At 53.5% G+C, this 112,195-nt stretch overlaps 6 protein-coding genes across 9 annotated transcripts; 4 read left to right on the top strand and 2 right to left on the bottom strand.

Annotated features, from left to right (window-relative positions):
- Positions 1-23,104: 23,104 nt before the first annotated feature.
- Positions 23,105-23,911, bottom strand: TMEM187 (transmembrane protein 187; the record flags this gene model as incomplete). The annotated part of the gene is made up of 1 exon (XM_081080899.1): positions 23,105-23,911. Exon 1 carries the CDS (start codon positions 23,903-23,905, stop codon positions 23,105-23,107), a length of 801 nt encoding a protein of 266 aa, XP_080937025.1. The 5' UTR covers positions 23,906-23,911.
- Positions 23,912-31,223: 7,312 nt separating this feature from the next.
- Positions 31,224-56,758, top strand: HCFC1 (host cell factor C1; the record flags this gene model as incomplete). Of its 3 annotated transcripts, none has more annotated exons than XM_081115000.1 (26): positions 31,224-31,416; positions 38,200-38,348; positions 38,535-38,695; positions 39,509-39,717; positions 40,865-40,949; positions 41,446-41,552; positions 42,664-42,843; positions 42,974-43,333; positions 43,619-43,779; positions 44,264-44,461; positions 44,793-45,017; positions 45,153-45,257; positions 45,489-45,708; positions 46,252-46,394; positions 46,536-46,674; positions 46,880-47,100; positions 47,745-49,263; positions 49,524-49,687; positions 50,307-50,751; positions 51,163-51,483; positions 51,672-51,790; positions 51,878-52,015; positions 52,295-52,480; positions 52,771-53,071; positions 53,601-53,664; positions 53,860-56,758. In XM_081115000.1, the coding sequence occupies 26 exons, from the start codon at positions 31,224-31,226 to the stop codon at positions 53,897-53,899; spliced, it is 6,153 nt and encodes a 2,050-aa protein (XP_080971126.1). In that variant the 3' UTR covers positions 53,900-56,758. The 3 variants fall into 3 exon arrangements, with proteins under 3 accessions (XP_080971126.1, XP_080971125.1, XP_080971124.1); XM_081114999.1 differs by having other exon boundaries at positions 50,175-50,751; XM_081114998.1 differs by having other exon boundaries at positions 50,175-50,751; positions 51,160-51,483.
- Positions 56,759-61,793: 5,035 nt separating this feature from the next.
- On the top strand, positions 61,794-69,208 carry RENBP (renin binding protein). Its single transcript, XM_081081978.1, has 11 exons — positions 61,794-61,875; positions 62,096-62,294; positions 62,435-62,510; positions 62,717-62,792; positions 62,987-63,159; positions 63,732-63,956; positions 64,720-64,801; positions 65,146-65,321; positions 66,435-66,566; positions 68,859-68,946; positions 69,036-69,208. The coding sequence occupies exons 2-11, from the start codon at positions 62,188-62,190 to the stop codon at positions 69,101-69,103; spliced, it is 1,203 nt and encodes a 400-aa protein (XP_080938104.1). The 5' UTR covers positions 61,794-61,875; positions 62,096-62,187; the 3' UTR covers positions 69,104-69,208.
- A 257-nt stretch (positions 69,209-69,465) lies between these two features.
- Positions 69,466-75,687, top strand: NAA10 (N-alpha-acetyltransferase 10, NatA catalytic subunit). 2 transcript variants are annotated; one of them, XM_081081440.1, is made up of 8 exons: positions 69,466-69,617; positions 70,091-70,189; positions 70,521-70,579; positions 71,791-71,836; positions 71,923-72,038; positions 72,240-72,284; positions 74,586-74,670; positions 75,374-75,687. In XM_081081440.1, the coding sequence occupies exons 1-8, from the start codon at positions 69,597-69,599 to the stop codon at positions 75,608-75,610; spliced, it is 708 nt and encodes a 235-aa protein (XP_080937566.1). In that variant the 5' UTR covers positions 69,466-69,596; the 3' UTR covers positions 75,611-75,687. The 2 variants fall into 2 exon arrangements, with proteins under 2 accessions (XP_080937566.1, XP_080937567.1); XM_081081441.1 differs by lacking the exon at positions 69,466-69,617 and adding an exon at positions 69,683-69,956.
- A 3,663-nt stretch (positions 75,688-79,350) lies between these two features.
- On the top strand, positions 79,351-102,023 carry ARHGAP4 (Rho GTPase activating protein 4; the record flags this gene model as incomplete). Its single annotated transcript, XM_081081420.1, has 22 exons — positions 79,351-79,417; positions 84,315-84,522; positions 84,598-84,760; positions 85,456-85,518; positions 85,810-85,995; positions 86,601-86,729; positions 86,812-87,033; positions 94,036-94,137; positions 95,008-95,199; positions 95,291-95,375; positions 95,641-95,668; positions 95,922-96,024; positions 97,431-97,491; positions 97,567-97,644; positions 97,732-97,866; positions 97,973-98,078; positions 98,173-98,406; positions 98,501-98,574; positions 98,658-98,841; positions 99,508-99,597; positions 99,929-100,022; positions 101,387-102,023. The coding sequence occupies 22 exons, from the start codon at positions 79,351-79,353 to the stop codon at positions 101,624-101,626; spliced, it is 2,844 nt and encodes a 947-aa protein (XP_080937546.1). The 3' UTR covers positions 101,627-102,023.
- Positions 102,024-102,346: 323 nt separating this feature from the next.
- Positions 102,347-105,077, bottom strand: AVPR2 (arginine vasopressin receptor 2). Its single transcript, XM_081081434.1, has 4 exons — positions 104,740-105,077; positions 104,165-104,208; positions 102,981-103,844; positions 102,347-102,811 (listed from the first exon to the last, which is right to left on the bottom strand). The coding sequence occupies exons 2-4, from the start codon at positions 104,187-104,189 to the stop codon at positions 102,606-102,608; spliced, it is 1,095 nt and encodes a 364-aa protein (XP_080937560.1). The 5' UTR covers positions 104,190-104,208; positions 104,740-105,077; the 3' UTR covers positions 102,347-102,605.
- Positions 105,078-112,195: the final 7,118 nt, after the last annotated feature.

Raw genomic sequence — 112,195 nt, 5'->3', positions numbered from 1 at the left:
GTCGCAGCATGAGGAAGGTTGAGAACCACTGCTCTAGAGTCACCCTAACATTTTGGTCTGCATCCTGGCATTGACCTCTCCCCCTTGCCTTTGACACTGTTCTTTTCAGATATTTTAAATCTCAAAGAATATATATATTTTTAAATATATATTTTTCATTTTTTTAATATATTGTATTGATTTTTTACAGAGAGGAAGGGAGAGGGATAGAGAGCTAGAAACATCGACGAGAGAGAAACATGGATCAGCTGCCTCCTGCACACTCCCCACTGGGGATGTGCCCGCATCTAAGGCACATGCCCTTGACCAGAATTGAGCCTGGGACCCTTCAGTCTGCAGGCCGACGCTCTTTCCACTGAGCCAAACCGGTCAGGGCTAAAATATATATTTTTATTGATTTCAGAGAGGAAGGCAGGGGGGGGGGGAGAGAGAGAGAGAGACATCAATGATGAGAGAGAATCATTGATTGACTTCCTCCTCCTGCAACCCTACACTGGGGATCAAGCCCACAACCCAGGGATGTGCTCTGACCAGGAATGGAACCGTGACCTCCTGGTTCATAGGTCAACACTCAACCACTGAGCCATACCAGCCAGGCCATTTTGTCCATCTTGAATAGTCATTTTCAGTGAGAGTCTGATATACCCTCATGGCCAGAATCAGAAGTCTCCAGAAGTTATTCTTGACTCCTCCCATCCCCTCACCTCCGCAACACCAAATAACCAACACATTTTATCATCTTCCAGGTTGTATATATCTCCCATTTGCCTCGTACCATCTCCACGGACCCCACCCTAGCCACCATCATCTCTGTGAAGGCTGTGGGTACCCCACCCTGCCTCGCCCTCCAGCCTCCTCTCCTGCCTGAGTTCTGTCAACACAGCAGGGTCACTCCGCAGAACCCAGATGGGGAGCTCTGCTGTGGTTCACCCTCATTCAGACAGATCTGTGCCCAGGCAAGCCAGAAGGAAGCCAAACCGAACCTGTGTCCCTTAGTTCTTGTCTCAGTCCATTTTTTGAACCACAGCCGTGGTGTGTGTGTGTGTGTGTGTGTGTGTGTGTGTGTGTGTGTGTGTGTGTTTTCCTAAAAATCTCCAAGAACCATGCCTGTGGTCTCCAGGCCACCAGTTGCTGTAGCAACCTGAGTAAGCACTGGTGAAAGGAAGCTTGCTTCACAGGGGCAGGCAGGCAGCAGAAGGGTCGAGAAGGGAGCACCGTAAGTGGGGGCTGCATGTTAGGTAAAGCAGAGTTAAGGAGTCTCTCAGGGACAGGAGATGCAGAGAAATGATGCCGAGCCAGTGAGAAACTGGAAGCGGGGGGCCCACTTGTCCTACGCCTTCGTTTTTTTATCATCTCAGCAGATTGCAGATGTGACATCAGAAACCCTCCCGCCCCGTTGTTTTTTCTGGATGAGAATGAAAGCAGGTGAAGCGGGACTGGAGACCGCCCTCTGGGGTTGGCTTTTCTGCTGAGTCACTGCCTTAATGGCCACCCCAGATACCCGACTCCCCCTCTCTTAGCCTGTTTCTAAGGCAACCAGTGAGCGGGCTGGAGTGAGGCCAACCTGGGATCACAGGGACTCCCATTCCTGGCCACCATGTGGCCATATTTGTTTTTCTAGCCAGAACGTTGCTTTACAGTCCGATTTTGAAAAAAAAACACAAAAAAAACCAACCTTTTTCTTTTCCAACTACCTGATCGTTACAGAGAAATCCAAACAGTGCTGCAGGGTAGTGTACAGAGGAAGAAAAACCTTGGTCCACCCTCCCAGCCTGAACTCGCCTCCCCACAGCGGCTTCCAGTTCCCTTCCCGTGACTCAGACCCCTGTTCGCCTGCCTGCACCTTGCGCCCGGCCTAGCACCCAACCCGGAGGCTGCTCCTAGCACAGATGAGCCTCACTTTCCATCTGCAAAGCTGCAGAGCAGACACTGTATGACACTATATCCTCAAGTTCCTTAACTGGTCCTCTGTGCAGGGTCAGTTAGACTATTTCCAGTTTACCTGTGCTTTTGCCATCACAAACAATCCTGCAGCCCGGCCTGTGTGGCTCAGTGGTTGAGCATCAATCTATGAACCAGGAGGTCACGGTTCGATTCCCAGTCAGGACATATGCCTGGGTTGTGGGCTCGATCCCCCAGTGTGGGGCGTGCAGGAGGCAGCCGATCCATGATTCTCTCTCATCATGAATGTTTCTGTCTCTCCCTCTCCCTTCCTCTCTGACATCAATAAAAATATATTTAAAAATAAATAAAAATAAGCAATCCCGCATCCTTGCACGTGCATTTTTGCACATGGAAGCAAGGGTATCTTTAAGCGAAACCCCCGTTGGAACTGGATGGCTAGGACATTTTGATAAATGAAAACTAAAGTAGCCTCCAGGACACTGAGCAGCGGCAAAAGTTTCGCTTTTGCAAATGTAATCAGCGAAAAAGCACATCTTGCATTTTATTGCCATTTTTTTCCATCTGAGTGAGATTAGATATTCCTTTATTGTCTTCACGGGCCTTTTGAGTTTCTTTTCGTGTGAGCTCTCAAGTCATATTTGTGGTCAGATTTCCACTGGGTTGTGGATTTCTTTCTTATTGGTGAGGAGAGTTCTTTCCAAATTCAGGAGGGAGGGTAACCCTTGGTCTCTCTGTATGTGTTATAGATATTCTCTGCTGGTTTTTGACGTATCTTTGACATCGTTCATGCAAAAATGTACTCATCTTTTACTCTATGGCGTCTGGCTTGCAATATCAGGCTTAAAAAGGGTTTCCCCATTTCGAGATGATTTTTAAGAGCTAGTCCTATTTTCTTCGGTTATGAGTTTTATCTTTTAAAAAAAATATACATATTTCTATTGATTTCAGAGAGGAAGGGAGAGGGAGAGAGAGGTAGAAACATCAATGATGAGAGAGAATCACTGATCGGCTGCCTCCTGCAAGCCCCCCATCGGGGATCAAGCCCACAATCCAGGCATGTGCCCCTGACCGGAATCGGACCTGGGACCCTTCAGTTCACAGGCCAACACTCTATCCACTGAGCCAAACTGGCCAGGGCATAGTTTATTTTTTAATGTTTAAATATTTTACACAAAAGACCAACATTGATCTGATAGGTATATACAGAGAACTGTGCCCGACGAACAGAGGTTACTCATGCTTTCCAAACACACATGAGACTTTCAGGAAAATGTTGTGCTGTGGGCCACAGAGGAAATGTCAAGCACTCCCAATAAGTGGAAATCAGACAGACCACCAACTGCCATGCAAGGAAAAGATAGCACCTCCTCCCTGCCTGCAAAATGTCCAAGCGGACATTTAAAACCACCCTTTTAAATAAAGTGTGGGTTAAGGAGGAAATTAAAAAGAAAAAGAAAGAAAGAAAAAGACTAGCCTAGCCTGTATAGCTCAGCGTGGTTGAGCATCGAGCCAGGAACCAAGAGGCCACCGGTTCGATTCCCAGTCAGGGCACAAGCTGGGGTTGCAGGCTCAATCCCCGGTAGGGGGCGTGCAGGAGGCAGCCGATTGATGGGGTTTCTCTCTCATCGATACTTCTATCTCTCTCTCCCTCTCTCTTCCTCTCTCTCTCTAAAAAAATCAATAAAAAATATATTTAAATAAATAAAATAGAATGAAAAAGACTAAATGCTACATATAACGTTATGCCAATACTTTTAACATGGAAGTGCCAGCCATAGCACTGAGCCTCTATAGGGCCAGACGCCCTGCAATGGCACAGGCGCAACCCATGGCTTGGGTTGAACACATCGTTCTGTTAGGGGCAAAAATAGAATATCGGGGACCAGCTACCGTATGGTTATGGGAAATGTTAATCCTGCTCTGTTAACCATAATTGCCTTGTGTTGGTTAAAATAAGGACATTCTGACCTGGCTGGGAATTGTATGCCCCCAGGACCTGGGAGTCAACCTTGGACCTGGGCTTCAACCTTGGAACCATTCTCATTCCGGAACTGCCTATTATCATGGAAAGATTAATAGCCTTGTGGTCTAGACAGTGGAGTCCCACCCCAGCCTCCTACTTCCCCATGCCTGTAGTCCCTGCTTCCCCATGTAATCCTTGTCCTACCCTATATAAGCACCTGGCTTATGGTGGGAGGCAGAGCAGATTTTTGTGGGTGACCTGCTGCTCGCCAATACTGCTGCTGGCAGTATTGGAATAAACGCTCATTTGTGAGTCAACCCTGTCTCTGCCGAATTGGCTCAAGTAGTGACAGGCAGCCTGGACCCATTGATTGTCCGGTTATAATTCTAGCCTTTCATAGAGGCATTCATGAAAGGTGGGAACTCAGATGAGCTCTTCCCAGACTCGGGGACCTTGCCTGACTGGGGCATGTTGGGGGGTGGGGACTGTATCTTCCCCTGCCCTGTGTGGTCATCTGGCTTTGGACGCTCTTCTGCATCTTTGGCAAATTACCTTGGAAACCGAACACAGCCTGCATTGAGGATGTGTGTGGGCAGCCACCAGAGCCACTAGAGGTAATAAAGGGGGACTTTCCCCCTGTTTTCCCAATTGCAGCTGTTGGCTGGAGACTCCCCAAAATGACCACCAGAAAAACCTGTTGATCAGACAAAGCTGAGTTTACTGGAATGCAGCACCACCACAAAGGAAGAGAGAAGTAACGCACAGATCTTTAGAGCTGGTGGCAATTTCAAGGTGGGACCTCAAAGTCAGGCGGAAGTGATGGCATCACTTGGGTTTGGTGGACGCAGCCTGGGCCAGGCTCGGACAGAACCACATGATGATCTACAAAGTGTTGGAGCACAGTCTTACCTTCCAGGTGCAGTCTGTCCTGGCATCAGAAGTTACTTTGTTTTGCTCTGTTCCCAGTTTGACAATAGGATGAGAAAGGATTCTCAGTCCCAGGCCGTTTATCATGGGGACAGGAAGGCATGTTGGCTTGCCGTGAGTTTAATATAGGAAAGGATGTTGGTTTAGATTTCACAACTAAGACACCTAGGCCACTGTTGGCTCTCACTCCCCTGTAAGACCCAGTAATTTCCTCCTTAACCCACACTTTTAGAAGGACGGTTTTCATTTAAACATTAAAACCGCCAAGATGACTTGTTGCCCAGCCGGCATGGCTCAGTGATTGAGCATCCACCTATGAACCAGGAGGTCACGGTTCGATTCCCAGTCAGGGCACATGCCCGGGTTGCGGGCTCGATCCCCAGTGTGGGACTTGCAGGAGGCAGCTGATCAATGACTCTCATTGATGTTTTTTCTCTCTCTCTCCTCCTTTCCCTTCCTCTCTCTGAAATCAATAATGATAAATTTCTTTTAAAAAAAGACAACTTAAAAAAAAAAAAAAAAAGACGACTTGTTGGTTAAGCAAAGCCAAGGTCATTGTTGAAAGGGAGGCCACAACCAGAGCCTTAGAAGCTTCTGGGAAGGGTGGGGTATTTCTAATAAGGGTGGGTACTTCAAGGGAGGGCTTTGAAAGTGACCTGGAGCAATAAAGAGCCCTCTTAAAAGCCCAGCTGAGTGAGCTATTGATCTCAGCAGGGGGCTGTTACCAGGAGGAGGGCTAGTTGAATAATCTAATGTTTGGATAAATGGATTTTCAGGAGTTCCTAAAATTAACAATTAAGTTACTTGCAACTTCCTCTTCCTAAACAAGAATTTCCTGACAACACAAAACTTGTTACTACTACTACAGGGAGACGAGAGAGGCGGGTGAGAAGCTATGGTTTCAGTTCTTGCCCAAGTAGCTCACAGCCTGAGCTGCTGTCGGGAGGAAGCGGCCTCGCTGGGGGGCTCGCTGAGAGGCACAGAACTGGCCCTTCTAACCCACCAGCTGCCACAGTACTGCCCAGACATGACATGTAACATTCGAGGGGAGTTCTTGGGAGGAGGGACTTGCCCTCTGCAAAGCCAAGGGAGGGAGGGGTGCCCCCAGAGGATCACTCCTGGAGGCCAGGGGTTCTTGACTCTTTAGTTCCTGTCTAACTTGGAAGTGGCAGAGCTGGGGGTTGGAGGCGGCTGTTTGGCCAGCTTTTGGCTGAGCAAGGAAATGATGGTTTGTGTGTTTTTAATATATATTTTTGATTGATTTCAGAGAGGAAGCAAGAGGGAGAGAGATACAAACATCAATGATGAGAGAGAATCATTGATCGGCTGCCTCCTGCACGCCCCACACTGGGGATGGTTGGTGGTATTACTACAGGAGATGGACACAGAACAGGTCCCCCAACCGCTACATTTTCTAACTTGTTTTCACATTGAAAACCAGTATTGTTTGGTGCCCTGTTAATTTGTAACCAGCCAAGGGACTGCATTTGTTTCTTTTTTAGAAGACCTTCAGTTGTTTTTCTTGGACTTTTCAGTGGTACAATCAACTCATTGACAAATAATGAGAGCTTTATTTTGTCTTTTCCAACACATATTCCTTGGATTTCTCTTTAATTTTTTTTATTGATTTCAGAGAGGAAGGGAGAGGGAGAGAGCGATAGAAACGTCCAATGATGAGAGAGGATCATTGATCAGCTGCCTCCTGCACACCCCACACTGGGGATTGAGCCCGCAACCCGGGCATGTGCCATGACCAGGAATCGAACTGTTGGGTTCATGGGTCAACACTCAACCACTGAACCACGCTGGCCAGGCAGGCAACATTTCTCTTTTTCAATGTTAAACAATAATGATGACGATTGTAGGACTATGGCCTTGTTCTCAGCTAATGAAAATGCTCCTGTGGCTTCACCCTTAAGCATAACACTGCCTTTTGGCTTGAGATATATAAATATATATATATTCAGTATCAGCTCATGAAGCTATCATCTGTTGTAGATTTCACTTTCTAAAAATGGCTGGGATAATATTTCCCATCCCCCTTGCTCTTCCAAGACATTTCTACTCCCTCATCAAGAGGTGGGGTCCCACCTGGCCAGCATGGCTCAGTGGTTAAGCATCAACCTATGAACCAGGAGGTCACGGTTCCATTCCCCGTCAGGGCACATGCCTGAGTTGTGGGCTTAATCCCCAGTGGGGGGCGTGCAGGAGGCAGTCAAGCAATGATTCTCTCTCATCACTGATGTTTCTATCTCTCTCTCTCCCTCTCCCTTCCCCTCTGAAATCAATAAAACAAAAAAGATGCCCTAACTGGTTTGACTCAGTGGATAGCGCATCAGCCTAGGACTGAAGGGTCCCAGGTTTGATTCCGATCAAGGGCACACGCCCAGTTTGCGGACTCGATCCCTAGTGGGGGCGTGCAGGAGGCAGCAGATCAATGATTCTCTCCCTCTCCCTCTCTGAAATCAATCTAAAAAAAAAAGGTGGGGTCCTCTTGACCTTGGGTGGGCCTCTGTGACTACTTTGACTCAATGGTGTGTGGCAGAAGGGAACTAGTCTAAACTTCCAAGGTGAGGTCCCTTTCTTGAGATATCCACCCTTGGAACTAGACACCGCCCGTGAGGAAGGTGACATGAAGAGGCCCAAGTGCACTGGGGCCAATGCCCTCTGTCCTCAGCCCCAGCTGAGCTCCCAGCTGATACTCAGCACCAAGTTCAAAGACCTTTTTGACGTCTGCTGATGTCATCTTTTCCTCCTTTGACGCGTTCATATTACTAATTTTAATGACATACTTCCTAATTGAGTCATCTCGGCACTTTTGGAATAAACTCCACTCAGCTATGGTATGTTAATTTCTTTCTTTTTTTAAAAAAATATTTTTATTGATTTTTTACAGAGAGGAAGGGAGAGAGATAGAGAGCCAGAAACATCGATGAGAAACATCGATCAGCCGCCTCCTGCACATCCCCCACCGGGGACGTGCCCGCAACCCAGGTACATGCCCTTGACCGGAATGGAACCTGGGACCCTTCAGTCCGCAGGCCGACGCTCTATCCATTGAGCCAAACCGGTTTTGGCGGTATGTTAATTTCTTAATCTGCTTTTGGATTACACAAATTTTTTAAAAAATATGTTTTTATTGATTTTAGAGGGAGAGGGAGAGAGAAACATTGATGTGAGAGAGGAAACATCAATTGGTTGTCTTCACATGCACCCCCACTGGGGATGAAACCTGAAACCTGGGTATGTGCCCTGACCAGGAATCAAACCGGCGGCCTGTTGGTGCACAGGGCTAACTAATTTTTGTTTGTTTGTTTTTCTTTTCTTGTTAATCCCCACCTGAGGATATTTTTCCATTGACTTTTAGGGAGAGTGGAAGAGAGAGGGAAAGAGAGAAAAACATCGACGTGAGAGAAACACATTGATTGGTTGCCTCCTGCATGAGCCCCAACCAGGGCTTGGGCCAGGAGGAGCCTGCAACCCATGTACGTGCCCTTGACCAGAACCCGGGACCCTTTGGTCCACAGGCCAACGCTCTATCCGCTGAGCCAAACTGGCTAGGGCTATACCAGCTAATTTTTAATGTTCGAAATGTTCATTGATATTTATCAGTGATAATGACCTGCAGTTTTCTTTGCAGGGTGTGTGTGGTCTTTGTCAAGTCTGGAAACCAAATGCATTCAGTCAGTCAGCCCAGGAGTACCTGCTAAGCAGCAGATGTGCCTCTGGACTCGGAATGGAGCAGTGACTGGGACGCAGCTGTCTCTGTGGTACTAATGTTCTCCTAGGAGAAGAAGGTTCTTCCGGTTTCATGAAACACATTTAGAAGCTTTTCTTTACTTCTTTGATTTCTGAAAGGCCAGAAAGAATTCATTTGAGACCTGAGGCTGCGGCAGGGGTGTCTGTCTGACAACCCATTTCCTTCTCTGCTCAGCTGTTCTCTTTCTTCAGGGATCAATTTTGGCGGGCAGTCCCCACTGTGGGACCCAGTGTGTGCCTTAGAACCCTTCAGATCATGGCAGTGGCAGGGTCCCTCCCAGCCTGTCACTTAAGGCCACCGCTCAGACCCAGAACCCACCTCACCTTGGGGTTACAGTGGTTCAAGAGTGAGGTGGCCAGCCCTAACCAGTTTGGCTCAGTGGATAGAGCGTTGGCCTGTGGACCAAAGGATCCCGGGTTCAATTCCAGTTAAGGGCACATACTTCAGTTGCAGGCTCCATCCAAGCCCTGGTCAGGGTGCATGCGGGAGGCAATGAATCAATGTGTCTCTCTCACATCAATGTTCCGCAGCTCGCTCGAACTCTCCTCCCTTCCACTCTCTTTAAAAATCAAGGGGGAGCCGAAACCGGTTTGGCTCAGTGGATAGAGCATCGGCCTGCGGACTGAAAGGTCCCGGGTTCGATTCCGGTCAAGGGCATGTACCTGGGTTGTGGGCACTTCCTCAGTGGGGGATGTGCAGGAGGCAGCTGATCGATGTTTCTCTCTCATCGATGTTTCTAACTCTCTCTCTCTCTCTCTCTTCCTCTCTGTAAAAAAATCAATAAAATATATTAAAAAAAAAATCAAGGGGGAAATACCCTTGGTGAGGGAAAATACCCTCACCAAGGGTGAGGATTAACAACAACAACAACAACAAAAAAACCGAGTGAGGAAGCCAGCCTTAAGGGGCCCCAGTGCTTCTCCCTGCAGGACCCTGCCACTCCTACCCTCCCTCCCCCCTCTCCTCCCCCCACTCCCTCCCCTCCCACTCTTCCGCCCGCCTCCTGCCCTCCCCACTAGGACAGATGCAGACGAAGAGATGTGCAACCTCATTAGTCATGGGGAAATGCACGATAAAACCACAATGAGATAGCTGTACACACACAGCAGAATGACTAACCCTAAAGAGACTGGTCATACCCAGTGCTGACGAGGACGGGGAGCCAGGGGAAATGTAAACTGGGACAAGCCACTTTGAATAACTGTTGGGCGGTGTCTGATGAACTTGAACTTTGCCTGCCCTAAGCAAGCAATTCCACTCCAAGGCGTATACCAAGGAGAAATGAATGCGTGTGTTCACATAAAAAGGCTTGTACCTGAGTGTCTGTAGCACCTTTATTTATATTAGAAACAAAGCAAATACCCACACGTAAGCAAAGCTGTTATATATCCGTACCATGGAATGCTACTTGGTAATAAAACAGAATGAATGTGCTGCTGTGTGTATGAATGTCACACACATGTGCTGTATGCTGCAATTTCTATGAAGTTCTAGAACATACAAAACCCATCTGTCATGATAGAGGTCAGAACACTATTTACCTTTGGGGGTTGGCTTGATGGGACCTCCACTAAATATAGGGGAAGTTCAAGGTGTACATCTAATACGTTTTGGCTCTATCTACTGAGTCAAAGTGGCCCTGGGAGGACAGGAGCCCCTCACAGAGCACTTAGTCACAGGCTCGTTCACATTTTCACGGAACTGTATTTGCTTGATCTAATACCTCCACGGGGAGCCCATAATAAGGTCCCTCTCTGATGCTAGATTTGTCTGTTTCTCCCTGGAGTTCTGTCCACTTTTGTTTTGTACATTTTGAACCTATTTTAATATTATCCCTAAAATGTTTTTGTTTTGTCCCAAAGTCTATTTAGTCTGATATTAATAGAGCTATGCCTCTCGATGAGTAGGTGCCTAGTATACCTTTTTCCTCATTCTTTCACATGTAATCTTTCTGCAGACATGTTTTAGGTGTGTCTCTAGTACACAGCATATACCCGGGGGTTGTTGTTTTGATACAATATGACAATCTCTGTCACTTCTTTTTTTTAAATATATTTTTATTGATCTCAGAGAGGAAGGGAAAGGGAGAGAGAGAGAGAAACATCAATGATAAGAGAGAATCATTGATTGGCTGCCTCCTGCATGGCCCCTTACTGGGGATCAAGACGGCAACCCGGGCATGTGCCCTTGACTGAAATTGAACTTGGGACCCTTCAGTCCACAGGCTGATGCTCTATCCACTGAGCAAAACCAGCCAGGGCATCTCTGTCACTTCTCACAGTCCCCGGACCTGATGTCCTCTCAGAGGTGGTATCTGTTTGCTATGTCTGCACACACCCCCTCCTCCCGCCCCCGCAGAAGCTTCTAGTGGGGCTGGCTCAGCTTGTTGTTTTCAGTGTCACAGGCTCAGCTCCTTCATCTGTTTGCTTTGTACAATATAAAGAACAATCAGCACGGTCTGACCAGTCTTCTCCATCTGAATAGCAAAAATGAAGCATTTCAGATGGTAAACATTTCTGAATGGCTTGCCTGGCAAGGGCAGGGCGCTCTCTGTAGAAGCTGAGAAGCTAACGGTGGGGCACAGTGGCCTCCCATGTGTACACTTGACCCGTGACACATCCAAGTGCAAGTGCTATTGCATTCCTGATGAGAGACTTTTGAAAATGAAGAATGTACTTTCAAAGCATAATAAGATACCGCCTTCATACCCACTAGAATGGTTATAATAAAAAATCAAGCCAGGCCAGTGTGGCCCGTGGTTGGGCATCAGCCTACAAACCAGGAGGTTAGGATTCGATTCCTGGTCAGGGCCCATGCCTAGGTTGTGGGCTCCGTCCCCAGTAGGGGGTGTGCAGGAGGCAGCCGATCAATGATTCTCTCTTATCATTGATGTCTGTATCTCTCTCCCTCTCCCTTCCTCTCTGAAATCAATAAAAAGTCTATTTTTTTTAAGTCTATTTTTTTGAAAAGTGAATCAGTGGGTGCCAGGGGCTACAGGGAGGGGGATGGGGACTGAATGCTTATGGGCCCAGGGTTTCTTTTCTTTTAAATATATTTTATTGATTTTTTACAGAGAGGAAGGGAGAGGGAAAGAGAGCTAGAAACATCGACGAGAGAGAAACATGGATCAGCTGCTTCCTGCACACCTCCTACTGGGGATGTGCCCGCAACCAAGGCACATGCCCTTGACCGGAATCGAACCTGGGACCCTTCAGTCCGCAGGCCGACGCTCTATCCACTGAACCAAACCGGTCAGGGCGGGCCCAGGGTTTCTTTTTGGGTTAAGGTGTTCTGGAATTAGGTAGCGATGATGGAGGCCCCGCCCTGTGAATGTACTACCATCCACTGAAATGTACACTTTAACAGGGTAAAACTGTGCTATGTAATTTATATCTCAATTTTTAAAATGTATTTTCAAAATGAAATCTGGATCCCAAGTCGGGGTGGCAAGGGCTCCAGTCACAAACAACAAAGTAGCAGCCAAGAGCAAGGGAGGGAAGTGGCCAGGGCCACCTTGGCCACTTCCTACCTTCAGTGAACTTGAAGCACGTTCAACTTCTCTAAACTTGCTTTCCTCGACAGTGAGTCCTCAGTCATGGTTAGCTCGTCCCCCAAACGGTGTGTCTCCTCCTCCATAATGCAGCGCGGGGCTGGGAAGAGTTGACACCTTATTATATGAAGAGCATGACCTGCCTTTATGGGTTACCCCGCCTAATCCTCACATCCACCCACACCACAGGGGAGAGGTACTGGGAAAGAGAGAGGAAACTGAGGCACGAAGAGCTTATGAAACTCACTCGAGGCCTCTGGCCTGCTGAATTGCGGAGATCAATGCTATTGTTTTGTGGGTTGTTTTTTGTTTTCTTTTTAAAATATATTGTTATTGATTTCAGAGCAGAAGGGAGAGGGAGAGAGATAGAACACCCATGATGAGAGAGTAACATCGATAGGCTGCCTCCTACATGCCCCACACTGGGGATTGAGCCCACAACCAAGGCATGTGCCCTGACCGGGAATTGAACCATGACTTCCTGATTCATAGATTGACGCTCAACCACTGAGCCACAACTGTCGGGCCAGAGATCAATGTTGACTTTTAAAAAATGTGGCTGCCCAGCCAAGGTACTTGCCCTTGACCAGAACCCAACCCAGGATCCTTCAGTCCACGGGTGGGTGCTCTATCCACTAAGCCAAACTGACTAGGGCAGAATTTCCTTCCTTTTAAGCCTGTTTTGTCCATCCATTTTCTGTCGATGGGCGTTTTGGCTAATGCGAATAATACTGCTATGTACATGAGTGTACAGATCTCTTAGAACCCCTGCTTCCATTTTTTTGGGTACGTACCCAGGAGTGGAATTCCTTGATCATATGGTAAATCTGTTTATTTCTTTTTTTAGGCAACCTCACTATATATATATATATATATATATATATATATATATATATCCTATCTAAGAATAGACAAACATGGTAATTGACCATACCTTCACTACGCCTCCCATTGGCTAATCAGTGCAATATGCAAATTAACCACCAACAAATATGGTGGCTAATTTGCATACTGTAGGCAGGGTGGGACAGCGCGAACCACCAGAGCACCACCATGCAGGGCAGGCCAGCTGCCTGGGACCCCATCGGCGGGTCCAGGCAGCAAGGCAGGCCTGCCCCAGAAGCCCCAGCAGCCGCCTGATATGGCAGTAACTCTATCAGTAAGCACTCTGAAAGTCAGTGGCATAAATGCACCAATGAAAAGACAGATTATGAGGGTGAATCAAAAACAAAACCCACTTTAAATATAAAGACACATACAGATTAAAAGTAAATGAATTAAGCTGCAGCCTGTTTTGCTCAGTGGATAGAGCATTAGCCCGTGGACTGAAGGGTCCCAGTTCGATTCCAGTCAAGGGCATGTACCTCAGTTGCTGGCTTGATCCCCAGTCCCTATCAGAGCACGTGCAGGAGGCAACCAATCAATGTGTCTCTCCCTTTCCCTTCATTCTCTCTAAAATTCAATGGAAAAATATCCTTGGGTGAAGATTAACAAAAACAAAGTAAATAGATTAAGTAACATTAAAGACATTATAAGAAAATATATTCCAAATTTTGTTGCTTGTATAATGGTTATGTTTAAATTATTAACACCTAAGAAATTGGGTGAAGGGTACATATAATATGCTGTAGTATTTTATAGTTTTTTTTACATGTATGAGATTATTTCAAATTAAAATATTAAAAAATTAGCCGAAACTGGTTTGGCTCAGTGGATAGAGCGTCGGCCTGCGGACTGAAGGGTCCCAGGTTCGATTCTGGTCGGGGGCATGTACCTGGGTTGTAGGTACATCCCCAGTAGGAGATGTGCAGGAGGCAGCTGATCGATGTTTCTCTCTCATCGATGTTTCTAGCTCTCTATCTCTCTCCCTTCCTCTCTGTAAAAAATCAATAAAATATATTTTTTAAAAAAATTAAAAATTAATAAATATTAATTGAAATGTGTATGCATTACATGAAAAATCTAATTGCTTCTAGCATAATTTATTAAATTGTGCTAAAATTTACAAGGGTTCAATTAAAAATATCTTAATTCTAAATGATATAATAGAAAATATATAATAGTGCAGTTATAAGCACTTTTCTGAAAATAAAAATTTAAAGAAGTGAATTTAAAGAAAGGATTAGCCAAAGAAAATATATGCACAACCCATGGACACAGACAACAGTATGGTGATGGCCAGAGAGAAGTGGGGGGCAAGAGCTGGGTAGAGTGGGCAAAGGGGGGAAATAGGGACATCCTATATAATAATAATAAAAGGCTAATATGCAAATTAACTGAACAGCAGAATGGCCGGTTGCTATGATGCACACTGGCCACCAGGGGGCAGATGCTCAATGCAGGAGCTTCCCCGTGGTGGTCAGTGCACTTCCATATGGGGAGTGCCACTCAGCCAGAAGCTGGCTCATAGCTGGCCAGCGCAGAGGTGGTGGCAGGAGCCTCTCCCACCTCCGTGGCAGCACTAAGAATGTCCAACTAACGGTTTAGACCCGATCCCTTGGGGACCTAAGCCTTTAGTCGGACATCCCCTGAGGGCTCCCTGGTTGCCAGAAGGATGTCTGACTGCAAGCTTAGGCCTGATCCCCCGGGGAGTGGGCCTAAGTCGACAGGTGGACATCCCCCAAGGGGTCCTGGACTGTGAATGGGCGCAGGCTGGGCTGAGGGACCCCTCCGAGTGCACAAATTTTTGTGCACCGGTCCTCTCTCTAGTGTATGTATGTGTGTGTGTGTGTGTGTGTGTGTGTGTGTGTGTATATATATATATATATTGATTTCAGAGAGGAAGGGAGAGGGAGAGAGAGATAGAAACATCAATGATGAGAGAATCATGGATCGGCTGCCTCCTGCACGCCCCACACCGGGGATCGAGCCCACAACCTGAGTATGTGCCCTTGACTGGAATCGAACCCAGGACCCTTCAGTCCACAGGCCAACACTCTATCCACTGAGAAAAAACAGCTAGGGCATAGGCACCCTCACTTTTAAACCAGGAAAGGCAAACAAAAAGGAAATGAAATTCTACTTCATTCCCCATCAGATAGACAGATAGTAGATCCTCACAGTACCAAGTACTGGCAAGGCCGTGGCACCATGGAAGCTCAGGTGGGCAATAATTTCAGCAACCACTTTGGCAGCTTCCAGTCAAGTTGAAGTGTAGCTGTGCCGCACGCAAGCACATTCCCTTGCCAAGTGCTCACGCATAGGGGAGGCATGGACAACAAGCACCAAAGGAGGCGCTCTCCAGAGGGGCACCCCGGGAGACCTGGGGAAAATGCTCACTAATCTAGATCCCGCAGCCAGTGGGAGAAGGATCTGGACCGTGTGCATTTATAGAAAGTTACAACACATACAAAACAGTAGTATATATGGCTGATGCATATGCCGACTCGTTAGAAAGGCATGAGAGCCCGGCCAGTGTGGCTCAGTGGTTGAGCTGTGACCCAGGAGCAGGAGGTTACTGGTTCAATTCCCGGTCAGGGCACATGCCTGAGGTTTCAGGCTCGATACCCAGTAGGGGCATGCAGGAGGCAGCCGATTGATGATGTTTCTATCTCTCTATCCTCTCCCTTCCCCTCTCTCTAAAAATCAATAAAATACGTATTTTTTAAAAAAGGCATGATGCTGAAACCGGTTTGGCTCAGTGGATAGAGCGTCGGCCTGTGGACTGAAGGGTCCCAGGTTCAATTCCGGTCAAGGGCATGTACCGTGGTTGCGGGCACATCCCCAGTAGGAGGTGTGCAGGAGGCAGCTGATCAATGTTTCTCTCTCATCGATGTTTCTAACTCTCTATCTCTCTCCCTTCCTCTCTGTAAAAAAATCAATAAAATATATTAAAAAAAAAAAGGGGCATGAGAGCATGCAGGGGAGTCAGATACACCCAACTCTGGATGCTGTTACTCTGGGGCAGGAGGGCAGGGAAGGGACTCCAGCTCAATCTGTTAGGTTTTGTGTCTTTCAGAGGAAGAGGCCTGTGCTGACTGAGAGGTGGCGGGACAGACACCCCGGTGGGGGCCCCAGTGGAAGTCGGGGCGGGGCGGCGAAAGAAGAGGCAGAAGTAAAACCAGAAGTCAGCAGTTCTAAAGAGAAGCAGAAGGCAAAGATCAAAGCGAAAGGCGGGAAACGGGAAAAAAAGGCTAGAAAAGCATGAAAATGGTTAGAAGGGCCTGCTGTGCTGCCGTGGCCCAGGCTGCAACGGAGCTCTCGGGCCTCACAGCGGGCCCTGGCAACCAGCCAACCCCCTGCCTGGCCATGTGGCCCAACAGCCACCAGTCACTTACCAGAGAGGCAGCAGGGACTCAAGGGGCACCTAGGATGAAGCCTGCTTGTCTTAGCCACGGGCATGGGGATTGCACAAACATATTAGAGCTGAGAAAAAATGGGCCCCAAGCCTCCACTCAGCAGGGGAAGAGGTTACCCTGATCACATGACTATTTGGGGGCTCGCTTGAGAACACAGGTCACTTAGTTGATATTTATCCAAAGATTTCTTATTCATGGAGACCTTACAGGTGAGAGGGAAGTGCTTTGCCTGTTGGATGTGCCCAACTTGAACTGCAGACAAACAAAATATCCATTGTTCTCTGCGGTGCAAGGAAACATCTCACACAGAGTTTGCCAATTTCCTCCTCAATTAAAACATGATCACAAGTGTGCCAGTGAACTAGCTTGGGCAAACCACTATGCTGACAACGAGGACAGCTGCTCTGTTTTGTTTATAAACTAGAGGCCCGATGCACAAAATTCATGCAAGAGTAGGCCTTCCTTCCCCCAGCTGCCAGCACCAGCTTCCCTCTGGCACCCGGGACCCGGACTTGCCCCCCCGCCGCCAACAGACACCCAGGACCCAGGCTTCTCTCCCAGCCTCAGCTTTGTCCAGAAGGTCATCCAGTCTAATTACCATATTACGCTTTTATTATTATAGATGTAAATTTTAACTAGTTTTTTATAATTATTGTCTTTAATATTTTTAATTTTTTAAAAATTGGTTTTGAGAGAGAGAGAGAGTGGAAGAGAGAGAGAGAGAGACATCCACGGGATCAGCTGCCTCCTGCACGCACCCCAACCGGGGATCAAACCTGAAACCTGGGCATGTGCTCTGACTGGGAATTGAACCAGCAACCTTTTGGTGCACGGGACGACATCCAAGCAACTGAGCCACACCGGCCGGGGCAATATTTTTATAATTAAAATGTTATCATGAAAAAGATCTGAAGCAGCTATAGATGTTAAGATTTGACAAAGCTGGCTAATGTGTAGACAAGTAAAATCTAGACAACCAGAAAACTGTTTTAAGCAAGACTAGAAACCCAGACGCTATGAAGGAAAAGGCAGACATAGCCCTGGTGGTGGTTAGTGTCAGCCGCCCTGGCATGGAAGGGTCTTGGGTTTGATTCTTGATCAAGGGTATGTACCTGGGTTGCAGGTTCAATCCCTAGCCTCAGTTTGGGCCTGTGCGGCAGGCAACCTATTGGCTGTGTCTCTCTCACATCGATGTCTCTCTCTCTCTCTCTCTCCCTCCCTCTCTTCTGCTCTAGAAAATCAATGGAGAAAATATCTGCAGGTGAGGATTAACACAAACAAGAAGAAAAGACATATAGACTTATGTGACTACATCAATCTTCAAGCCAAAAGACAAACCATAGATTAAGAAAACATATTTATCATCTGTATGACAGATGACTGGTTAATATTTACAATACAAAAACGGCTTCTGCATAAAGGATATAAACAAGCACCCTTCCAGAACAAACACAAACTTCTAATAGACAAATACACAAGCACCAGTTGTGCACGTGTGTGAATGTGTATGTGCACGTGTGTGGAGAAGGCACGAGTTAGAGTCACAATGAGATCTCGTTTCACTCCCATCAGATTGGCACAAAATGAAAAAGTGTGCTAACACCTGCTGGTGGGTGGGGGCCCGGGGAGTCTTCTCTCATCCCTGGTAGAAATGTGAGTCATGAGGGTCAGTGGGAAAAGCAACCCATGTGCCCTCTTTTTAAATTGATTTTTAGAGAGAGAGAGAAAGGGAGAGGGAGGGAGAGAAATCCATGTGAGCGTGAAACATCAGTTGACTGCCTCCTGCACACCTCCCACCAGGGATGGAGCCCGAAACGTGGGCATGTGTTCTGCCTGGGAATCCAGCCGGCAACCTTTCATTGCACAGGGCCACGCCCAACCAATTGAGCCACACCAGCCAGGGCCCCTGTGCCCTTCAATCGCACTCCTGAGACTGACCCAGAGAAAGACGAGCTCCTGGGTGCAGAGGGGCACCTGTGCACTTTCTTTTTCTTTTCTTTTTATTTTTTGTTCATCCTCACCGAGGATATTTTTTCATTGATTTTTTTTTATAGACAGTGGAAGGGAGGGGGAGAGACACACAAAGAGAAACAGAATGTGAGAGAGACACATCGATTGCTTGCCTCCTGTATGTGCCCCAACTTGGGGCAGGAGACCCAGTCTGCAACCGAGATATGTGTCCTTGACGGGAATCGAACCCAAGACCCTTTAGTCCACGGGCTGACGCTCTAACCACTGAGCTAAACTGGCTAGGGAGCACCTGGGCATTATCTAGCAGGGAGTCAGTGTGCTGGATGAGGACAGGGTGAAGTAGTCGGGGCATCACAGAAGCCCACTGGGGCCTGGGGCAGCGTCTGTGCCCAACACCGTGGAGTGGGGAGAGCAAGGGCATGGGAGTACATGCCCCATCGTGGAGACACCAGATTCCTGACAGTCCTCCCGGGGCTTGTTGTCCCCCGACCCCCACCATGAGCCTGTGTTACCTACACAATCAGAGCAAAACCAACACAACTAGGTTCACTGGGGGGCAAATCTCCGGGCCCTGGTATGCCAAGGGAGAGGCAGAGCAACAGAGGTGGACAGGACAGGGCTTTGGGCCGGGAGGGGATGCCTGGGTTTCTGATACTCAGTGTTGCAACTTGCAGCCAAGACGAACTTCTAGAGTTTCAGTTTCTGTGAAATGTGGGGGTTGGCGCAGATGGTTTCTAAGATTCCTCCCAGCTTTGGAACCTCTAAACCGTTAGGCCAAACGTGGGGAGAGGGCCCGTTTGGTAACTATTGGCTTCTCAGCTGTGCTGTGGGGGGTGGTGGGGAGTGTAAGATGGAGATGATGATAGTGACAACAACGACAAAGGAACAGGAAGGGGCAAGAAGAAGGACTTCTTAGAGCACAGCCGGGTGGGGGCACAGCCACCAGCCTTCTTCCTTCAGCCTCTCAAACGTTGCTGGCACCCTGGAACCCCGGGGGCAGGGCTGAGGCGGTCTGTGGTCCCAGCCCCAGAATCCAGGGCTGGAGGGGACCAGGATGCTGCATGGTTAATGCTGACCACACTTTTTGAAAAGCACTGATAAAAAAAAAAAAAAAAAAAAAAAAAAAAACAGGGCTGAAAGAGAAAGTTCCAGGCCTCTGGCTTTAATTGGGTCAGTTCAATGGAGGGTTATCTGACTTAGCAAATAGAAACACATTCCCAGTTCGATCTGAATTTCAGATAACAATGAAGGATTTTTCAAGGTAAGCACATCTCCTGTGATAGACATTTTGTTTATTTATATTTTTGTTTTGTTAATCCTCACCCGAGGATATTTTCCCATTGATTTTTAGAGAGAGTGGAAAGGAGGAGAAGAGACAGAGAGAAACATTGATGTGAGAGAGACAAATCGATTGGTTGCCTCCCCAACACACCCTGACCAGGGCCTGGGATCTAACCTGCAACTGAGTTACGTGCCCTTGACCAGAATCGAACCCAGGACCCTTCAGTCCAAGGTCTGACACTATCCACTGAGCCAAATCGGCCAGGGCATCTCATGTGACATTTGTGTGTTTTTTTATACATATTTTTTTTTATTGATTTCAGGGAGGAAGGGAGAGGGAAATAGAAACATCAGTGATGAGAAAGAATCATGGATCGGCTGCCTCCTGCACGCCCCACACTGGGGATCAAGCCCACAACCCAGGCATGTGGCTTTGACCAGAATTGAACCCAGGACCCTTCAGTCCGCAGGCCGACACTCTATCCACTGAGCCAAACCGGCTAGGGCTTATGTGATATTTTAGACATACTGGTACTAGAACATTATTCATTGTCCTGCATCTCATCTGACAACCTTGGATGGGAGCCTTCTGCAGGAGAATGGGGAGGGGGGGTGGGCTCTGGAGGTCTCTGCCTGCTCCAGGTGTCTCTTCCGCAAGACCTTTGGGTGGAGGTCACCTTCCCCGGGTTCTCTCCAGGCCGAGTGGTGAAGTCCCGCCGCGGCTCCCCCACCCCCACCCCCGCCCTGGCACACTGGTGCTCTAGTTCTCCCTGAAACCGTCCTCCATCACCCTAATCTGAGCCTACCACCTGTTTCCTGTGGGGACCCAGCCTGACACAGGCGTAGAATGAAAACCAGGAGGTCCTCAGGGTCATTTATTAAGTATTGGTAGAAATAAAAGAAGTCATTGCTGCTTGTGCGTCAAACATGTGGAATGAGCAACACTCTGCTGCAAAGTCCCAACAATTCTCAGTGGATCCACTCTGCCAGTCACGGAAACAGCGACGGAGAGAGAAATAGCAAAGGGAGGGAAATCCCCCAGATGCTAGGTGAACAGCCCGCCCCCATCATTCCTCCACCCTCATCTCTAACTGAGCCACCCAAGAAAGCACATCCTCTCTCCCTCCCTCTGGCCTCTTTGAGATAAGGGCAACCTCTCTGGAGACGCCCACGATCTTTTTCCTCTTCTAGGGCACAGATAGCTTTCGAGACAACTGTAATGGAATAAAGCTGTTTCCCCAAACAAACGCTGCCCCTGCTCTTCACCTGCTGGCATGCCTTGCCTCGGGCTCCCAAGTCCTGCGCCGGTCGGACCATTTGCCCAGGCCTTTGGGGTGGGGTGGAGGCTGGTTGGCTGGTTGGCTGGCACCCAAGCAGAGGCAGCCCTCATAGGCTCGCACCTGCTGGGTTCTTTCAGGTGACAGCTTGGTTGAGACCCACCACCCGTTTTAGATGTGCCCAGTGAGGAGAGATCATCCCGCCCAAGTACTCAGTTTCAAAAGCATCTCGGTAGTCATAGCAACAGTCCGCATGCCAACCTGAGGGGCTCAAGGGAGAGAAGCCTCAGGGAGCACTGAGCTAATAGCACATGGATGACCAATCCTGAGATGCCATTTGGCAGGAACAGGGCATCCTTTCTCTGCCCTCACCTTTTTAAAAAATATATTTTGATTGACTTCAGAGAGGAAGGGAAAGGGAGAGATAGAAACATCAATGATGAGAGGGAATCATGGATCGGCTGCCTCCTGCTCACCCCACACTGGGGATCGAGCCTGCAACCCGGGCATGTGCCCTGACCTGGAATTGAACTGTGACCTCCTGGTTCATAGGGTGATGTTCAACCACTGAGCCATGCCGGCTGGGCCCGTAATAATTTTTAAAACTATTTTGTCAGAGGCACTGATCGCTTTTCCCGTACATTGTCAAGTTAAAAAATGACAACAGCCACCACAATAGCTGCCTGGTGTGAATGAATCAAAAATTCTACCTATTTTGTCAAATTGGCAAAAAAATATATTTTGGGGTGTGCTGATTTTTAGTAATTACTTTATGTATGGCATGAGATGAAAAAGGTTGAAAATCGCTGCTCTCAGGACATCTAAGACACACCCTGGCTGAGGGTGGACCCACCAAGCAACATTCTGTTGAGAATTCCACTTTTAACATTTGTGTGTTTCCTCATCTAAACACACCGCACCCTGCCTTGTTCCACAAAAGCTACGGAGTAACGTGGCTTCCATGTGATCTGCTGTCAGCTTGGCAGTTAAGATGACACAGTGAGTTAGTGCTCTGGCCTTCTGATTTCCCTATCAATCTGCTGGGCATGTATTTCATGTGACTCACTCTCCCTGACCCTCACCTCTTGGGGACACTCTCGGGTAACTCCGCTGCCTGGCCTACCCTACCCCACTGTCACCAGCCCACACTGTAACCCACATCCTGAAGTCATTGCAAACAACCACTCTCTCCAACTGCAAGCATCAGGAATTTCTTTGGGGTCATTATCCACAACATTTTATTTATCTATTTTATTTTATTTATTTATTTTTTAAATATATTTTATTGATTTTTTTACAGAGAGGAAGGGAGAGAGATAGTCAGAAACATCGATGAGAGAGAAACATCGACCAGCCCCCTCCTGCACATCCCCCACTGGGGATGTGCACGCAACCCAGGTACGTGCCCTTGACCGGAATCGAACCTGGGACCTTTCAGTCCGCAGGCCGACGCTCTATCCACTGAGCCAAACCGATTTCGGCTATTTTATTTTTTAATTTAAAAAAATTGGTATCAGAGAGCAAGGGAGAGGGAGAGATAGAAACATCAATGATGAGAGAGAATCATTGATCGGCTGCCTCCTGCATGCCCCCTACTGGGGATTGAGCCCACAACCGGGGCATGTGCCCTTGACCAGAATCGAACCTGGGACCCTTCAGTCCACAGGCAGACGCTCTATCCACTGAGCCAAACCAGCTAGGGCTATTTTATTTTTTAAATATATTTTTATTCATATCAGAGAGGAAGGGAGAGGGAGAAAGAGATAGAAAAAGAGATAGAAACATCAATGATGAGAGAATCATTGATCAGCTGCCCTCTGCACACCCCACACTGGGGATCGAGCCCGCAACACGGGCATGTGCCCTGACCGGGAATCAAACCGTGACCTCCTGGTTCATAGGTCAACACTCAACCACTGAGCCACAGTGGCTGGGTGCCCAACATTTTATTTTGAACAACTTCAAATTACAGAGCAGTTACAAGGGTAGTGCAATAGGGAATAACATTTCACGCCTAAATATTGAAGCCCATAGCTTCAAAGGAAAGGACATTCTCCCATGTAATAATCATATCTTATCACGCCCAGGAAATTTAATACTGAGGACAAAATGTCATCTGATCATCCATTCTGACACTGGGGCCAGCGGCTGTCAGTAGCCTCTTTCCACACTTTACTGCATCTTCCCCTCAGGAGGGAGTCGCCGGCGAGTGCTTAAATTGGTCAGAAATAAGAATGCAAAGTGGAACTGGAGCACATCACAGACTTTGGACCAGAAATGGCCTGTGAGCCGCTGGAAGAGATGCCACTGGGCCAGCTGATGGTCACACAGCTTGAGGACCACAAAGCCCAGGCAGGAGAGCACTGCCAGAACCAAGTACACCCCTGAGCACCTGCTGCCGTGGCGCCTGTGGACACGCAGGGCCTGGCTCATGGCGGCAGCAATGTGCACACCCAGGGCGGCCTCAAACCCACGGGGATGCAGCAGGGCAAGGCCATAACTGGACAGCGAGAGGCACTCGATGGCGAGGAGCAGGCCGGGCTCCCAGCCCCTGTCTAGGTAGAGGCACCACGCCACAGGCCACGCAAAGATGGGCAAGGTGAACCACTGGTCCAGCACAGCAGCCGGGTGCGTCTGCAGCCCAATCCGCAGCCACTGCACAGGGCCATAGACCATAGCCATGCCCGCGAAGACATCCTTCAGGTAACGAGCCCGCTGCACCTCACTGGGGTGCCCCAGGGCACTGACATTTCTCCGTAGCCAGTACACTCCCAGGAGCACGTAGGCCACGTTAATGAGCGAGTTGAAGGGCATGGCTAGGAAGGTGGGGAGGCCGGCTACTGGGGCTTCTGCATAGTGCTCATAGCCCACTTCCACAAAGACGCTTTCAAAAACGCCCATGTAGACGGTGGCCACGCAGAGGCAGCTGGCCACGGCCACGTGGCAGAGGGCCTGCTCTGACTTGGGATTCATCTGGAAGCCTAGTTGTGACTTGGGGCAGAGAGCTTCAGAGAGTGGCAGCCTTCACTGTCCTTTCAGAATTCAGATAAACGGCTTTTGCAAAATACTCCTGGGCCTCCCAGCTGAACCAGACGTCCCGTGATTTCTGATGCAGATGCTACAACCTGGCCCTGGAGTGACGGTAGCAGGCCAGGGGGAGGCGGGGGTCCCGCTGATTGGCTGGCACACGTGGAGGACCGTTCTGCCTTTTTCCTTTGTGGTTAGAAAAAGAGTGTGGTTAGAAAGAAAACCATCCAAAGAAGAGCCTCCATCTTGCCGACTCTCAGCCTCAGGATCCAACAGTTTTCATTAGAAAAAAACAAACAAACATAAAAAACACATATACACACACCATAAAACAAGTAAAAGTGAAAATGATACTTACAGTACTAGTATGTCACCTTCTTACACATGGCTTCTAGAATCTTCTTTTGCCAAGGCATTTTGTGCCTCTTGACAACTATGCTGTTCTTCTCTCATCTGTGGACTATAAAAATCCTGCTCCTGCCCTAGCTGGCTTGGCTCAGTGGATAGAGTGTCGGCCTATGGACTGAAGGGTCCCAGGTTCGATTCTGGTCAAGGGCACATGCCCAGGTTGTGGGCTTGATCCCCAGTAGGGGGTGTGCAGGAGGCAGCTAATCAATGATTCTCTCTCAGCATTGATGTTTCTCTCTCTTTCTCTCTCTCCCCCTTCCTCTCTGAAACCAATAAAAATATATTTTTTAAAAAATCCTGCTCTTACACATTTGTAATACCTTAACTAATAAAAAAAAAAAAATCCTGCTCTTTGCCCTAGTTCCCTTAGAGCAGCCGTGGGCAAACTACGGCCCCTCGGGCCGGATCCGGCCTGTTTGAAATGAATAAAACTAAAAAAAAAAAAAAAAAAAGACCTTACCCTTTTATGTAATGATATTTACTTTGAATTTATATTAGTTCACACAAACACTCCATCCATGCTTTTGTTCCGGCCCTCCGGTCCAGTTTAAGAACCCATTGTGGCCCTCGAGTCAAAAAGTTTGCCCACCCCTGCCTTAGAGCCACTGTATTTAGAGACACCAACGTCCCTAGATCTGTTCTTACAACTCAGAATGGGTTTTCCCACTTCCGAGACGTTATATGTGTGGAAGTTTCCAGGCTAGCCCCCAAACCCTTTTAGCCAAATACCCAGCTGAACAAGGGACCATTAGCTGTGGTCTAAGCTCTGGAATCCCAGGCAAGATAGTGTGGTGCTGGAGGAGGCAGGGGGCGAGTATGAGCATGCCTCCTCTGTTTCTTGGGTGTGAGGCCAGGCAGCACAGGGATCTCTCCTCCAGGCCTGCTACCCTGGCTCACCTTTCTGCCCTCCCCAGAGTTGCTATACCCCCGGCCCCCCAAATCACCCTCTTTCCTTGTCCCACAATACAACTTTCCATTTCCTGCAATCACAGAAGCAAATAATTTATTTACTGATTTTTTATTGATTTTAGAGAGAGGAAGGGAGAGAGAAACATTGATTTGTTGTTCCACTTATTTATGCATTCATTGGTTGATCCTTTTTAAAAATATATATATTTCTTGCCGAAACCGGTTTGGCTCAGTGGATAGAGTGTCGGCCTGCGGACTGAAAGGTCCCAGGTTCGATTCCGGTCAAGGGCATGTACCTGGTTTGCGGGCACATCCCCAGTAGGAGATGTGCAGGAGGCAGCTGATCGATGTTTCTCTCTCATCGATGTTTCTAACTTTCTATCTCTCTCCCTTCCTCTCTGTGAAAAATCAATAAAATATATTTAAAATATATATATATATATATATATATATATATATATATATATATATTTTTATTGATTTCAGAGAGGAAGGAAGAGGGAGATAGAAACATCAGTGACGACACAGAATCATTGATAGGCTCCCTCCTGCATGTCCACCACTGGGGATCAAGCCCACAACTCGGGCATGTGCCCTGACTGGGAATCGAACTGTGACCTCCTGATTCATAGGTTGACATTCAACCATGGAGCCACGCCTGTCAGGCCATTGTTTGATTCTTTTTTTTCCCTTTTAAAAAACCTTTATTGTTGAAAGTATTAAATATGTCCCCGTCTCCCCTCCCCCCCCCATTGGTCCCCTTCAGCCTGCCCCTGCTTCCCCATTGGTTGGTTTTTGTGTATCCTAAGATCCAACCCTCAACCTTAGCATACTGGGAAGATGCTCTAACCAACTGAGCTACTTGGTGAGGGCTAGCAGGCAAACAATTTAAAAACAATGTGGACTTTTCATTGACTGTCAACTGCTCTGGGGCTAGCTGCGGGTGAATTGGCCTAGTAGCCTAAAAATGTATTAACAAAGAAAGAAGAGGTTCAATGCTCTAAAAATGACTCAAAGCCAAGATAGCAGATAGGCAGGCATGGAAAAGAGAAGGTCTGTGTCCCCCACCTGCTCACTGTGTGTGTGACCTTGGGCCTTAACCATTCTGGTCCTCAGTTTGCATACCTGTAGAATGGGGATGCTACCAGTACCTCCGCAGAGTCCTTGTGTAAATTAGGTGAGTTGTTATATATGCAGACCGCTTAGCACCATTTATTTTATTTTTAAAAAAATATATTGTATTGATTTTTTACAGAGAGGAAGGGAGAGGGATAGAGAGCCAGAAACATCGATGAGAGAGAAACATCGATCAGCTGCCTTCTGCACGTCCCCCACTGGGGATGTGCCCGCAACCCAGGTACATGCCCTTGACTGGAATCAAACCCGGGACCCTTGAGTCTGCAGGCCGACGCTCTATCCACTGAGCCAAACTGGTTCTGGCAGCACCATTCATTTTACAAATACAATGTATATCCCCCTCCCCGCAGTTTAGGCCCTGAAGGTGTAGGACGGGGGCTGATTCTTTGCTTTCCCTTCGGTGCTCAGTGAAGACCTACTCAATTTCAGTTCAATTCAAGCACCAAGCCAGCACCTTTCCTTTCCCCCCTTACTCTTTCATTGGTCCTATTTGCCACTTCACTTCTCAGCTGGGCCAGGGGGGTCCACCTGCATGCTCTGGGGAGGGACCTGGGGGGGGGGCCTCATGCTGAGCTTTCTTTCTCCTATCTGTCCTGCCTTGGGGATCTTCTCTGAAGGAGGACCATGCGGCCTAGCATTTCCACAAGTGAATGGAAGCCCTCACCCTCACTCTGCATCTCCTGGCTGACCACAAGCTTCCATCTCAGCATGCGGTGCTGTCGGCTAAGGAGCCTCCCGGCCACGCCTGCCCTGGGATTCCCACTTCTAGAATGGTGGCTGCTAACATGGTCTGCATACAGCAGTCCCCAGCATCTTCCTCAAATACCCCTGAATCGGATCATGTCAGCCCCTGCTCAACACGCTTCAGTGCCTGGCTCATCACTCCACATACAATCCCAACCCAATGTTTTGGCCAGACATCAAAATGCCATCCCCATGTAGCCCTGAGAGCTTTCTAGGCCCAGTCTGTTCTCTAGCTGGAACGAGACTGGTGCTCCTTCCCTCCTGCACCTCACCTGGCCTGCTCACGCCCCTATCTCCTCTCAGGCACTTCTTTTTTTTAAAGTATATATCTACTGATTTCAGAGAGGGAGGGAGAAGGAGAGAGAGAGGGAAACATCAGTGATGAGAGAGAATCATCAATCAGCTGCCTCTTGCACACATCCCACTGGGGATCGAGCCTGCAACCTGGGCATATATCCTCACCAGGAATCGAACCCTGATAGGTCAACGCTCAACCACTGAGCCACACCGGCCGGGCTCAGGCACTTCTTCATTCAGCACTCCCGATTCTGGCTGGGACAGGAGCTAAGTCCCTCCCTGCACCCATCTGAGGCCTGGCTCCCTGGTGTGAAGTGTCAGGCCTTAAAGGCCCCAGGTAGCGTGAACTAGTCTGACCCTCCTGTCTGCCAGCCAGGGAGAGCTAGGGACAGGAGTCAAACACTGTCAATTTGATAGAGAAGGAGGTCCAGGAAGGAGGTGGAAAGTGACTTCTCTCGGGCCAACCTGGCAGAGTCCACCTGAGTCCTTGTGCAAGCTGAAAGTGACATGTCATCAAGCCAAATTCCCAAGTCCATCAGGAAGACCATTGCTGGGTGCTTTACGGCCCAGCTTCTCTGTACCCTCCAACTGCCATGACCCCTGTGACAGGACACTCAGTTCTTCACAGATTCCCCCAGGGCCTGGCACACAAAGGCTGAAGGATCCCCAGCATCGGCTCCCTGTTCTGGGGGTCTTCTGGAGGGTCCTGCAAAGCATGACAATCTCCTGGCTAAGGGGCTAACACGTGTTCCTTAGATTCATTCTGCTTCCTGGGGTCATAGGCATTTAAGTAGAAGCCACTATCACCTGTCTCAGTGATGGCTTCTTTGGCCTGTAGCATTTGACAACTGCTGCCTGTGCTCCTGACTACCCTAATCACCCTTGCTGCCTTTCTGCAGATAAGGTGACGCCAGCCTGAGGGCTGCAATGTGGGACACCCCCAAAAAAGGTGAGATCCCTCTGAACCACCAGAAGGCCCTAGGAACCTGGAGCAACCACAGGGCTTCCTGAACTCTGGGGAGAGAATCGCTGAGTGTGGGCAGGGCCCCTGGGAACCAGCAGCTCGGCTTCCTTATTTCACAGGGGAGGGACTCAGGGCCCTAGAGGGGAGGTGAATGGCCAAGGTCATTTAGGGCAGTTGGTAGCACCGCCACACAGGTGAGGCCTCTTTGGCCTTTCTCAAACAAATGCTTCCAAATGTGTAAAGAAAAACAGGATTACGACAAAAAATGAATGTCAAAAGACAACCACTAAAATATTTTTGAAAATGTGAGAAAGGGTTATACATGTCCTTCTTTACCAATAGGTTAAATTCCAGGATCTCCAGGCAGGTTGAATAACTACAGTAATTTCAAAGTAGTTATTCTGCCTGCCAGTATGTCTTGTCATTTAGATAATTTCAGGATATCTACAACAAAAGCTATGAGATATGAAATGACTGCTCTGTCATTTTTATTGGTGACAGTCACCTGCCTAATGCTCTTATGCTCTGCGGCCTATATTCATAATTGCGGGAAAGGCCAAATTTCGGCTAGAGGCTGGTGAAAATAAAGAGGAAATAAAGATGAAAGTGGAAAAAATCATCTATTGTCACTGCAAACTCCCAGACACCTGTGCAGGACCCCTGCACTACAGCCTGAGTCTAGCCGTGAGCATGACAGTGCAACACCCAGGCGGCCTCTTGCAAGATTTGTAACGGATTTGGAACCCGGGGGGCGACGTCAGTACCCACCTCTCAAGGTTGTGGTGAGAACTCACAGTACTGGCGCGAAAAGGCCAGCGATCACCATCCGGGTACTTTGTCTCCCTCACTTTGCTGGGGGAAATTCAAATCTCAAAAAAAGGGCGGACCCGAAAAGCGGGCTTGCGCCTGCGCGCGGGGCGGGGCGCGGGGCTCTGGGAAGCAGGCGGGGCGGGGTGACGCGAGGTGACGCGAGGCTGCACTGAGCTCTCCCGCGCCCGCCCTCCCGCCCTCCCGCCCTCCCGCTCGGCTCGAACGCCGCCAGCCAGGCTGCCCGCCCTGCGGCCGGCTGGGCCGGGAGCTGCTCAGTGCGCAGCGGCGCCCTGGCGCGTGGCCCGGCTCATTTAGTCGGGGAGCGAGCGGCAGCGGCAGCGGCGGCGGCTCCTGTGGGCGGAGCTGGCGGGCCTGGGAGCCTGGGAGCCGGCTGCGTCACCGCCCACTCTCGCCCCGCCTCCAGCTCCCCCGGCATGGGGCTCGAGCTGCCTTTTTGCGGACGCTGGGTGTACGGAGCGGCGAAACGTTCGCTGCCTGACTCGAGGCGAGACTCTAATGTCTCCCGTCAGCTACCCTCAGCAACCAATGTCCTGTCCCCACTGTTAAATAAAGGCAATTCCTCGGGCGTGTGTCCCTACAAGGGCTCGGGGAACAGTTCCCAAGGGGGGCGGGGCCAAGCTCGTCAGAAGCATTCTCATCCGGGTATTCCCTAGATGCCGCAGCCGCCATCTTTGTTTTGTGCTGAAAGTCGCTATTGACGCCCGCGGACAGCCGGGCGAGGGGAAGTGGCAAGATGGCGGCTCCCACGGCGGAGGCGTGGAGGAGCACGGAGGTGTACCGCGGAGATGGGCGCGCCTGCGCCTGACCCGGGCGCAGCCTAAGCCCGAGATAAGCGCGCAGCGACCCCAGACCCTCGCCTCAGGGCAGCGCGGGGGCTCCTTTAAGAGGCGAAGCCAGAGGCGAAACAGAGCGAAGGCGGGAGGGGGAGCAGTGACGTCATCCGGCCCCGCCCTCTCGCCCGACCGTCGCAGCCGCCATGTTTAGTTGTTACTTCTTCACACAAGATGGCGGCTCCCAGGGAGGAGGCATGAGTACCCTGCCGTTACCGCTCCTCATGCCGTACAGTTGTCACTTCAGGGCCTAACTCTGGCTTTTGAAGCGGCTCCTGTGGGAAGGAGTCATAAGGTGGGAATCGAGGATCGGACGCTGCCTTGCGTTTTGTTTGCAGTGGAAGAACTGACCCAGGAAGAAGAGAATAGGGGAGAAGGGGGAGCTAATCTCAAGATGGCGGCTCCCAGGGCGGCAGGCGCAGCCTGAGCAGCTGAGGCGAACTGAGGAGAGAGGTTCAAGACCTCACAAGCCGTACGGCGCAAGCCTCTGAGCAGTCCCAGAGAATTCGAGCTCGCTCCACTGGCCTCCGGCGCGCCTCTATTCTTTACGAGTGTCGAGACTGTTTCGGGAACGGCGGCTGCACTAAGCGCTGGGCGGGGAAACGGGACGGTCTCAAGATGGCGGCTCCCACAATTGTGGTCTGAGTACCGGCGGGACTGGGACAACCGCGGCGCTTGTGGCTCCTATCCACCCGCCCCGGAAGCCGGCCAGTGCGGGGGACTTGGGGGGTGTGGGAACCGGGCCGGGGCTCCGCCATTTCCGGCGGGTGTGGGCTACGACTGAGGAAGGGAGGAGAGAGAGGCGGCTCAAGATGGCGGCTCCCAGGTCCTCCCGCCCGAGCTTATAAGCAGGAGCTCCCGGGCAAATAGTCAGAGCGGCTGGACTCGTATGCCTCAAGCTTCTCGGGCCTAGCCGCTCTACTGTTTCGGGACGCTCTTTAAGAGTCGGGGTGAAAGAGAAGAAGGAAAAGAGCCGAAGGGAAGGAGGATAGTTAAGATGGCGGCCTCCATGGAGCCGTCCACCGCTGTGTGAGGAACTGCTTTTCCGTGAGAGCTGCCTTAGACGAAAGGGGGTGTGTGGGAAGCACTGGGGGGCTCCTTTCCCGCTCTGTGACTTTTTCCTATCTCGCCCTTTCCCGGAATTATGGCTTCGGCCGTGTCGCCCGCCAACTCTGCAGCGGTGCTCCTGCAGCCCCGCTGGAAGCGAGTGGTAGGCTGGTCGGGTCCAGTGCCCCGACCCCGTCACGGCCACCGCGCCGTGGCCATCAAGGAGCTCATCGTGGTGTTCGGCGGTGGCAACGAGGGGATAGTGGATGAACTGCACGTGTACAACACGGGTGAGTGCAAAAAGCCCGCCGGGTCCTGGGATCTTTCCCTCCTTCCATCTATTCCCTTTCCCTCCTTTTTCCGTCCCTTCATCTCCTCTCCTTCCCTCCATCCATCACTTCCTCAGCACTGTCTCCTTCCTTTTCCCACTCCTCTCTTCTCTCTCTTCCCCTCCTTTTTCTCCCCCTTCTCCCATTGCTCTCCTTCCACGCTGATCCTGCTTTCTTCCCTCCACAACCCTTTGCTCTGCCTCGTTTCTCTGCTCTTTCCCCCGTCCTTACACCCCCTGATTCCTGTGTTTGAGGGGTGCTTTCATTATTGAAGAGGAACCGTCTAGTCCGGCTGGTGCGGGGGCGTCGCCAGCGGTGGTGACTTCAGACATACACCGTTACCCGGGCGAGCGGGCTGGCGGATGCGTCCCTTTGGTGCAGGCTGATTCCCACCCCCTCCTTCCCTCCCTCCTTCCTCCTGCGCCTGCTCAGCTATTCATCCCTAGTGCTCATTCGGGAGAGATGACAACTTCTAGATTACAGATGAGTTCTGTCTCGAGAAAAGGGGCATAATCCAGCAGCCTAATCCCGATTTGGGCGGGGGTGGGGGGCTTGTGTGTTTGGTGGGTAACCTCCCTGAGATGGTGCAGGAGCCTTGGGGAACCACAGATCAGGCAGCATTGCCGCCTCCAGCTTGGCATTCACTTCTGCAATGTTTGTCTTCAAATTGCCGGTTTTCTCGATCCTCCGATGTAAGATGAATTCCAGTGATCCCGCAGCGGGCTCAGGTGGTCCCTTACCTGACTCTCCTCTTCCTAAGGTTGAAAGAGGTTACCTGCCCATGTTCATGCTTCCCCCAAACCCAAGGCCTAGTTTTATGGCGGGCGGGGGCGGGGGCGGGAGTGCGGCGGCGGGGAGTGCGGGATTGGGTGGCCGAAAGAACACTGGACTGGGCTTCTCTCTTTGGGTATGCTGGCCTGAGGCTGGCTTTCAGCCTTTTGCCTGGTGTCCTTGCTGGGTCTCTAAGGCCTGGCTGCATCCTCCTGCAGCCCCCTCCCCACGGTGGCCACTTGGCCTGATTTGCACGCCTATTGCCTCATTCTGAGTGGGCTATTGAATGGCTGCTGGCCCGTAGCACCTCCCCTTGCTCGTAAGGAGGGGCTTGAGGCGTTGTCACTGGGAACATTGGGCCTGTGTCTGTTGTGTTCTGGGTGAGAGCCTGAGGGACCAAGGCTTGGATGGGCAGGGGAAAGCCCCCCTCCCCTACGTCAGACAATATCTTTTAGCGAGCTCCCCTCTGCAGCCGAAGGTAGATGGGTTCCGGTGGGACATGGCCAGGGCCATCTACCAGCTCTTTTCGTCTTGCTATCATATCTAGCAAAACTCCTTGTGCTCTAGATCCATCCTCCCCCCAGGCTCTAGAAGTATAGGGTCCTTGAGTTGAGGCACCCCCTCCAGCTTTGAGGTTGCCCTGGGGTGGAGAGCTGGCAGCCGGAGGGAGAAGTTGGAGTGGCAACGGTTAGAGCTGGGTTCTTGGTTGGGTGCTTCCCCCTCCCCCCTGCTCCCCCCCCCCCCCAGCCCAGGCAGAGTGCAGTTTTCTCTGAACCTTGTAGGTTTTTGCCCCCAACTGACCAAGTTGACTTTCAGAGGCTGGTGGGTTGCAGTGACCCTTTGCATTCCGGGTCTCAGCACCTGTTGCCTCCAGCGAGGCCAGGCTGGTTGGTGGTGCTCCGTGCCAGCTCAGACAGCTGCTGGTGGCAGCAATTAGCCCAGTAAGGTAAGGCTGAGGGGTAGGGCTGTTTTTAGAGAGGCCGTTGCCCTGAGCAGAACCTCAGCTCCTTGGATCAACTTGATTCTCCCAAGGCCTGGAGCAGGCTCCTTGGCAGGGAAATACCATTTTAGAAAGTAGGGCAGGGGCCTAATTAGCATCAACTCAACTCCAAAGTCCACTTCTTCCTGGGGCCTCTGCATATTCGTTAGTTTATTATAATGAACTGGTGGCTTCAGCCTTGATTCATCCCCAGCCTGTAAGGATATGTTGGGTAGTCGGGCATAGCCAGCCCTCCAGAAGGGCTGCACCCCGATTCCTCCAGGGGAGCACTTTGCATACTGCCCTAGTCAACTCCTTAGGTGACTTCCCACGAGAGCGACCCTACTTCTGAGTGTTTATGCTCTGACAGATACGGTCAAATAACATAACTCAAATAATGGTGCAGAGATCTCTGGCCTTTCCTGTAGCTGCAAGGTTCTTATGTCCTCTGGAAAGATGGGGCTTGGTGTTGCCCCCCCCCCCACCAGTGTGGCCCAGATGCCCCTCATCCTTGGCTGCTGCTTCCACAGCTGCCCTCCTGCTTACCTTTGTTGTTATTTTAAAATACATTTTTATTAATTTCAGAGAGGGAGAGAGAAACATCAATGATGAGAATCATCGATCGGCTGCCTCCTGCATGCCCCACACTGGGGATCGAGCCCACAACCCAGGCACGTGCCCTGATTGGGTTCATAGGTCAACACTCAACCACTGAACCACACCGGCCGGGCACCTTTCCTTTGTTTTAAATGAGGTCAGCATATTGTCCTGAGGTTTCTCTTGCACTTTTCCTTCTACTGGATGAGAGCTCAGAGACTCGCTGAGCTGCCAGCGTTCTCTGTTGCTAAGATAAAAGACTCCAGGGGGTGCATTCAGGAGGTGCTAGGCACTTTGCTGGTTTGGTTAGCTCAACAAAGGGGGGGGGGGATGTGACAAGGGAATGAGGAGTGGCAGGTGTGTGAGAAAGTGTCTGTTCTTCCTCTTCGACAGTCACTACAGCAGCTGTGGGACACTTGACTGGCTTTTGGGAGGTCTTAGGGTAGCCGTCCTTGACCTCGGGGAATTTTATTTCAGCCCAGCAAAGCGGATTAATCAGAAGACCTGATGCTGACAGGGTGGAGTGGGACCTGGTGAGGGGAGGACATGGCCGTTTGCCAAAGGAGCCACCCAAGGCTGGTTGGCCTCAGTGGTTCTTTAAGGTCTGCCAACTGTTTCAACTGGAAGGAGCCTTGGAAAATATCTAGTAAAACTTCCTTGTTTTTTCACATGAGGAAATTGGGGGCCAAGAAGGGAAGTGACAGGTCCAGGGTCACCCCGCCAGCTGCTTGTGGAGTTTGGCAGGAGTACAGACCTTTACGGAGACCGTTAGACTGTCTCTTCCTTCACAGAGACCACCACCTTGGAGACGCTTCCCAGTTCCTCTGTCCCTGTAGCTAATTAGTCGCTGAACCAAGCTCGTCTCAAATCTGTTCCCCCTCCATTCTGGGCCCTCTCCCCACATGGCTCTTGCAGTCACTTCCTGATTGGCCCTGTTAGTTTCATGTGTCGGGAAATCCCTTTCGGCCTTCGAGGCCTAGCTCCAGTGGTCCCCTCTTCTGAGAAGCCCCCACCTCCCACTCTCCCCCGCCAATCATCACCCCTGCAAACCTCTTTCTTGGCTGCTCTTCCTATGGTGGGAGGAGGACATGGCAGCTTCCCTGCTAGATTGGGAGTCTGAGTCCGCGAGCTGTCTCCTCTGTGCCTCTCAGCACCCGGCACCGTGGCTGCCACACAGGAAGTGCCTCAGCGTGACAGCGAACAAAAAGGCAGCTGGTGCGGCTGGACGATCTACCCGCTGTGGGGGGTTGGATCTCTAGGTGGTGATGCATAGAGGCTGTAGAGGCTGACGGGGCAGCAGCAACTGAAGACAGAGTTGGCACAACATGGAAAGGGGTGGGGGAACTGATAAAACACAGAAGCTGGGGTTTCAGGCTTGTTGAGGAGAGAGAGGGTGGAATCGTATTTCTGGCCATCCCATGAAGGGTCGCAGGTGTAGATGGCCTCCCTTCCTCAAAGCCCCCTCCCAGCTGAGAGCAGGGACAAAACCAGAGCATATCAAGAAAGAGAGACCCAAAGATTAGGTTGCACGACACTCCCCACTCGATGAGCTAGAGGTAATAGTATTAAGGGGTGACTACGAGCAGCTGTCTTGTTTAAGAGACGGTTGCTTGTGCCACCTCAGGGGCTGAACTGGGGCTGGGGATGAAACGAAGAGAGGCAGTTCACAACTTCATACCTGAACACTGCCCTACCTGGAGTGTTCTAGAACAAGATTGGGACTTCTTGGGCACCATAGAATGTGCTGGTCATTGTTAGCTCTTAGGGCATCCGGGTTACTTCTAATCTGGCAGCTGGGTCGGTGGTCAGTGTGTTGGGAAAGCGGTGGGCTGATTTCCTTTGCCATGTAGCTTTGTCCCAGCCCTGGTCCATGAACCCATAGCCACAAGGGTGTTCAGGTGAGCAAAGGTGGCTGATGGCTCCCTGTTCATGGGGCCCTGAGGTGGGCATCTAGTGATCCCTTTAAGTAACAAGGTTCTTGTCTGTGTCTCTTTCGCTCTGTGACCTCAGGTAAGTTACTTCCCCTCCTGGGTTCTGTCCCTTTATCAATTAAGGGATGTTGGCTGAGATGATCTCAGTGATTTCTGTCAGCTTTTATCCCACTAACTTGGATGAGATCCCTTTCAGGGACCATTCATGCAGGGCGGTCTGCCTCGGCATGGGGAGCTGCTGGCTTTTCTTGGTGTGTATGTGCACAAGGAATGAGAGCAAGGCAGTGAGCCGGGACCTGGGTCTGGGCGCATGCGCATGGCAGGCAGTACGGCATTGCACCTCTGCTAGAAACATGGCAGAGGAGGGGAGAGGAGGATTGGTGCTAGGCATCCTAAAATCCCCGTGACTCAGCTAAACCACAGAGGGGGGACGGGCAGCCTCTTCCACACCAACCTGTAGAGTTGGGTGGTGGGGAGTGACCTGAAGGGCTGTAACTGTCTCAGGAGGTCCAGCTGTGCTTTTATTTATCATTTTATTTTTCCCCTGTCATTTTTATTTAGTTCAGTACATGGCAAAATATAAATACATAACAATATGTCCTTTCTTATCATGGGTAATAAAATCTGTAGCCAATATTTTATATAACAAAAGAAAACTAAATCTGAAAGTTACCAGAAAAGGAACAAGGAATAGGAAAACAATACATTTTATATGAATTATAGAGGCCAGTTACAGTGAAGATCTAGCACCTTTGTTTCTAACTCAGATTTTTTACAAAATAAAGTCAACTTGTAATACTTTGTGACCTGCCAGGAGGACATAAACACTGGCCCTTTGAAAAGACAGTGGTCAAAGACAAAATGTTATCTTAATGTCACAGCTTGTTCTTAGTTCTTAACTGGAGTTGATCTTTGATAGTCTTTTTTTTAAAAAATATATTGTTACTGATTTCACAGAGGAAGGGAGAGAGATAGAAACATCAATGAGACAGAATTATTGATCGGCTGCTGCTTGCACGCCCCCCCCCCCCCACTGGGGATTGAGCCCACAACCTCCATGAACTGAACTGTGACCTCCAGATTCATAGATCGACGCTCAACCACTGAGCCATGCCGGCTAGACTCATAGTCTTCTTTAAGTGATGGTAGTTTGGCAAGATTTTTATCAGGAAATCCCGCTGTAGTGTCTAGGGCAGCCGTACCCTTTTATGTAATGATGTTTACTTTGAATTTATATTAGTTCACACAAACACTCCATCCATGCTTTTGTTCCGGCCCTCCGGCCCAGTTTAAGAACCCATTGTGGCCCTCGAGTCAAAAAGTTTGCCCACCCCTGGTCTAGGGCTATGGTTGCTCCGTCTGCGCCTGACAAAGGCAGTCTACACCAGTCAGATCCCAATGGGTGCTATGTTTACATCCATATCCCAATCCCTTTGCTTGCTCATGTTGACCAAAACAGATTTAGGGACATGGAAGCAAACAGGGTTGAGATTGACCCCCAGTTTGAGGATTTACCTCCTGGCTCATAGGTCGATGCTCAACCACTGAGCCATGTTGGCCGGACTTTTTTCCCCATCACCATTTATCCCTTCTATGCCTTCTTCCACCTCCACCCATCTCCCTCTACCTCTCCCCCGCCACCCCCCAATCACCACACTGTTGTCCATGTCCATGAGTTCTCTGCTGCCTGGCTTCACTGTCATCCTCTTCCTTGGTGGCCTCCTGAGCCTACCCCCAGCTAGAGGTGATGGGCTTTGGGGAAGCTTCTGTGGCCGGCAGAGACTGTTAGGTGCCACAGCTTATGCTACTGCTGCCAACTCTGGCTTTTGAAGGTGTTCTGGAGGGCTGTGGGCATGGCACGGGAGAAGGTGGATGTGGACCATTACCCAGGAGACGCCAGCAGAGATTGTTCTTGTGTGGCCTTGTGCCCCACCCCCACAGGCCACGCTGCCTTGATTGGCTTCCCTTGGGTGCCCCGCACCTGCAAGGATGGGGGGGGGGGGACACCAACCAGTACCGGTTGCTCTTTCAGCCACCTAAAGGTGCAGTCATGGGCCCCCAGGAGGAGGAGCCTGGGGCCACCGAGAGAGTATTCTGGGTGTTAAAAGTTTCTTTCTGATGACCCACCGAGCGGTAGGGGAAGGAAGTCGGTGGCCACGTTCCCAGAAGCTGATGAATTATCTTGGTCAGTGACTTCCGGCTTTATTAAGGCAAACTTGATGCGAAGCAGGCTGCTTTCAGGTGGCCTCTGAAGTCAAGAGGCTTAGAAGATAGCTGAGGTAGAGTGCTGGCACTTGAATGCTGAAGGGAGAAAGTGCCATAGCCTTGGAAATAGAGGTGCTGTCTCAGCCCCTGCTTTCTTGGACCATATTCTATAGGCCAGTAGATTTGGGGAGTAAGAGAGGCGAGGACTCTGGTTCTGGGAGTTCCCGGGTCATTCTGACATCTGCTTCCTTTGTTCACCAGCAACCAACCAGTGGTTCATCCCAGCTGTGAGAGGGGACATCCCCCCTGGGTGTGCAGCCTATGGCTTTGTGTGTGACGGGACTCGCCTGCTGGTGTTTGGTGGAATGGTAGAGTATGGGAAGTACAGCAATGACCTCTACGAGCTCCAGGTAATGGCCCTTGATGTACTCCTTACAGTTGTGGCTGGGGGGTGGGGTGGGGGGAGGGTGGGATGGGGCAGTAAAGCAAGAATGATGGGGGGAAGAGGGCTGGCCAGCTCCTCCTGACATGACAAATAGCTTGGGCTCAGAAGGCGGGCTCATCCCCAACTCAATCACCGAGTCTTGATTTTGCAGGCAAGTCGGTGGGAGTGGAAGAGACTCAAAGCAAAGACACCCAAAAACGGGCCCCCTCCATGTCCTCGGCTTGGGCACAGCTTCTCTCTTGTGGGCAACAAATGCTACCTGTTTGGGGGTTTGGCCAACGATAGCGAGGACCCCAAGAACAACATTCCGAGGTGAGGCTGTGTCCTCTTCATGTGGAATCCCACGTGCCAGCCAGCCCCACCATGCCAAGTCTCTCTCCTTTGTGCAAGGAGAGGGTGGCACTAGATGCCATGTAAGGAGTTTTTGGGCACTGAGGTCTCCAGCCCAGAGGAGGAGGCCCTGGGGAAGAAGGGCCTAGCCAGGAGGTAGACACCTCCCTAGCCTTGGGCTGGTTCCTACGGCTTGGACCCAGTTTATTTTATTTTATTATTTCTTAAAATACATACTGATTTCAGAGAAGAGGGAGGGAGAGATAGAAACATCATGTTAAGAGTCATTGATCGACTGCCTCCTGCACACCCGACACTGGGGATCGAGCCTACAACCCAGGCAAGTGCCCTGATTGGAAATCGAACCATGACCTCCTGGTTCATAAGTCAGTGCTCAACCACTGAGCCATGCCGGCTCGGCACCTAGGACCCAGTTTAGAGCCAGCACTTTCTCAGACTTCTGCTGCCTGTAGGGTTAGTGATGGTTATTTTTATTTTCCAAGGCTGGTGGCCAAGGGCCTTTCTAAAGTCTGGAGGTAATACCATGCCAGAGGCCCTAGTATAATGCCCAGCTCTGTGTGCAGGGCAGCCCACCCCAGCATGCCCTGTCCTACTGCTCTTCTTGGCCTCAAGTTCATCCTTAGGAACTTCTGGCAGCCCCTCTTTGGGGACAAGGGTAGAAGAACTTGGTCATGTGACCATGGCTCCCTTTGTCTCCCAAGGAAGCCTCGGTTCACTCAGAGAAGCCAGTGAGCCATCTGGCACAGCTTGCCATAGCTGACCTTTCTTCTCCAGGTACCTGAATGACTTATACATCCTGGAATTACGGCCAGGCTCCGGAGTGGTGGCCTGGGACATCCCCATCACTTATGGTGTCCTGCCCCCACCGCGGGAGTCGCACACTGCTGTGGTCTACACTGAGAAAGACAACAAGAAGTCCAAGCTGGTGATCTACGGAGGGATGAGCGGCTGCCGCCTGGGGGACCTCTGGACCCTAGATATTGGTAAGATGTGGGTGTGGCCTCTCCAGTAGCCTCAGAGCAAAGCTGGTCTGCTGTGCAGCCAGCGTGGGGTCCGCAGGGAGGAGGAGTGTCCTGCTTGGCTCCTTTTCATGGGAGGGTGAGGGCAGGCAGTACCCTGTTCAGGGTTATCGTATCTGCCCCGAGATTGTGGCGTTTTTTCAGAAAGAACAAGGCTGAGTTGGTCTGCTTATAGGAGACCAACGGCGGGGGTCGGGGCCTTTCCAAAATGGAATTGTCTAGATTAGATAGCATTAGTCCCTGCTGATTCATCAGTGCTCAGCCTGTACCAGGAGCAGTGCACATTGGTCTGTCCGAGTTAAGAGGGGTCTTGAGCCCGGGAGACCTCTGGGGGCTACTTAGGCTGGTAAGCAGGTGGGGTGTCTGGAGTGGTAGAAAGAAGTGTGGGTTTTTGACCTGAAGAAAGCTGAGGAGAGGAGGTGGCTGGCAACATAGCTTTGGAGGATAGATTCGATCAGCGTGGGTGCCCAAAAGAAACAATAGTGTGTTGTTGTTGTTTTTAATGTATTTTTATTGGTGTCAGAGAGGAAGGGAGAGGAAGGGAGAGGGAGGGAGAGAGAAACATCAATGATGAGAGAGAATCACTGATTGGCTGCCTCCTGCATGCCCCACACTGGGGATCGCGCCTGCAACCCGGGCATGTGCTCTGACCAGGAATCAGTCTGTGACCTCCTGGTTCATAGGTCGATGTGCAACAACTGAGCAACACCAGCCGGGCTAGAAACACTTTTTTCATTAGCGAAACTCCCAGCAGCACTCTGCTTCTGTAGATAGTAGAGGTGGTGTGGGTATGAACATGTTCTTTGGAGAGTAGGACGCCCAGTGGCGTGTCTTGTGCTCTCTACTCCTACTCTAACCTCGAGAGCAGTGCCTGCCCATAGCAGATCTTCTGAGAGATGCCAATTGCCAGGATGGGCTAACACAGCTTGAGAAATGCCAGAAGCTGATCCAAGGGCCTCCCGTGGGCTGTAGGGGGCCCAGGCATTGGATTCTTGGACCTGGGTTGGCACCCACTTTCCAGAGCCTTCCCTGAGGCCAGGGAACTTCCTCTGCGTCAAGGGCATATGTCTTTCCTTGTGTGGGTAACCCTCCTTTCTCCGTTGCTCTGCAGAGACTCTGACGTGGAATAAGCCCAGTCTCAGCGGAGTGGCACCTCTTCCTCGAAGTCTCCACTCGGCCACAACCATAGGCAACAAGTGAGTAGCTAGCCATTGCTCTTCCCGTCACACCAGCCCTCATCCCTGGCCCCCAAAGGCCCGCAGTTTTGTCCAGCAATTCTGAGGAGGCCTCTTTCTGGCTGGGCTGGCATTCAACAGCCCTGTGTTTTCATTACCACCCCGCCCTGGAGGACCAAGAGAAGACACAGGGTAGAGGGGCATGCACTGTTCTAGACTCTCCACATATAAGCAGCTGAGTGCCTTTGTCCATACCGAGGTCCCAAAGGGAATGGAAGAATGATGGGGACCGAGATGAGCTGAGCAGTGGTTCCTTGTAGTGGAGGTGACACAGTTCTTGGGAGGGCTGAGCCACCAAGCAGAAGACGGCCACATCGAGAGCTTCATGTGTCCTAGGGGGCTCTCCTGGGGAGAGCTAGGGGACCAAGTGTATATAGAACTTTCTGGATGGAAGAGGTGGCCTCCAGGTTGGCACCTCCTCTACAATCGTCTCCTACTCTTGCCTCCCTTGTCCCAGAATGTACGTGTTTGGTGGCTGGGTGCCTCTCGTCATGGATGACGTCAAAGTGGCCACACACGAGAAGGAGTGGAAGTGCACCAATACACTGGCTTGTCTCAACCTGGGTATGGCCTCCTGGGGCTCAGAGTGGCCTACGGAGGGCTGCGGGGAGCTGGCCCTCCTCGTCCCCGACGCTGTGTGGGGTGTGCAGGGAGCAAAGCTAAGGCTCAGGCCTCTAGAATCCATGAGCAGTAGCCACTGGTCAGAGCGCTCGGTGGGACCCTGTTCTTTGAATTTGTTGAATAGGCTCTTCTACACAAGGTCCAACGTACAGAAGTACAAAGCCTCAGGGTGCAGAGCTTCCCGTTCTGCTTCTCAGATGCAGACACTTTGGTAGGTTCTTACCCACCCTGCAGGGACTCTTCTGTATATCCCAGCATGCCTATAGGTTCCTCTAGAAACCAAATGACAGCCTGCTCTACTCAGAGCTGCACCTGTCCTCCATTCACTCCATCTCGGAGACCATCCCGTCCCCATACGCCAAGCGGCCTCATTCTTTTGAATTGCTAGCCTGGGGTCGGGACTTGCACAGACGCCGCTCCGTGAGTATCCTTGCACTGTGTATTTAGAACTATCCACGTGCAAGTGTATTTGAAGGGTAAAAAACTTCAGCATCCCTTTGCTGCCAAAGGGATGTTGCCAAGCTGCCCTGTACCCACATAGACACCTCTAGCAGTGCCTAGCAACTGTCAAACCATTTGCTCTTCACCAAGTCTGATAAGTGATTAAATCTCCCCCTGTGCCAGCCCCATGCCCCGGTTCACCTTGAGCCGCAGCTGCGGCAGGCACTGAAATCAAACTGCTGGGCACCTTAGGGGCTAAGTTTGCACCTCTCCCATGTTGAACGTTGTACTTCATTTTTCTTAGATCCGCTGCCTTTTCCATGACTTGCATTCTCTTCGCCTGTCTCTTTCTACAGGCTCCTGTGTAGTTTGATGTGAAACCTTTGTCTGTGCGTTTCAAGTAGTTTTCTCAGTGTGTAGTTTGTGGCTTATCATTTTCTTCGTTAGGGTCTCTGCTGAGCAGAGTTGTTTTGGGGTGTGTTCTTTTGTAACTTAATAATCTTTGATGCCTTCTTGGCTTTAATTCCCCATCCCTGCCAGCAAAAGGCCAAAGGGCCAGTAGGGATGTGGGTTCTTTTGCCCCCTGCTGACTGCCGCCTCCCGCTCTCCCCAGATACCATGGCCTGGGAGACCATCCTGATGGACACACTGGAGGACAATATTCCCCGAGCCCGAGCTGGCCACTGTGCCGTGGCCATCAACACCCGCCTGTACATATGGAGTGGGCGTGATGGCTACCGAAAGGCCTGGAACAACCAGGTCTGCTGCAAGGACCTCTGGTACCTGGAAACAGGTAAGGCCAACGGGGAGAGGCAGCCCTAGGGCCTCTACAGTGGAGCTCAGCCTGAGGGCATAGCCTGCCATGCTCACTCCTGAAGCCTCTGCCTCCCCCTTCTCCCTGCCCTGGCTGTGCCCTCTTACAGAAAAGCCACCGCCTCCAGCCCGGGTACAGCTGGTACGCGCCAACACCAACTCCCTGGAGGTGAGCTGGGGGGCAGTGGCAACTGCCGACAGTTACCTTCTACAGCTCCAGAAATATGACATTCCTGCCACGGCTGCAACTGCCACCTCCCCCACACCCAATCCAGTCCCGTCCGTGCCTGCCAACCCCCCCAAGAGCCCTGCCCCCGCAGCAGCCGCACCTGCTGTGCAGCCGCTGACCCAAGTAGGCATCACACTCCTGCCCCAGGCTGCCGCCGCGCCCCCTACCACCACCACCATCCAGGTGTTGCCACCAGTGCCAGGAAGCTCAATTTCCGTGCCCGCTGCAACCAGGACACAAGGTGAGCTGGGCACCAAGCACTTGAGGGCTGGGACTGGCCACTGGGAGAGTGCGCTCCTGGGTAAGGGCTGCCAAGCAGCATGCCTGGCAGTCGTCAGTGCAGGCTCGCAATTGAGTGGTGGGGTTGAGGGTTGGGGGGCAAACTCGGTCCCTCCTTTGGGGACTGTCACTTTGAGGGTGTTTGGAAGGAGCAGACATGAAGCACTAGCAGTTCATGTCTAAATGCTAAAGGGCCCAGCAGAGGAGCTGGGGGGCTCTGCTGATGGCCGCCTCCTTCTGTCGTCAGGTGTTCCTGCTGTTCTCAAAGTGACTGGTCCTCAGGCTACAACGGGAACCCCCTTGGTCACCATGCGACCCGCTAGCCAAGCCGGGAAAGCCCCTGTCACCGTGACCTCCCTTCCTGCAGGCGTGCGAATGGTTGTGCCATCCCAGAGCGCTCAGGGGACGGTGAGGAGCCATTGTGAGACTGGACTAGGTGGGGCGGGACTTCCCAGTGATTGACAGTGCCCTGACTGGGTTAGAATCGCACCAGTTCCCAGCACCATTCATCCTGGGCCTTTCTCACCTGTGAAGCACTGAAGAGGTTGCATTGCCAAGTTAATATTAATTACCAAGTTGATGCCTCAGAAGGACCTCCTGCCATCTGGGGCCTTTTGAATGTGGACTTTCTTGTTCTGAAACCTGAGGGAAGAGTCTAAGGGGAGGCGGGTTGGTTGGCCCAGGCCCATAAAGAGGGAGCTGTTTCTGACTCTGGACTTAGGAGAAGATCCAGAGCTGCTGACAGACTCCTGCCTTGGGATCACTGTGCCTGCTCGGTGGTAGGAGCCCAGATTTGAGAGGAGCCCTGGGCAGGAAGGAGGCTCCCTGGTGAAGTCTGGGGCAGAGAGCCTAGGTCCCAGCCCTCTGGTTCACGCTTTCATGCCTACCACAGGTGATCGGCAGCAACCCACAGATGAGTGGCATGGCTGCGTTGGCCGCTGCAGCCGCCGCCACCCAGAAGATTCCTCCTTCCTCGGCGCCAACTGTGCTGAGTGTCCCAGCAGGCACCACCATCGTCAAGACCGTGGCCGTGACACCTGGTACTACCACCCTCCCGGCCACTGTCAAGGTGGCTTCCTCGCCAGTCATGGTGAGCATCCCCTGGGCCTGGTTTTGAACCAACAGCCTTAGGGCCGGAGACTTCTAGGCAATGATATGATCTGACAGTTGTCACTTCTCCAGGGCTTTAGCCCAACCCACAGAGGCTGTTGATCTGTAATTGGTGCATGCCATGGACCCTGGACTAAGCTTTCACTCTTAGGGATGTGAAGCCCTAGGCTAGACCTGTGGTTGTTCAGTCAACCACACAGAGCTCTTCAGTCTGGGGGGAGAAGGGGAAGAGGAGTCGGGAGGTGAGCCTGAGCTACAGGCCTGCCAGGACATCCCACCCATCACCCATCTTTCTCCTCCCCCGCCCCCAGGTGAGCAACCCAGCCACTCGGATGCTGAAGACTGCAGCCGCCCAGGTGGGGACATCCGTCTCCTCCGCTGCCAACACATCCACTCGCCCCATCATCACGGTGCACAAGTCCGGGACTGTGACTGTGGCCCAGCAAGCCCAGGTGGTGACTACAGTTGTGGGCGGGGTCACCAAGACCATCACCCTGGTGAAGAGCCCCATCTCTGTCCCAGGAGGCAGTGCTCTGGTGAGTGGCAGCCCGCTGCATGTGGCAGCAGCCAGGCTGTAGCACTGCCCTGGGCCCATTCCAGGAGAGCCCCAGGCCAGGCAGTGCCCTTGATTGGTTTCCAGATAACTTTCTGCTCCCTCTTTTGCTGTGTAGATTTCCAATCTGGGCAAAGTGATGTCAGTGGTCCAGACTAAACCAGTTCAGACTTCCGCAGTTACAGGCCAGGCGTCTACGGGCCCAGTGACTCAGATCATCCAGGTGAGCGCGTGGGGCCAAGCCTCTGCAACTCCAGCAAGTAGAACTTGCATCCCTGCCTAGAGACAATCCCCTGAGTACGTGTTGCTCAGAAAGTTCTACTGCTCGGCCTGTCACCCACGGGCCAGAATAGTCCCAGAGCTGCTTGGGCCGCGGTGGAGAGTAGCCAGACCAGACTTTCCGTCCTGGCACTGACGTCGGTCCACCTTCGCCTCCAACTGTTTTCCCTTGCAGACCAAAGGGCCCCTGCCAGCCGGGACCATCCTGAAGCTGGTGACCTCAGCAGATGGCAAGCCCACCACCATCATCACTACCACGCAGGCCAGTGGGGCTGGGAGTAAGCCCACCATCCTGGGCATCAGCAGCGTGTCGCCCAGCACCACCAAGCCTGGCACGACCACTATCATCAAGACCATCCCCATGTCGGCCATTATCACCCAGGCAGGCGCTACAGGTAGGGGTCTCCCCCAGCGCATGGGCAACGGACTTCCAGGAGGCTAATGCCAGATAGGCATAGAGGCCAGGCTCTGCCGTGCTCTTGGTTTCTATTTGGTTTTTTTCCTCTTCTCCGCCCTCTCCTTGCCTTTTGCTTAAGGTTTGTAGGGAGGTATCAGAGTGTGGCTTTAATTGGCACTTATTGTTTTAGTGGTCTTTTTTGTTAACCCTCACCTGAGAACATTTTCCCATTGATTTTTAGAGAGAGTGGAAGGGAGAGGGAGAGAGAGAGACAGAGAGAAACATCAATATGAGAGAGACACATCAATTGATTGGTTGTTTCCCGCACCCCAACCAGGCCTGGGGATTGAGCCTGCAACTGAGGTGCATGCCCTTGACCGGAATTGAACCCGGGACCCTTCAGTTCGCTCTAGCCACTGAGCTAGGGTGGTACTCCATCATTTTAAGTGAGGGGCATCAAGAGTAACTGCTGGAAATGGGACGTGGGAGCGGGCACTGGTGGGGCCTCGGGAGCCCAGCCTGAAGCCCCTCTCCTGTGTAGGTGTGACAAGCAGTCCTGGCATCAAGTCCCCCATCACCATTATCACCACCAAGGTTATGACTTCAGGAACTGGAACACCTGCGAAAATCATCACTGCTGTCCCCAAAATTGCCACTGGCCACGGGCAGCAAGGAGTGACCCAGGTGAGGTGTGCCTGGCCTTCTTCACTCCACTGTTCAGTCTAGGACCTGAGCAGGCCACATGTCCTGAGGGTCCTGGAAGGGGGCTGCATGGGATCCAGCCAACCTATGAGTGATATTGGGGTGGTTTCCCTGGCGTTCTAGGTGGTGCTAAAGGGGGCCCCTGGACAGCCAGGCACCATTCTTCGCACCGTGCCCATGGGGGGCGTCCGCCTGGTCACCCCTGTCACTGTCTCTGCTGTCAAGCCGGCAGTCACCACACTGGTTGTGAAGGGCACCACAGGTGTGTAGCTGTTTTCCATATTCTTTCTGGGTCCACCTCCCATCGGAGGCTTGGGGGAGGGTGCAGGTGCTCTCTCTGGAGTCTTCTGTTCCTGTTGGGGGCACTCTAGAGTTCCCAGTGCCCCCAGCCCCGTCCAGGTTGAGAAACTGCTGGAAAGGAAGTACCAGCAGCAGGCCTCATCTCCATCCTGCCTCCCTGCCTTTAGGCGTCACAACTTTAGGCACAATGACTGGCACCGTTTCCACCAGCCTTGCGGGAGCTGGGGGCCACAGTACCAGTGCCTCCCTGGCCACACCCATCACCACCTTGGGCACCATTGCCACCCTCTCAAGCCAAGTGATCAATCCCACTGCCATCACTGTGTCTGCTGCTCAGACCACGCTGACGGGGGCTGGAAGTCTTACCACACCCACCATCACGATGCAGGTAAGGGACGGGGTGCATGAGGGCTGTGGGTGCCTGTCCGTGAGTGCTGGGGGACACATGAGATCAGCCTGAGTGTGTCTAGTCTCCCATCTGTCTGCCTCTGTGTGCACCAGGTTCTCTTTCTTCCTCATACATGTAGCATCCATGGGATGTGTTCCCTGTTGCCAAATAATTCTTAATCACTAGTAGTCTTTTGTGTTGAGACGTATTTCAGTGGTTTGTAGTTTTGAACGCTAGGTTTTTCTTTCTTGTGATATTATAGACGATGGGATCATTTACCTTCACACACATAGAGCATTTTCCTTCTCTTCATATGTTTTAAGCATAATTCCTGGACTTGGTGAAGCGTCTGTTGCTGGCATCTGTGGGGTGCGGGGTCAATGGGGTTCCTTCCCTAACCAGGGTTGGCCCCACCAGGGCCCTTCCTCGGCTGCCCCCAAGCCCCTTCCCAGGCCCTGTGGCCCTTGAGGCGAAACGATACCTCCCTCTTCCTTGGTCCCTGAGCAAGTCAGTGTCTTGGGATGAGAGGGTGAGCAGGAGCCGAGTCTATCGTCCCAGCTGGTGTGGGGGACAACTAGGACATTGGGAGGGGCAAGCAAATGGGAAGTTGGGGCACTAACTCTTCCTGTCTGGTGTCTTTCTAGCCTGTCTCCCAGCCTACTCAGGTGACTCTGATCACGGCACCCAGCGGGGTTGAGGCCCAGCCTGTGCACGACCTCCCTGTGTCCATTCTGGCCTCACCTACTACAGAGCAGCCCACAGCCACCGTCACCATTGCCGATTCTGGCCAGGGTGATGTGCAGCCTGGCACCGTGACGCTGGTGTGCTCCAACCCGCCCTGCGAGACCCACGAGACAGGCACCACCAACACCGCCACCACCACTGTTGTTGCTAACATGGGAGGGCACCCCCAGCCGAACCAGGTGCAGTTTGTCTGTGACAGGCCTGATGCAGCTGCTTCTCTCGTGACCTCGACCGTGGGGCAGCAGAACGGCAGCGTGGTTCGCGTCTGCTCCAACCCACCCTGTGAGACCCACGAGACGGGCACCACCAACACGGCCACCACTGCCACCTCCAACATGGCTGGGCAGCTTGGCTGCTCCAACCCGCCCTGTGAGACCCATGAGACGGGCACCACCAGCACCGCCACCACTGCCATGTCGAGCATCGGTGCCGGCCAGCAGCAAGGCACCCGGCATGCCTGCGTGGCCGCCACCATCCCTGTGGTGCGGATCAGCGTGCCCACCGGGACACTGGAGGGAGCCCAGGGTTTCAAGTCTTCATGCCAAACTCGCCAGACCAGCGCGACGAGCACCACCATGACTGTGATGGCTACTGGGACCTCGCGCTCAGACAGCCCGCTCCTTGCATCAAGCCGGGCCCTGGAAGCTGCAGGCCATAGCCCTGCTTTTGTGCAGTTGGCCTCTACAACTCGCCAAGTCAGGCTGGGCCCCAGCAGCAAGGACAGCCCCATCACCGACCTAGGTCAGTTGGTATCCATGGGGTGCCAGCCGGAGGCACAGCACACCCACACAACCAACACCCCTACCACAGCCCGCTCCAGCATGGGTGCTGGGGAGTCTGGCGAGCTGCGGGGGATCCCCACGCCTGCATACGAGAGCTCATCTAGTGCCGCTGTGACTGTGACAGGCCTGGAGGCACTGCTGTGCTCCTCGGCCACCGTGACCCAGGTCTGCTCCAATCCACCATGTGAGACCCACGAGACGGGTACCACCAACACGGCCACTACCTCGAATGCAGGCAATGCCCAGCGGGTCTGCTCCAACCCACCATGCGAGACCCACGAGACAGGCACAACCCATACACCCACCACCGCCACCTCCGGTGGGGGTGCAGGCCAGCCCGAGGGGGGGCAGCAGCCTCCTGCCAGCCGCCCCTGTGAGACGCACCAGACCACTTCCACCGGCACCACCATGTCAGTCAGCGTAGGTGCCCTGCTCCCGGACAGCACCCCGCCCCTCAGGACCCTGGAGTCCGGGTTGGAGGGGGCAGCACCGCCCACCAGTGCTTCCCAGGCCAGCACTTCGCTGCTGACCCCTTTCCCAACACAGAGAGTGTGCTCCAATCCCCCCTGTGAGACCCACGAGACAGGCACCACGCACACGGCCACCACTGTCACCTCCAACATGAGCTCAAACCAAGGTGAGTGCAGCGGGCCAGTCTGGTGTCAGTGGTCTCCTGGAGCCCCAAGCTCGAAGAGTGAGGGCTGTGGTGTCTAAACGATCTCTAGCCAGAGCCCCAGATTCCGTGGGGCTCAGTTTACCTGGGGGCGGGGGGGTGGTCCTGGCAACTGTCCTTTAGTGGCAATGCTGGGTCGAGACCCGGGGGCTCCTGGCAACCAGCCTCATCCCTCGGCCCCTGCTGGCTGAGTCCCTGTCATCCAACTCTGCCTGTCCCCTCAGATCCGCCACCAGCTGCCAGTGACCAAGGAGAGGTGGAGAGCACCCAGGGCGACAGTGTGAACATCACCAGCTCCAGTGCCATCACAACGACTGTGTCCTCCACGCTGACGCGGGCTGTGACCACCGTGACACAGTCCACGCCAGTCCCCGGCCCCTCTGTGCCGGTAAGAGCCCCTGGAAGGTCCCCTTTTGCCTCCCTGCAGCCCAATGCACCTGCGGCCTTGCTGTTCCAGAGCAGGACACTAGGTGTCACTCTTGTACCAGGCACAGTGTTGCTCTTGGTCCTTTCTCCAGATTATGAGAGGGCAACCTCCTGGCACAACAGGGCAAGAGGCAGCAGTCCCCCAGTGCCATGGCTTGTCGGTTCACTATATCCCAGAGGAGCAACAAGGGGGTGGGGCATCTGAGTGCCCCTTTCTGACTAGACTGGGAGGCTTCCTTGAGGACGGGTTAGCATTGGCCAGCAGGTCTCAAAGGTGTCGTCTCCCCTCGCTGAACTCCTGCTGCTCAGTGACCTGCCACTGCTGCCCATTTTCAAGGGGTTCTGCTGGTCCATTGTGAGTGGGAATCCAGGCTCTAAAGAAAGATGAAGGGTGCCTGGTTCTGGCCTCCCTCTCCTCCCCTCTGACAGGGGCTTCTCTCCCTTTCTAGAAGATCTCATCAGTGACTGAAACTGCCCCAGGGGCTCTGACCACCGAAGTCCCCATCCCGGCCACGATAACAGTGACCATAGCCAACACAGAAACTTCTGACATGCCCTTCTCTGCTGTTGACATCCTGCAGCCCCCAGAGGAGCTCCAGGCCTCCCCCGGGCCTCGCCAGCAGCTGCCGCCACAGCAACTCCTGCAGCCTGCCTCCACCCCCCTGATGGGGGAGTCCGCCGAGGTCCTGTCAGCTTCACAGACCTCTGAGCTCCAGGCCGCTGTGGATCTGAGCAGTACAGGGGACCCCGCTTCGGGCCAGGAGTCTGCCAACTCCGCCATGGTGGCCACTGTGGTGGTCCAGCCACCTGCGCCCACCCAGTCGGAAGTAGACCAGTTGTCACTTCCCCAAGAGCTGATGGCTGAGGCCCAGGCAGGCACTACCACCCTCATGGTCACAGGGCTCACCCCTGAGGAGTTGGCGGTGACTGCTGCTGCCGAAGCAGCTGCCCAGGCTGCGGCCACAGAGGAAGCCCAGGCCCTGGCCATCCAGGCGGTGTTGCAGGCTGCGCAACAGGCTGTCATGGGTAGGTGCAGGGAGCAGAGAGCTCACCCCTCCGTGTGAGGTCAAGTCCATATCACTGCCGTGAAGGGAAGATGGGCCCCTCAGGAAGAGAGAGAACATAGGGTTCTGGAGCCTCCCTGCTGATGGGCAGCCAAGAGAAGAGGAGGCTTGCTTCCTGCCAGGGAGGAGCAAGGCAGACATAAAGGGGAGGACGGGGGCGGAGCTGCTGGGCTCGGCTGGGCACCCAGGAAGCAGGCAGGTTCTTTGCAGGACAGCAAGGTAGAGGTAGGCCAGGAAGCGTGGTCAATGGGACAGGCTTTCAGGGCCTCTGTTGCTTGGGGATTGGGCTCAGGAGGTGACATTGGAAAACCAGGGATGGGCTCCACCTAGCTGGCGTCCCTGTTGAGGAGTATTTCTCTCCACTCTGGAGCAGGCACTGGGGAGGCCATGGACACGTCCGAGGGGGCAGGAGCTGTGACACAGGCAGAGCTGAGCCACCTGTCAGGTGAAGGCCAGGAGGGCCAGGCCACCACCATCCCCATTGTGCTGACGCAGCAAGAACTGGCCGCCCTGGTGCAGCAACAGCAGCAGCTGCAAGAGGCCCAGGCCCAGCAGCAGCACCACCACCTGCCCACGGAGGCCCTGGCCCCTGCCGACAGCCTCAATGACCCAACCATCGAGGGCAACTGCCTCAGTGAGCTGGCTGGGGCCGTGCCCAGCACCGTGGCCCTACTGCCCTCCACAGCCACTGAGAGTGAGTAGAGCCCTGTTTGGCCACGTGTACTGTCCCCAGAGGTCTCCGTGGACTGGGGAGAGGTTTTGGGGGGTATCTGCGCCCCCCCCAATGCACAGACTGGGAGGGTGGCCTGGTCTGAGGGAAGGGCCCCCATGTAGAGACTGAATTTCTGGGCTCTTTCCTGCTAACACCTTCTTTTCTCCCAGGCCTGGCTCCTTCCAACACGTTTGTGGCTCCCCAGCCCGTTGTGGGATCCAGTCCCGCTAAGCTACAGGCTGCTGCTACCCTGACTGAGGTGGCCAATGGCATTGAGTCCCTGGGTGTGGTGAGTCTCATGTGATGGGGCTTCGGGGGTCACTACCTCTGGGCCCCAAAGTCCAACGGCCTGACGTCTTCCCTTTCTGTCTTCCAGAAGCCAGAGCTGCCACCCCCGCCCAGCAAAGCCCCCGTGAAGAAAGAGAACCAGTGGTTTGATGTGGGGGTTATTAAGGGCACTAATGTCATGGTGACACACTATTTCCTGCCACCAGATGATGCCGCCCCGTCTGATGTAAGTGAGCCCGGGCGTTGATGCTCTCGAGTGGGTGGGTCCTGGCCATAGGCTGGTACAGGGCCCTGAGGAGCCTTCTAAAGCTCCCCGCCTGGAGCCAGCCAAGGGCAGCAGTCCTTTTTCCGTGTTCCCCTTGTTGGGAAGTGGGTGTCATTTTCACCCTCTTTCCCCCTTCCTCTCCCCGACATGGACTCGCAGGTCCCCAGAGCTGCCCTCTTAACAGTGGGGTTGATGTTCCTTTCTTCTCTTCCTCTTCCCGTTTTTCCGGCCACTTCCCAGGACGACTCGGGCACTCTTCCAGACTATAACCAACTGAAGAAGCATGAACTGCAGCCAGGCACGGCCTACAAGTTTCGTGTCGCTGGGATCAACGCCTGTGGCCGGGGGCCCTTCAGCGAGATTTCAGCCTTTAAGACATGTCTGCCTGGTTTCCCAGGGGCCCCCTGTGCCATTAAAATCAGCAAAGTGAGTCCTGGTTCATAGGTCGACGCTCAACCACTGGCCCATACCAGCGGGGCCCTGATCATTTGATTTAGCCATTACATGAGGGTACCGTTTAGATGGAGGCAGATGAGGCCATCTCTCTGGCGCTCCCTGAACTCTTCTGTGAAAGCAGCCTGCTGTGTTAGGAGTGGTGGTGACGTAGGGTGGGTGGTCAGCCCGGGGAGTGGTGAAGTGGCCTAGCACAGGCAGGGCACAGGATAAACTCACAGGCCAAAGCCAGCACCGCTTGACCTATGCCACTTTGGTTCTAGAGTCCAGATGGTGCTCACCTCACCTGGGAGCCACCCTCTGTGACCTCCGGCAAGATCGTTGAGTACTCGGTGTACCTGGCTATCCAGAGCTCACAGGCCAGTGGTGAGACCAAGAGCTCCACCCCCGCCCAGCTGGCCTTCATGCGTGTGTACTGCGGGCCTAGCCCCTCCTGCCTCGTGCAATCGTCCAGCCTCTCCAACGCCCACATTGACTACACCACCAAGCCCGCCATCATCTTCCGCATCGCTGCCCGCAACGAGAAGGGCTACGGCCCAGCCACCCAAGTGAGGTGGTTGCAAGGTGGGTGTCATTCATTCATAAGGCTTCTTGGGCACTCTCTGGGGAGGGGCAGGTTGGGGAGTGGAAGCCCCAGCAAGCATCATGTGGAGCAGGTGATGGCCTAGAGTGCTATGGGGGTCCCTTGGGGCACCTTGCCTCATCTGGATGTACAGGGAAACTTCCCAGGGGTGTTTGAGGTGAGCTGGGTGGAGAGGACTAGAAGGGTCCAGAGTGAGGCTAGACAAGGGTTGGGGTGGGGAGTGGAGGCCACAGGCTGCCTGGCAAGGTATGAGCCAGTTCCCACAGGCTGACCAGGGAGGACAGTGAGGGCCTCTAACCTGAGTCCAAGGCCACCTTGGGGGGTGGCACACGTGGCCAGGACCATGGGGAATGTACCCACCAGAGGGAGGGGCCGTCACATCCAGCAGGCCAGCTGGTCCTGCTGCAGGGCCAAAGGCTGAGGGCAGGGTGGGTCGCCTGCGGACTGCTGTGTGGCTGAAGTTACTGGACCCACCTTACTGTGTTGCTCACTGCTCCGTTTTCCTTTCAGAAACCAGTAAAGACAGCCCTGGCACCAAGCCAGCCAGCAAGCGGCCCATGTCCTCTCCGGAAATGTAAGAGGGAAGCCCCGTTTGGGGAACCTTCTGAGACTGAGGGTGGGGGGCTCCACTTCTTAAATGATGGAGGAGGCTTAACTGGGTATGAACCCCCACTGGGTACCAGCCAGCAACCTCCTGCAAGTCATATAGTGCCATCAGGAGCCATGCTAACTACCACTTTCTCTTTCCCTTTTCTTCCCATCTTCCCAGGAAAACCGCTCCAAAGAAATCTAAGGCAGATGGCCAGTGAGAGGCAGCTGGCTCGCACTTGGATTCCTCTCCTGACCCCCCCCCTCTGCTTCAGGAACACCACCCACCAGGGCCTTCCCGGGCCATCCCATCCCCGAGCGCTCACACTTTACCCTCCCAAGTTACTGGCCACCATTCATTCACTCTCCTTTTCTCTGTTTTGAAAATAATCTCAAGAAAGCACATTTTACCGTTGCTGTTGGGAGGAAGCAGAGGCAGGTCTGGAAGAAGAGTGAGCATGTGAAAGCAGCGCACTTGCTCCTCTCCAGGCCTTCCATGGGGGCTGAGAGCCCCCGAGGCCAGAGACCCCAAGGGAAGGAAACAAACTTTAAAGCAAAGAAGCGAAAGCAGTGGAGGTCTGCACCCCCACAACCTGGGAGCCTCTTGCTTGTGATCACCCTTGGCTGGAGAAGGCAGCCAAGGGGCAGTGGACATGAAGCCAGGGAACGACACCCCTCAGCCCCCCTACCCTGCCTCTGCTCCAAGAAGCAAGAGAGGCTTTGCAGGGGCACCCTGAGCTGGGTGTGTGTGTGTATGATTTATTTTATTTTGTTCCCTTTGCATTTCCCGCCACCTAATAGCCCACCCTTGACTTACCCAGCCCATCTCTGCCCGTGATCCCACGGGAAGCTTATACATTTTCTCAGAGGCCTTTTTATCTTCCCCACTTCCTCCCCTTCCCTCTTCCCATTTAAGAGAAGGCAAGAAAGAAACAGAAAGGGGGAGAAGGGGCCCCATGGTGGGCTGAGCAGTGTTCTGTGAAAACCTGGCTCCCAGTGGGGCCTACAGAAGCCCCCTACCCCCCAGCCTGGCTTCGGCCCCCCTGGGTTGGGGCCAGGGGCCACATCACCAACTGCTGCATTTGTTGTATTTTTTTAAGTTGAAATTGAAGGCAACATTTTTATTGTAATTTTAGCCTTAGCGTGTGGGGTTTTGTCCCTTTTTTTGTTGTTAGCTGTGTACAGAATGTGTCTCTCTTTTTTTTTTTTTTTGTTAACTTTTCTCTCCTTGGCTAAGCCTTGGCGCAGGGATCTTTCTGGAGGAAAAGCTGGGGGCAGCCAGGGCAGACGAGGCATGATATCTCCCCCGTGCACCTGGTTTTTTATGCGCAGCTCAATTTCCTCTTCCTGGCCCTGCCCTCTGCCCCTGTGCCTGTCCCCAAGCCTCCGGGATGAAGAAAGGGTGAGCTGTCAAATTTCACTCTCCATGGGTGAAGCCTCAAGGCAGGTTTCTGAGGGGGACAGTCCAGAGGCCCCGGCCAACGATCCTCCTAATCCTGGGTTCCCAGCATCCCTCACACCCCACCCCAAGGCTCCCTCCTTGGCGTAGCTGGCTTCAAGTATCTGACACCCTCAAATTACTGCTTCCTGCAGCCACCCACTTCCACTCCACAAGCAACTTGGTAAGGGAAAGGGTGGGGTAGGCATGAAGGGGAACTTTTCAGAGGTAGAGGGCATGCGTGTGGCTTAGCCCAAGGAAAGGGTGGACTAACAGCACTGGCTACCAGGTCTATGAATGTGCAGCATTGTCCCGAGGCTGTGCAGTCCTATGGGGACTCAGGCTTCGGCCTCTGCTCAGAGTAGCTACTGAGCCAGCTTTCTGCCCCACCCACAAGCTTCAGGTAAGGAGCAAGGTTTGCAAGCCAGTCACACAACTAAGTGAGCTGCCCATCTTCAGGCGCCACCTGCCAACCCGTCTGCAGTGGAGACCAGCTGTGGCTGATGACCACCTGCCCTCCCCTCCCATGCCCCCACCGCCCGGCTCCTTTCTGGGGCCTCCGGTTGTTGTATTATAGTATATTTCGCTGTGGAAAATGTCATGTTTAGTCACCTTGGAGCCCATTCGCCTGGTTTCATTGTTTCCCTGTCCCTCGTCCCAAGCACCCTTTGATTTATTGTTTCTAAGAACAGTACGCCCGTTCTATTGTAGAGTAACCCCCGTGACAATATTACCATAGTGCAATGTCGTTTTGTGCTATTTTGAACAATTAAAGACTTTTTTTGAAATAACCACCTGCTATTTCAGTGTGTCTGGGACTCCCAAGTTCAAATACCCAGGGAGCCTTTTGCAGGACCTGCCTGTGAGTGGGATTCTGCTTCCCAATTGCCTCACAAGTTTCAAGGTTCCACCATGGCCCTTGATCTTGGTAGGACTAGATCAGTGGTCGGTAAACTCATTAGTCGACAGAGCCAAATATCAACAGTACAACGATTGAAATTCCTTTTGAGAGTCAAATTTTTTAAACAAACTATATAGGTAGGTACATTGTTATTAACCCTTTGCGGTCGTTTGTCTACTCTCAGCCACTAAAGTTTTTTTACCGTTCCGGTCGTATGTCTGCTCTCAGCCACCACAGCAAGGAACCGTACGAATCTTAACTCTGTTCATTCATGTTTCAGTTCATAATTTCTCTGAAAGCTCTTAAGTGTCTAAGCAACCTTGTCACGAACCAAAACATTGCCCCGAAAAATCGGAGATATTGAAACTCAATATAAACAAACGCGGTCGTTCCACACTCGCCATGCAAAACACCGTGGCGAGTCAGTCGCCTTTTGAGAGTGAAGAAATCGACAAGCTTCGGAGATACTTCGCAGAATTTCAAATAAAGCTTTACAAATTACATTTAACTGTAATTAGGCATTCTCGCTTGTTAAGATATTTCAAAATAATACTCCAAAATGGCAAAAAGAAAGTTACCAAAAGAAGTGTACTGCAAATCTGAAAGTCACGATGAAGAGTTTTATTTTGGCACCTTGAATACTGACTCTGACGTAGAAAGTGATAAGGTTTGTAGTGATTCTACTAGTAGTGATTCTACTAGTAGTGACGTAGTTCCAAAAAAAAATAAATCTTGTTTATCCTTCATAATCTTGCATGTTGTATCACTGCTCTTTCAATGGAAATTAATTCCGACCAGTACGACACCCATGTCCAAATTTAATATGACCGCAAAGGGTTAATTAGGGTATTCCTACGCTGGCCTTGGCTAAAAACGTCCTCAATCTGATTGAGGTACATTTGCTGAGGTCGACCCCTTCCAACTCTCCCATCCACACTCGTATACTTGTTTCATCTATCTCTTTTCTGAAAACCGACTTCTGCGCATGGGCCACGAAGTTTCAATCGCACTGTACGTGCACGCCCACACGTGATATTTTGTGGAAGAGCCACATTCAAGGGGCCAAAGAACCACATGTGGCTCGCGAGCCGCGGTGTGCCGACCATTGGACTAGATTGTCTCAGCAGAAGGTCCCATAGCAGCTACTACCAGCTCCTGTCTGAGGACCAGATCACCCCTCCCAACCAGGAGACTGGGGCAAAGGCTAGGCAAGTCACCAGCTGCCAGTTGGGGAGGGCTTAGCCAGAGGTCCTTCCACCAGGGGCTCAGGACCCCCAAAAGGATCTCAGAATATCAACTCCCTGGATGTCGCCCATGGGGTGGTTCCCATCTGGCGCTCAGCAAGTGATGCAAGAGTGAATCCTTTTGGCCAGGTTTCCTATGCACCACCCCAGAGGAAGAAGCAGAACCAACTGTGGTAGCCCTGCTGTTGGGTGGGGTGGTTTTGCTAGGGTATAGCCAGGGTTAGGGAGTGCTCATGACAAAACAAGGGGAGAATTCAGCACGCCTGCCTCCTCCCCCGCGCCCTTACCCCTTCACTCTAGTACCAAAAGTTGCCTCCTCCATCTCTGCCTGGCAAGTGCGCATGCCCATGCAGTGCCAGGTCATGGTTGCAGGGGAGGCCTGTCCAATTCCATTTCTCCCAGGAAGCCCCTCAGAGCCAGCTCTTCTTTCCCTGGTGTTCACTCCCTGGGTTCCTGATGTCTCGTATTGTGTGGGGTCCTATTGATCTTGACACTGGGAGCCACAGCTCTGTCTTTCTCGCTGCACCAACTCTGACCTGAATAAGCCCAGGGGCTTCACGGGGAGAGGCAGGCACATGTCCTTCAGATTGGAGTAACGGGGGAGCAATGCGGGGGGGGGGGGGTTTACAGTGTGGGCCAGCTGTGACCAATGGTCTGTGGGGCTGGCCCCAGAAGGGGCGGGGCCTGTGCAGATCTGTCAGGCATGTGACAGATGACTGGATGCTTAACCTTCACAGGGTGTAGGGGTTTTTCCCACCCACCCTCTGCTGTCCCAACACACACTCACCTGCCTCAGGACAGCCTGCATGGCACTCCAGAAGGCAGGGCCATACCAGTTGGTGCTGGTCTCTAATGGGCTCACCACTCATCAGTCTCCTGGGGAGAGACCCGTGAGGGGAAAAGAGTGTTGTCAGTTTTATCTATCTACTAGGGGCCCGGTGCACGAAATTCGTGCACTGGGTGTGTGTGGGGGGGGAGTGTCCCTCAGCCCAGCCTGCCCCCTCTCACATACTGGGAGCCCTCAGGCGTTGACCCCCATCACCCTCCAATCGCAGGATCGGCCCCTTGCCCAGGCCAGACGCCTCTGACAGAGACGTCAGGCCTGGGCAGGGGACCCTCATTTCCCCCCATCACTGGTTCTGCCCCCAGCCCAGGCCTGATGTCTCTGGCCCAGGCATTAGGCCTGGGCAGGGGACCCCCAGACCCCTCCAATTGCTGGCTCTGCCCCTTGCCCAGGCCTGATGCCTCAGCCAGAGGCGTAGACCCCCATCACCCTCTGATCACCTGATTGGCCCCTTGCCCAGGCCTGACGCCTCCGCCAGAGGTGTCAGGCTTGGACAGGGGACCCCCATCTCCCCCCGATCACTGGCTCTGGCCCCCGCCCAGGCCTGAGGCCTTGGCCAGAGGAGTTGACCCTCATCACCCTCCGATCACCAATCACCGGATCGGCCCCTTGACCAGGCCTGAGGCCTCCGGCAGAGGTGTCAGGCCTGGGCAGGGGACCCCCAGCTCCCCGTGGTTGCAGGCTCCACCCCTGCCCAGGCCTAACGCCTCTGGCCTAGGCATCCGGCCCGGGCAACGGGGACCCGCAGCTGCAGCGGCCCCGCGATCGTGGGCTTCGCTTTAGGCCCAGGCAAGGGACCCCTAGCTCCCGGGACTGCCAGCTTCGACCGTGTCCAGCTCCCATCGCTGGCTCCACCGCTACTTCCTGCTATCAGTGGCCAGGGCGGCAAAGGCGCCTGATTCTCCGATCATGGCTGGGGGGCAGGGCAAAGGCGGCCCCAGGGCTGCCTTTGCCCTGCCCCCCAGCTCTTAGCTCCCCCCTGGGTTTCCAATCACTGTCAGTGGCAGGGGGCTTCTTCCTGCTTTCCCTTTCGCCTCCCTGCATTGTGCCTACATATGCAAATTAGCCACCATCTTGTTGGCAGTTAACTGCCAATCTTAGTTGGCAGTTAACTGCCAATCTTAGTTGGCAGTTAACTGCCAATCTTAGTTGGCAGTTAACTGTCAATCATAGTTGGCAGTTAATTTGCATATAGCCCTGATTAGCCAATGAAAAGGGTATCGTCGTACGCCAATTACCATTTTTCTCTTTTATTAGTGTAGATCTATCTATCTATCTATCTATCATCTATTTTTATTGATTTCAGAGAGGAAGGGAGAGGGAGAGAGATATAGAAACATCAATGATGAGATAGAACCATTGATTGGCTGCCTCCTGCACACTCCCTACTGGGGATCGAACCTGCAACCCAGGTATGTGCCCTTGACCAGAATCAAACCCGGACCCCTTCAGTCCACAGACCAACACTCTATCCACTAAACCAAACCAGCTAGGGCTGTCTTTTACAAATTAAAGGCAAGACCCTCCACCAGCAAAAAGATTACAATTCACTTCATTGCAGTGTTCTGGAACAGAACCCACAGTATCTCTAAGGTTTGCCTGTACCACACCTTCTCACTGGCCAGTCTTTTTTTTATTTAAAATATATATATATGTGTGTGTGTGTGTGTGTGTGTGTGTGTGTGTGTTTATTTCAGAGAGAAAGGGAGAGGGAGAGAAAAATAGAAACATCAATGATAAGAATCATTGATTGGCTGCCTCTTGCACGCCGCCCCACTGGGGATCAAGCCCACAACCCAGGCATGTGCCCTTGACTGGAATCAAACTCGGGACCCTTCAGTCTGCAGACCGATGCTCCATCCACCGAGCCACACCAGCTAGGAATATATATATACATTGACGAGAGAGAAACATCAATGAGCTGCCTCCTAGATGCCCCCCACTGGGGATTGAGCCTGAAACCTGGGTATATGCCCTGACCAAGAATTGAACCAGCGACCTTTTGGGGTGCATGGGACAACACTGGATACTCAACCAACTGAAATACAACCGGCGGGGCAAGGGAGGTCAGTCTTATTCTCAAACATCACAAAGGGCATCGGAAGGTCAGCCTTCGGCAGGAACTCATGCAGTGCTGGCTCACAGTTGCAAGGGAGGCCCAGTCCAATTCCATCTCTCCCAGGAAGCCTCTCAGGGCCAGCTCTTCTTTCCCTGGTGCTCACTCTGCTGGACTCCTGGTGTCTCGTATTGTGTGGGGGTCCTACTCATTGTGACATAGCTCTGTCTTCCCTACTCCACCAACTCTGACCTGACTGAGCCCAGGGACCTCCACAGGGAGAGGCAGGCACTGTGACATCAAAGACCAGCACACATATACCCTGGCCGGTGTGGCTCAGTTGGTTGAGTGTGGTCCCATACAGCGAAAGGTCCCTGGTTCAATTCCCAGTCAGGGCACATGTCCTGGTTGGGGGCTCAATCCCCAGTAGGGGGTATGCAGGAGGCAGCCTATAGATGTTTCTCTCTCCCTCTCCCTTCCCATATTTTTAAAAATTAAGAAGACCAGCCGAAACCGGTTTGGCTCAGTGGATAGAGCACCGGCCTGCGGACAGAAAGGTCCCAGGTTCGATTCCGGTCAAGGGCATGTACCTGGGTTGCGGGCACATCCCCAGTAGGAAATGTGCAGGAGGCAGCTGATCGATGTTTCTCTCTCATCGATGTTTCTAACTCTCTATCTCTCTCCCTTCCTCTCTGTAAAAAAATCAATAAAAAATATATTAAAAAAAATTAAGAAGACCAGCAACAGCAGTAGGAGCTGCAGTATAGGGCCATGCCCAGGCATTAGAATCTCTCTGTTCCAGCTGTGTTCTGAAGCTGCACTGATGAGGTGAGAGGCCTGAAATCCAACCAACCCAGAAGTCCAAGCTCCTCCAAGTCACACTGGGAGCCCAGGGCTCTCAGGCAATCTGGCCCCTGGACTGCCGCCTCCACATAATTCCGCCCTTGGCAGGGAAAGTGGGGGACAGTTGGTCAGTCAGCCTTGCTCAGTCCTAGAGCTACGAAGACCACATCTGGGCACTGGCAAACAAGTCTGGAGAACTTGGAGGGCTGGAAGGCAGAGAGCCCCCGGGATGCCCACTCTTACCTGCACAATTGCTGTATGGCTTTTGAGCTGCCTTGTATTGGCCTTGACCGCTAAAGCGGTTGATGAGGAGCTGGTTCATCCAGAGGAGTTGCCCACCCTGTAGGGTCACAGGTCAGAGGGGCCTCAGTCCAGGCACTTCCAGCTGTCCCCTCTCTTGCTGTACCTGAGCCTCATACCCTTGCTGAGGCCATCCCCCTTGGTCTCTCAGCCCTGCCTAGCCCCTCCCCGCCCCCAACACACACACTAGGACCCCTCTCAGGATTCAGGGGGAGGTGGTTGAGGAGGGAAAGCCGGCTCGTGTTTCCCAAAACACCCCCCACAACCCCAGATCTTCCAGCCAGCTAACCCAGTACAGTATTTCCCACTAAGAGGTTACTATATTGAGCTGAGGGCTCCAGCAGCGGCAATCGCGAACTTCAGCCACCAGAGGGTCTCAGCGAGCCCTGAGCGTGAAGGCGGAGCCCGAGCGCGGGGGCGTGGCCTAGTGATGACCAAGCCCCGCCCCCACATCGGGCCCCGCCCTCAGGCCCTACAAACCCCGGAGGAGGGGATGGGTGGGGCAAAGCTGGATCAGCTGAGTGACAGTCACGGGACCGTGACCCGCTCCGTTTGGCTTCTTGGAGGAGAGGTAGGGATGAGGTGGGGGGCGTCTTTGAGTGTGGCAGGCCCGTGGTGGGATTCGTGGCGGGTAGATCCCCGGGGTTGGTGGGATCAGTCCTGGGGCTGGTCCCGGGCCGGAGGACAGCCCCGCACACGGGTGGTGGGGGGGGCGAACCCCAGGGGCTGGGTTCCCAAGCCCAGGAGACGGGTCAGACAGCCCACTCAAGCCTGGGGTGTTTTGGGCACAGAAGAACCCGGTGAGGAGGCTGGATACCAGGAAGATGGAGAGGTCGGGTCTGTCGGGGAGCTGAGCCTCCAAGTCGTAAGTTTCCCCCAGGACATGGAGAAGGAACGAGAGACTCTGCAAGCCTGGAAGGAGCGCCTGGGGCAGGAGCTGGACCGCGTGGTGGCTTTCTGGATGGAGCACTCCCACGACCAGGAGCATGGGTGCGCCTTTTCTTTCTGGTCTCCTCAACATGGTCTTTGCCCCCCCCCACCCCCCCGCCAGCAGACTCAGATCTGCTGGGCCCAGTGGGCTGTGGTGGGTGCAGGCCCCCTTTTCCCTTTGCTAACTTTGTGTCCAACAGGGGCTTCTTCACCTGCCTCGGCCGCAACGGGAAGGTGTATGACGACCTCAAGTATGTCTGGCTGCAGGGGAGGCAGGTAAGGATGTGCTGAGGCTTGCAGCTCCCCCAGGGGCATAAGCCAAAGTCAGGCTTACGGTCCACGCATGCATACACACCCACACCACAAGGCCTGTCATCTCAAAACACTATTCCTCTCGGACAGGGCATCTAGGACTCCCCCTCATCCCAGCCCTGAGGTCCCTGCTGCTCCCCGCTTAAGCCGTGTTCCCTCTGCCCCTCCAGGTGTGGATGTACTGTCGCTTGTACCGCAAATTTGAGCGCTTCCGCCGCCCAGAACTTCTGGATTCAGCTAAAGCAGGTGCCCCCTCCCTGCCCCATCTCCCCAGAAGTTACTCCCAAGTTTACTCAATAGCTCCTGTGTGCATACTTCCTGCGGGTGGGGGGCGGGGGAGAGCGGGAGGCGGCAGTTTGTGGGTCTAGATTAGAAACAGTGATGGAAGGGGAGGCATTGTCCTCACCTGAGTTCTAGCATGTCAACTTCCCAACCACCAGGTGGCGAATTTTTGCTGCGCTACGCCCGAGTGGCACCTCCTGGGAAGAAGTGTGCCTTTGTCCTGACGCGGGATGGCCGCCCGGTCAAGGTGCAGCGAACCATCTTTAGCGAGTGTTTCTACATCATGGCCATGGATGAGCTGTGGAGGGTGACAGGGGAAGCACGTTACCAGGTGTGTGGGAGGAAGGCTGTCCTGAGCGTCTCTGTGCTCTGGCCTGTGCTGGGCATAGCCACGCGCATTCCCACTTTGCGTGCGCCGTCTGCAGGCCGGATCTGCTTTCAATGTTAATCCTTGCCCGGCCCTGCCTGCAGGCTGGATCTGCTTTCAATGTTAATCCTTCCGATGGGCCCCCGGGGCTCCGAGGCTGCTGGCAATACCCTCCTTATTGCACTATGTTCTCACTGTGTGCCTAAGGGCGTCCCCCAGAAGTCTTGTTCGCTTCTGAACTCCCCTCTCCTGGTCACAAAGGGGCCAATCCTTGCCCAGCTTCTACCTGGAAGGGGGCCTCTCCCTCCTCCTGGGGCGCCTCGTGCTTTCAGACCCAACCTCACTGCCTGGGAGTGGCCTTTACCCCCAGACTGGGAGCCTCTGAGTCAGGGTGGGGCAGATCCACCCTGGCCCCCCACACCCAACCTGGGGCCAGGCCCGGAGTGGGCCCTGGGTGGAGAAAGGTGTCCTGTGAGTGGGCGGGCTGGATGGGATGCAGCCTCAGCCTGGGCCTCCCCTCCCCTCCCCCCACCCAGAGCGAAGCTGTGGAGATGATGGATCAGATCGTCCACTGGGTGCGGAAAGACCCATCGGGACTGGGCCGGCCCTGGCTCTCAGGGGCCCCAGCCTCAGAGTCCATGGCGGTGCCCATGATGCTGCTCAACCTGGTGGAGCAGCTCGGGGAGGCAGACAAGGAGATGGCCAGCAAGTACGCGGAGCTGGATGATTGGTGCGCCCAGAGGATTCTGCAGCATGTCCAGGTGGGGGCGGGAGGCTGATGCCAGCTGCCAGACTGGGGCATCTCCCACTCCGGGCTCTTCCTCCACACACACCCGCCCTGATCCGGGCCCTGATGGTCCCCTTCAAGATAGGGAGGCTTGCCCTAGCCGGTTTGGCTCTGGATAGAGCATCAGTCCTCGCACTGAAGGGTCTTGGGTTCGATTCAGTCAAAGGCAAGTACATCGGTTGCAGGCTCAATCAATCCCTGGGCCTGGTCAGGTCAGGGCTTGTGTGGAAGGCAACCAATAGATGTGTCTTATCGATGTTTCTCTGTCTCTCCCCCTCCCTTCCACTCTCTAAAAGTCAATGGGAAAGTGTCATTGGGTGAGGATTAACAAAACAAAAAAAATGGTAGGGAGGCTGGGCCCAGGACCCTTGGAAATGTGGAGAGAGCCCAGAGAGCTGGGTGGGGCCGAGGGCAAGAGGGAAGGAGGGTGCCAGAGCCTGGGACACATCAGAGAGCAGGAAACCAGCCAGACCCAAGTCCTTCCACGCTTCTGTGGGCAGCCCAGCCCATCCAATCCCAGTCCTCTTGGGTGTTTCACCTTTTCCTTCTTGGAAGGGGGAGGGCAGGCCTAAAGCAAGGGTTACAAGCTTTCTGGACTCCTGGGAGTGAACTGGCCCCTCCTCAAACACACCTCTGAGCCAGGCTTACCCAAGCTTGCAGATTATGGAGGGAAGGAGGGTCTTTCTGGTTGGATGGTGGGGGGCTGAAGGCAGAATTCCCTTCTCTTCCCCTGGCAGAGGGATGGGCAGGCTGTGCTGGAGAATGTGTCAGAGGATGGCAAGGAACTCCCCGGTTGCCTGGGGAGACACCAGAATGCAGGTGAGGAGCAGGGTGGGCCGGGTGCCATCCAGGAGGAGGGAAGTGACCAGCCTTGGTTCCTGGGCTTCAGCATGGGGACTGCCTTCCTCCTTCCACCCTCCACCAACCAAGGACCAGGCAAAGAATGGGTGATAGGCCTTCCAGGCTGGGGTGGCAGCAAGAGAGGTAGTCTGGGGTGGGCTGGGGGGTGATTTTTCTGCATGGGAGAGGCTGTTGGGTGGGGCAGGGAGCTCAGAGCAGCTCCCACTGTTAGGGAGGAAGGCAGGCACAGTGGTCAACACAGGGCTTGAGCCTCCCTGCGTAGGGGAGAATCCACTGCCTACCTTACCCTGAGCCTTCACCAGGCCACGCACTAGAAGCTGGATGGTTCCTGCTCCGTCACGCCACCCGGAAAGGTGACCCTGAACTTCGAGCCCACATTATTGACAAGTTCCTATTGTTACCTTTCCGCTCTGGATGGGACCCTGACCACGGAGGCCTCTTGTACTTCCAGGATGTGGATGGCCTCTGCCCTACCCAGGTAGGAATGCGCCCAGGGCCACATGATGCTAACCTATTCTAAGCTTTCTGTCCTGGGTAGTTCATGGCTGCTGCCCTCACCTATGTCTTTTTTTTTTTTAAATATATTTATTGATTTCAGAGAAAGGGAGAGGAAGAGATAGAAATATCAATGATGAGAGAGGATCATTGATCGGCTGCCTCCTGCACGCCCCCTACTGGGGACGGAGCCCACAACCCAGGCATGTAACCTTGGCTGGAATCAAACCTAGGACCCTTCAGTCCTCAGGCTGATGCTCTATCCACTGAGCCAAGCCGGCTAGGGCGCCATCACCTAATTCATAGAGGGGGACTCGGGGCTCAGCAGTGAACTTGCCCAGTGTGACCCGGGTGGTAAGTTCTCGACTTCTGTGCCAGTGGTCCTCAACCTTATGTGCATAGGGAGGCCATTAGGGAGCACAGACAATGCCGATGCAGAGACACTTGTCCCCTTCATCTTTGAAAGGCTCTCTGGGTGATTTGTTTTAGTAAAAGTTTTCAACGTTTTAAAATATATTTGTATTGATTTCATAAAGGAAGGAGGGGGAGAGAGAGATAGAAACATCAATGATGAGAGAGAATCATTGATCAGCTGCCTCCTGCACGCCCCCCCACTGGAGATTGGGCCCACAACCCGCCCATGTGCCCTGACCGGGAATTGAACCGTGGCTTCCTGGTTCATAGGTCAATGCTCAATCACTGAGCCATGCTGGCTGGGCTCTCTGGGTGATTTTAAGGTGTCAGCAGGGGGAACAGATTTGTGTCCTATGTCTGTTTCCTCTGTCTTGATCCTGCTGAGATCTGCAGAGGGTGGCTGAGTGTCCGAGGGGCTTAAGACAGACCTGGTTTCAATTCCAAGGTTAAAGAGAAGCCTGACCCACCCCTGCCCTTTGGGGTGCCTTGGCTCAAGAAGCTAGTCCTATTCTGAGGAGCCTTTCGAACCCCCAGAGATGTCCATCCTGTGACTAGGCTACAAGTGCTTGGGCCAGAGGGAGTCAGAGCCAGGACCTGAAAGATGAGGGTGACCTTCCTGCTGAGACAGGTGTTGGGCGGTGGGATGCAGGGCACTCAGATGCTACCTCTGCTCTGCTCTCAGCTGGAGTGGGCCATGAAGCTCTGGTGGCCGCACAGTGAAGCCATGATTGCCTTCCTTATGGGCTACAGCGACAGTGGGGACCCTGCCTTACTGCACCTCTTCTACCAGGTGGCTGAGTACACCTTCCGCCAGGTAAGTGCTGCTTCCTGGTCCACAGCCCTTGATGGGCTGGGCAAGGGCGTGGGAGAGACAGTGGGCAGTCATTCTTCCCTGGGCAGGCCAGGGGCAGGCTTTCCTGGGCAGTGGGAGGAGGCTGGGCAGGGATAGGGTGGCTCATCCCGCACCCCCTACTCTCTGCTTCATTGAATGTGGTCCCTCAGCTGATCTGAGAGTTACTGGAGGTTCCCCCAGTGCCCCCTGTTTAGTCAGCAAAGCAGTCCCTGCTCCCCTGGAGCTCATGTTTCATTGGGGAGGGTGGGGGACACAGACTATAAACTAGTGAACAGGCAAGCACAGATGGCGATGGGAACTATGGAAAATAAAGCAAGGTCAGGGGCTGTGGGAAGGAATAATGGTGGTCTGTACAGAGTTATTAGCTTTTCTGATTTAGGCATTACTGGGTCCTGGGCCTTCAGGAAGAGACTGTGGGGCACAGAGCCAGAGGCTGTAGCTGTCATCCTGGCCAGTGAGGGTGGGGGCCTGGCCTGGAGTGGGAGATGCAGTGGACAGATGATCATAGTCTAGTTCATTGGGAAGGTCTGGGCCATGACTGTTTGGATGTAATAAGAATATAGATGATACTGGAAGCCAGGAGACAGAGTAAGCTTTTAAAAGTACAGGAGAGGAGGGAATAGGAGGGCCCAGCAAAGGGGAGAAGAACCAGCAGGGGGTCTTATTCTTGGGTCCACAGGCTTTAAAACTGGAGGGAAAATTACATCTTTTTTTTTTTTAATATATTTTATTGATTTTTTTACAGAGAGGAAGGGAGAGAGATAGAGAGTTAGAAACATCGATGGGAGAGAAACATCGATTAGCCGCCTCCTGCACATCTCCCGTTGGGGATGTGCCCGCAACCCAGGTATATGCCCTTGACCGGAATCGAACCCGGGACCCCTCAGTCCGCAGGCCGACGCTCTATCCACTGAGCCAAACCGGTTCCGGCCATCTTTATTTTTACTAAGCACTAACTGAAACCCAGCATTAACTCCCATTATGAAGGGAGGCAGTGACCACAGTAGCAGCACCTGACTTTGTCACCAATAGAAACCCCAAATATGTTCATGTTACACTGTACTTAGAGAGGCATCTCAAGTCTAGCACAAGCTCATCACTACTTCCAAACCAGGAAGTCATGAGACTCAAGGCTATGTCTTTAAAAATATTTTTTAGCCCTAGCTGGTTTGGCTCACTGGATAGAGCAGCCGTGGGCAAACTACGGCCCATTTGAAATGAATAAAACTAAAAAAAAAAAAGACCGTACCCTTTTGTGTAATGATGTTTACTTTGAATTTATATGAGTTCACACAAACACTCCATCCATGCTTTTGTTCCGGCCCTCCGGTCCAGTTTAAGAACCCACTGTGGCCCTCGAGTCAAAAAGTTTGCCCACCCCTGGGATAGAGTGTTGGCCTGGGGACTGAAGGGTCCCAGGTTCGATTTCAGTCAAGGGCATGTACTTGGTTGCAGGCACATCCCCAGTAGGGGGTGTGCAGGAGGCAGCTGATCGACATGTTTCTAACTCTCTATCCCTCTCCCTTCCTCTCTGTAAAAAATCAACAAAATATATTTAAAAAATAAATGTATATAAAAAAATAAATGTATAAAAATATTTTTTAGTGATTTTTTTAAAGGGAGAGGAAGGGAGAGGGAGAAACATCGATGTGTGAGCAAAATATCAATTGGCTGCCTCCTGCACAGCCCCTACTGGTGATGGAGCCTGTAACCCTGGCGTGAGTCCTGACTGGGAATTGAATTAGCACCCCTTCAAAGCAAGGGATGACACCTAACCAACTGAGGCACACTGGCCAGGGCAAGGCTATATCTTAATACTGAATGCATTTCATGAAGAACATGTGTTAGAGGCCACCAGTTTAAACTGTCTGAAGTTACATTTAAGGAATATATTTCCAAGAGATAGAGATGGCATTTGAACAAGATACAGTGTGTCTGTCACCCCCAAGCAGGGTTCTTGTTGGTTTATCCCCTAGTGTTCCATCTAACAGCCTGTGGCCCCTTCCCTCAGTGGGTTAACTGCAGGCTTTCATCCTCCCCACCCCCCTGGCAGGAAGGTAAAAAGGGAAAGCCCCTCGCTTTTATCTTTGACCACTACGCTGAGCACTGATCTTGGAGCCATGTTACCTGGGGTCAACCGCAGCTCTGACCCTGGTCGCGGTGCAGTGGGGCAGTGAGAAGCCCTTCCCCAGGCCTGTCTCATATGGACAGCTCCTGTAGGTGCTGGCTGTCACTATGTCATTGTTATTCCAGTTTCGCGATCCTGAGCATGGGGAGTGGTTTGGCTACCTAAACCGAGATGGGTCGGTTGCCCTCACCATCAAGGGAGGTCCTTTCAAAGGTGAGTGGGAGACTGGGTGGGGCCTCGGGAGCTCTGGAAATTTGGCTGACCCCGGCCCTCCCAATTCGCCATCTCGCCTTTCCCCGCAGGCTGCTTCCACGTGCCGCGGTGCCTAGCCATGTGCGAAGAGATGCTGGACGCTCTGCTGAGCCGCTGAGCCCCTGTCCCTGTCCACGCCCCGATCCCTGCCCAGGGCGCCGGGTCCCCACCTGCCGACCCCGCCCGCGGAGCCGCAAAATAAAGCTGAGCCTGTTCCTCTGCCCGCGAGCGTGTGTGTGTCTGTGGGGTCGAGGGAGGGGCAGCCGCCGCGGTGGCCGGAGGACACCTGCTCACCCGGACAGTGACCCGCCAGCCCACGGTCCTGACCGCCCCGAGCATTTGCCTACCCCCGCCCCGCCCACCGACAGCCCCGCCCCGGCCCCCCGCCCGCCTCCCGCATTGGTCGTGCGGCCACGAGGGCGGGTGCAGCGGCAGCACTTCCGGCCTGTGGACCGCCCGGCGCACACCGCCCCTTCCGCCGCCGCCCCCGCGAGCCCGAACCCGGCCCCGGTCCCGGCCCCAGCCCCATCCCCAGCCCCAGCCCGGGTCCGGCCAGCAGCAGCTGACTGCGCGTTCACGATCCGCTGGGAGCCGCCATCCTCGCCGCCGTCATGAACATCCGCAATGCGAGGGTGAGGGTCCGGGGCGGAAGACTGTCCGCGTGGCGTGGGTGCGGGCTGGGTGGCCGCGTGCGCATGCTCTTGAGGGGCCTAGAGTCCCGGGCCGGCCGCCCTGTGCGGGGCTGGTGAAGGCCATCGTGCCCGTGGGGCTGGATCTACACGAAGAGGGGGCCGGACCTACCCGGAGAGGGGGTCGGGGCTGCAAACCCCGTCTTTGCGGGATGTCGGGGCTCAGTTGGATGGTGTCTGGGAGCTCCCCTTGCACCCACATTCATTCCAGGAACAGACGAGTTTTGCACAGTGGCTGTGGGCCAGACCGGTGCAAAGACAGGCCCGCCCAGCCCTGCGGGGGTAAGGCGGGCGGGAGCGAGGGGGAGGGGGGCGTCAGTGAATAGACAGACAGCGAGCGGGCTTTGACAGGACCCGGGCCTGCTTAGTCACTGCAGACCCTGGTCTGACCGCATTCCCATGCCCTCCTCCCGCAGCCAGAGGACCTGATGAACATGCAGCACTGCAACCTGCTGTGCCTGCCAGAGAACTACCAAATGAAGTACTACTTCTACCATGGCCTCTCCTGGCCCCAGGTGGGCAGCTGGATTTGGGGACCGGGGACACCAGGCGTCAGTTTGGGAGGAGTGGGTGCTCTCAGCTGGGGTGGGGAGCTTAAGGACTGGGCCAAGGGAGGGGCAGGATTCCCACCTGTGTCTGTCCTCTCCCTGCCTACGACAGGGCAGAGTGTGGTATGGGGAAACCAAGGCACTTGGCCTGGAGGTCAGGAGCAGTTACTGAACTTACCACTGGAGGGACTTCTGTCTGTCATGCACACAGCGAGCCATGGGACTAGGTGGCTGCTAAGGGCTCCTCACCTCTGACAGGAAGTTGTTCTCTGACTTCTTTCTCCTCCCTGTCACCCAGCTCTCTTACATCGCTGAGGATGAGAATGGGAAGATTGTGGGGTATGTCCTGGCCAAAATGTGAGTTACCAAGAAGGGAGAGAAGCCCGGTGTGGGAGCTGGGGGATGGGGCATGGATCTTCCACAGGGGTGGGGGCACCAGCACTGCACGTGTCTGGTGGATGCTGCCTGGGTTGTTTTTTTAAAATTAATTTCTAGACTCTTAAGTTCAGTTTTCAGTTAAAATTTTTAATGTATTTTTATTGATTTCAGAGAGGAAGGGAGAGGGAGAGAGAGATAGAAACATCAATGATGAGAGAATCATTGATCGGCTGCCTCTTGCACGCCCCCTACTGGGGATCGAGCCTGCAACCTGGGCACCTGCCTGTGCCTTGACCAGAATAGAACTGTGACCTCCTGGTTCATAGGTCCAAGCTCAACCACTGAGCCACACTGGCCGGGTTAGGGTTAGGGTCAGAGTTTTTCGGGTCTATACCCAGGAGAGGGATTACTGGGTTGTGGTCGTATGGTAGCTCTATCCTTAAATTTTTTTTTAAATATATTTTATTGATTTTTTACAGAGAGGAAGGGAGAGAGATAGAGAGTTAGAAACATCGATGAGAGAGAAACATTGATCAGCTGCCTCCTGCACATCTCCTACTGGGGATGTGCCCGCAACCCAGGTACATGCCCTTGACCGGAATCGAACCTGGGACCTTTCAGTCCGCAGGCCGACGCTCTATCCACTGAGCCAAACCGGTTCTGGCTATCCTTAAATTTTTGAGGAATTGCCAGACTGCTTTCCATAGTGGTTGTACCAGTCTACCTTCCTACCAGCAGTGGATGACGGTTCCCTTTTTTCTACAGCCTCTCCAACACTTGTCATTGCTTGTCTTGTTGATAATGGCCACTCTAACAGGTGGGAGGTGGTATCTCATTATAGTTTTGATTTTCCTTTCCCCAAAATGTCATTTAGCTGCAATCAGAAATGAGGTAGCCTTTTCAGATTGGCTTCTTTCACTTAGTAATGTGCCTTTAAGGTTCCTCCATGTCTTTTCATGGTTTGCTAGCGCATTTCTTTTTATCACCGAACCATATTCCATTGCACTCCATTGACACTACACATGTCTTTTGGCTGTGGTGAGGGGTTTGAGAGTCCCAGCTCTCCTGCCACCCCAGATCTGGGGCTACCTCCCGGCACATGGTCCTGCCATGCGCATGTGCCGGGAGGTGGGGGTGGCTGCATCTTCACCAGGCTCCTTGCTAACCTCTCTCCTTTCTTCTTGATATAGGGAAGAGGACCCAGATGATGTGCCCCATGGACATATCACCTCACTGGTGCGTAGGGCCCACGCAGGCTTTGATGGGGGTGGAAGTAGGGGTTAGTTGGGGCAGCCCTCAAGCTCCTAGCCTTCTTCCTCCAGGCTGTGAAGCGTTCCCACCGGCGCCTTGGCCTGGCTCAGAAGCTGATGGACCAGGCCTCCCGAGCCATGATCGAGAACTTCAATGCCAAATACGTCTCCCTGCATGTCAGGAAGAGGTGGAAGCCGGGGCCGAGGGAAGGGAGGAGTGGGGAGAAGATACTGTGTTGATGTGGGTCTTGGGGGTGCCCTGGCTTTTGGAGAAGATCTGGGAAGTGGGATTAGTGGGGAGGGGGCACTAGGAAAAGGGGCAGGACCTCGACGTGCTGTCCCTGCCTGGCCGAACCTGTGCAGCTCAGCACTGCCTTATTCCCCTGCAGTAACCGGGCCGCCCTGCACCTCTATTCCAACACCCTCAACTTTCAGTAAGTAGATCTAGATTTTTCTAATGGAGTGGGGTGGTCCCAGGTCTGGCTGGCTCATGCATGTGGCTGAGATGGACTGAGCTGCCTTCCGGGCCGGGGGGCAGGGGCAGCTGAGATGGGGAGCAGGTCCTGGACTCCACACACATTGCCAGGGTGCCTCCTCCATTCTCAGTGGCAACGGCACTTGCCTGCTGCCATCTGCCCAAGGATTGTGTGATGCAGGAGGATGTGTGGTGTGTCTTGCTGGGTGGAGGAGCGATTGCTTGATGGTGGCCGAGAGCAGATGATGGGCAGTGTAGTGAAGAGCACATGGACTACTCGGGAGTATACATGAGGGCTCAGGACATGAGCAGAAGCCTAGGAATAGAACTCAAAGTGGCCGAAACCGGTTTGGCTCAGTGGATAGAGCGTCGGCCTGCGGACTGAAGGTCCCAGGTTCGATTCCGGTCAGGGGCATGTACCTGGGTTGTGGGCACATCCCCAGTAGGAGATGTGCAGGAGGCAGCTGATCGATGTTTCTCTCTCATCGATGTTTCTAGCTCTCTATCTCTCTCCCTTCCTCTCTGTAAAAAAAATCAATAAAATATATTAAAAAAAAAAAGAACTCAAAGTGGCCAGGTACCTAAAAGCATCCAATGGGACCAGAAGAAAGGAGAATGTGCTGCTTCAGAAGCTTAGGCACATCCAGGTAGGATGTGCTGTCAGCCTGGGGAGCAGAGGGATCGCAGCGGTCGCCAACCGGTGTTCCGCAGACCACTGGTGGTCCCTGAGATCCGAAAGGTTAGCACCCGCTGACCTAGAGCCCTAGGCATCCTGGTGGATGAGGGTGGGTCCACTCAAGGACATTGGAGTCTCTGTATGCCCGGCATAGGACAGAGAGAGCCTGGCAGGGAATCGACGCACCCAATACATGATGGCAAAAGCTACTTGAAAGTGAGGCTGGGTGGGCTGTCCATGTAGGAACCCCCTGAGACAGGACTCGGCCTCAGTTTGGTGGAGGATGATAAGGGACTGTTGTGAAGAGCATTTGAGGAACAATATTTTTTTTTCATTTTAATAATTTACTTTATTTAATCCAATAAATCCATATTCTTCTCATTTGAACAGGTAACCAATATAAGAAATTATTGAGTTACTTTACATCCTCTTTTGTTTTTTTAATATATTTTATTGATTTTTTACAGAGAGGAAGGGAGAGAGATAGTTAGAAACATCGATGAGAGAGAAACATCGATCAGACGCCTCCTGCACACCTCCCACTGGGGAGGTGCCTGCAACCAAGGTATATGCCCTTGACCGGAATCGAACCTGGGACCTTTCAGTCCTCAGGCTGACGCTCTATCCACTGAGCCAAACCGGTCAGGCCATCCTCTTTCGTTTTGCTAAGTCTTTAGATTCCGGTGTGTTTTACACTGGCAGCATGTCTCAAGGGGCCACATGTCTGGTGGCCACCTATGGGACCTGCTGGTCTAGAGTTCCCATGTGAGGCTGTGCAGGGAGGCATGCACGATTCTGGGTGGGCTGCATTCATATTTTTTTTTTAAACGCATTGAAAAGTTCAGGGTAATGCAACTAGGGCAGAGCACATGGCCCTGCAACAACTCCATTGCCTCGGTGGGGGCGTCAGGGCCTGGGTGGATGTGACAGATGTGAAGGGCAGAGGTGCACCTGTGGGCCTCCTGTCCTCCCCACAGTGATAAAATCTGAGGAGCAGTCTTTGACCCAAATGCTGATATCTCTGATTAACCGTTCCAGGGGCTTAGGTATGGCAGGGACTTTCTAGGCCATCGAGTCCAGGCCCCCTTTCAGTGGCAGATGCCCAAGTCTGCAGGCACACCTCCAGTGAAAGCTCAGCCCCTGCACTGCTCGGGCCAGGGCCACGCCTGGCAGTGCCTGTCAGGAACAGAGGGTGCAGCACCCTCCTCCCCCGTTCCAATTGGGAGGCATAGGGACCGACAGTGCATTCTCGGTAAGTGACAGGGCGCAGGGCAGGGAGGGAAGAGGATGGTTAAATTCGGGGCTTCAGCTCACAAGAAACCACAGAAAGATCTTGGTAACCAGGTTAGGATATGCAGGACCATGGCAGGACCCAGGGAGTGGGGAGAAGGATAAAGGCGCTGGGTACTACTTACTGCTTGACAGAGCAGAGGGAAGGCAGTGTTGGAAATGGGGCTTGTCTACAGAAGGGTCCTTTGGGTGGAAATGACATCTTGCCCCACTAGCATATGATGCCAGAAGGCTGAGGAGAATTTGACCCCTGATTCTCGGGTTGTCCTCCTTCTCTCCAACCCCTGCCCACAGGATCAGTGAAGTGGAACCCAAATACTACGCAGATGGGGAAGATGCGTATGCCATGAAGCGGGATCTCACCCAGATGGCCGATGAGGTAAGTGTAGGGGGGCCAGGGCCACAGTCCCCACAGATAAAGAAGAGCAAGGTAAGTAGGGGAGCCCCTGCTGGAGGGAAGGTGAAGCTCCCAGGGGCCCTGAGACAGTAGGAGGCCTGTGATGGGCTAGAGACAAGATGGATCAGGTGCTAGCTATTGTGTCTACGTTGCTGGGACAATGCTACGTTGCTGAGCTCATCACCTCAGTTTCCCCAGCTGTCAGGTAGGGAGCTGGGCCTTGTCAGGGCCTTGAAGGAGGCCACAAGATTCCATTCTCAGGAAGAAGCCTGTGCCACTCTGAGGCGTGGTGTGAGAGGCAAGGGAGGGAGGCCCCTGGATGCACTGAGAATGAGGGCTCCAGGATAGCAGTGGGAGCCTGGGGACAGCCATGGCCTGCCCCAAGGCTCCGGGGTAAGACAAAACAGGGCTGAGGAGAAAGTCAAGTCCTACAGCAGCCCAGATGAGGGAGGCATGAGCATACTCCCTTTACAGGAGAGAAAACAGCCCCAGGGAGAGCAGAGCCAGGATTCAACTCAATGCAGTCCTGTGTTTCCTATCCTGGCCCTGCTGCCTCTCATTTTACCCTCTGCCCCCAGCAAGTGACAGACACAGGCTCCCTTGGGCAGCCAGAGAGGGCCTACATGGTCTGGAGACTTAGGCCCTGTCATCTTCCTCCTGCTTCTCCCTGGGCTTCTGGTGGCAGCTGAGGCGGCACCTGGAGCTGAAGGAGAAGGGCAGGCACACAGTGCTGGGCGCCATCGAGAACAAGGCGGAGAGCAAGGGCAACTCACTGCCCGGCTCAGGAGAGTCCGGTCGTGAGGAGAAGGGCCTGGCTGCCGAGGACAGCGGTGGTGACAGCAAGGACCTCAGCGAGGTCAGCGAGACCACAGAGAGCACCGATGTCAAGGACAGCTCAGAGGCCTCCGACTCAGCTTCCTAGAGCCTCCTCTCCCTGCCCTGGCCCTCCCATCCTCACCCGAGGTTACACAATAAACTTCACCCAGGGGGGGGTTTGTGTGTGCGAGTGTGCGCATTTGTGGGGGGTTGCCTCTCTCAGGCCCCTCTGTGTCCCTGTGGGGCTGGACCTCATGACTCTTTGGCACAGCGCATCCTGGAAAGTCCGAGTAGCTTCGTGTGGGCTTTGGAGGTGGAACTCCCAAGTCTGATGGCTTTCAGCATCTTTGGGCGCTAGGGAGGGAGACCTTGGAGTTCTGGGAGCCACCCCCACCTTGGAGACAGATGTTCTGCCTTCTGAGCCCTGCTCTTCACTGCCTTGCTGGGCTTTAGATGCCTAAGTCCAACTGCTCATCGGGCTTCTGCACTGATGTCCTATCTGGATAATGGCCCAACCAGCTACCCAGTTGTTGAAGTTCTGGCAACTGTTTTTGATTTCTCCGTCTCCTGCATCCAAAAGGTCAGTGGGTCCTGTGTCCCTTGAATCTACTTCCTAACCTAAGCCTTAATTTAAAAATAATTAATAGACTTTATTTTTTAGTAGTTTTAGGTTTACAGAACTGAGCAGGTAGTGTGGTGTTTCCACACACCCCATCTACCCCCTCAGTTTCCCCTATTAACATTCAGTATTGTGTTACATTTGTTACAGTTGATGAGCCAATATTGATACAGTCCAGGGTTTACATTTCCCTCTATGGATTTTGACAAATGCATACTGTCATTTCATGCAGAATATAAGCCTTCTATTTTTCACAGCTTCACTATAACCCCCAAATTTGTTCCTGTGCCCTTTTTTCTGGCTGCAGCGCCATCACTTGCTGCTCCTAGCCCCAGAGCAGGCTGTCTGGGCTGCCCACCTCCCAGGGAAGCTCAGCACTCCTGAGCTGTCACTACCTTATGTCCCTGCTACTGCAGATGGCACGCTGTTCCCCCCTGTCTGGCTGAATTTTTCGCCATTGGGCTAGAGCTCGCTTCTCATTGGCTGGCGCCTGACACGTGATCAGCAGGCAGCCGGGGGAGCTGAAGCTAGGGGGCGGGGGTAAGGTCTGAGGGTTGCGTCTGCGCAGTGCCGCTCGCTCGCTGGTTCAGGCGGCGCTTTGTTCTGATTGGTTCCGCTACTCGCTCCGCCCTCCGCGTCTGGCGTCAGTCCCTTCTGGTTCGCAAGCGGCGGCGGGCTTCGTTCCCAGGCTCTGACTGGTCCGGCGGCGGAGGCAAGCGTTCACGGGCGCTGCCTAGGCCGCGCCCCAACGCTGGTGGGAGGGAGCCGGTGGAGGTTTGCGCGGCGCCCGCCTTCCTCTCTCTGCCCAGCCCACAGGGACCTAGCACACCCTTTGCCCTCGGTGCCCTGTTCCCATGCGGGCCCTTGAAGCTCGGCCGCCCCCAGGCGGTTGAGTTTCCTGGGCGGAGGTGGGAACTGCGGCGGGGGGGGGGGGGGGGGGGGGGGAGGGAGCGGGAGGGGAAGCCACAGGCCCGAATGGCCCTTGGAGCCCAGCACTTCCTCGCCTCTGCAGCACCTTCCTCTGGGAGGGGCCGCTTCCATTCCTATGAACCGAGCCGTGGGTGGAAGGCTGATGGAGGGAAGGCAGGCTCCCTTACCCTCTCTCCATGTGGCTGGGATACGCTGCGGGGGCGTTCCACCTCCCCCCCCCGCCCCCCAGAGCCTGTACACTGATGTGCATAACATTGCACCTCATTGTTAAACTTCTGGAGAGCTGATTTGTAGGTAAATAGGAGGTGCCTCACGGCCCAATTCTTGCTCTGATGTGGACTGCTTATAACAACCTCCCCTTTTATCTCATCTCCCCTCTGCTCTGTCAGCCATGCAGCAGATCTGACCACGTCAGCCCTGTGGTCACCCCTCAGGACCAAGTGTACACTGCACTCATTAACAGGTTTAGCAAGGTCCCAGCAGATCTGGTCCTTGCCTAATGCAGGATAATGGGATTTTGAATTCTCCGGGAACAATAGAACTGAGGCTAGTTAAGGCCTTAAATGCCAAACAAGTGTCCTAAAAGCTAGGGCTAATTACTTGAGGTTTTAAAGCAGTGGCTGGATGGGGCATTGCGTCAGCATTTCTGGAGTCAGAAAAGGACTGAGGAGAGCATTTGAAAGTAGGGGCTGAGGTGAGTTCATCAGCTTCCTGGGGGCTTGAACCCTCTGCTAGGCTCTGTTGGATGGTTGAGGGGCTTTTAGGGATCACTCAGGGCTCGGATGGAGAAAAGGGGGGAAGGTGTGTTGGAGTTTGCTGATGAGCATGGGTTCCTGACCCAGGAGCAGTTTCAGGGGTGGGGGCACCCTTGCTGCAGGAGGGGGCAGGAGAGGCTCCCTCACCTGTCTTGCTGAAGGATCCGAACAGTTGGTACAGCTGAGACCTGCTGCTGGAGGCGCAGGTCCTGGGACTGCTGGGATTTGGCCAGCTCCCCAGCCTTCAGCCCCAGCCTCATGGACACATAACATCCTAGAGAAGGCCCTTGATACTGGAGGAGGGGGGGTGGGCAGCAAGCTGAGGAGGTATGTTTTCCCTTTCTGGGTAAGAGCATTGCTTATAGTTGAAAGGCAGGAAGTACCTGCACCCCTGCCCCGCCCTCCCAAAGGGCTGCAGGTCTAGGTCACATGTGCTCACACGTGTACAGAGCCTGGCTTTGATATCCCTGCACACAAAGGCCTGGACCCCTCGCACTAGTGCCTACAAACCAGCCTCCCTGAGCACAAGCCTCACTCCTCTGCCACCATCTATACCCCAGGGATTTCCCTCCCACCCAACTGAAGACGGTGGTATAGTCTGTCTTGTCACCTGCCACCTGCTCCTGCCTTCCCCGTTTGCTGGAGGAAAGCTGTTGCCCTGTGGCTTTGAGTTGCTAGAGAGGGGTGCAGGGAAACTACAGTACCCCTGGATGGGGGGGGGCAGGCTTACCCTCAGGCTTGCTCTGAAGGGGCAGGGGGAAGGCTGTACCCCCACCCCCAAACCTAGGACAGGACAGGTGCAAGCTGCAGGGGAAAGGAGACAGAGTCTCTTCCGGCAGCAGGAAGTGGTAACCACCTATGGGGAAACAAGACTTGTTCCTCCCTTATGGGGTGGAGCAAAAGGGGAACCTTAGCTGAGCCCTGCTGTCCCCCTCAGAGGGGGGCTGGAGGGAACAACGGCTGAGGTTCTATCCTCTGGTGCTGACCTTCCTTCCCAGCCCACCCTGGGAACGTTGCACCCGGTTCTCCAGGCTCCTTGCACTTATCCCTTAGGGCTGTGACTTGGGAAGGGTGGGCTCCATCTTAAAACCCTAAGGTTCTGGGGGAAGCTGGTGACTCAAGGAAGTCCAGGGCCTGGAGCAGCTCCTAGCATCGAGGGCCAGCGGCCATGCTGTGAAGAGTGCTGTATGGCAGTGGTGGCCCGGCAGCCTTTTAGAGGTGGCAGATCAGCAGCCAGAGGGTGCCAGCTTGCTGGGCACTTTGGGGCTCTCACACTGGCCCTGGCTGCTTGGCAGGAGAGCTCTGGGCACAGGGCGGCCCAGGTGTGGTCTAGTGCCCAGTGGGAGGGGTGGCAAGGCCCCAGCTCAGTGGGACCCCTTCCCCCAGGCATCCTTCGAGGGCATTGCCAGGCTGGGGGTCGCCCCGCCCCGGGGCTGCGCTGGGGGCGGAGCTGGGCGGGGCTGGTGCAGGGTGCTGGCTGCGGAGCCCCAGGAACCCTGTGTAGTAGCAGCAGGGCTCGACGGCGCCGCTGCCCGGGCTGCCATGGCCGCGCACGGGAAGCTGCGCCGGGAGCGGGGGCTACAGGCCGAGTATGAGACGCAAATAAAAGGTGAGAGGGCGCTGGGCTCTTCCGGTCGGGTTCCCTGTGGGGACCCAAGGCTGTAGGGGAGCCCCAAAAGTCCCACTGCTGGCCCAGGGCCCAGTATCCTCCTCCAGTGACCTCAGGGGATGTTGAAGGAGGGAGCCTGAGCCCCCTGACCGTCACCCCTTCCTTCCCCTTCCACCCCCTTTTCCTCCTCCATCACTCCCTTTCTTTGGTTTCTGCCCTCTTGAGTTCTCCCTGCACTTCACCCAAGGAGAAGAGAATGGGGCCTCTGGGTGCACCAAGGTGACCCCCCAGAAAATGGCATTCTAGCCAGAATGAAATCGAACACTTTGTCTTTGCTGAGGGGGGCCGGTAAGGAAGTCCGAGTGCCTAGGTGGATGTATTAGTGATGGCTTTGTCCTTAAACCACTTCAGTCCCTGTCGTCCAGCCCCTTTGCCTTCCCTTGGGCACTGAGGTGGCTCAGAGCTAGGGCCACTGTCTCTGGATCAAGCGGGCACAGTGAGTCTTGTCCTGAGAGATTCATCAGGGCCAGCCTCACAGCCTTCTGAAGAGTAGACCTCTTTGGGCGCCGATAAACACGCTGTGCAAATCACATGCAAATCAGCTTTGCAAATTCTTAGTCGACAACTTCTGTGGTTTTATTTAGGGGTTTTATTTAGGGTGTGGTGACTCCTGCAAAGGGAAGAGGGTAACATCCAAAAGCACCGGCAGTTTGGGGGTCATGACATTTCTCAGTGTCTTTAGTTGTGCGACCCCCAGATATCATTCTCCATCGCTCTGTTTGCCGATGGAAGAAAATGAAGCTCAGAGGAGCCGTGACTTGCACGCAGTCACACGGCACTACAGCTCCTAGGAGGTCCAATGAAATGACCCCTGAAGTTTCTTCCAACACAGAGATGCAGGTTGCAACATAATTATCAATGCAAGCAATTGATACTAAAATATGCCCGAGTCCTCCCCACCGAGTCCTCCCCACCTTAGAGAGGCGGCCTTCCACCCAGAGCCAGCGTGAGGCAATGGTGAGGGTGAGCCAGCTCGCCTAGCCTCACCTTCATCATTTTGAAGATGAAGGGAAGGCTTCTCATCTTGCTTCCTCAAAATGCCACGAGGTGGGCTGAAGGACTTTGGAAACTCTTCAGTCAGCAAATATGGGTCAGTTAATTGACACGGAAAAATTGGGAGTTTGAGTGAGGCTGTCTTTCAGATGTTCCTTATCTGCTCTGGCCCTCCGATGATTTTAGCTTCTGTTCCCTGCCCCCCACCCCCATCACCGACAAAAGAAACTTCCTACCAGGCTAGAAAACAGGATCACTGTTTTGGCACCCTAAATTCTGACAGGTCAGCAGAGTCGTGGTCGGGAGGCCATCTTCTCTTCTGCTTTGCTTGTCAGCAGAAGTGAGACCTAGGCCTTGCTCACAGGAAGTGCTGGTGGGGCCCAAGCACAGTGGATTCCATCCTTCCTTATGACAGATGTTTTCTATGCATCTGTTCTGTTTCTTTTGCTGAGTAAAAGAGAACCAGTCGCTTCCGTCCTTCCAGCTCAGAGACATCTAGTAAATAAGGCATCACACAATTTTTTTATTATTTTTTTAAAATATATTTTATTGATTTTTTACAGAGAGGAAGGGCGAAGAGAGAGAGTTAGAAACATCGATGAGAGAGAAACATCGATCAGCTGCCTCCTGCACACTCCCCACTGGGGATGTGCCCACAACCAAGGTACATGGCCTCACATAATTTTTAAAAAATATATTTTATTGATTTTTTACAGAGAGGAAGGGCGAAGAGAGAGAGTTAGAAACATCGATCAGCTGCCTCCTGCACACTCCCCACTGGGGATGTGCCCTCAACCAAGGCACATGCCCCTGACCGAATCAAACCTGGTACCCTTCAGTCCGCAGGCTGACGCTCCATCCACTGAGCCAAACTGGCCTGGGCAATTATTTTTATTTTAAAATATTTTCATTTCAGAGAGGGGGAGAGAGAGAGAGAGAGAGAGAGAGAAACACCAATGATGAGAGAGAATCATTAATTGGTTGCCTCCTGCACACCCCACACTGGGGATCAAGCCTGCAACCCGGGCATGTGCCCTGACCAGGAATTGAATCGTGACCTCCTGGTTCATAGGTTGATGCTCAACCATTGAGCAACACTGGATGGGTGACATCACACAGTTTTAATTATGAATCTGACCACTATAAAGGGAAAGCCCGGATGTCTAGAAAGGGGGTGGGAAGAGGGCCAGTCCTAGTTTGGGGAGAGGTCAGGGAAGGGTTCTCTGATGCATGCATCTGAGCTGAGATCTGAGAGGTGGACAGAGATATAGCCTCGAGGCTGGGACCAGGCACCAGGTCTTGGTCCTTAGAGAGCGCTCATTCCCAAGTCTCCTCCTTGACACCAGCCAGTGTGCATGTCTGGATCCTGATCCAGGCAAGGCTGCCCTGAAGAATAAATGAAACAGTGTGGCAGACTGGTCCATTCAGAACTGTCATTGTCCCCAGGGAGCTGTTGCTCTGGGAAGGCGGGGCAGATGCCAGAGGAAGGTGAGGTGAGCTTTGAGGTCTCAGACGTTTCTCGCAATGAAATGAAATTTACTTTTATTCACAAATGTTACCCCGAATCAATGAAGGCACTCCACCTGGCCTGTGGAGCCGAGAGTCAGCCACTGGAGCCCGGCCTCAGATGATAGAAAGACCCTCTCTTGCTTGCCTCTGCCCTGGTCTGCATTGATTTCACTGTCAGGAAGTTGACCCTCACCCCCAACCCCTGCCTTCCCCAGGCTTCCATTTACCCAGCTTGACCCCTCGGTGGAAAAAAGAGCACCTTTTCACTAATTTTATTTTATTTTTTTTTAATTATATTTTTTATTGATTTCAGAGAGGAAGGGAGAGGGAGAGAGAGAGGTAGAAACATCAGTGATGAGAGAGAATCATTGATTGGCTGCCTCCTGCACGCCCCACACTGGGGATCGAGCCCGCAACCCGGGCATGTGCCCTGATCAGGAATTGAACCGGGACCTCCTGGTTCATAGGTTGACACAACCTCTGAGCCATGCTGGCCGGGCATCTTTTCAGTAATTTTAGTGAAAGTGTGCGGACTGTGGCCCCTGTGCCCATCACTGAGCCAATGGTGGGGGTGAAGGGGTCGAGGGACTAGTTATGCATGCAGCCACATCTGGGGCACCTGCAGTCAGGGAGAGGGACCCAGGGGCTGGGAATAGGAAGGGGTGTTCCACAAAGGGGGATCAGAGTTGGAGATGGGGGTGCCCAGCAGGCAGGACCCACTGAGGCTGCTCCACACGCCACACCCCTGGGAAGTCACTGGCGGCACAGAAATCCAAATGGTACCGGGACTGAACTGTTCACAGTGGGGTCCTCTCAGAGAACCAGCCCAGTCCTGCACTTCACCAATCCTCGCGGGTTGGCTCCCTGGACCGAGCCCTTATTGTCTTTTGCCTGGACTGGTGCAGTAGCGGCCAACTCGGCTGGGCGCTTCCCTGTGGCATTTGACCTCTTCCTGGGCTCCCCACGGCAGCCCAAGGGGGCTGTGGCTGCCCTTGCCCTTGGCCTCAGCCGCGAGTCCCCTGGCCTAGGCTCCCCGTGCCCCCACTGGCCTCTCAGACTCCCTCACTTCCCCTGGCACCGCTGACCAGCCACACTGGCTCCAACCACCTTCACTGTTCCCTCTGCCTGACTGCTCTTCCCCCGGTTGTCCCCACGGCTCCTCCCTTGCTTCCTTTAGTTCTCGGCTCCAGTGTCACTTGTTCCTGACCACCCTCCTCTAAAAGAATCCTTCCCGGCCTCCTGCTCTGGTCTGTTCACTAGCTGTCTGTTCCCCATTCCCATCTCAGCTCCATGAGGGCAGGTGCTCGGTCAGCCCTCTCTGCGGCCAGAACGCGCCTGGCGCAAACTGGGTATGTAGTCAACTTTCTGCGGAATGAAGAAAGCAGTTAATGTCCCTCCCGAGGCACATGGACAGAGATTAGTAAGTGGGTGACCTGGTTGCCAGAAGCCAGGACAGTGACTTATTTACCCATGAGCCCCAGTTCCCACCTGGGCACGCGGTGGGTGGCAAAAGTGTTTGCAGCCGTTGCTTCAGCTCGTCATTCAGGCGGTTCTTGGCTGTAGGTCTGTGTGGGGAAAGCAGCGTTGCTTAATCAAGCCAGTGATAAGGTGTCAAAAGCCAGCAGAGTGGGGGCCCCGGGTGTGGCTCTGTCTGCAGGGAGGTGGGACTGGGGGTGTCCTGGGGTGGGTGATCAGGAGTGGGAACTGGGAACAGAAGACAGGTCAGCTTCTTCACTCCCTTCACTTGTCAGTTCTGACCAGCACCCCCCCCCCCCCCCCCCCCGGCTGTTGGCCTTGGCCGTGAGGCTGCCTTGGCCACAAGTTCACTGCAGATTTGGCAGAGCGCCACAGCCACCATGCTGTGCAGCCCCGTGTGTCTGCTTTTGTAGGGAGGTTGTTTTGCCTGGGGTCCTGGGCATCTAAGGGGCAGGAAGTGGCAGGGGAAGCAATTCTGGGGCTTTCCAGAAACCGGGGCGTTACGGGAAGCCTAAGTGAATGGCGCCTGGCTGGGACAGGGCAAGATGGAGCTAGGGCAGCTTTGTGTTCTCACCATCACATCTGGCTCCTGGATCTGCCATGTTCCCTCTCACCCCTGGCCCTTTGCATGGCTCTCCCCTCTCCCTGAAATAGCCTTCCTGTTCCTCTTCAACCAGTTGGGCCTGGCTGGTTCCCTTTAGCCTCCCTTCAGGACTGATCTGAGCCCAGCTGGACGTCTGAACCTGGAACTTCTCCCTGGGGGCCTCCTTCTTCCCCTCCTGCCCCAACCATCACCCTCAGGGCAGACAGGCAGACAGGACAGCCTGCTGCCCAGGCCTGAGCCACTGTTTCCCCACAGAGATGCGCTCGCAGCTGAGTGAGCAATTGCGCTGCCTGGAGCTGCAAGGGGAGCTGCGGCGGGAGCTGCTGCAGGAGCTGTCGGAGTTCATGCGGCGCAGGGCCGAGGTGGAGCTAGAGTACTCCCGGGGCCTGGACAAGCTGGCCGAGCGCTTCTCCAGCCGAGGAGGCCGCCTGGGGGGCAGCAGCCGCGAGTATCAAAGCTTCCGGTAGGTCCTGATTGGCAGGATGGCCGTGCCCGGGCTCAAGCCCTGCCCCCAGTCTGAGTGCCCCTCTGTCCCCAGGAAGGAGCCGACCCTCCTCTCATCCTTGCACTGCTGGGCCGTGTTGCTGCAGCAGACTCGGCAGCAGAGCCGGGACAGCGCGGCCCTCAGCGAGGTGCTGGCCGGGCCACTGGTCCAGCGCTTGAGTCACATTGCGGAGGATGTGGGGCGCATAGTCAAGAAGGTAAGGCCCATGCCCTGGCTGGTTTTGCTCAGTGGATAGAGCATCTGCGTTCGGACGAAGGGTTCAAGGGCACATGCCCAGGTTGTGGGTTCGATCTCCACTGGGGGGTGTGCAGGAGGCAGCCGATCTCTGATTCTGTCTCATCATTGATGTTTCTATCTCTCCCTCTTCTTTCCTCTCTGAAATCAATAAAAATATAAAAATTAATTAATTAATTTTTTTTAAAAAAGAAAGAAGGTAAGGCCCTACCTGGCCGGCGTGGCTCAATGGTTGAGTGTCGACCTATGAACCAGGAGGTCACGGTTTGATTCCCTGTCAGGGCACGTGCCTGGGTTGCAGGCTCGATCCCAGTGTGGGGCGTGCAGGAGGCAGCCGATCAGTGATTCTCATCATTGATGTTTCTCTCGCACTCTCCCTCTCCCTTCCTCTCTGAAATCAATACAAATACATTTTTTTTAAAAAAGAAGGTAAGGCCCTGGCCCTGGGTCTAGGAGGTGTGAATGGCCTCAGGGTCTATCAAGGGCAGCCTGTGGGTACGCAATACAGAGGCATCAGGGCTGGGAGGGCTAAGGGACCAAATGGGTGTCAGGCTGGGGGGAGCCTTGAGTGCCCAGCTGAGGTGCGGTGACCATCCCAGGACAGCGGTGGGTGCCGCACTGGGGCAGTGATTCTGTCGCTTTTCCCCTCCTCCCCAGAGTAAGGATCTGGAGCAGCAGCTGCAGGAAGAGCTCCTGGAGGTGGTGTCCGAGCTTCAGACGGTGAGGATGCCAATCAGAGGGAGGCTCTCCTATTACATCCCCACCCCCACCCCCACCCCCGCCCCCCGCCGGCCCAAGGAGGCGGATCGGGTGTCCAGGAGAGCCCTACGTTTCAAGGACTGCAAGCATGGCCCTTCTCCCTGCTCTGGGCACAGGCTGGGTGGGCTAGGAGCTCATATGGGATTGCCTTACTCTCAGGTCTGAGTCACTGAGCGTTTGGGAGGAGGACGGGGAGGGCAGGCTGTGGCCTTGGCCTTCAGCAGGGCTGCCTGGCCTTGGGCCCCCGTACAGGCCAAGAAGACATACCAGGTGTATCACACGGAGAGCATGAATGCCGAGGCCAAGCTCCGGGAAGCTGAGCGGCAGGAGGAGAAGCGGGCTGGCCGCAGTGCTGCTCCTGCCACGGCCACCACTCCCACGGAGGCAGGGCCCCTGCGCAAGACCTCTGTCAAGAAGGGATCACGAGTGGTAGAAAAGGTGGGCCTGGAGGCCATGGGTCAGTTTCAAGGCTATGGCTCCTGGCCTTTGTCCCTTTGAGCCCCTGGCCCTGACCGGGGCCTGCTAGAAGGTGGTGGGGGGAAGGCAGGGCTGCGGAGGGGAGAGCCACAGACCTCTGGCAGGGCTGTAAGAGGAGGGCCTGGGCTGTCTGCCCCCCAGCTCATCAGGGGCGAAGAGAACTCTGGTGCTTCCAAGCCCAGGGGCCTTTCCACTCACCCTCCCTGCCTCCTGCAGTGCCGTGAGGTTTCAGAGGCGCAAGGAGACACGGAGAGTGGGTGCTGGGGTGATGTGCAGGGATAAGGAGCATTTGAAGAGAGGATGGAGAGGTTGAGGGTGGCAGGAATATCAGAATGTAGAGGCACCAAGCTGGGAAGAGCTGAGGTGGAGCTGGGGTTGCCAGCCCGAGGCTGCAGGGTTTGTGCACAGTCAGGAGGGGTGGCTGAGCATGTCGGGGTTTCTGGCCATGCTGTTGAGGGGCCTGTGGGACTTCGGCTGTAGCTGTCCACGTGGAGAGGGTAGGGAGGGGGAAAGTGTGGGTGATGGCTGGGTAGATGACCCTGCTGTACTTGCGTGGTCCTGAGCAGCGTCAGGCCAAGTTCTTGGAGCACAAACTGAAGTGCACGAAGGCGCGCAACGAGTACCTGCTCAGCCTGGCCAGTGTCAACGCCGCAGTCAGCAACTACTACTTGTATGACGTCTTGGACCTCATGGACGTGAGTGCAAGGTGGACAGGCGCGGGAGCTGGTGCCCAGTGCCCTGGGGCCCGCCCGAGCCGTGTCCTTGCTTTCTCCCCAGTGCTGTGACACAGGGTTCCACTTGGCCCTGGGGCAGGTGCTCCGGAGTTACACGGCTGCCGAGAGCCGCACCCAAGCCTCCCAGATGCAGGGCCTGGGCAGCCTGGAGGAGGCGGTGGAGGCCCTAGATCCTCCAGGGGACAAGGCCAAGGTGCTGGAGGTGCACTCGGTCGCCTTCTGCCCCCCGCAGCGTTTTGACTACCAGCCCCATGAGGGGGATGAGGTGAGAGTCACTGCCCCTGCCCCTTAACGCCCCAAGCATCGACGCCAAGGGCTTTGCGTTCTCTGCCCTTCAGGTAAGTCAATGAATTTCACCTTGCTAAGGGGTTGAAACTCGAATGTAGCTTATTTCTCGGACCCTCAGTCAATGGCCTTGAGGCAAATGACGTCTCCACGCTTGCATTTGAAGCAAACAAATTTCTGTGGCTCATTGCACTTCACTCAGCGAATGAGCACCCACCTACCCCAACGGCAAACACAGCAAAAATATCACCAGTGTTGACACCAGGTGGTAGGTGGGCTTATGGCTATCCATATAGTCTTCTTCCAATTGTTCTGTATGTTTTAGACATTTCATAACAGACTTGGAGGGAAATAAACCATACAAGCAGTAAAATATAGCTAGGCATTGTTTTTTTAAATATGTTTTTATTGATTTCAGAGAGGAAGGGAGAGGGAGAGAGAGATAGAACCATCAATGATGAGAGAGAATCATTGATCGGCTGCCCCCTGCATGCCCTCCTCACTGGGGATGGAGCCCGAAACCTGGGCATGTGCCCTGACTGGGAATGGAACCTGGGACCCTTCAGTCCGCAGGCCGACGGTCTATCCACTGAGCCAAACCAGCTAGGGCTAGGCATGGAGCCCAGTGTGGGGTGTGCAGGGGGATGGAGCCCACAATCCAGGCATGTGCCTTCACCTGGAATCAAACCGTGACCTCCTGGTTCATAGGCCAACGTTCAACCACTGAGCCACGCCACCAGGCAGTAAACATCTTTTTACTTGTCTCTGCACTATTTTTTTCCTTTACCAGTTTATCCTAACGGGCATTGCGCATGGACTGGGATTGCATGGAGCATTCAGTTATTTTATCTGTCTTTTGACCAAAATAATGGTTGAAAAAGTCAAAGATGCCGGGCCGGCATGGCTCAGTGGTTGAGCAGCAACCTATGAACCAGGAGGTCACGGTTCAATTCCCGGTCAGGGCCCATGCCCAGGTTGCAGGCTTGATCCCCAGTGTGGGGCGTGCGGGAGGCAGCTGATTAGTGATTCTCTCTCATCATTGATGTTTCTCTCTCCCTCTCCTTTGCTCTCTCTGAAATCATTAAAAGTACATTTAAAAAAAAAGAAAGAAAAAGTCAAAGGTTATTCCAGGCTTCCAGTGGCATACAGCCATTCTTGACCTCACCCTTTCTGTTCTTGATTCCTACTCCCCCAAAATAGCCACTTCCCCGTCTTCTAGCTGCTGCTTCTGGACCTTCCGTCTGCGTGTTCAGATCATGCAGCGGCTGCTAGTTGCTTTTCAACTTTCCATAGGCTCCGCTGACTTCCTTCCATGCATGACCAGGGCTCAGCCCCACCATATCCCTGTAATAGTCCTCTCACCTTGTCCACCGTGCCATGCAATCTCTGCGCTCGCTCTTATTTTTACTTTTTAAAATATATTTCTATTGATTTCAGGGAGAGGAAGGTAGGGGGAGAGAGACAGAACCATCAGTGATGATAGAGAATCATTGATCGGCTGCCTCCTGCATGCCTGAAACTAACATAAAAATAATATTGACTGTCCACTGTAATTGAAAAATAATATAAAATGAGACTTATTATAATTAAATGTTGGACCTCATGGGTTAATTCTCTAATTTCCTTATCTATGTTCTTTCCTATTTCCACATCTCTATGCCTTTTAATTCTGCTTTCTGAGAGATTTCTTCAACGACCTCTTCCAACCCCTTGTTGAATTTTTTAAAAAGTGTACTTTCATACTTTTGTTTCTAAGAGTTCTGTTTTGTTTTCCAAATTCCTGTTTAAAATAATCCTTTGTTCTTGTTTCACGAATACAGTATCTTCTCAGATCTTTCTGCAGTGTTTATTTTTGTTTGCTTGACAATTTTCTCTGTTCCTTGCATTTTCTTCCAGTATTTTTTTAAAAATATATTTTATTGATTTTTTTACAGAGAGGAAGGGAGAAGGATAGAGAGTCAGAAACATAAATGACAGAAACATCGATGAGCTGCCTCCTGCACACCCCCCACTGGGGATGTGCCCACAACCAAGGCACATGCCCTTGACTGGAATCGATCCCGGGACCCCCCAGTCCGCGGGCCGGCACTCCATCCACTGAGCCAAACTGGCCAGAGCTTCTTCCAGTATTTTTAAAAATTTGTTTTAAAAAACAAATTGATCTGTCTTCCATTTTAGAGTTCCCCTGAAATGGCTGACTTGGCTATCAGTTCATATTTAAGAGGAGGCACAGAAAGGGGAATTAAATACATGATGTGGTCCAGCTGCCGTGGCTCAGTGGTTGAGCGTCCACCTATGACCCAGGAGGTCACGGTTCGATTCCCGATCAGGGCACATGCCCGGGTTGTGGGCTCTATGCCCAGTTCGGGGGGGAGGGGCCATGAAGGGGGCAGCCAATCTATGATTCTCTCTCATTATTACTGTTTCTATCCCTCTCTCCTTCTCCTTTCCTCTTTGAAATCAATTTTTAAAAATGTGATGTGTGTGAGCAGAGCTGGTCAACAGTGCCCTTCCCCACAGGGTGGCTGGGCAGGGACTCACATCAATGCAGTGAGGGAGACCCACACCTTGGGGAACCGAGAAGGTGCATCTCAGTAAAAGGGTGCTAGGAAAAACCAGGACTTGGCGTAGAATGGGGGGAGGGGAGTTGGGAGAGAGGCTTGACTCTGGCTTGGATGTTGACAGGAAGCAGAGGTAACTCTGAGTGTGTGTCTTAATAAGTCTTATCTAGCCCTAGCCGGTTCGATTCAGTAGATAAAACGTTGGCCCTTGGACCGAAGGGTTGTGGGTTCGATTCCGGTCAAGGGCACGTACCTTGGTTGCAGGCTCCGGGTGGGGCATGTGTGGGAAGCAACCAACTGATGTGTCTCTCTCACATTGATGTTTCTCTCTGTGTCTCTCCCTCTCCCTTCCACTCTTTAAAAAAATCAACAGAAAAATATCCTTAGGTGAGATTAACAACAACAAAAAAAGTCTTACCTGGAAGTCAGGGTGAGCGATAAAGGGAGGCTAAAGCTGTCTTCGGTGAGGAAGCAGCAGTCACTCAGGAGCTGGGACAGAGGAAAGTTTGCTTATATTTGTGGCTTGGACAGCATTTTTGTTTGTGCGCAGACATGATTACAAGGTGGTCATGCTTTTGTCTTCACCCCTCATGGTCACAGAGGGGCCTTGTCTGATGCTGATGCTCTCTGACATTCCGTATGGTCAGTGGGACAGCACCAAGACCCAGCTGTGAGTGCCCGGCCAGCTCCAGATGGCGGCGGCTGCCTTGCTCTTCCTCATCAGTAGGGAATTTCGTCACCTTCAGCTGTGACTGGTGTCCCTGAGTCCAGCATTCCTCTGATTTATCCTTTCCCGAGAGTAAATCTCTAGCTTTCTGCTAATAGTGTGGGTTTTGAGAGGGTGGGTCTTCTAACCTCAGTGCTCCCTATGGCCTTGATAGTCTTTTAAAAAGTATTTATTTGTTGCCGAAACCGGTTTGGCTCAGTGGATAGAGCGTCGGCCTGCGGACTGAAGGGTCCCAGGTTCGATTCCGGTCAAGGGCATGTACCTGGGCTGCGGGCATATCCCCAGTGGGAGATGTGCAGGAGGCAGCTGATCGATGTTTCATCGATGTTTCTAACTCTCTATCTCTCTCCCTTCCTCTCTGTAAAAAATCAATAAAATATATTTAAAAAAAAATTTAAAAAAAGTATTTATTTGTTAAATTTATTGGGGTGACATTGGTCAATATGAACGAATAGGTTTCAGGTGTGGGTTTCTATGTTACAAGATCTGTATATTGCACCATGTGCCCACCACCCAAAGTCAAACCTTCTCCTGTCACCTTATATTAGGACCCCCGTCTCCCCCCACCCCCTTCCCTCTGGCAACCACCACACTGCTGTTTGTGTTCACCAGTTTCAGTTTTATACCCCACATATGAGTGAAATCATATGGTTCTTAGCTTTTTCTGACTGACTTATTTCACTTAGCATAATGTTCTCAAGGTCCATCCCTGTTGTTGCAAATGGCGCTCTTTCATCCTTTTTATGGCTGAGCAGTATTCAGATGTGTATATGACCCTAACCGGTTTGGCTCAGTGGATAGAGCATCAGCCTGCGGACTGAAAGGTCCCAGGTTCGATTCCGGTCAAGGGCATATACCTTGGTTGTGGTCACATCCCCAGTTGGGGGTGTGCAGGAGGCAGCTGATCGATGTTTCTCTCTCATCGATGTTTCTAACTCTCTATCCCTCTCCCTTCCTCTCTGTAAAAAAATCAATAAAATATATTTTTTTAAAAATTGTGTATATGTACCACAACTTCTTTATCCAGTCCTCTATCGAGGGACACTTTGGTTGTCTCCATGTCTTGGCCACTGTGAATAATGCTGCAGTGAACATAGGGGTGTATATATCTTTGCAAATACATGATTTCGAGTTTTTGGGGTCTATCCCCAGGAGAGGGATTGCTGGGTCATATGGTAGCTCTATTCTTAATTGTTTGAGGAATCACCAGACTGCTTTCCATAGTGGTTGTACCAGTCTACCTTCCCACCAGCAGTGGATGAGGGTTCCCTTTTTTCTACAGCCTCTCCAACACATCATTGCTTGTCTTGTTGATAATGACCACTCTAACAGGTGGGAGGTGGTAGCTCATTATAGTTTTGATTTGCATTTCCCTGATTGCCTGTGAGGTTGAGCATCTTTTCATATATCTATTGGCTGTTTGTATGTCTTCTTGGGAGAGGTCTATTTTCAGGTCCTCTGCCCACTTTTTGATTGAGTTGTTTGTTTATTTGGTGTTGAGTTTAATGAGTCCTTTATATATTTTGGAAACGAAACCTTTGTTGGAGCTACTGTTTACAAATATCATCTCCCATCTTGTTGGCTGCCTCTTTGTTTTGTTGTCTGTTTTTCTTGCTGTGCAGAAGCTTTTCAGTTTGATATAATCCCATTCATTTATTTTTGCCTTTACTTCCCTTGGAGTCAAGTTCATAAAATGTTCTCTACAACCAAGATTCATAAGTTTGGTATCTATATTTTCTTTTATGTAACATTGTTTCAGATATTATATTTAGGTCTTTGGTCCATTTTGAATTAATTTTTGACCATGGGGACAAACTGTAATCCAGTTTCATTCATTTGCATGTGGCTTCCCAGTTTTTCTAGCACCATTTATTGAAGAGACTACCTTTACTCCATTGTGTGTTTCTGGCTCCTTTGTTGAAAATTATGTCCATATACATGTGGTTTTAAAAAAATACATATTTTTTATTGATTTCAGAGAGAAAGGGAGAGGGAGACAGAAACACCAATGATGAGAGAATCATTGATCAGCTGCCTGCACGCCCCACACTGGGGATCACACCCACAACCCAGGCATGGGCCCTGACGGGGAATCAAACCATGACCTCTGGGTTCTTAGGTCGATGCTCAACCATTGAGCCATGCCAGTAGGGCATACACGTGGTTTTACAGCTTGGCTCTCTATCCTGTTCCATTGATCTGTGTGTCTTTTTTCTGCCAGTACCATGCTGTTTTGATTATCATAGCTGTGTAGGATAATTTGAAGACTGGTAGCGTGATATCTCTAGCTTTGTTGTTTTTTCTCAGGATTGCTTTGGCTATTCTGGGTCCTTTGTTGTTCCATACAGATCTGATGCTTTCTCATTCTATTTCTTTAAAAAATGACATTGGGATTTTTGATGGGGATTGCATTAAATCTGTGTATTGCTTTGGGTAGTATAGCCATTTTAACTATGTTGATTCTTCCAATCCATGAGCATGGAATATTTTTCCATTTTGTTATATCTTTTTTGATCTCTTTTAATAAAGCTTTGTAATTTTCAGTATATAGGTCTTTCATGTTCTTTGTTAAGTTTTTTTCCTGGGTATTTTATTCTTTTGGTTGCAATTGCAAAATAAATTGTTTTTGGGGGGTTATTTTTTGTGTTTTTTTCCTAAATATATGTCTTATTGATTTCAGAGAGGAAGGGAGAAGGATAGAGAGATAAAAACATCAGTGATGAGAGAGAACCATTGATTGGCTGCCCCCTGCATGAGCCTGCAACCCAGGCATGTGCCTTTGACCAGAATCGAACCCAGGACCCTTCAGTCCGCAGGCTAACGCTCTATCCACTGAGCCAAACCGGCTAGGGCAGGAATTGTTTTCTTTTTCTTCATTTCTTTTTCTGAAATTTTGTTGTTAGTATACAGGAAGGCGATGGATTTTTGCATATTGATTCTGTATCCTGCAACTTGACTGTATTTGTTTATTGTTTCTAATAGTTTTTTTTGGTGGAGATTATTTTTTATCATTGTGGTAAAATATACATAAGATATACCATTTTTGAAGTGTACGGTTCAGTGGCATTAAGCACATGAACCACGACCACCATCCACCTCCAGGACTTTTTCATCTTCCCAAATTGAAACTCTGTTCCCATTAGACACTTAACCCTGCATTCCCCTCCCCCAGCCCCTGGCACCCACTAATCTCCTTTCTGTCTCTATGGAGTTGCTTCTTCTGGACATTTTATGTAAATAGACTCAGGGAATATACGGCCTTTGTGTCTGGCTTCTTTCACTCAATAGAATGTCTTCAAGGTTCACCCACCTCGTAGCAGGGATCAGCCGGGACTTCATTCATTTTCGTGCCTGAATAACATTCTATTTAGCGTGGATGCGCCACACTTGCTGATCCATTCATCAGCCGTTGGGCACTGGGGTTGCTGCTGCCTTTGGGCTGTTATGAGTGTGCAGCCATGAGCATCCATGCGCAAGTCTGGGCATGCTCCTTTCTCTTGGGGCGGCGCCCTTGCTATTGTTCGGATGCAGATGTACAAAGCGTCAAGGCCTGCTGGTCCTGTACATGAGGCAGTGGAATGTGCTCAGTTCCCTCGTGCCCCGCAGACCTCAGTGCCCGCCCCTGCCCCCACTCCCACGTCTGAGCTCTCTGCCTTCAGGCTCGGCCTCAGTTCCCTGACGCTGCCCTTTGCAGGTGGCTGAGATCCAGGTGGAGGTGGAGCTGCGGGACGAGATTCTGCCCAGAGCCCAGAATATCCAGAGCCGCCTGGACCGACAAACCATAGAGACGGAGGAGGTATGAGTGGCCCGGCCTGGCGTGGGGGATAGGGACTTGGAGACACGGAACCAGATGGCCATAACCTCCCTTCCTCTTCTGGATTCTTTTTAAAAAAATGTTTGTTTTTTTTTAAATATATTTTACTGATTTTTTTACAGAGAGGAAGGGAGAGGGATAGAGAGTTAGAAACATCGATGAGAGAGAAACATCCACCAGCTGCCTCCTGCACACTCCCTACTGGGAATGTGCCCGCAACCCAGGTACATGCCCTTGACCGGAATCAAATCCGGGATCCTTCAGTCCTCAGGCTGACGCTCCATCCACTGAGCCACACCGGTTTCGGCTAAAAAAATATGTTTTATAGCCCTAGTTGGTTTGGCTCAGTGGATAGAACGTCGGCCTGTGGACCAAAGTGTCTCAGGTTTGATTCCAGTCAAGGGCATGTACCTTGGTTGCGGGCACATCCCCGGCCTCGGTCAGGGCTTGTGCAGGAGGCAACCAATCGATGTTTTCCTCTCACATTGATGTTTCTCTCTGTCTTTCCCTTTCTTTTCCACTCTCTCTAAAAATCAGTGGAAAAATATCCTCGGGTGAGGATTAAAAAATACATACATATATATTTTTTAAATTGATTTCAGAGAGAAGAAGGGAGAGGGAGAGAGGGTTAGAAACATCAATGATGAGTGAGAATCATTGATCGGCTGCCTCCTGCACACCCCACACAAGGGATCAAGCCCACAACCCAGGCATGTGCCCTGACCAGGAATTGAACCATCACCTCCTGGTTCATAAGTCGATGCTCAACCACTGAGCCACACTGGCTGGGCCAGAGTTGGATTCTTGTCCCTTGCCTGTCCCCCATTTCTTCCTGCCCTGTCTCCTCCCCAGGTGAACAAGACGCTGAAGGCCACACTGCAGGCCCTGCTGGAAGTGGTGGCATTGGAAGATGGGGACATGCTTGACTCCTTCCAGGCCTGTCCCTCCACTGAGTCCCTCAAGTCCACCAGCTCGGACCCAGGTGCTCGGCAGGCGGGCCGGAGGCGGGGCCAACAGCAGGAGACCGAGACCTTCTACATCACGGTGGGAAGAGCCGGGCTGGGGGGCAGGGGTGGGGTACAGGGAGGGCCCAGAGCTGGGACTAAAACTGCAGGTTCTTTTGGGGGCTTCCCAGAAACTCCAGGAGTACCTGAGTGGGCGGAGCATCCTTGCCAAGCTGCAGGCCAAGCACGAGAAACTGCAGGAGGCCATTCAGCGAGGTGGGCCCCATTCCCGGCCCCATTAGTCTCTTTCACGCCACCCCCAGGGCCAGGAGCAGCACCTGCCCTTGGCTCCCCGCCCACCCATGCTCCTCTCTGCCCAGAGAGGTTGCTTGACGTGAAGGAAATAATCCAGCCAGGTTCCTGGCCTCTATTGCACCCTTGGCCCTGCTACTGCCCTTGGCCTTCAGGCCACACCTTCCTCTCTGCAGTGCCTTGAGGACCTCCTGGCCCGAGAGGCACACCAACACTTTCTGTTCCCCAGGTGACAAGGAGGAGCAGGAGGCACCTTGGTGAGTGCTTCATGAGGGGCTGGTTGGTTTCAAGGAGCTGGGGTTCTGCAGGGGTCAAGCTGTGATGGCCCCACCTCCCTTGACCTTGGGGCACAGCTCTGCTGCGCATTCCTCTGTGGCCTCAATTTCCCACTTTGCCCAGGGGGTTCTGGAATAACTCCCACGCTCCAGGGCCCTGCTTCATTGGGCTGGGGGGTGGGGCATCCTATTCTCCATGCCCGAAACCCTCAGAGCCAGCTCCCATTCATCACAGCGCCCAGTACACACAGAGAAAATTCCAGAAGAGCCGCCACCCCCGCCCCAGCTCCCAGTATCATCATAAACTCTTCGGGGGAGACATGGAGAAGTTTATCCAGGTACTTGCTTTGCCTCACGCTCCAACTAAATGCAGGCCCTTGCCCAGCCAGTGTGGCTCAGTGGTTGAGTGTTGACCTATGAACCAGGAGATCACGGTTCGATTCCCAGTCAGGGCACATGCCTGGGTTGTGGGCTCAATCCCTAGTATGGGGCATGCAGGAGGCAACTGATCAGTGATTCTCCCTCATTATTGATGTTTCTGCCTCTCCCTTCCTCTTTGAAATCAATAAAAATATGTGTAAAAATAAATAAATGCAGGCCTGCATTCTGGTCTCTCTCTGGCCCTGGGCCACTTCTGTGGCCTGGCTGCCTATGACCCCAGTGTCCTTTGTTGCCACATACTTGTCAGCCCACCTTCCTGGGTGGGCCTTTACGGGGCCTCCACTGGTGGAGGGGACCGTCCTTAGCTAGTAACACGCATCCACAGAAAGCCTCCGGCAGCGGCTATTATTTTTCATGCTGTGATTATGTATGTAAACATTCCAAATAGAGTCGACAGACTATTTAAACGAACAAATTCAAGTTTTGCAATGCTACTTGATTAGAGGTCAACATACAGAATTGGATTACATTTTCACGCGCCAGCAATAGTTAGCAAGGAAAATGTAAGGCTCTCCCCAAAATGGCACCTGGGACATCAGACACCTGGGAGCCGATCTTGCATGCAGCTTGCCAGGCCCTGTGGCCAGCAACCATAATACATTGTTAAGAGAAGACAAGTTGGCCCTAGCCGATTTGGCTCAGTGGATAGAGCATTGGCCTGCGGACCAAAGGGTCCCAGGTTTGATTCCGGTCAAGGGCACATACCTTGGTTGCAGGCTCCTCCCTGGCCCGGGCTCTTGGTTGGGGCACGTGCAGGAGGCAGCCAATCGATGTGTTTCTCTCACATCGATGTTTCTCTCTGTCTTGCCTTCTCTCTCCCACTCTCCCTAAAAATCAATGACCCTGCCCGCCGCACACAGAGCACAGACTAGTCAAAGATAGATACTAAAGTAATAGGTTATGTAAGTTATGCATTCTAAATTGGGTATTTGTAAATAGCGCCAGGTAGGCCTTCTACCAGTAGTACTCCAAGAGTTACGGCAGCAAAGGGATTTAGAAAGAACATTTTTTTTGCACAGTTAATTTACCATGTCAAATTGTTGTAAATGGTAATGTATACAGATTTTCTGTTCCAACATTCCATTGTAAACTTCTTGTTAAGACTGTTAAGTTTTTATTGCTTTCGTATGGAATGCAATTGCAAAACTAAAAAGAACCTTTAACTGGAAAAAAAAAATCAATGGAAAAATATCCTCGGGTGAGGATTAACAACAACAACCAAACAACAACAACAACAAAAAATGAGAGAACAAGGTGGGATGTGCCGTGTCCAGAGAGATGTGAACACCCTCTCTATCCCCAGAGCTCAGGCCAGCCCGTGCCCCTGGTGGTGGAGAGCTGTGTCCGCTTCATTAACCTCAACGGTAAGCCTGGCACCTGGCACCCATCTGGGGGGTGGGGGAGGCCTCGGTGCCCACCAGCCCTTTGTTCTCCCACAGGCCTGCAGCACGAGGGCATCTTCCGGGTGTCGGGGGCCCAGCTGCGCATCTCAGAGATCCGTGATGCTTTTGAGAGAGGTGGGGACAGGAAGCGTGGGGTGGGGTAGGGTGGGAGGCTGGCCAGACCGGCTGTGCTCAGCCTCCTGCACCCTGTGTTGTCCTCAGGGGAGGACCCCCTGGTGGAAGGCTGCTCGGCCTGCGACCTGGACTCGGTGGCAGGGGTCCTGAAGCTCTACTTTCGGAGCCTGGAGCCCCCGCTCTTCCCCCCGGACCTATTCCTGGAGCTTCTGGCTTCTGCGGGTGAGGCCAGGGCCCGAGGCCGGCAGGGTGGGCAGGGCTGGTCCCCAGTGGCCCGTGGCCGCACTCACGGGCTTCTCTCTTCTCGGGGTCGTGGCCTCGATCACAGAGCTGGAGGCCATGGAGGAGCGGGTGGAGCTGGTGAGCCGCCTTCTGACACAGCTGCCGGGCCCAGTGCTGGTGGTGCTGCGCTACCTCTTCACCTTCCTCAGCCAGTGAGTGCTTCTCGGGGGGCCAGGGGAGCTGCCCAGGGGGTGCAGGGGACACGGGGCAGGGAGTTCCCTGCTTGTGACCCGCATGTGCCCCCAGCCTGGCCCAGTATAGTGATGAGAACATGATGGACCCTTACAACCTGGCCGTGTGCTTTGGGCCGACGCTGCTGCCCGTGCCCCCTGGGCAGGACCCCGTGGCCTTGCAGGGCCAGGTGAACCAGCTGGTGCAGACGCTCATTGTGCAGCCCGCACGGGTTTTCCCACCCCTCACCCTGCTGCCGGGCCCTGTCTATGAGAAGTGCATGGCACCGCCTTCCGCCAGCTGCCTGGGGTATGCTCTTTGTGTTGCTGGGGGATGGGGTTTGGGGGGCGGTCCAGTGGAACCCCCTAAATGCTCATCGTCCTTGCTCTACTCTGGGCCTCAGGGACACCCAGGTGGAGGGACTGGCAGGCGAGAACGAGCCGGAGCTGGAAGCTGGGACCCCAGCCCAGGAGGATGGTGAGGGTATCTGGAAGGAGGATCCCACCCTGGCCCTGCCCTGGGTGCCCCCCCACCCCACTCAGACCCCTTCTTCTCCCCAGTCCTAGAGGGCGTCGTGGAGGCGGTGGCCTGCTTTTCCTACACGGGCCGCACAGCCAAGGAGCTGACCTTTCAGCGTGGGGACGTGCTGCGGCTGCACGAGCGGGCCTCGGACGACTGGTGGCGGGGCGAGTATGCTGGCACCTGTGGGCTCATTCCGCACAAGTACATCACGCTGCCTGAGGGGTAAGTGAGTGCCCCATGCTGTCCGGAGACTCTCCACAGCTGCCCTTCCCCCAGGTACTGGCCCTTTTCTACCCCAAGTCTCAGAGTCTGGAGGCTTTTTTTTTTTTTAACTTTTTAAAAATATATTTTATTGATTTTTTACAGAGAGGAAGGGAGAGAGATAGAGAGAGTTAGAAACATCGATGAGAGAGAAACATCTATCAGCCGCCTCCTGCACACCCCCCACTGGGGATGTGCCCACAACCAAGGTATATGCCCTTGACCGGAATCAAACCTGGGACCTTTCAGTCCGCAGACTGACGCTCTATCCACTGAGCCAAACCGGTTAGGGCTGGAGGCTTTTTTTAAAAAAATATTTTTAAAAATTGATTTCAGAGAGGAAGGAAGAGGGAGAGAGAGATAGAAACATCAATAATGAGAGAGAATCATTGATCGGCTGCCTCCTGCACACCCCACACTGGGGATCAAGCTCACAACCTGGGCATGTGTCCTGACTGGAAATTGAACCATGACCTCATGGTTCATAGGTCAGTGCTCAACCACTGAGCCATGCTGGCTGGGCAGCCTGTAGGCTTTCTGTGTGCCCTTCTGAGCACTTCTTGCTGCCACTGAGGGCACAAAACCTGCTGGCCCCCAGCAACGTAAACGCCATCTTTCTGACCCCAGAGCAGAGAAGCACGCTGTGGGCCCGGAGCTGCAGGCTGGGGAGCTGCTGAGCAGTGCGGAGGGCCTCCCGGCTGTGGAGATCACCCAGCGGTGAGCAAGGGGAGTTTGGCCCCTCGGGAAGACCCTTCTGGTGGCCTCACTGCCCACCCCCCACCTGAGCACTGCTCTGGGGGCCAAGTCTGTCCCAGGCAGCAGGCAATGGGCCGGGCTGGAGGGGGATGGGGTCAGGTTTTGGGCACCTGGAGAGAAGCCCAGTGGGGGGAGAGTTGTCTGGGTGAGGGGATGCCACAGGAGGACAGAATGGACCCGCTGGGCCAGCCTCACTGTCTTTCTCTTGGCCACACCCTGGGATGGGAGGAGTCACTGGCAGGTTGTGGAGACTTCCCAGGGCCCCACCTGGCTCACTGTCTGCGCCCTGCAGGCCAGAACTATGTACCCCATCCGGGGGCTCTTTTGGGCACAGACGGCACTGTTTGGTCCCAACCTCCCCAGATCGACATGTGGAGATGGATAAGGTGAGTGGGGGACGGCTGAGCGGCAGGTGGGGGATATCTCTCTGGGTGGGGAGGGTGCCTTGCCTCCCCTTATGAACTAAATTCTTCCCTCCTGAGGGTTGAGTCTGTCCTTCCTGACCTCAGACAGGCTGGCTGAGCCCATCCCAGAGAGGGGCAGGCCAGTGAGGGGAAGGATGGGCCCAGGGGCAAGGACGGGACACAGAGGCTCATGCATTTGGGCTTCATGGTTCTTTTTAAAAAATATATTTTTATTGATTTCAGAGAGGAAAGGAGAGGGAGAGAGAAACATTAATGATGAGAGAGAATCATCGATCAGCTCCCTCCTGCACGCCCCCCACTGGGGATCGAGTCCGCAACCCAGGCATGTGCTATGACTGGGAATCCAACCGTGACCTCCTGGTTCATAGGCCGATGCTCAACCACTGAGCCACGCCGGCCGGGCCACCCTCTCCACATTTCTCATATGGTTGGTTCTTCAGTGGGAAGTGACGAGTGGTTTGGGAGAGGGGCTACCGGGCAGGCTTCAAGGCTGGAATCTAGAGCCAGGCTGGGTGGCAGGTGGTGACATGGCAGGAGCTTGGTGGGCCAGGGAGGACGAAAGGGACAGATGGCAAAGAGGTCGGAGGGGGTGGCAGGCTATGGAGCTGGGCAGGACAGTGGTTCTCTCAGGGGGCAAGAGGAGGTGCTGGGCATGGCCCTGGCAAGGGGTGCAGCCTGGTGAGCCCCGGCTTCCTGCTCTGTCCAGTGGACCCAGCGCACCCACCCGATGGGTGCTCACTGCTCCCAGCTGAGACAGGCCCTGAGATCAGACTGGGCCCAAGGAGAGAGCTTGAGAGTAGGCTGTGTCGGGTGTGGCCCAGTGGCCAGGCTGAGAGCCGGGGGACAGGGGGCTGAGTTGGACCACCAGGTGGTGAGGCGGGGCTGGGCAGCTGAGAGATTCCAGGGGAGGCCATCAGCAGGTGGGGCCCGGCGGGGTACAGCTGGATGCTGATTTGGGAGCTCCTGCATGCTGGGAGATCTCAGGCCGGGAGAGAGTGGGCATGAGAAGGAGAAGGGGGCAGTCAGGGCCCAGCCAGAGGCTCCCACACTCGAGGCTGGGTTGAAGATTGCTGTCCCCAAAGGAGGTGGTGACAGCCACACCAAAAGTGGCAGGAGGAAAACTGGGCAAGGGAGGAGGGACAGGTTGGTGGCAGATGACTTTGGTTTGGGAGTGGGGGTTCCGGTGGAGGCTTGGGCAGCAGGGGGTCGGAGGGCCTCACTCCTGTGGTCACCGTGTTGTCAACACACTGACCCGGGGGTGGGGGGAGTGGCAGGGCAGTGAGGGACACTCCTACCAGATGCCCTCCCTCTCACCTCTCTGCCAGGCTGTGGCGCAGACCATGGACTCCGTGTTTAAGGAGCTCTTGGGAAAGACTACTGTCCGCCAGGGCCTGGGGCCAGCATCCACCAACTCTCCCAGCCCCGGGCCCCGCAGCCCGAAGCTTCTAGGCCACAGCCGCCTGGGCAAGAACAAAGGCTTCTCCCGCAGCCCTGGGGCGCCGGCCTCACCCTCATCCTCATCGTCCCAACCCCCGGGCCTGGACTCACCCCTCAAGCCACACTGAGGTGCTGCTGGCTCCTCAGCAGACCCCGTCCCCCCTCACCCTAAGGGTTGCCAGCAAGACCCTCCTCCCTCCCCAGGCCCTTTGCTTCTCCCTGGCCCGGTCCAGCAAGCACGGAGCACCTGCTCTTGACCCTTTGCGGAAAGGACATGGCTGCCCAACCGAGCCCCTGCCTGCCCCAGCCCTGGCTTAGGCCCCTTTGGGAGGCAGCCAGCGGAGGCTGGGGGCGGTCCCTCCCCAGCTTGCCTGTGAGGGCTCATCAGTGGCTGTTGGGTGGTGGGTGCCCTTGCTCAGATGAGCAGGCCTGCCAGTGCCCAGGCCCTTCTCTGCTTCAACCGAGGGCACGAGACTGGCGGGGGTTGGCAGGCCTGGCAGCCATTCATAAAGACTTGAGCATTGACTCCCCTACGTGAGCCAGGTCTCTTGTTTTGGGGGACTGGGCACGTGGATACAGGGACAACCCCCTGTCACCCTCACTGCTTGAGGCCAGATGCCAGGGCGCTCAGCAAAAGCGGCAGGGTGGGCGGCTGGACCAGCTTCTGTTGGGAGGCGGAGGGCTCGGCACAGGGCTGTGTGGGCCGGGGGCTTGGACATTTGAAGGTTATCACATGCATCGTGAGCTCCACAGTCAGACGTGGGGGGGAGGGCAGGGGGGGTCTGAGGACGTCTTTCCATGCCACCTTCACACCCACTGTTAGCCGGATCCAAGGAGACACACTGGGTGGGAAATGAGCTGACACTTTTATTAGGGAGAGAGTGAGAGAGGAACTAGGGAGGTGAAGAAAGGAAGGTCTCCTGGCCTCACCCCCTTTCCCTCCTCCTGGGCTCCATGGACCCCCATCTCCCACGCTGTTGCCCTCTCTGTACCCCGCACCAAGGAGCTGACCTCCTGGGCCCCTCACAATCCGGAGCCAATTCCCAGCGCGCCCTCCTCTCCCAGTGAACCCAGGGGGCCTCTGGAAGGAAGGCGCCCCCTGGCTTCTCAGGAGGAAGTGTCCTTGGCCAGGAAGGAGCTGGCAGTGGTGCAGGACTCCTCTTGGGGCCCCAGGCTGGGCGGGGCGCGCCTCCGAGCGCAGCAGAGCAGGCTGCGCAGCTCTGAGGAGACGCTGCTGCTGAAGGAGGCATAGATCCAGGGGTTGGTACAGCTGTTGAGGCTGCCCAGCAGCATTAGCAGCACGAAGGGAGGCCCTGTGTGGGGGGAGGAGAAGGATTGGGGGCTGCAGGTACCCAGGCAGGGGTGCGACCCCATGTGCCTACTAGGGGCTAGTGAGCCCAAGGCTGGATGGGGGGGGCAGGTAGAGGTGCATATGCAGCCAAGCCCCAGCGCTTTCCATAGCCCTACCACAGCCACACCCACCTTCCGTCGGTGCCTTCGGGTCCCACGCCGCCCACAGTTGCACAAGGAAGAAGGGCGCCCAGCACAGCACGTAGACGATGACAATTACCAGCGTCATCCTCACGGTCTTGGCCATGGCTGCCGACACAGGGGCTCCCTCGCCAGAACTGGCTGTCCGACGTCCCCTGGCCCTCTCTGCTGGCCCTGGCACCAGGCTGGCATGAATCTCCCGGAAGATGAGCACCTGACAGGCAGCGATGCCCAGAGCAGGTGCCACAAACACCATTAAGGCAATCCAGGTGACATAGGCACGGAGGCCCCAGGGTTCGATAAAGAGGCCCCAGCACTCGAAGACCCCACTGTGGCCTTCCACTTCGCGCTGGGCAAAGATGAAGAGCTGGGGCAGGCTGAAAAGTAGTGAGAAAGCCCAGGCCAGCAGCACCGGCTGGTTCCAGTGAGCGCCTCCTCCATGGCGGTATGCCACCATGGGGTGGCAAATGGCACGGTGGCGGTCCAAAGTCATGGCCAGGATCATGTAGGAGGAGGCATACATGCCCACCATCTGCAGGTACTTGACAGCCCGGCACAGGGCATCAGGCCCTTGGAAGCGGTCGGTGGCATCCCAGGCCAGCTGGGGCAGCACTTGGAACAGAGCCACGACCAGGTCAGCCAGGCACAAGTGGCCGATGAAGACGTGCATAGGTGCCCAGCGGCCACGCCGGCCATGCCGCGCCAGGGCCCCCAGCACCAGGCTATTGCTCAGGGTCACGGCCACAAAGACTATGGAGAGCAGGGCCAGCTCCGCCTGGGCTAGCAGCTGGTTCCGGGTGTCCTCCTTGCTGCTGTTGCCAGGTGGGAGAGGCTGAGAGAGGGGTCGAGGCACAGCTGGGTAAGGACCGGGGAGGAGGGGGGGAGAGGAGAGGGCTAAGTTAGGGGAGTGTGCTCTGCAGGGGGATCAGAGACCGAAGGAGGTTCCACTGGACAAGTAGAGCCAGTGGCCTGGGTCTTCTGATGCCCCACCTGCAGGGCCCTCATCCTTCACCTCACATGCTAGGGAGGGAGGGGCAGCCCCAGCCCCCAGGGGCCCCTCCTGGAGAGAAGGGTGAAAGAGGTCCCTGAAACAGGGGCTTCTAGGCTTCCTCCAACCCCACTGCAGCCAAGCCCACAGTTGGGGGAGGGGAGGGGCCCAGGGGCTGGAACCTTACCAGAGACGGTGGGAGCCGTGAGCATGGTGGGGTGTCCTGAGTGCCTGGAGGAGACAGGGTGGCAAGCTCAACCTCCCCCCGCCCCCCCGCAAAGGGCCGGCCCCGCCGCCCAGGCTCTTTGGACAGAGGTCCTTAGGGTGGCATAGTGTCTGTGTGTGGGGCTGGGGTGGGGTGGGGGTACCAGCCTGTGCGTGCAACTGTGTGTTTTCCAGCGATTGGGCACTGGTGTGTGTGTGTGTGTGTGTGTGTGTGTGTGTGTGTGTGTGTGTTTTAGCGACCAGGAGCTGGGGGGACACCCTTAGCTGGGTCAAGGTTGGTGAGGTCTGGCCCCACCGAGCCAGGCATGGACCTTGGGGTCCTGCTGTCCTCCTCCTAGGACTGGGCAGGGGAAGATAGAGAGGGGGACAATGAAACAGATGGACAAACGGAGCTTAGGACCCACCTAGGCAGCCCACAGACCCGAGGCAAACATATAGAACCCCCTGTCCTAGCAGAGGCTCAGAGAGGCGCAGCGGGAGAGCTGGGGACTGGGTGGGAAGGGCCGGCGCGCCCCCGGGGCCCTTGCAGACCCTTACCTGGCTGGGCTCCTGGGGTCCTGAGAGGGTTCCTGGGAAGCTGGGCAGCAGCGGGCTCAAAGGTGTCCCAGGAGCTCAGATCTGCTCTCCATCGCCCGCCCCGCCCCAGCCCAGCGTCTGGGAGTGACCTGCCCAGGGGGGGACTTCCTCCCCTCCTCCCCCTCCGCCCTCCCTGGCCTCCTGCCTGTGGCACCGGGAAGGACTGCTTCCCTTCCCGCCCCCAGCCCCTCCCAGGTCTGTCCCCAGGATTCCATTCCTGAGGGCCCTGAGACTGGTCCCCAGCGTGGCCCAGCTGTGACCGCCAGGCCGGCTACTCGCTCCCCCTCTGCCCCTGCTGCCCCCACCCCCCACCCTGGGGCCCAGCTTACTAGAATGCTGGGTCTGGCAGGGCTCTGGGAGATCACTTAGTTCAGCGTCTCCATCCTAGACATGGGGAAACTGAGATCAGTGCTCAGGATCATACAGCTTTTCTGGGGTAAGCTTGACGCCTCTTTCCCAAGCCAGGCTCCTTCTGTCTTCGGGTCCCTCTTTCCCAAGCCAGGCTCCTTCTGTCTTCGGGTCCGTGTGAGGAAAGGGTGAGAGCTCAAGGAATCCCCACTAACACAGAGGGCCGGCCCCTCCCAGGCCCACAAAGCCCCTCCCCCTCCTCAATTAGGGCCAGCCGGAGATGAAGGACAGGAAGGGAGGAGGTGGGGTGGGATCAAGGTCTTAACGTGCCCTGTGAGATCCAGTTTCCTCCCCAAGGCCCAATGGGAGCCAGGGACACCCTTGCCCTGCTCCTCCCCCCACCTGAAACTACCTGTCCCTGAAGGAGGGGGCTTCTGAGCTCCTGCACTCATGCATATTCCAGCTCCCCCCTCCCGCCCCCGCCCCTCACACACACACCCTCACTTATATGAAACAGCCATATGCCCACAAAGGCATACACACTTGACATCACAGACAGACACACATTTGGGTTCCTGTGCCCTGTGTGGAGGGCCCGAGAGGTGCCGCCCTGCCAGGGCCTTCAGGACTGGGCCTCCCCTGCCTCCTCTCCCCTCCTCAGGCTCTAGGACTCCCTCAACCTCTAGCCCAGCGTTCTCCCCCATCCCAGGCACCCCTATCCCACCCCTCCCCTGCCCTCACTCAGCCCAGGCTGGCCCAGCCCAGCCCAAGGCAGTAGCCTGCACACAGCCAAGGGCCAGGCTCTGGCCTGAGTTCGACTCTTTTTTCCTGTTTGTCTGTCTTCTCTGTTGACCTGCAGAGACCAAAACAGCCCCTCACCGACCAGGCCCAAGTATAGCCAAGGCCAAGGCCTCCTCTTCCTACCCAGAGAGACTGGCTGTACCCCAGCCCCTCCCAGCCTCTGACTGGGCAGCAGGGGAGGTGGGGGCAGGTGTCTTATACATGTACCACACCCCCTACACACCGCACACATAGCATACAGCACGCACACACACAGCCCTCAGTGCACACACATGCATACCGCACACACACATCCTACCTCCTGACATTACATATGTACCAGCCTGCAGTGGCCTCTGTGGCCTTGGTCACCAAGACTCTCCCAGCCTTGCAGGCTAGGTGGAACCTCCCTGTCCACCCCAGGAACTGAGGCGCCTGCAGAGGATCATATGTCCCTGTTTTGCCATCCCCAGCTGTGTGACCTTGCACAGGCTATGCCCAGCTCTCTGCGCCTCAGCTTCCTGCTCTGTACACTGAGAATCTAATGATCGAAGGTGGACACGTGGTGGCCCAGCTGGTGTGGTTCAGTGGTTGGGCATCGACCTATGAACCAGGAGGTAACCATTCCACTCCCGGTCAGGGCACATGTCCGGGTTGCAGCTCAATCCTCAGCTGTACAAGAGGCAGCTGTTCAATGACTCTCTCTCATCATTCATGTTTCTCTCTCTCTCTCCCTCTCCCTTAAAAAAAACCCAAAAACATAAAAAAGAGGTGGATACACAGTGATAGGATGGGCAATGGCCTCACCCACAGGTGCCTCCAGAAGTGCCTGCTTTCACTGCAATAGGGTAGTGCTAGAGGCTGGCAAGAGATGCTCCCGGGACTGGTCAGGAAGGGGTGCCAGCCTTCCCGGGCAATCACTTCCTTATGAGTTTCTCCGCTTGGATTCTTGGATTCGCAGGGCTGGATCCCAGTGGAGAGCTGACGCAGGGCGGGGCCCTGAGCCATGAGGCCGGGCCCGTGACCATCTCTGCTCTGTGCACTCCTTGTTTCCTGTTGTTGAGCCCAGGGAAAAGTCTTGGGGAAGGCCCCCCTTCCTGTCGCTTTCTCTGGGCTCCAAGAAGCAAGGGGAGGGGTTTGTGTCCACACCGAGGCCAGGACATAAAGGGAAGCTGCTCATGGAACTCCCCCTGGTCAGCCAGCACAGTCCTGGGGACCTCCGAGGAGCTGAGAGCCACCAAGGCAGGAGGGTGTGTCCAAGACAGTCTGGCTCTTCAGCTGAGAGCCCTGAAGGCTCAGGAGTCCGTGGTGCACGTGCTGGCGCTGCATGGGCGCCATGCCAGGGAGAGGCCGGCCCGGCTGAGTCCCATTGCCTACAGCAAGGAGCCAGTCAGAGGGGAGAGGCCCCTGCCCCAGCCACCTACAGGGGACAAGAAAGATGGAGCTTGGCAGCAGCTCAGGAAAAGAAAGGCTGGCTGGATTATTCACTGTCAGGGCCACGTGCGTCAGCAGAGATGGCACTGGGCTGCCCAGAAGCCCCGGCCCCCTGGACAGCAGGTACTGAGAGCAGGGCGCATACCTGGAGACAGGCAGGTGAGTGGGGGCCCTGGAGAGGAGAGAGAAGGCAGGATTCCTAACCAGCCCATGCTCACCCTGGGGAGCACTGGGAAATTCGTTCTGGAAGGCTGGAGAAGGGCTTGGCTATGGCCTGGCCAGTTACCCTCAGCGGACCTCAGGCCTCGGGCCTGGGACAGGACTGAGCGGACATTCTCCCCACCCCCCTCTCCCCCCAGGGCAGCCCCTCTGCCCTGCTTTCCACCACTTCCCTCTAAGATCCCATTGGCAGAAAGCATTCCGTGGGTGGTTGAGGTGTGGGGCTCTGCACTCTCCTGTCTGAGCAGAAGAAGCCTGGAGGCCCGGGAAGCAGGGAGCACTGGCTGTCCCAGGTGCCAGCCGCCGGGGCAGGAGTTCAGAGCTGGCAGGACCCCAGATCTGCCTGCCCTGCTCTCTTACTGGCTCTCTGTAACCAGAACCTTTTATTTATTTACATTTTGATTGATTTCAGAGAGGAAGGGGGGGGGGGGAGAGAGAGAGAGAGAGAGGAGAGAGAGAGAGAAACACCAAAAATGAGAGAGAATTATTGATCGGCTGCCTGCAACCCGGGCATGTGCCCTGACAAGGAATTGAACCGTGACTTCCTGGTTCATAGGTTGACACTCACCCACTGAGCCAGGACAGCCGGCCTGTTAATCAGAACCTTTTGCTCAACAAATAGCAAGTTCTGCTGGCCCTGCACTTGGTGTGGAGGTGGGAGGGCCTGGGCCCTGCCAGGAGGAGCACAGGGTCCTGTGCTGAGAGGAGTGGGGGCAGAGAGGCTGGGAGAAGCCCCAGGAAAGAAATGGTGGGACATGATTAACGCCACCAGGCAGTGGGGATGGAGAGGAAAGGCATTTCTTGGGCCCTGGATAGACCCTTGAAAGACATTTGGGATGAAAGAGTAAGAGGAGGCAACCAAGGACATGGAGAAGGAGTGATGGAAAACCAGGAGAGCGCCCGACTGGTGTGGCTCAGTGGCTGAGCACCGACCTATGAACCAGGAGATCATGGTTCGATTCTGGTCAGGGCACATACCCCGGGTTGCGGGCTTGATCCCCAGCAGGAGGTGTTCAGGAGGCAGCCAATCAATGATTCTCATCATTGAAGTTTCTATCTCTCTCTCCCTCTCCCTTCCTCGCTGAAAATAATAGAATATATTACACACACACACACACACACACACACATACACACACACACACACACCAGGAGAGCTTGGGTTCACAAGGCTGGGAGGAGAGACAGGTGCCACAAGGGAAGGAAAGACACAGCAAAGCTGCTGAGAGGCCCAGAGAAGGAGGCAACCCTATTGGACATCCCTCCCTACTGGGTGCACATTGCAGATGGTGGACCTGTGTGGCAGTGGGAAGAATGAACGTGCTCACACCAACTGAAATGATGCCTGAGGGGCGCAGCGAGGAGAGCCTGATGTCATTCCCATGCCTGGGAGAGGCTCGGATGGGGAGAAAGAGCTTTGAGTCAAAGGATGGGGTCAAAGGACGGGATTGAAGGGGGGAGCACGTGCCTGTGTGCGTGCAAGTGTTCACTGAGTCATGCATGGGCCAATGACAACAGGAGGACAGGGTGACCATTCATCTGAGGTCCAAAGTAAAGTTAAACAGAGCCTGTTTGCAAAAGTTGCAGAAGGAGGGGAGTGATACCTGGTGGATTAGGAGCCCTGCAGGCTGGGGAAGGGCAGGGTCCCCAGGAGGCTCTGGGTCACCCCTCTCCTGGGCTGAGGAACTGGGGTGTAGAAGGCAGGTGAGCAGTTGAGGGCTGTGTCCCCAGATGGCCATGCGGTCCCCATCTGAGGGGAAGGCAGCCCTGTAGGAGGTCTCTCGGTCTCTCTCTCTCTCTCTTTCTCTCTCTCTCTCTCTCTCTCTCTCTCTCTCTCTCTCTCTCTATATATATATATATATATATATATATATATATATGATTTCAGAAAGGGAAGGGAGAGGGAGAGATAGAAACATCAATGATGAGAGAGAATCATTGATCGGCTGCCTCCTGCACGCCTGCCACTGGGGATCGAACCCGCAACCCGGGCCTGTGCCCTGACGGGAAATCAGACCATGACCTCCTGATTCATAGGTCAATGCTCAACCCCTGGCCAGGCAAAAGGTGTCTCTTTTTGGTCAGAGTTATACACACATGTGGCTTAAAGTGGCAGATGGTTCAAGGCTGAGGCTTGTAACAAAAAGCAGCAGCTGCTCCTCATTTCGCCTTCACAGAGCAGAGCCAACCGGTTTCAGCTCCTTCCAGGGGCTTTCTGGGTAATTACCTCTGTGTGACTCAGAAATGAACCTCCAGCTCTCCGTTCATCATCGCCACCACCACACAGCCTTCCCCCTCCGCTGCCTGCCTTCCATACGGCTGCATCTAGAGCTGCTTCATCGGTGCCCAGTGCTTCCACTCTTCTGACTGCCATGGCCCAGCCAATGATTTCTCTCCTTGTCCTGAATGACTTTAAAAAGTATTTGTTATTGATTTCAGAGAAGAAGGGAAAGGGAAAGAGAGATAGAAACATCAATGATGGGAGAGAATCATTCCTCGGCCGCCTCCTGCACGCCCCACACTGAGAACCCAGCCTGCAGCCCGCGCATGTGCCCTGACCGGGAAGCGAACCATGACCTTCTGGTTCACATAGGTCAACCCTCAACCACTGAGCTATGCCAGCTGGGCCTGAATGGCTTAAAAATCAGCTTCATTGAGGTAAGATTAGCATAAAATGAAATTTACAAATTGTTTAGTGAGATTTGCCACATGGATACAGTGGTGTAACCAGCACCATAACCATGACAGAGGACATTTGCATCATTCCAGAAAGTGCCCTCATGGCCCTTTGCAATCTCTTTTCCCAACCTGGAGCCTAGCAACCAGGATGTTTCTATCACTACAGATTTGTCTTCTCTCGAATTTTATATAAGTAGAATCAGAGAGCATGTAGTATTTCATGTCTGGCTGCTTCCACTCAGCAGAGTGCCTCTCTGTTGTGTGTCAGGAATTAGTTCCTCTTAGTGCTAAGTAGGGTTCCATTGTTTGCACGAACCGCAGCTCATTTAGCCCAGTACCAGCTGATGGGCAGACATGTGGGTTGCTTCCAGTTTGGGGCTGTTATGAAGAAGGCTGCTCTGAACTCTTGAGTACAAGCCTTTGTATGCACATGTTTTCATTTTCCCAGATAAATCCTTAGACATGGGGCTGCTGGGTCATATGATAGGTGTATGTTTCAGTTGATAAGAAACTGGCAAATTGGTCCTAGCTGGTTTGGCTCAGTGGATAGGGTGTTGGCCCATGGACTGAAGGGTCCCAGGTTTGATTCAGATCAAGGGCACATGCCTGGGTTGCGGGCTTGATCCCCAGTAAGGGGCATGCAAAGGGCAGCTGATTAATGATTCTCCCTCACCATTGATGTTTCTATCTCTCTCTCTCCCCTTTCTTCTTTGAAATCAATTAAAATATATATAAGAAACTGGCAAATTGGCCCTGGCCAGTGTGGCTCAGTTGGTTGGGGTATAGTCCCATGCACCAAAAAGTGGTGAGTTTGATTCCTGGTCAGGACACATACCCAAGTTGTGGGTTCCCTGGTGGGAGGCAGCCAATTGTTATCTCTCTCTCTCTCTCTCTCTCTCTCTTCAAAAAAAAAAAAAAAAGAATTGTTTTCCAAACTCATCATATGACATGACAGTTCCATTTGCTCTGCACTTACTATGCCAGTCTGTTATTTTGCTTTCAGCCTCTGTAATCGTAACCATTTTAGTGGTATTTTTATTGGGGTTTTATTTTGCATTTTCCTTATGACTGATGATGGTGAGACTCTTTTCATACACTTATTTGCCATTTGTATATATTCATTGGTAAAGTATCTAGTCAAATCTTTTGTCAATTTGTTAAAGTTTTCTCAATTATTGAGTGGTAAGAGTTTGTTTCCTTTTTGACATACTTTGGTTACAAACCCTTTAACAGATATGTTTTGCAAATATTTTCTCCCAGTCTGTGGCTTGCCTTTTGCTTTTACTAAAAGTGTCTTTTAAAAAGGAAAGATTTTAAATTTTGATGAGGTCTAATTTTATCTGGAGTTTTTTCATAGTTGGTATATTTTGTGTCCTATCTAAAAAGTCTTTGCCTAATCCAATACCACAGATATTCTCCCATGATTTCCTCCAGATGGTTTATATTTCTAGCTCTTATATTTAGGTCTGGGATTCATTTTGAGTTAAATGTTGTGCATGGTAGAGGTAAAGGTTTGGGCTCCTTCTTTCTAAAATTTTTTTTTAAATATATTTTTATTGATTTCAGACAGAAGGGGGAGAGAGAGAGAGAGAGAGAGAGAGAGAAAGAAACATCAATGATGAGAGAGAATCATTGATTGGCTGCCTCCTGCACGCCCCCTACTGGGGATTGAGCCTGCAACCTAGGATGTGCCCTTGACCGGAATGAACCTGAGACCCTTCAGTCTGCAGGCTGATGCTCTATCCACTGAGCCAAACTTGCTAGGGTTGGGTTCCTTTTTTTGCATGCAAATAACCAGTTGTTCCAGCACCATTTGTTCAAAAGACTGTCCTTTCCTCATTGAATTACCTTAGTACCTGCTATGTGTGGGTCTGTTTCTGGACTCTCAGTTCTGTTCCACTGTCTATATCCTATCTGTATACCAATACCTATCTTGGTCACTAGGTCTTGAACCCGGA

Source organism: Myotis nattereri (genome assembly GCF_964212035.1).
Source record: "Myotis nattereri genome assembly, chromosome: X".
NCBI classification, from domain to species: Eukaryota; Metazoa; Chordata; class Mammalia; order Chiroptera; family Vespertilionidae; genus Myotis; species Myotis nattereri.
The sequence above is the reverse complement of the archived record's forward strand: the minus strand, read 5'-3'. Positions and strand labels throughout refer to the sequence as shown.

Excerpts from the sequence above, each read along its gene's own strand:
- RENBP (XM_081081978.1), top strand. The coding sequence starts at position 62,188 with ATGGAGAAGGAACGAGAGACTCTGCAAGCCTGGAAGGAGCGCCTGGGG. Across the intron at positions 63,160-63,731 it reads CAGGGGAAGCACGTTACCAG|AGCGAAGCTGTGGAGATGAT; the intron begins GTGTGTGGGAGG and ends CCCCCCACCCAG. Across the intron at positions 65,322-66,434 it reads ATGGCCTCTGCCCTACCCAG|CTGGAGTGGGCCATGAAGCT; the intron begins GTAGGAATGCGC and ends CTCTGCTCTCAG.
- NAA10 (XM_081081440.1), top strand. The coding sequence starts at position 69,597 with ATGAACATCCGCAATGCGAGG. Across the intron at positions 70,580-71,790 it reads GGGTATGTCCTGGCCAAAAT|GGAAGAGGACCCAGATGATG; the intron begins GTGAGTTACCAA and ends TTCTTGATATAG. Across the intron at positions 74,671-75,373 it reads TCACCCAGATGGCCGATGAG|CTGAGGCGGCACCTGGAGCT; the intron begins GTAAGTGTAGGG and ends TTCTGGTGGCAG.
- AVPR2 (XM_081081434.1), bottom strand. The coding sequence starts at position 104,189 with ATGCTCACGGCTCCCACCGTCTCTG. Across the intron at positions 103,845-104,164 it reads CACGGCTCCCACCGTCTCTG|CTGTGCCTCGACCCCTCTCT; the intron begins GTAAGGTTCCAG and ends GTCCTTACCCAG. Across the intron at positions 102,812-102,980 it reads CCCGAAGGCACCGACGGAAG|GGCCTCCCTTCGTGCTGCTA; the intron begins GTGGGTGTGGCT and ends CCCCCCACACAG.